At 38.2% G+C, this 144179-nt stretch overlaps 2 protein-coding genes, 2 long non-coding RNA genes, 7 other non-coding genes and 4 pseudogenes across 11 annotated transcripts; 6 read left to right on the plus strand and 9 right to left on the minus strand.

Moving 5' to 3' along the window:
- Positions 1-5065: 5065 nt before the first annotated feature.
- LOC134329376 (uncharacterized) lies at positions 5066-5882 on the plus strand. The gene is made up of 2 exons (XR_010014865.1): positions 5066-5137; positions 5733-5882. It is a non-coding gene; the product is annotated as an uncharacterized LOC134329376 (long non-coding RNA).
- Positions 5883-7836: 1954 nt separating this feature from the next.
- LOC134329595 (uncharacterized) lies at positions 7837-30770 on the minus strand (annotated as a pseudogene).
- On the minus strand, positions 9973-10135 carry LOC134329707 (U1 spliceosomal RNA). Its single transcript, XR_010014931.1, has one exon. It is a non-coding gene; the product is annotated as a U1 spliceosomal RNA (small nuclear RNA).
- Positions 11708-11871, minus strand: LOC134329683 (U1 spliceosomal RNA). Its single transcript, XR_010014907.1, has one exon. It is a non-coding gene; the product is annotated as a U1 spliceosomal RNA (small nuclear RNA).
- Positions 30771-32221: 1451 nt separating the features above from the next.
- On the plus strand, positions 32222-32383 carry LOC134329704 (U1 spliceosomal RNA). Its single transcript, XR_010014928.1, has one exon. It is a non-coding gene; the product is annotated as a U1 spliceosomal RNA (small nuclear RNA).
- LOC134329596 (uncharacterized) lies at positions 32325-36526 on the plus strand. The gene is made up of 7 exons (XM_063010875.1): positions 32325-32352; positions 33698-33853; positions 34399-34546; positions 34639-34732; positions 35281-35452; positions 35534-35652; positions 36203-36526. Exons 1-7 carry the CDS (start codon positions 32325-32327, stop codon positions 36524-36526), a joined length of 1041 nt encoding a protein of 346 aa, XP_062866945.1.
- Positions 36527-42584: 6058 nt separating this feature from the next.
- Positions 42585-57359, plus strand: LOC134329597 (NACHT, LRR and PYD domains-containing protein 9-like). Its single transcript, XM_063010876.1, has 9 exons — positions 42585-42631; positions 44045-44161; positions 44531-44594; positions 48341-48539; positions 48865-50632; positions 53879-54052; positions 55821-55994; positions 56248-56424; positions 56681-57359. Exons 1-9 carry the CDS (start codon positions 42585-42587, stop codon positions 56685-56687), a joined length of 2727 nt encoding a protein of 908 aa, XP_062866946.1. The 3' UTR covers positions 56688-57359.
- Positions 57360-70992: 13633 nt separating this feature from the next.
- LOC134329749 (5S ribosomal RNA) lies at positions 70993-71111 on the minus strand (annotated as a pseudogene).
- An 8049-nt stretch (positions 71112-79160) lies between these two features.
- On the minus strand, positions 79161-79269 carry LOC134329672 (5S ribosomal RNA; annotated as a pseudogene).
- A 1708-nt stretch (positions 79270-80977) lies between these two features.
- Positions 80978-81050, minus strand: trnam-cau (transfer RNA methionine (anticodon CAU)). Its single transcript has one exon. It is a non-coding gene; the product is annotated as a tRNA-Met (tRNA).
- A 1246-nt stretch (positions 81051-82296) lies between these two features.
- Positions 82297-82369, minus strand: trnam-cau (transfer RNA methionine (anticodon CAU)). The gene has a single exon. It is a non-coding gene; the product is annotated as a tRNA-Met (tRNA).
- A 228-nt stretch (positions 82370-82597) lies between these two features.
- Positions 82598-82670, minus strand: trnam-cau (transfer RNA methionine (anticodon CAU)). The gene has a single exon. It is a non-coding gene; the product is annotated as a tRNA-Met (tRNA).
- A 238-nt stretch (positions 82671-82908) lies between these two features.
- Positions 82909-82981, minus strand: trnam-cau (transfer RNA methionine (anticodon CAU)). Its single transcript has one exon. It is a non-coding gene; the product is annotated as a tRNA-Met (tRNA).
- A 32242-nt stretch (positions 82982-115223) lies between these two features.
- Positions 115224-116615, plus strand: LOC134329285 (uncharacterized). Its single transcript, XR_010014854.1, has 2 exons — positions 115224-115486; positions 115788-116615. It is a non-coding gene; the product is annotated as an uncharacterized LOC134329285 (long non-coding RNA).
- Positions 116616-131537: 14922 nt separating this feature from the next.
- On the plus strand, positions 131538-131686 carry LOC134329715 (U1 spliceosomal RNA; annotated as a pseudogene).
- Positions 131687-144179: the final 12493 nt, after the last annotated feature.

A 144179-nucleotide genomic window follows, 5' to 3' on the forward strand; every position in this document is an offset into this window, starting at 1 on the left:
TTTTCGCAGCTTGTTCTGGACGCCTCTTTTCTCCAGGCTCCACGCAGATGGCTCCCGATGCCTCTTCGCCAGGTTTCACGTCTGCACTTCTAGATGGGATTCCAGTCCTCACGTTGGCACTTCCTGACACCGTTTCTGTTTCCTCATTGGCGCTCCCCGACGGTGCTTCTGTTCTCAAGGCGGCGCCCCCAATGGCGCTTCTGTTCTCAAGGCGGCGCCCCCAATGGCGCTTCTGCTCTCAGGCCGGCACCTCCAGAGGGTGCTTCTGAACTCTCGTTGGTGCCCCAGATGGCGCTTCTGCTCTCAAGTCAGCACCCCCAGAGGGTGCTTCTGAACTCACGTTGGTGCCCTCCGACGGCACTTCTGAACTCTTGTCGGCACCCCTAGATGGTGTTCCTGGCTCCTCGTCAGCGCCCCCCGACGGCGTTTATGAACTCTTGTTGCTGCTCTCCGACGGCATTCCTGAACTCTTGTCGGCACCCCTAGATGGTGCTCCTGGCTGCTCGTCAGCTTCCCACGACGGCGCTTCTGGTTTCTCATTGGCATCCCTCGACGGCGCTTCTGGTCTCAAGTCGGCGCCTCCAGGGGGCGCTTCTGCTCTTCCGTCGGTAGCCCAGCATTTTTGTCATGCCTGCCTCAGAACTTCCTTAACTACTTTGAATTTGCCTCTCAGGGATCGGGACCTCCTTTGTTTTTGTTTTTTTTTAGGCACTCCAGGAGGCGTGCCTTTGGGAGGGGGCTACTGTCACACTTTGAGCTTCTGTGTGCTCCAGTGTGCCACAACCGTCTCTCCTATGTCTCCTGCCACACCCCAGCGCATGATTGGTGCTAGTTGAGTGAAACTGTTTTACAGAGAGTTTTAGACTCTGGCAGCCCTAAATATTACAGCATAACTAAAAGGGAGAGCACGCAGGTAACAAAGTCATGAAGGCTTTCACAGGACATCAGCGCCCACCTCTCCTACCCAAACCGGAGTGATCGGACAGGAGAGGCAGAACGACAGCAACCCAACATCCCTGATTACCACAAGTTTCTATGACCAAGAACCCCCAAGCTCTGCACCTTTGTCTATTGTGGAGCTTTGTAAGAAAATGCTCTTCCACCAGCTGTGGTCTTTTTAATTTTAAGAACTATAAGTAACCCTGCATCTTGTGAACGAAGTGGACGCGCTGGGTTGTAGTGATTAATAAGCTCACTCAGATACTGTGGAGCCAGACCATGTAGCGCTTTATAGGTTAGTAAAAGTATTTTGTAATCAATGCGGAATTTAACTGGCAGCCAGTGTAGAGATGATAGAACAGGAGTAATATGATCAAATTTTTTTGTTCTAGTTATCACTCGAGCTGCTGCATTAGACAACTTGTCTCTTGCAGCTTTAGAGCCAACAAGTAAAACCTCAGTTTTATCTGAATTAAGTAAAAGAAAATTACACGACATCCAGTTTTTTATGTCATTTACACAATCTTCTATCTTACTGATTGTGTCAGTATCATTTGGTTTGGCTGATATATACAGCTGTGTGTCATCTGCATAGCAGTGAAATTTTATGCCATGTTTATGAATAATTTCACCTAGTGGAAACATATAGAGTGTAAATAATGGCGGTCCCAGTACCGACCCGTGTGGAACACCACACATTACTTTTGTAGTTTCCGAGCATTTATTATTTACATAAACAAATTGCGAGCGGTCAGTCAGATATGATTGAAACCAAGAGAGTGCGAGTCCTTTAACACCTACTGTATTTTCTAGCCTATCCAGTAAAATGTTATGATCGACCGTATCAAACGCTGCACTAAGATCTAATAGAGCAAGAAAAGAGACACATCCATTATCAGAAGACATTAACAACTCGTTAACTACTATAATTAATGCGGTTTCGGTACTATGGTTGGGTCTAAATCCTGATTGAAATTTTTCATGAATACAATTTTCATTCAAATAAGAACATAATTGTTTGGAAACGACTTTTTCTAATATCTTAGAGACAAAAGGAAGGTTTGAAATTGGCCTATAATTAGATAAAACATGTGGATCAAGATTAGATTTTTTAATCAGGGGTTTAATAACGGCACTTTTAAACAGTTTAGGTACATACCCAAGGCTAAGGGATGCATTGATTAATGTAAGCAGGGGCTCTACAATAGCTGGGAGTAAATCTTTAAGTAAACGAGTTGGAACAGGATCGAGTATACACGATGATGACTTTGATGATTTAATCAACACAGTTAGTTCATTTTGGGAGATTGGATTAAAGGAATTTAGTTGGACTAACTCGTTACTATTATCACCAATGCTGCTCAGAGTGAGTCCATACTTAACATTGGCAAGTGACACACTTTGACTCTGAAGTCGTATTTTTTCTATCTTGTCAAAGAATTTTTAAAAATCATCGCTGGTACAGTCAGGTGGTATATTAGATTCAGTTTCAGTAATGTTTTTAGTTAATTTGGACACTGTCTCGAAAAGGAATCTAGGATTGTTTAAATTTTTCTCTATTAGGGACGAATAAGATTGAGCTTTTATAAGTGCATGTTTATACTCAGTTAGAGCATCTTTCCAAGCAATCTGATACACCTCCAGTGTAGTGTGACGCCACTTGCATTCTAATTTCCGTGCTGCTTGTTTAAGTGCGCATGTGTGGTCATTGTACCAAGGAGCAAGTTTTTTCTCCCTAATCAGTTTAGTTTTGAGTGGGGCTACGTTATCTAAGGTTGTGCACAGTACGGTCTCTAGGTTTTGAGTTGCCTGATCTAGTTCTTTAGGTTCTGATGCTGATATATTTGGTAATTCTGGTAGGCAGCTTATGAATGCTGCAGCAGTTGCAGATGTAATAGTGCACTTACATTTAAAACGATGTGGTTGTTGTATATTATTGGACAGGGACACTTCATAAATTAGTAGGGAGTGATCAGAAATTAAGTCATTCTGTGGTACAATTTCCAGGTTGTCTATGTTTATACCATAAGTAAGTATTAAATCTAAGGTATGTTTACAGCGGTGAGTGGGTCCTGTTACATTTTGGGTGATGCCTAAGGATTCTAAAATAGAATCAAACGCAATTTATCCTTATAATGAATATTAAAATCACCAACAATTAAAGCTTTTTTAGTTGATAAGACTAATTTAGAAAGAAAATCGGCAAATTCGTTAAGAAATTCTGAGTAAGGACCAGGGGGTCGATAAACAGTAACCAGCTTAAACATACTAGTTTTATCAGATGAACATTTATTGGTTATGTCAGAGATAAGAACTTCAAACGAGTTTGTTGTGGGAGATGATTTTACAGTAAGACCTATGTCTTTATCATAAATTGTGGCTATTCCTCCACCATGACTGCTAAGACGTGGCATATGTTCATAACTGTAACCCGGAGGAGATGCTTCATTTAAACCTAGATACTCATCAGGTCTAGCCCAGGTCTGAGTTAAACAAAGTGCACTAAGACAATTATCTGTAATTATTTCATTTACAATTACTGTTTTGCATGCAAGTGACCTGTTGTTTAGAAGTCCTAACTTTAGTTTAGCCCTACTATGGTTTTCATGATGCTCATTTAGATTAATTTTAATTAAAAGTTATTATGACATACTTTTTGATATTGTTTTGGCTTACACCTGCCACGGTAAACAGACACAGTCTCAATGGTTTGTGACCTAAGGATTCCGGGTGACGTCCGATGGCGACTCGCAGACAGTCGGTTAGGTCTCTTTGTCTGCTGCCTGGTCTTGGCTCTTGGTAGTCATTTACCTCTATCTGCCACTACACTAACGCGGTGGTAAAGCCTGTCACCTATGCTGCAAGAAATGCGAGCAGCACGTGGGGTGGACACCATCCCGCTTCAAAAGACCAGGCCTTCCCTCAAAGGTGGACCAGTTATCTACAAAATCAATGCAGTTTTCTGAGCACCATTTAGACATCCAGCGGTTCATTGACAATAACCTGCTGTAGGTTTCGCCACTGGGTCGAATCGGTAAGGGGCCAGAGCACACTACTGCCTCGGACATCGACCTAGCTAACTCACACACCTCTTTAACATTACTCTTAGTAACCTCAGACTGCCATAAACGAACATTATTAGTGCCGACGTGGATAACAATCTTCGAAAATCTACGATTAGCATTAGCCAGCACTTTCAGATTTGCTCTGATGTCAGGCGCCCTGGCCCCCGGAATACAAGTGACTATGGTTGCTGGTGTCTGTATGGGGGTTGTATGGCGTCAGATTAGTGCCAAAACTCGAGAGCACATTTTATTTGTGCGCGAGCAGGATTTTCTCTGCGCTCAAATATTTCTTGCTCGCTCTCATAACTGCACTTGCCCTCGCGCTCGGAGTTTGCACGTTAAAACGGTGCCAAAAGTCGTCAACCAATCAAAATGTGTTTTCGGCTTCGACCAATGAGCTCCAACTTCTTGTTGTAGAGAAAGTAATGGACAATCAACGACCTCAGGTAAGATTATTAATTGTTTTAATTTTAGACTTATTTTATAATTTAAAAAAAAGTGTTAAATAGAATGTAAAGTTAACTTTGTGTCATTATGTGAATATAAACTCGATCAAATTTGACTTTGGAAAGCTAGATAAAGCATTACCCCTATTTTACATGTTAATTAACAAAGTAAAGCCTTTATACAGTAAAGTTAATGTGCTCACGTGTTTAATGCCACAGTACAAAAATGTACTATTTTAGTAAATCAAAGTGGGTAGATCTGGAAGCTATAGCCACCTAAATGACATAATGAACTATATCTCACACGATAGTGAACATTATGTTCACTTTCCCAACCAAGACTAGAATATCAAACATGACACATTAAATAATTAAACCGCAACTCTTTAAAATAAAATGTTTTACAATTGAATGTTTTGCTGTTTTTTATTATTACAGCAATTTTATAGTTTTTGATACCTTACAGTATGTCAGGCTTTTGCTTTATTTACTATTATATAAAGTGTGAACATTGCATATTTACCATGCATAATGAAATCTTTTAAACGTAGGTTTCTGAATCATTTGCAGCGTTCAAGAAAAAGCCACATACAATGAGAGCTTTCCCCTGGTGCATCTATTGTAGCCGAGATTCCCCCACCAGAATCCAGCAAGGAAGCAAGTAGTGTTAGAACACCAAGCAGTAAGGTAAAACATATCTGCAATATCAACAGTATCATAGTACCAACCAGTCTGCATTTAATATGGTGCACTTATTGTGTATTGTTAACACTAATGTTTTTATTTAGGCTTTATGTTCAGTGTGTCAAATATATTTTCGATTGGATTGTATAGAATCATGCCAGCTAGTGTGGAGAAAGATAACAATGTATTTGATATTATCTTAATTTTTATTACTCCTATAATTAAATTATAAGGACAATACTATCATATTAGGACACTGTTATAATTATTGAGTTAATGCATTAAATATGGCCCTTAATTCCAATTCCGCTTTGTTCACCTGCTATAATAACACCAGCTTGTGTGTGTTTAAGGTGTTGTAAAAATATGATTATAAAACGGATAGTTCTGGTCCTAAAATCTGATTGCTTCGCGTCGTGCCAAAACAACCTTCCCCGTGATAAAATCACAGTAACGCACTCTCGTGGCTTATTGCTTTATTGACTACACTTCTGTAAATACATTTGCAGAGTGGTATGTACATGTATATAACAAGAAACATTGTAATCTATACAAAAGTCAATGCTTATTTTGCTTTTTGGTGTTTCTTTCTGAACAGGCTAATGCAGACTTTACCACCTATGGTTAAGACAGCTGGTTCGCCCTCTCTTTGTCCAAGAACATTCTTTCAATGGCTCACAGGACAGGAACACATCAGACCAGTTCGTCTGTGGATATTTGTGCCCATTCAATAAATAAGTAAAACAAACTGTGTACTGTTATTTATTTATATATAATATCTATGAGAATAGAGTCAGTACAAGTCAGAGTCAGTACAAATGTTACATTTGCCACATTTGTTCTGGGGTCATAAAAGGGGATGGTGGTTCCAGCCTTCAACAAAGATCTGAAGGTCGGGGAAGAAACACAAGGTGTACCAGGAAGAGGTGCAGGGTATTTGCAATGTCCAGCATCCCATCTTGTTCAAGATTGTGCAGGATATCATAATATGTGGAGGTCACAGCTGTCCACACATCAACCAACAGCCTTTAAATTCTGTAAGACAAAATAAATGACTTAAAATTTAATACTTTGTTGACTGAATAACATAGCTGTTATAGAATTCAAGGACAACAATAGCCTTAAAATGTAGAAACAATAAATAGTGTAGGGAAATATATGTTGAAGAAATGTATATCTTAGAGGACATTTGTGCCAGTACGCCCAAATTTGGCCAGTGGGAATCCTAGCATGGATTTAAGTTCAGTCACTAATTTAGGGCGTCCAGTCACTTGTGGAACTGTCTGTACCCTGATGGAGGCCATTCTGGTTTCAACTCTTTCTTTACTACCACAGAAATCACGGGAAAGCGAACGCGGTCCCTCATTATCAGAAATGAATCAATTGGCTGCCATGCACAATATGTCAACCTTTGTTCTCACTGTTGACCGCTGGTCGAGTCTCTTAATAACGAGTCTCATGCATAACGCTGATGTGCAAAGTGATTTCCAAAATGGCAATTCTACAGGAAAAGGCAAAAAAAGTCTTCAATTTGAATGGAAATTCATGTAAAAAAGTACTTTTGGTTTGGTTTTTAAATACCTCTCTAGGATGCGCTGGGATTAGGGCTGCACGATATTGGAAAAAACTGACATTGCGATATTTTTTTTTCCTGCGATTATATTGCGATATTAAAAAAATGCAGGAATTTTCACCACATTATTAATAATATTAATAATGCATGTATCTTACTCTAAATAAGGGGCTCATCTCTGAAAAAGGGTGGTGCCGAACAAGGGATACAAAAGATTATGACAAGCTACATCTTTGTACTCGGTTGAAACTGAGCATTAAACTAAGAAAGCTTCAATATCACATGAGGGAATTAACAGGATTGACAAAATTGGTCATTTAAAATTTTATTTCACAATCAAAAACTCTTCAAGTAGTAAACATTATTTAAAAAAAACTATACAAACAAAAGAGCAGCTATACACCTGTTCCAAATCCGAGATTTCTTAGTTACTTAGATGCCTTAGTTACTAAGCACAATGCTGAGGCAGAACGAGTGAGACTCGAAAGCGTCCTTAGTGATGAAGTCAATCCCAGAATACACTGCGGCATCTCTTCTCTCAAACGTAAATAAATAATTATGAATTTTTAACGAGTGTTTTTCTTTGAAAGTTTGGGCTTGTCAGCAAATGTAACAGTTTTCTGTACACGAATCGAGATGTTATGTTGACATGTTAGCGCCGTCCCACCTCATTCCATTGGTTTTAATGGCAAGATGCTAAATGCTAAATGCTAAACACGAAACCCGATGGAATCGGGCACGTTCCAATAACCTGCCTTCTAAGTCATTGACTTATTAGGATCCTCTCTACTGTGGCAGCTGCCTATGTAGGTAGTACAGCAAGGCAGCTCACTAGGTTTTTGAACACACTGGTAGATATGTCATGGAAAATGAGAACGGTGTGAATTTTCGTTTTGTGTCAAGCAGCAAAAAAGTTTTAGCATGACGTATTTGATTTAATTTGCATTAAGTAACATCGCACGTCCTGCGATGTGACTATCGCGCATGCACACATCGCAATGTCGATGCTGAAACGAAATATCGTGCAGCCCTAGCTGGGATGCATCATCAGTGATGTTCCTGGGGTCATCGGGGGTTACGGGTCTTTCAACATTAGACCCCCTCACTCAGGTGACCCATCCAGGGTTGATCAAGACCCGGATTGCATCCCAGCAGCACCAATCCACGGGCTCGCCCTCTTTAGCCAAAGCCATCGTGTGGCTTTCTCTGCGGCTTCCGTTATAGAACGTATGGCTCCCCTCTTAGCAGCTCCAACCACTCCTAGCCCTGCCAGAGCTTTGCAGGTTGAACACCCAGCAAACCCCCGGCAGCCAACCTCAATAGGTTCGCAGTGAGCCCGCCAGCCCCTGCTCCTACACTCCTCCACCAGGTCTTGATATTTCGCTTGCTTCCTCTCGTGTGCCTCCTCCATGTGCTCTTCCCATGGCACAGTCAGCTCCCACATGATCACCTGCTTGGTAGCATCTGAGTAGATGATCAAGTCTGGCCGCCGTCTGGTCTGGGCGATGTGTTCGGGGAACTTTAGTTGTTTTCCCAGATCCACTCTCAGCTGCCAATCTGGGGCTGTGGACAGCAGGCCTGACTCGGTCTGTGTTCGCGAGTGGGGCTTCTCTCCGGCCTTTAGGAAAGGGATATTGTTCTTCCTAGGGCAGTGTCTGCTGGAGTGAATCGCTGTGGTGACTGCTTCCGCAACTGCCTTGAGCACCTGGTCGTGGTGCCACCGATAGCGGCCATCGGCCAAGGCTTTGGGACAGCTGCTGAGGAGGTGTTGAAGCGATCCTCTCCCAGCACACAGGGGGCAGGAAGGTGTCTTAATCTTGCCCCAGATGTATAGGTTTGCTGGGCTCGGCAAGGTGTCATAGACAGCTTGGACCAGGAAACTGATGCGGTAGCTGTCAGCCCGCCAGAGATCTGGCCATGGGATCTTCCGCTGCAGCGTCTTCTCCCACCTTGTCCAGGCTCCCTGCTGACTCAGCCCCACCATCTTGCTGACTCTCACCTCCTCTACACCAGCGTGCACTTCCTCCTGGAGGAGATGTTGTCGCTCCTTCCCTTCAGCTCTATCCACCTGGCTACCTGGAAAGTAGCCCAGGCCTGATCTCCCTCTTGCCACTGTCCCAACAAGGGCCTTCTGCCTGAGCCGCACCTCGGCTGCCTGTAGCTCTCTGGCAGCACTCCACTTCCTGCCTGTGCGGACTTCGATGCCAGCTGTGGCCACCTTGGGGTCCCTGGAGTCCCTGTACTGCATAACCTCTCTTGTCCGTGTTACCACAAACTCTTCTGTGAGGCCGCTGAAGGGGAGCTGTAGGGTGTTGGTGGCCCCGTACAGGGCAGCACTGCTTAGGCTTCTAGGCAAGCCAAGCCACTTTAGCAAGTAACTGCCGATCTTCTTCTCCAGAGCTTCCACAGTTGACATTGGGACATCATACAGTAGCAGCGGCCACAGAACCCTGGGCAGAATGGCATGCTGGTAGATCCAAGCTTAAAAATGACCCGGCAACCCAGATTTGTCAACCTTGGTAAGCCAGGTTCCAAGGTTACCACAGGTCTTGTGAATGGCAGCTCTGTCATTCAAGCTGCAGTCAAAGAGCTTCCCCAAGCTCTTGACCGGCTCTTCTGACAGTGTTGGAATGGTGGACTCTGAGATCTTGAAGCGGAACTTGTCCCGTGACTTTTCCCCTCTTCAAGACCAGTGACCTTGACTTTGATGGCTTAATTAAAGCTCATCCTTGCCCATGAGATGAGCTTCTCAAGCCCTTGTAAGATCCACCTGGTGCCAGGGACCGATGATGTAGTCACAATCAGGTCATCCATGCAAGCTCTGATTGGTGGCTGCCGCACTTCAGACTTGGTCAGTGGCCCGCGACACAACACCTCCGCAGATTTTACTACCATGTTCATGGCAAGGGCGAAAAGGGTTACTGAAATGGTGCAGCCAGTCACAATTCCCTTCTCTAGCCTATGCCACTCAGATGTTATGGACCCAGATGTAACCCTCATCTGGAAATTGTTGTAGTAATCCAATATGAGGTGGTTAATCTTGTTGGGAACATGGTGTCTGCGGAGAGTCTCCTCCTCCTTGGAGCATTTCTAGTAGTCTGTTTATTCTTTTATGCTTTGTTCAAGTTGTGCAAAAAAATAAAAACGTAAATGGAGACTCACGATTTTCTTTGGAAAGTATTTGATGCACTTCACTAAACAATAACAAACCAATAGCAATCATCCATCCTGCAGTCATAAACTCTTTCTTTGCTACCACAGAAATCAGGAGAGAGCGCGAACGCAGTCCCCCACTATCAGAAATTATGCAGTCGAGATTCCCACATTTGAAGAATTCGCAGCGGTCAGCACAACTGGAGTGCAATGGCTGAGCCTCGCCCTGGGTGAACCACCTTCTTGATCATGGTCTCGCTCTGCCAGGTAAGTATGAGATCCAGAGGCACCGCCGAACAGAGACACCGAATCACACACTGTTCAAACTCACGGTGAGCTCCACTCGTCTACTCATCACACCAGCACAAACCTCACCGAACACAAACGCCGCTATTCTGCAACATCAAAACCACCACGCCGACATTTGCCAGAAAAAAAAAAAAAACCTGGTTCAACAAAAACAGAAGAAAAAATTATCATTTCAAATTAATCTACAAAAATAAGTAAAAAAAAAAAAAAAAACACTGTAAAAATCCACCTGACAAGCATGCTTTTTACAGGTTTGGCATAGCTCAATCATGAAACGGTCAAATTAGCCTAAGAAATAGTGCAAACGGCTAATTATGTGCCCAGTGCTGAAGCTGATCTAAAACACCGGTCTCTTTAACGTTTGTATCAACAAGCTTGTTATGTAAACACTGACTATCCAAAAACACTTTGGTTTTAACAGGTTTCAGTAGATTTGTGTTCTTTGACTGTTGTTTACTAAAACTTGAGAAATGAAATGTTTACTATGGAAGCACTTCTGTAAGTCGCTCTGGATAAGAGCGTCTGCTAAATGCAGAAAATGAATGAAAATGAAATAGCTCTGGACAACCACTTTTTTGCCAACGCAATAAAACCACGAATCCGTCCTATCGTTCGGAGCTGCACGCAAAAGAACAACGAATCAGAATGAAAATCATTCAGAACAAGAAACTAAATGAATACGGTCGGCTTAAATCTACAAGCTCTTTCTTTGCTACCACAGAAAACACTGGAAAAAGAACGCGGTCCCTCATTATCAGAAATGAATCAATTGGCTGCCATGCACAATATGTCAACCTTTGTTCTCACTGTTGACCGCTGGTCGAGTCTCTCACCACACCATGCATAACGCTGATGTGCAAAGTGATTTCCAAAATGGCAATTCTACAGGAGAAGGCAAAACAGGTCTTAAATTTGAATGGAAATTCATGTAAAAAATCAGTCCAAGTACTTTTGGAGCATTTCTAGTAGTCTGTTTATTCTTTTATGCTTTGTTCAAATATGTGCAAAAAATATAGAGACACATGATTTTCTTTGGAAAGCATTTGATACACTTCACTAAAAAATAACAAACCAACAGCAAACAATCATCCTGCAGTCATAAACTCTTTCTTTGCTACCACAGAAATCACGGGAAAGCGAACGCGGTCCCTCATTATCAGAAAATAATCAATTGGCTGCCATGCACAATATGTCAACCATTGTTCTCACTGTTGACTGCTGGTCGAGTCTCTCACCACACCATGCATAACGCTGATGTGCAAAGTGATTTCCAAAATTACAATTCTACAGGAAAAGGCAAAAAAAGTCTTACATTTGAATGGAAATTCATGTAAAAAATCAGTCCAAGTACTTTTGGAGCATTTCTAGTAGTCTGTTTATTCTTTTATGCTTTGTTCAAGTTGTGCAAAAAATAAAAACGTAAATGGAGACACACGATTTTCTTTGGAAAGTATTTGATGCACTTCACTAAAAAATAACAAACCAATAGCAAACAATCATCCTGCAGTCATAAACTCTTTCTTTGCTATCACAGAAATCAGGGGAGAGCGCGAACGCAGTCCCCCACTATCAGAAATTATGCAGTCGAGATTCCCACATTTGGGGAATTCGCAGCGGTCAACACAACCGGAGTGCAATGGCTGAGCCTCGCCCTGGGTAAACCACCTTCTTGATCATGGTCTCGCCCCTGCCAGGTAAGTATGAGGTCCAGAGGCACCGCCGAACAGAGACACCGAATCACACACCGTTCAAACTCACGGTGAGCTCCACTCGTAAGAGAGAGAAAGAAAACACAGTGAACGCTGCGGGGGGTCTCAACACAACTGATCCTTCACCCCTCTTACTCCCCGCTTTATAGAACACCTTACTGTGATGTCACAAAGCTGCTGTTTAAATCTGAGCTCCTGAGTTTGAACTGTAATGCAGATCAAATGTTACTAACTTACCACTACTAGAGTTATCTGCTGTCTGCAGTCAACTTCTGCTGATAGGTTTGCTTGATTTGCATTGTTTTTGACCTTTTATATGATTACTACTACTACTACTTACTATTACTATTATTATTATTATTGTGGACATTTTATAATTGTATTATTATGTGTGGACGTTTAATAAAAAAATCAATTATACACTAAAAAAAACAATCTTTTGAATTTACTTGATTTCAATGTGTACATCACTCCCACATGATCAGAATATAGCCAAAATATTTCACAAATTTAAACTATTTAAATTAATCATGAAACTCCATTCAAATAAATCATAGAAATGTTAAGTGTACATCTATTAATACAAATATAATAATAAAATTAATGTAAAAATTCATATTTGCAAAGACAAAAAGGCAGAGTCAGAAATGTTGTACTAAATGGCTTTAGTCAGTTTGCTTTGTAAAACTTGAAGAACTTGCACAAACTTTACCATAAACTTAGTTCCCAAAAACCAGTTTCACATCAAAACAAATACTGAACACTGTAAACCCTGCAGCAGTGTATTCAAACACAAATGCACAACGTAAACCCTCATAGTGGATTCACAATGAAAAAACATTAACATAAGTCAAGTCAAGTCAACTTTATTTATATAGCGCTTTTTACAATATACATTGTCTCAAAGCAACTTTACAAAATCCAGGACCAACAGATACAAAAACCCCTGTTGAGCAAGCCGTGGGCGACTGTGGCAAGGAAAAACTCCCTGAAAATTACAGGAAGAAACCTTGAGAGGAACCAGACTCAACAGGGCCCATCCTTCTTGGGTGGTCTGGAGGATACTTTAAATAAATACACGATTTACACAAATCATACAAACACAGAATTGAATGATCTAAAAATCATACAGTGGTAATAAATAGATAAATAAACAATTAAATAATAATAGAGTTGTTATCCGCTCTAGTCTTCAATAAAGTCTGTAGTGATTTCTTGTCGTTGCAATTACTCCAGACCCGTCACATCTGACAGGAGCAGCATCGTTGTCCCGGCAGTCTCGACTTTAATCCTTAACCTCGGCGGGTAAACAGGTTTCCATCAGAATGCCCTCGGGGTAAAACAACAGAGAATGTAGTTAATAATGTACAATGCTAGTTGACAAACAGTTTTACAGAGAGTTTTAGACTCCGGCAGCCCTAATTATTACAGCATAACTAAAAGGGAGAGCGAGCAGGTAACAAGGTCATGAAGGCTTTCACAGGACATCAGCGCCCACCTCTCCTACCCAAACCAGAGTGATTGGACAAGAGAGGCAGAACGACAGCGACCCAACATCCCTGATCACCACAAGTTTCTATGACCAAGAACCCCCAAGCTCTGCGCCTTTGTCTATACTAATCAAAAGCCTGAGAAAATAAATATGTTTTCAGTTTAGACTTAAACATAAGTGTTACATCCCGTAGTGATCTATGGGTGATAGGGATGTAACATAATACTACTACAATAATGAAATAATAAAGAGGAAACAATCTTTCCAAAGCACACAATTTATTTATAAAATTTCTAAATAACAATGAAAATAACAACAAAGAGAAATCCAGCTCTGAGCAAATCTTTAAAGAAAAGAATGAAATGGACGAGACTATTAACAAAGAAAAATATCAAATAAAGCAACACACTTAACCTAAAGAAAACACACACACACAAACAGAGCTTACAGTCACAACTTTTAATGTAACCTCAAGATCACTTTTAAACACACTAGTAAGCTCGGCCGATGCCAAGCGTGCAGACGACGACGCCCCACGATGCCGTTACAGAAAAAAGTAATGACATTACTGTAATGTGTTACTTTGTACCGCGTTACCCCCAACACTGCAGACTGTAGTTCTCCCCAACACTGCAGACTGTAGTTATACAGGGCTAATGGAGGTGTATTACTTCTAAGCTGCTGTTCAACTCCAGTCCAGTTGGTGGTGCTGGTGCGTCTTAAGTTGTTCTGCCATCCGCCAATAACCGTCATAAGAAGAACAAGAAGCTGCTGTTTTTAGAGCCTCATCAGTAAGTAAAATATGTATTTAATTATAACCCTTATATTTCATTATAACTTCATTCTGTTAGGATTTTTGGAACATAACATCATTATTAAACATAAATTCAATGTGAGAAGTTGTACGGCATTTCCCCACGTGGCTCTTTGTCTGGTAGGTGCACTCAAAATGGCGCCTACCGTGATCCCTTGTTAGGGACCCTCCAGATGTCTGCCGTAGGGGGGAGGGGCGGAGCCCTGGGCTTTTTTTAGCACATTTCATTGGCTCCACCAGCAGTAAAGGAGGAGGAGCCTAGCTTAGTTTAAAAAACCGCACGCTCAGACGCACGGGGCTCTTTTCTTTTTGGCTGGCGATCATCTGGATTGCAGGAGAAAAGGAGCGCCGATCGGCTTAGCTCTGACATATATTCACAGATCATTTCTTACATTTAATAAAGTGTTTTTGAAGAGTACTTTCTGGATTCTCCGACTGCTTCTTCAAGGCCTCTCGACAAAAAGATTCGTCGTAACAGATGGTAGCAGAGGATGGTTCGAAGAGGCCTGAAATAGCATCAAATTGATTCAGCTGACTGAGCTAAGACCTGGATTCTGGGAATCTTTTGTACTCAGTACAAGGCGCGCCTACACAAGATAAACAGACGTTCTCTGTATAGATTAGCTGCACTTATTATTTAGCGTAGTGAGTGTGAAATTGAATCTCAGAATCCGTAAGTGTCTGATTAAATTACTAAAGTATCATTAGATAGTTTAAAACTGGGAATATATGCTGGAGCTAAAATGTATGTTTCCTGATTGCTGAGTTTGAACCAGACCGGTCTAAATAAACTATACAGGGCGCCATTGTGTTCAGCTGGGTCGGAGCTCGCGGACACCATTGGAGCGAAAGGAGAGCCTGTCTGTTTTGGTAGCGGGGCTCGACTAATTTGATTATTCTAAATTTTAACGAGCCTGTCTGTTTTGGTAGCGGGGCTCGATTAATTTGATTGTTCAAAATTTTAACGAGCCTGTCTGTTTTGGTAGCGGGGCTCGATTAATTTGATTGTTCTAAAATTCAACGAGCCTGTCTGTTTTGGTAGCGGGGCTCGATTAATTTGATTGTTCTAAATTTTAACGAGCCTGTCTGTTTTGGTAGCGGGGCTCGATTAATTTGATTGTTCTAAATGTTCACGAGCCTGTCTGTTTTGGTAGCGGGGCCCGATTAATTTGATTATTCTAAATTCTAAATTCGGTTCGAAAAATAGTACATCAGGAGTTTTGTTTGTCAGTAAATTTCTGTGTATATTTGTCTGCGAACCGCGGGTGAAACCGTGTGTGTACAGTTTGCTTTTTCTGTTATCTTTTCTCTGTTGGCCATCTTGTCTTTGTGTGTGCAGTGTGTTTTGTTATCTTTGGTTTGTCGGCCATCTTGTCTTTGTGTGTGCAGTGTGTTTTGTTATCTTTGGTTTGTCGGCCATCTTGTTTTTGTGTGTGCAGTGTGTTTTGTTATCTTTGGTTTGTCGGCCATCTTGTCTTTGTGTGTGCAGTGTGTTTTGGTATTTTTGTCTGTTGGCCATCTTGTCTTTGTCTGTGCAGTGTGCTTTATCTTTGGTTTGTCGGCCATCTTGTCTTTGTGTGTTCTTTGCGTTATTTTTGTCTGTTGGCCATCTTGTCTTTGTGTGTGCAGTGTGCTTTGTTGTCTTTGGTTTGTCGGCCATCTTGTCTTTGTCTGTGCAGTGTGCTTTATCTTTGGTTTGTCGGCCATCTTGTCTTTGTGTGTGCTTTGCGTTATTTTTGTCTGTTGACCATCTTGTCTTTGTCTGTGCAGTGTGCTTTATCTTTGGTTTGTCGGCCATCTTGGCTTTGTGTGTGCTTTGCGTTATTTTTGTCTGTTGGCCATCTTGTCTTTGTCTGTGCAGTGTGCTTTATCTTTGGTTTGTCGGCCATCTTGTCTTTGTGTGTGCTTTGCGTTATTTTTGTCTGTTGGCCATCTTGTCTTTGTGTGTGCAGTGTGCTTTGTTATCTTTGGTTTGTCGGCCATCTTGTCTTTGTGTGTGCCTGGGGTGTGTAAGTTGTTGCAGATAATTTTGCGCAAACTGTGAGTTAAGATGAAGTATTTGTTATGGTACCTTATTAAGTGTGTTTTAATGTGGGTAGAGTCTGAAAGAATCCATTGACTTACAAGCCCTGGTGAATTGTATTTGAACAATAGGTTTTAATTCTTAAACTAGGAAGGGGGGCACTTAGAGTAGAATTCATCCATTTGTGAAAAGTATTATCCCTCACAACTGAAAAGAGTAAAACATTTTCACAAGTAATTAAGGAAAATCTCCTTAATCAGGGTTGTTATAGTGAATAAGATTAAAATTATTTGAGAGTAACACAGTGCTTGTTGATTGTGATAAGAGATTTGCTGGGTGTGTTGGTGCATGTATTGTTGAGAGATTGTTCTATTGTTTCTTTGTTCTAATGTGTGGGGGTTGTGAAGTTAGGAACACATGTCTACGTGATCCAAAAGTTTAAGACCTCCATTGTAGTGTTGATGATAAACTTTAGAAATACTGTATGTGCTCCCCTCTGTAGTTGGTAGTGAATTGGAGGAATCCCACTGGGGGCCCTGGATGACCCTCAAGGGGCGGAGCTAAAGTGACATCACGAGTGACTGACATTATCTGCGACTCCCCATCTCTGTCAAGGAGAAGTTGAGGCGCAGCAGGAGAAATTAGATCGAGAAGGGCGACTGAAGGCATTAGCAAACAGGAGACAGCTGGTAAAGCTGCAGGATCAACTAGTTAGAACTAAGGTGGCTTTGCAACATATGAAAGTTGTAATAAGCAAGGCAGATAAAGAAATGAGCAAAGGACTTGCGACTCTAGACGTTAACACACCACAACCTAAGTTACCAGTCCCTGATCCATCAGTTTTGAATTCCGGTGCAATACCCCTGCCTAGGGCCCCTCCTCCTGAAGTGACCAGATTGGGTCAACATAACCTCACTGCTCTAATTGAGTGGAATACCAACCTGGAAGCCAGTTTTGTAGAAGTAAAACAAGCACTCGCACTTGCAGAGCATTTGCAGTCCCCTGACTACACTAAACCTTTTTATCTGGATGTCTCTGAAAAAGAGGGCATTGTAAATGCTGTTCTTTTTCAGAGAGGGGGGAGGAATGGGGAAAGACAAATTCTCCAATACCATAGCTTAAAGCGCTAAGGGTTAGGGAGGAATTGAGCTGTCTAAGGTGGAACCAGGACAGTGGGTCAGGATCAAGGTACACAAAAGAAAGTGGGATCAGCTGAGGTGGACCGGACCTTGGCAGGTGACTGAAGCCACTTCACATGCAGTCAGAGTAAGAGGAAAGAAAGGTAACAACTGGTATCATCTGAGCCACTGCGTCCGTGCTGAACCTCCGACCAGAACCCTCGCAGGGACTGGACAGGATCTGCAGGCACCCATCCTAGGTGATTAGTTAATTAGTTAATTAACTAATTAATTAGTTAATTAGTTAATCATCCTAATTAGGGTGATTCCTAATTCTGCTTAAGGCGGGTCAGACTAGTAAGAGAAAGGGGAAAAGTGGTAGGCAAACCAAGGTGGTGAGTATAACGCAAATTGAGATTTGGCCTTAGGTACGGGAGTAGCCCAGTAATAACCATGAGGTGTTTAACTTTCAGAGAACTGTGTCACCTGCTGGGACTTTTCGAATTGTGCGACTTTGCGAATATAACTGCTCCGGGGTCGAGATCAAAAAGATCCCTTGAGCAAAACCATAGAATCCCCACCAAGTGCTTCGAGATTGAGATAAATTACAACCGATCCACCAATGTGTTGTTTGATGTGTGCAGAGTAGTGGATTGTGGTGAAGAAAATAGGTGGAGGGGTCATCATATTTATGGCTGCGCCTCCTATCCCTCACCAGAACCCTACTGTCCCACTTGGGGATCAGTGTTCACTCATTCGAACCCAAATTATAAATTTCATTATGACCCGACGGTCCGTTCATCAAGGGGGCATGCATTAGGTTTGGACGACAAGCCCCAAGCCTATCTCGGCACAAAACTTCAGTTGCGAGGAAAGACAGTTCTTCTAACCCTACCCAAGCTGTCTAGCTATGAGTGGGGTCCCCAACTTAATTACTATTTTACCTTAGGAGTAGATGTACAAGGCGAGGACCCATTGGGCATAGTGTGTGTAAAACCAAAGACAACCATAGTTACGAACAACATAACTGGCAAGATAGAGGAATTAGGGGAAAGTAGTCAGAAGTCACAGCCGGTTGCCATAGCGACAACGGAAATAATGGCCTGGCGCGATCAGTTAGCGGTGGAAACTGGGTATGAGGAGCCTAATATGTGGTTAGAATGGGTCAGATTTACAGTAAAGAGCATAGATGTTAAAGATTGTTTTGTATGCGCAGCTGCAAAACCTAATTTGGCCACTCATCCAGTAATTTCAGGAAATTGGACATGCCTACTCTCATTGTTCAATGAGATTGAGCCAGTAGGGTGTGAGAACTTATCCATATCCCACCCATTAACTCAGGAACCAACCCCAACTAACATCAAAGCCTATAAAGGCAATTACACCTGTTTCAGGAGCAACAAACCAGGACCGATAAACAGGGGACATTTTTCAGAAGGATGGTGTAAGGAAACCATTATCCTGGATAGTGATGGGAATTATACAGGCAGCCAGCTGAATGCACAAAAATTCAGTAGGGCGGATTTAGTATGGTTGTGTGGAGATATGAGAATCCGGCGAAGGTTGCATGGGAATTGGTCTGGGGAGTGTGCGTTGGTCTTTTATGCCTTTCAGAATTTACAAGCAGCACGGAGTGGAGGATACCGCGGACGTCCTGACCAATCACCACAGCCATCGAAGAGACACCCGAGAGGTCAAACCTGGCGGATCCTTCGACAAGACCGTGTGGATTGATGGTATAGGGGTCCCAAGGGGGGTCCCAGATGAATTTAAGGCTAGGAACCAGATTGCTGCAGGGTTTGAAAGTGCACTCTTTTGATAAAACCGACCAGACAAGATGAGGAGAGAGGACCAGCACTACTGATCATACACCGTGATGAAGGAAGGAGACTTGGAAGGACTGGCAGAGGCAGACTCCGTGGGGGCTGGGAGACCCATTCCAAGGGACAGAAGTGCCACCAACTGGACCTGCCTACAGGGAACAAACCACAGCAGAAAAGCCCGGCAAAGCCGACTATGTGGAAGAAGAGTCCAGTGGAGCCAACGGAACGAAACAAGAAGATGAGGAAGGATTTAGTCAGACTAGGAGAGAAAAACATAAACATATAGTTCGCAGACACATAGACCATCTTTGAAAACACTAGTTAAGTGCAACACACATAGTTTAGCTACAAAACGCAAGGGGTAGCTCAGGATTGTTTACGATGTATATATGTTTGATATTCTGCTATTTATATGAATGATATTCTCTGTGCTTCATCGTTTAAATGTTTGTGCTGCTGCGGAAACAGGTAAGACCGACAGGGGAGAATCCATGACACAGTAAGAGCCATGCAGAGAAACAGAGGCTATGGGCCCCTTCTGAATATCTGCAGCTCCGTCCTGTGGAGGGCAACCTGAACGGATTTCCTGTAGAAGCTATGCACCCATTGTTTTTATTTTCTTCTCTTCTCTTTTTGATTTCCCATTTTTAAATTCCTTTATTTTGATTTCCTATTCTATTTTTTAGTTATTATTTTTTGTTTGTTTGTTTGTTTGTTTCAGGGTTAGGAGCTGTTGCGAAAGGTACGGTTCCTTTAGTTTAACTGGCAGCCTTTTTATTTTTTAGATACCTTTTATTGTAAAAATTCAGCCCAGTGGCCATGTAGTCAGAAGGGGTTAAATTGGAGGTTGCTGACGGCTATCCTTTTCTCCTGGAATCTAGAAACACCTAACCTAAAGTTAAAAGTTAATGTGAAAGCATTAAGATGCTTTCAAGGGGGGCTGGTTAGGATTTTTGGAACATAACATCATTATTAAACATAAATTCAATGTGAGAAGTTGTATGGCATTTCCCCACGTGGCTCTTTGTCTGGTAGGTGCACTAAAAATGGCGCCTACCGTGATCCCTTGTTAGGGACCCTCCAGATGTCTGCCGTAGGGGGAGGGGCGGAGCCCTGGGCTTTTTTTAGCACATTTCATTGGCTCCACCAGCAGTGAAGGAGGAGGAGCCTAGCTTAGTTTAAAAAACCGCGCGCTCAGACGCACGGGGCTCTTTTCTTTTTGGCTGGCGATCATCTGGATTGCAGGAGAAAAGGAGCGCCAATCGGCTTAGCTCTGACATATATTCACAGATCATTTCTTACATTTAATAAAGTGTTTTTGAAGAGTACTTTCTGGATTCTCCGACTGCTTCTTCAAGGCCTCTCGACAAAAAGATTCGTCGTAACAATTCTAATTCATAATAAAACTAGAGTTCATAATAAAACATCACTGTGAGGATTTGAGGAGCTTTAACTCCACTTTCATTCAAACACACAAACTATTAGCTGCTCCGCTAACTGTTAGCATCACACATGATTCAGTACTGATGAACCGATTCATTTGAACCGACCCAGCAAAATGAAACAATTGAGCGGAACTGATTGAGTTTCTTCATGATTAAATCTCACATTTTTATATAAACACGTGATATTTTTAAACTTTGTTTATAGTGGAACTTTGTTTACAGGTGGTTTGTAGAGTTTTATAGTCACAGTCAGGTGAAAAGTGTAAGCGAGCGTCTTTAATTGTTTACTGCGCGTTTAAACCATATATTACGGTACCCGAAGTGTTAAAGAGGGTAAAACTGCTGTTTACAGTTTAATAAACATTTTTTACCGTGTTCTGATGGACAAAATCCACTTAATTCAAGATTTCTTTTATTAATGAAATACATTTCAGAAATTTTTACTGTAGGAATTTGTTGTGATCGGATCTCAAACTCATGTGAAGTGTCTATTCGGTTGTGTTAATACCACATTTTGAAGAGCAATAAAATAAGCAAATCAAATTGTTATTAAATGTCACCCTTATGATCATGAAGAACACTTACTCTAGTACTAATCTTGTGATTTTGAGATCATTTTACTGTAGGAATTTGAAATAATGTGATGGCAAACTTAAGCAAAGTGTCAATTTGGTTGTGTACAGACCAGCTTCAGTTCATAACAATAACAACAGCCAGTTACAACAGTCTAAAGAATTTCCCTTTAATTATGAATACAGCACATCTATCTGTCTGTCTGTCTATCTATTAGAGCTTTAATAATGCAGTCAGCAGAAGAGGGACACGTCACCCCTGTGGATCTACAAAATGAAGAATTCCATAAGAAAATAATACAAAAGGAGGAGGATGAAGATGAAGATGATTTTTTCTGTAAGTAAATGTGGAGCATGATGCCAGTACAGCGTGGTACAGTACAGTATGGTACAGCACAGTATGGTACAGTACAGTATGGTACAGTACAGTGAGGTACAGCACAGTACAGTACAGTGCAGTATGGTACAGTACAGTATGGTACAGCACAGTGTGGTACTGTACAGTATGGTACAGTGAGGTACAGTACAGTGTGGTACAGTACAGTGTGGTACAGCACAGTATGGTACAGTACAGTATGGTACAGCACAGTATGGTACAGTACAGTGAGGTACAGTACAGTATGGTACAGTACAGTGAGGTACAGTACAGTATGGTACAGTACAGTATGGTATAGTACAATATGGTATGGTATAGTATGGTACAGTACAGTATGATACAGTACAGTGAGGTGAGGTACAGCACAGTATGGATTTGAGCGAGTTTGACAAGGGCCAAATTGTGACCAAGGCACAAGCACGCTGGTACGCACGCTGAGACGCTAGCCTAGTTGTTTGTTTGTAGCCTTTAGCTAAATAACTTTTTATATACGTATGTTTGAAACATATAATTTATACGTTAATCTTCCGTGTGTTGTTGATTTAGTTTTATTTTGTTTATCGTAAAAAAGCGCTTGTGTTTACTAACGTAAATTCGTGCTGTGTTGGAAACTAGGAAACTTCTGCTACCGGCATCCGAACGAAGCCGGTTTTGTTTGTTTTTGTACTTCAGCGCATAAACATCTTAATTATCCAGAATTAAAACCGTTTTCGGTCCGCACGAAGCGCGTTTGTGTTTGGTTGTGTTCTGTATTTCAGCTCTTAAAACACCTTTGTTTTGTGGGGAGTTATAACCGTTTCTGTTCGTAGGAAGACTGCGGTAAAGTTAGTTTTATATTCGACATTCGTTTAACATTCGCCATTCCGATCTATATAAATGGTTCAAAAAACACCTAACACCTATTTATTTTACGAATTCTTGCACAGATTTAAGTATACTACAAAAATTATTTTATAGTAATTTTGAGGTTAAATGTATTTATTTAAAAAAATATTAAAATGAAACCGCTGATTAAGCACCAAGTTCAGCTAAAGCGTTAGGGAGCGTCATAAAATTAACAGAGAAACGTTGGAAACATTTACTCTGCACTTATTACAGAGAAATAAATCCATTAAAGTCTTGTAATGTATTAATGGATTCATGTCAATCTATTTTTTATGAACACAAAATAATGTATCTCACAACCTACAAACCTTGTTTTATAGATGATACCTTTATTTTTATTTTATTTTTATTTATACTTAAGATCAATGAATACGTAATACTTTTATATTGGAACTAAATAAATATATTAAACTCTTACATGATTTAATATACTAAACCCAAACTATTTTTAATATACACATACTAATGTCCCTCACATCCTACAAAAGTTGTTTTTTTAAATAACACTTTTATTTTTATTTTTATTTATAATTAAGATCAATGAATACGTAATGTGTGTATAAGAGATAAATCTATTAAACTCTTACATGATTTCATATACTAAACCCAAACTATTTTTAATATACACATATTAATGTCCCTCACATCCTACAAACCTTCTTTTTTAAATAATAATTTCATTTTTAGTTTATTTTAATTTATACTTAAGATCAATGAATACGTAATACTTTTATATTGGAACTAAATAAATCTCTTAAACTCTTACATGATTTAATATAATAAACCCAAACTATTTTTAATATACACATATTAATGTCCCTCACAACCTACAAAAGTTGTTTTATAGATAATACTTTTATTTTTTTTTATTTTAATTTATACTTTAGATCAATGAATCCATAATACACTTATATTGGAACTAAATAAATCTATTAAACTCTTACATGATTTAATATAAGAAACCCAAACTATTTTTAATATACACATACTAATGTCCCTCACATCCTACAAAAGTTGTTTTTTAAATTATACTTTTTTTTTTTATTATTATTTTTTTTTTATTTATACTTAAGATCAATGAATACGTAATGTGTGTATAAGAGATAAATCTATTAAACTCTTACATGATTTAATATAAGAAACCCAAACTATTTTTAACATACACATATCAATGTCCCTCACATCCTACAAACCTTCTTTTTTAAATAATACTTTTATTTTTAATTTATTTTAATTTACACTTAGGTTCAATGAATCCATAATACTTTTATATTGGAACTAAAGAAATCTATTAAACTCTGAAATCATTTAATATACTAAACCCAAACTATTTTTATTATACACATACTAATGTCCCTCACATCCTACAAAATTTTTTTTTTTTTTAATAATTTTTTCATTTTTAGTTTATTTTAATTAATAGTTAAAATTAATGAATACGTAATACTTTTATATTGTAACTAAATAAATCTATTAAACTCTTACATGATTTAATATACTAAACAAATAACAAATAACACTTTTATTTTCATTTTTATTTATAATTAAGATCAATGAATACGTAATGTGTGTATAAGAGATAAATCTATTAAACTCTTACATGATTTCATATACTAAAACCAAACTATTTTTAATATACACATATTAATGTCCCTCACATCCTACAAACCTTCTTTTTTAAATAATAATTTCATTTTTAGTTTATTTTAATTTATACTTAAGATCAATGAATACGTAATACTGTTATATTGGAACTAAATAAATCTATTAAACTCTTACATGATTTAATATAATAAACCCAAACTATTTTTAATATACACATACTAATGTCCCTCACATCCTACAAACGTTTTTTAATAGATAATACTTTTATTATTTTTTTATTTTAATTTATAATGAAGATCAATAAACCTATAACACTTTTATATTGAAACTAAATAAATCTATTAAACTATGATATGATTTAATATAATAATGTCAAACTATTTTTAGTAAACACATATCAATGTCATTCACATCCTACAAATGTTGTTTTAAAAATACTTCTTTTTTTTTTTCATTTATAGTTACAATTTTTATATACATAATACTTTTATATTGGAATTAAATAAATCTATTAAACTCTGATATAATTTTATATAATAAACCCAAACTATTTTTAATATACACATATTAATGTTCCTCACATCCTACAAACCTTGTTTTGTAGATACTGCTTTTATTTTTATTTTATTTTTATTTATAGTTAAGATCAATGGATCCATAATATGTGTATATCAGAGATAAATCTATTAAACTCTAAAATGATTTAATATAATAAAGTCAAGCTTTTTTTGATAAACACATATTAATGTCCCTCACATTCTAAAAACATTGGTTTATAGATACTGCTTTTATTTTTTTATTATTTTAATTTATACTTTAGACCACTGAATCCTCAACACTTCTACATTGGACACAAATAAATCTATTAAACTCTAATATAATTTAATATAATGAAGTCAAACTATTTTTAATATAAACATATTAATGTTCCTCACAACCTCCAAACCTTGTTTTATAATTACTGCTTTTATTTTAATTTTATTTTAATTTATAGTTAAAATCAGTACATTCATAATACCTTTATATTGGAACTAAATACATTTATTAAACTCTGATAAGATTTAATATAATAAAACCAAACTATTTTTATATACACATATTAGTGTCCCTCACATCCTACAAACATTGTTTTATAGATACTGCTTTAATTTTTTTTATTTTAATTTATAGTTAAGATCATTAAATCCAAAATAAGTGTGTACAAGAGATAAATCTATTAAGTTCTGATATAATTAAATATAATTAACCCACACTATTTTTTATATACACATATTGATGTCCATAACATCCAACAGTTGTTTTGTAGATACTTCTTTTATTTAGATTTTATTTTATTTTATGGTTCAAATCCATAATAAAAAAACCATAATAAGTGTGTATCATAGATAAATCTATTAAACTCAGATTTGATTTAATATAATAAAATAAAACTATTTTTTAAAAACACATATTAATGTCCCTTATATCCTACAAATCTTGTTTTGTAATTACTGCTTTTATTTTTAATTTATTTTAAATTAAAGTTAATATCTGTAAATACATAATAATTGTATATCAGAGATAAATCTATTAAACTCTGAAATAATCTACTATAACAAAGTAAAACTATTTTTTATATACACATATTAATGTCCTTCACATCCTACAAACATTGTTCATAAGATTTATTTATTTCCAGTATAAAAGTATTATGGATATTTTGATCATGATTATAAATTAAAATTAAATAACAATAAAAACAGTATCTATAAAACAAGGTTTGTAGGATGTGAGAGACATTAATATGTAATTAATAAAAATAGTTTGACTTTATTATTTCAAATTATATCAGAGTTTAATAAATTTAACTCTTATACACACTGATTATGGATTTATTATTATGGATTTTAACTATAAATTAAAATAAAATAAAAATATGAGCAGTATCTATAAAACAAGGTTTGTAGGTTGTGAGGGACATTAATATGTGTATTTAAAAAATAGTTTGGGTTTATTATATTACATCATATCAGAGTTTAATAGATTTATTTAGTTCCAGTATAAAAGTATTATGTATATAACAATTTTATCTATAAATAAAAAAAAAATAAAAAAAAGCATTTTCTATAAAACAGGGTTTGTAGGATGTGAGGGACATTAATATGCATATATTAAAAATAGTTTGGGTTTTTTATATTAAATTATATCAGAGTTTAATAGATTTATTTATCTATAGTATAAAAGTATGTATTTTATTGATCTTAACTATAAATTAAAATAAAATACAAAAAAAACAGTTTTTTTAAAACAATGTTTGTAGGATTTGAGGGACATCAATATGTGTATATTAAAATTTTTTTAGGTTTATTATATTAAATCATGTCAAAGTTTATTAGATTAAACTCTGATACACACTTATTATGGATTCATTGATCTTAAGTATAAATAAAAAAAAATACAAATAAAAGCAGAATCTAAAAAACAAGGTTATAGGATGTGGGGAACATTAATATGTGTTCATAAAAAATAGTTTGGGTTAATTATATTAAATCATGTCTGAGTTTAATAGATTTATACACACTTATTATGGATTCATTTATCTTAAAAAAAATAAAAAAACAGTAATAAAAGCAGAATTTAAAAAACAAGGTTTGTAGGTTGTGAGTGTCATTAAAATGTGTATATAAAAAAAATTTGGGTTTATTATATTAAATCATATCACAGTTTAATAGATTTATCTCTGATAACCACTTATTATGGATTTATTGATCTTAAGTATTAATTACAAAAAAACAAAAAAACAGTAATTATAAAACAAGGTTTGTAGGATGTGAAGGACATTAATATGTGTATATTAAAAAAACTTTGGGTTTATTATATTAAATGATTTCAGAGTTTAACAGATTTATTTATCTTCAATATAAAAGTATTATGGACTCATTGATCCTAACTATAAATAAAAATTTAATAAAAATAAAAGCAGTATCTATAAAACAAGGTTTGTAGGTTGTGAGGGACATTAATATGTGTATATTAAAAATAATTTGGGTTTATTATATTAAATCATGTAAGAGTTTAATAGATTTTTTAGTTCCAATATAAAAGTATTATGGGTTTACTGGTTTTAACTATAAATTAAAATAAATTAAAAATAAAAGTATTATTTAAAAAACAACTTTTGTAGGATGTGAGGGAAATTATTATGTGTATATTAAAAATAGTTTGGGTTTATTATATTAAATGTTATCAGAGTTTAATAGATTTCTTTAGTTCCAATATAAAAGTATCATGGGTTTACTGATTTTAACTATAAATTAAAATAAATTAAAAATAAAAGTATTATTTAAAAAACTACTTTTGTAGGTTGTGAGGGACATTAATATGTGTATATTAAAAATATTTTGGGTTCATTATATTAAATCATGTAAGAGTTTAATAGATTTCTTTAGTTTCAATATAAAAGTATTATAGTTTCATTGATTCTAAATATTAATTTAAAAAAAATAAAAAATAAAAATATAATCTAAAAAACAAGGTTTGTAGGTTGTGAGGGACATTAATATGTGTATATTAAAAATAGTTTGGGTTTATTATATTAAATCATGTAAGAGTTTAATAGATTTCTTTAGTTCCAATATAAAACTATTATGGATTCATTGATCCTAAGTATAAATTAAAATAAATTAAAAATAAAAGTAGGATCTACAAAACAACTTTTGTAGGATGTGAGGGACATTAATATGTGTATGTTAAAAATAGTTTGGTTTTATTATATTAAATCATGTAAGAGTTTAATAGATTTCTTTAGTTCCAATATGAAACTATTATGGATTCATTGATCCTAAGTGTAAATTAAAATAAATTAAAAATAAAAGTATAATTTAAAAAACAACTTTTGTAGGATGTGAGGGACATTAATATGTGTATGTTTAAAATAGTTTGGGTTTATTATATTAAATCATGTAAGAGTTTAATAGATTTATCTGTTATACACACTTATTACGTATGCATTGATTTAAACTATAAATTAAAATAAATTAAAAATAAAAGTATTATTTGAAAAAGAAGGTTTGTAGGATGTGAGGGACATTAATATGTGTATATTAAAAATAGTTTGGGTTAATTATATTAAATCATATCATAGTTGAAAAGATTGATTTGTCTCCAATATCAAAATATCATGGATTTATGCATCTTAATTCTAAATTAAAATAAATGACATATAAAAATAGTATCTATAAAACAAGGTTTGTAGGTTGTGAGATACAATAATTTGTGTTTATAAAAAATAGATTGACATGAATCCATTAATACATTACAAGACTTTAATGGATTTTTTTCTCTGTAATAAGTGCAGAGTAAATGTTTCCTACGTTTTTCTTTTAATTTTATGACGCTCCCTAACGCTTTAGCTGAAGTTGACGCTTAATCAGCGGTTTCATTTTAATATTTTTTTAAATAAATACATTTAACCTCAAAATTACTATAAAATAATTTTTGTAGTATACTTAAATCTGTGCAAGAATTCGTAAAATAAATAGGTGTTAGGTGTTTTTTGAACCATTTATATAGATCGGAATGGCGAATGTTAAACGAATGTCGAATATAAAACTAACTTTACCGCAGTGCCAAAACTTAACGTCCTAAATGGAGGCCATCGGACTCAGGCGAATATTCGCAACCCCCTGGTTTAGATACCACCGACACCCCAGCTAACAATTTTTGGTTCCCAGAACGTTCCGGGAACGTTAGTTTTTGGTTCCCAGAACGTTCTGGGAACGGATCATTTTGGTTGCCCTTTGGTTCCCCAGGAAAGTTTTCTTTACGGAAATAGAACGTTCCCGTTTGGTTGTGCATTATAGTTGTGGGAACGTTCCCCTAACGTTCCCGTAACCTTAAAATGATTGAAACCTTAAGGGAACCTTGTACTAACCTTTAAATTATTGAAAACTTTAGACAACCTTGCAATAACACTCCGGTAACACCGGCAGCCCGTGTCGGCTCTGACTCTTTTTGAATGACTGCCCAGAATCGGGCCAAATACACTGGCCCAAATCCGGATGCCAGATCTCCGCTTACTCTCCCATAACTGGGCCGGAATAGCCCCCAAAACACTACGATATCCTTTATTTACCGTTTTCTTCTCCTTTCACATCCTCATAGATGAAATAGTAGATTTATGCTACAGATTAACTACAGATTGTGCAGTAGAAAGTATTTTATTAAGATAATTGCAGCAAGTAGTATAATAATAATAATCAGAATATTATAAATAAGACCAATTACAAAAGTGAACCAAAATGACAGCTATATGAATACTATATATAGAAAACAACATATAATTGCATATAAGAATAATAATTATAAAAGTAAACTATATATATATATACAATATAAAGAAGTACTGTTTGTTAGGATTTATTAGGATTTTAACCTCATGTTTTACACTTTGGTTACATTCATGACAGGAACGGTAGTTACTCATAACACAAGATTCATCAGTTCACAAGATTAATATCAAACACAGTCATGAACAATTTAGTGTCTTCAATTCACCTCACTTGCATGTCTTTGGACTGTGGGAGGAAACCGGAGCACCCGGATGAAACCTACGCGGACATGGGGAGAACATGCAAACAACACAGAAATGACCCAGACCGCCCCACCTGGGGATCGAACCCAGAACCTTCTTGCTGGATCTTGTGACCTTGGCTGATGATCTACACCGGCTGTTAGATGCTGCAGAGTAGTGTTCATAGATTTGACTCATGTATGAGAGGTGAATAAGCAAATGTGGCTCAGTGATGGTAGTGGACACTTGAATATCTACAAAAAATACAAGGGACAATCTTTGGGTTATAAAATTATATACGATCAGCCATAACATTAAAACCACCTCCTTGTATGTATACTCTTTTTTCTATCAGCTCCACTAACCATATAGTTTACTAACCATTTACTGACTTTCTCTATGGGATTAATAAAGTTATCTATCTATAGGTGCACTTTGTAGCTCTACAGTTCCACTGTCGTCCATCAGTTACTCTGCATACTTTGTTAGCCCCCTTTTACCTTATTCTTCAACAGTCAGGACCTCCACATGACCACCACAGAGTAGGTATTATTTAGGTGGTGGATCATTCTCAGCACTGCAGTGACACTGACGTGGTGGTGGTGTGTTACTGTGTGTTGTGCTTATATGACTGGATCAGACACAGCATCGCTGCTGGAGTTTTCAAATACCGTGTCCACTCACTGTCCACTCTTAAATTATACACACCTGCTTTGTTGGTCCACCTTGTGGATGTAGTCAGAGATGGTAGGTCGTCTGTTGCTTATTATTGTATTACTATTATTGTTGTTGTGGTTGTTCTTGTTGCTTATTGTAGCTTTTAAGTTAACGTTATCCACAGTATTCAATGAACTTTAATTATTTAGCAGCTGTTGTCTAATGCTAGAAACTGTTAGCCTTTTAGCTAACGTTACCTGAAGTGTTTCAGTTCAGACTACCAGTTAACCTGAAACTCACTAGATAACATTACCTAACAGTTTCCATTTCCAAATTGCTCTCTATCTTAATCCAAAACTCATTAATAGACTTTCTGCTTACATTTTACTAAGTAAAAAGTTGTTAAGATTAAACGTTTACTTACCTCACACGAACGAACGATTCCTCTTCTTCAACGGCTCGTGTGGCACTGTTGCTATGGTGACGCTCGTTCTGCCGCCGCTGAATCAGAGACTGGACGCTGGGCCACATCCGGACAACCAGCGTCGGCGCGCACGTTTTTCTACGAGCACCAGCCAAACCCAGCTGTGGTAACAACTGGGCCGGATCTGGTTACATTCATTCTGGCCGATTCTGACACTCGGCCGACTGTGCCGATAGAAAAGTGGGAACTGGGCCAGATGATTGTGCTAGCTGGGTTAACTTAGAAACCTTCCGGGAACGTTACTGGAACGATACTTTATACACATAAGAAATAAAACCTTATACAAGCTTTACCTAACGTTCTCTGTTAGTTCTCATAAAACCATAAGAGAACGTTAGGTTTCATAGTTTTATAGTTGGTACTAAGTAAAGGTTGATCTACATGGACCGTCTCAAGCAAAAGGCTGCTTTTTTGGTAAGTTCCTACTAAAAAACTTTAAAGATCATAAGAAAACCTTCCGGGAACGTTACTGGAACGTTACTTTAAACACATAAGAAAGAAAACCTTAAGGCAACTTTTAGATAACGTTCTCTGTTAGTTTTCATAAAACCATGAGAGAACGTTAGGTTTCATAGTTCCCGGAACGTTCCGGGAACAGCGCTTATTTTTTTACGAAAATAGAACGTTCCCATAACGTTATGGGATGGTTCCCTAAAAATAACCATAGGGGAACCAAAATCTAACGTTACGGGAACGTTCTGTGTTAGCTGGGTTGATTCTGCAAGTAAGCAAGGAACAAACAGCAATCAGACAGATGTGAAAATGATCTCGGTAAACTAAGACCAGGGTGCACATGTTGTGTATTTCTGCCGAATACAAGGACCTTCTTACTATAATTAGCCTATTTTATTTTCACATTCTAAATGGCTCACGTTAACTGGAAGGCTTTGCGGTGTTGTGTAAGAAATGTGTTTGTATAGATCTATATAGAGCTAATTTTGGATAGGTAGCGTTTACATAAAATTCTTGTTGATACAAACGTAAAATTTACTTTCCTTCGGGATCAATACAGTATCTGTCTGTCTGTCTGTCTGTCTGTCTGTCTGTCTGTCTGTCTGTCTATCTATCTATCTATCTATCTATCTATCTCTATCTATCTATCTATCTATCTATCTATCTATCTATCTATCTATCTATCTATCTATCTATCTATCTATCTATCTATCTAATCTAATCTAATCTAAAAGAAACCTCTATTTTACCTGTAAAGGGCATACTTGTCAGGTGCATTTTTACAGTATTTTTTTGTTTGTTTGTTTTGTTTTGTAGATCAATATTAGATTATCATTCGTTCTTCTGTTTTGGTTGAACCAACTGTTTGTTTTTTAATGTTTTTAATTTTCAGGCGAATGTCGGCATGGTGGTTTTGATGTTGCAGAATAGCGGCGTTTGTGTTCGGTGAGGTTTGTGCTGGTGTGATGAGTAGACGAGTGGAGCTCACTGTGAGTTTGAACGGTGTGTGATTCGGTGTCTCTGTTCGGCGGTGCCTCTGGACCTCATATTTACCTGGCAGGGGCGAGACCATGATCAAGAAGGTGGTGCACCCAGGGCGAGGCTCAGCCATTGCACTCTGGTTGTGCTGACCGCTGTGAATTCCCCATATGGGGGAATCTCGACTGCATAAGTTCTGTAAGTGGGGGACTGCGTTCGCACTCCCCGCTGATTTCTGTGGTGGTAAAGATAGAGCTTATAGATTTTGGTGTGTGTTAAATGCCACAGCAAAATCAGCAGAGTTAAATATATGGTGTTGATGAAATATTTGAGAGTAGAGAGTCAATCTGACTACTGCCCGAGTTAATCCATCTCTGGATTGAGTCTCATCTGTTTGGTTTCACTTGCATTAAACTACTGCAGTGTCAAAATAGTGTTAAACATGCTCTCCTTCAAATTAACTCTGAGAGTGTTAATACAAATATTATTAAACTCTAGGATTTTGAATTAACTCCCAGAGTGTTAAGTGATTAACCCCACCCACAGCACATCGTTATGTTAGACGACAGGGAGGGTGGAGAACGCCATTTTGCTCTTTTTGACTGGACAGCTAATTAACCATCTAACTAACCAGTTCAGGCTACAAATCTAATAGGTAAGTGCTGCATTCGTTTATATTTCTGTAGAATTGGTTTGCATATGTATTAGTTACAAGTTTTTTAAAATTAATTATTGTTGTGGGGTGGTGGAGTCGGGTAACGGCGAGGCATTGGTGCAAACTTGGTCGAACATTTGTAAGTGAGTTGAAGTTATCGGTTCGGTTTCACAATGTTCTACCATTAGGGCCGAAACATTTTAGAATAGTTCGCCGGAGGGAAAAATATTAAATATGGCATGTCATTTAGGGCCGAAACATTTTTTATAGTTCACAAAGATGGTAAAAAATATTAAATATGGCATAGAATTAAGGCCAAAACCTTTTAGAACAGTTGGCATGGACACACAAATATTACATGTACACACGTAATTTCTTGTGTAGACGGCAAAAATTTACGTGTATTCATGTCTTGGCATGTAAATACACTTACATTTTTGCCATCTACAACACGTAATTTATTTTTACGTGTCCATGTGAACGATTCTAAGACATTTTGAACCCAATTTTATGCCATATCTCACAATGTGTGGTAATGTTTTTGCTGATAAGATGTGATTACTCTTTGGTAAATTATCACAATCTTAACTTTCTTCCCTGTAGGATATGCTAGCTAAAGTTAGATATGCTACGTCAAAGTTCCACAGTCCGATGAAAGCGTGGAATACAACAGATTTCTTCAAGACAGTTAGTATTTTTTTATTTGCGAAAATAAATAAAGGCAAGCAAATCTATAGCCAGCATACTTGTGAAAAATCCTGGTAACCTTAAAGTTTTTTGCAAGAAAAATTGCTAATTACTTGTAATCAAGTGGATGATTTGAATATACGTAATACAATTTATATCACTGTTTCTATGCTTATTAGAAACATATTTTTCTTGTCCTAGTAACCATAAAATTTTGTCTGCAACCTGAATGTCTGAGAGAGGGTCAGCTCATCTTAACTGACGAATCAGAAACAGAAGTGGATGAAGATATTTTCGAGGAGCTTGTGAAATCAGGTGTACTGAACTTCAAGATCTCATTTAGACAACCAGTTACAGGTAAGCCTATTTAGTCATTGGAATGATTTTGCTTATAAAATAGAGAAAACATATTAACACTTTAAACACATTAAAGAATGCTTTTTGTTGGTGTGTTTTATTTATTTCCTTAATTTTACTTGTTTGTTCATTCAATCATTTGTCTGTAATCGCTTATCCAGTTCAGGGTCGTGGTGTGTCTGGGGCCTACCCGGAATCACGGGGTGCAAGGTGGGAAACTTAATTTTAGTACTTTTACTAAATGAATACTTTTTTGTTTCCTAGATCTGAAAGTCCAAATTGTTAGTCATGAATCAGCTTCTTCTGTAGTGTCACACACTCCTCTTTCATCCCCACTGTCATCCAGTTCATCCGACTCCACAGTCATCCTTGAATCAACAAAGAGAAGGAGGGCAACAAAATTTATGGATCGGGATCGAGCAAGACAGGTACAATTTATTAAACATTTTTATTTTAATATTATCTAGTTTTAAGTTTTAGTCAAAATTACATTTTTCTAAGTTTTATGGTAAGACATAATATGGCATTGAATTATGTTTTTGAAGATGGTTGCAGCAGTTCTCAAGGCAGTGCACTTGATGCACCAAAGGGTGAAGAAATCTTCATGGAGTATGACAAGACTAAGACTCTAACAGATGCAAAACGGAAACAAATGGTGAACATCCTGGTTGCTGATATGATCGAAACACATGGGTAAGACATTTAAGTGAATTTGAATAATAAGTCAATTAAATTTAAGGATACACACTAAAAATGTCATTTATTTATTTATTTTCTCTTTGAAGGAGGATTCCACCATCAAGTGCACGGACGAATTATGCACTGGGAATTGTGACCCTGTTTCCATACCTCCAAGATCCATACTCTGATAATGGATATGTAAATTAATGTTATTGCTTAGCTGAAGACCCAAACTGCTGTGTCTCAGTAATTAAAATTTATAAGTTTCTTAATGAAAAAAACAAAAAAAAACAGGAACACTACTACGATCCTGTGGGTAACACTGGCTACCTAGCATGGAGGATTAAGACAGTTCAGCGCAACTCTTCTGTTGGCTCCCAGAGTCATTCAAGGCCTTCTTATCAGGATAGTCCAAAAAGCAAACGAGAAGCTCTGCTAAGTGTTGAACAGCTGTTTGGTGAAGAGTGCAGGGAGGCTTTATCTACAATGAGTCACTCAACAGATGAGTCCTTGGTCAAAGAGAGAATGAGAGCAACTTTCCAGTATAGGCAGAAGCTGGTTCATGATAAGAATGCATCAGTTTCGGTCCTGGATGACTTTCCCCGTTTCCTTGACATTCCTGGATTGGTAAGAAAATTCATCTTAAATATTAGACAGGTCTCCACTTTTTTTTCCTTTCTTTTGGAAACATGTTTAGACAACCTGTATATTTAATCATGTATGGAAATTGTGTGTCTCCTTCAAAGATTGACCAGGACTTCTCCATGATGTTTGGAGATGAGATGTCCAGTAGGTTTCTGGCAAAGTGGCCTACTTTTTTCAAGCCCAGAGTCATCCGTGACTGCAGGACCCTGACCCCGAATCAGTATGTTGAGGAACTGCTGTCAGCAATTGAACCCCAACCTGAGGATATCTATGGTGAGCGGAACTTTTTATTCCCAAAATATTTCTGAACATTTTTAAAAAGCATTTGTCAGTTAAACACTGTTTGTTCTCTAGGATGGGACAGTGATATGTCAGCAATTCTCCTGCTTCTGCATCTACTTCCCCCAACCTCAAGAGGCCAGAAAAAAAACAGCAAAGATCAGTTCAGCCCAGGCAGCCAACCATCTTGTGCGGTACCTTCCGGTATGTAATGTTTGATTTTTGTACATATTCAATGCTGTATTTTGTCTTGTCATTTAGAAACCTTTGATTTGAAGTAAGGGTGGCACAGTGGCGCTACAGATGGTGTCACTGTCACACAGCTCAAGGGTTCTGGTGGAGTGGATTCAAACCCTGCCTCAGGTCACTTTGGAATGTGGTGTGTTCTCCCTGAGTCTGTGTGGGTTTCCTTCAGGTGCTCTGGATTCCTCCACAGTCTAAAAACACATGTTGGTTGGTTGGTGTATTGGCTATTAAAAGGTGTGAGTGTGTGTTGCCCTGTGATGGGCTGGTGCCCTGTCCAGGGTGCGTTCCTGCTTTGTGCCCAGTGATTCCAGTTAGGCTCCAGACCCACCACAACCCTGAACAGGATGAAGCAATTACAGAAAATGATTGAATAAATTAATTAATGAAGGATTGATTCAAAGAACATTTAGAGTAGTGATTATCAATTATTTGTATGTCACTGCATGAAAAGCTCTACTTGCACTGACCTGTAACATGTTCTATATTTCTAACCTATAGGAAGGAGCCAGTCTTACTACATTCCTTGAGAGAGCTGAAACGAAACAGCCCTTCCTCCTCTGCATTGGTGAGCAAAAGAACAAAATCTCAAAGTTCTACATCATCATCGACCAGAAGGCTGTCCCATGCAAGGCTCAGACATCGGTGGCTGCTTTTGATGAGCTATTTAAAGCTCACTACGTCTTCAGTCTTTCCTATGATGAAGCCCTAAGCAATGTTTATACATTTGTGCAGACCACAGTGTATAATATTGATGTTGGAAGTGCCAAGGAGAGCCCCCACGTTAAGGAACTTGGAGCAAGACTGCTGCAGCACAAAATCTGAACTAATAGTTTTTTGAAAAATAATGTTCACGTGTTTTGTCTGTAAAGTGCACCACAATAGTTGTTCGCTCCTTTGTCAGCATTTAAAATTTCACCATGGCTTATATCCTGGCAAAATTTTACGTTTGAAATGTGGAGAGCGAGGATGTTCTTTATTTTTTTGTACTTACAATGGCTTTCAAAAGCACCTCAACAATGTACATAGGCACAGTTCCCCATGTTGATACTAGCGAGGATGTCACTGCACAAAGTGAAGATGAGGTGCAGTTTTCAAGTAATCAACCAAAATGTTCAACTTCTGTTGCCACTTCGGAAGTGTTTCATGTACCTTCACAGAGTTCTGATGATATGTCTCACCTGTCATCTACGTATGTGTGGTTCAATTGTTGCACATTTGCAAGCAGCAGGTCTCTCTGAAAGTACTGTCCAAACAATTGTTAGCTCAATGGAAGAAGTTGTTAATGATGTTCACAACCAAGCACGAGAGGCAGTTCTCAAAACCTTTTCTCCTGAAGAAAAGGATTCAGGTGTTTGTAAAAAAATAGAGCACTGTTTTGATCAACTAGACAATCCTTTTTCAGCATTAAACACAGAGGCAAAACGACAGAAACATTTTGATGAAAGGTGGGAAATAGTTGAACCTGAAGAACATGTCCTTGGGGTGAGAATGGATGTACGAAGAGATAGAACTACAGGTATATACAGCCAGTTCCCTGTAACAGACAAATATATGTATGTGCCCATTCTTGGTACACTCAAATCCATTTTCAAAAACAGGGAAATAAGAGAAAGCTTCTTGCAGGACAAATTGAGTGAAAAGGGCATTTACAAAGACATTAATAATGGTTCATATTTCCAAAATCATTCCCTATTCTCACAAGAGAGACATGCTCTACAGCTTTTGCTCTATTATGATGATTTTGAAACAGCCAACCCTTTAGGTTCCAAGAAGGGGGTTCACAAAATTGGTGGTGTCTATTTTACTTTGAAAAATCTTCCACCTAAATGTAACTCTGTGCTAATGAATATACATCTTGAAACTCTTTTTTACACTAACGTTCTGAAGACATATGGTTTTGATGAAATATTGAAGCCTCTCATTGATGATCTAAAAATTTTGGAAACAAAAGGAATACAACTTTTTTTGAAAAACCATTGTTTGGCTCAGTAATTCAAATTACAGGAGATAACCTTGCTTTAAATGGCTTGTTGGGTTTTGTGGAATCCTTCAGTGGAACACATTTCTGTAGGTTTTGTTTGACTAATAAGAAAGACATACAGTCTGTATTTACTGAGGATCATCCTGGTGTAATTTTCCATTCAAAATAATTTCACACTGAACATTGTAAGGTACTAAATGAAAATCCTGCTCAACTTTCAGTATTTGGTGTTAAAAAGAATTGTGTGTTCAATGCTTTACAGTATTTCCATAGCTCTGACAACTATGCTGTTGACATCATGCATGATTTGTTAGAGGGTGTCGTACAGTATGAACTTAAGCTGCTTTTTCTTTACCTCATTAAACAGGGCTATGTTTCTGTGAACACTTTGTCTGACAGAATACAGAGCTTTAATTATGGTTAAACAGAACGCAAAAACAAACCAAGTGGATTACAATTGGATGACAATAGCAAACACCTGGGGTTGAATGCTGTCCAGTCATGGTGTGTTCTGTGCAACACTCCCCTTATATTTGGTGATGTCATTGAAAGGGGTAACAGTCACTGGAAACTATTTCTCCTTTTGATACAGATAGTCAACATAGTGTTCTCCCCAATTGTAACTGATGGAATGATATGTTACCTGAAACATTTGATTTGTGATCACCATAATATGTTCAAATTACTGTATCCTGATAGGAGTTTGATTCCAAAACACCACCTGATGATACACTATCCACGCTGTATTAAAAAAATTGGCCCTCTTATACATATTTGGTGTATGAGATTTGAGGCTAAACACCGTGTTTTTAAAAGGTCTGTAAAAAATTTCAAAAATCTCATAAAATCTTTAGTAAAGCAGCATCAGCGTCAATTGGCATGTCACTATGAGAACTATTATTTCAAGAGATTTGAGTTTGGTCCTACAAGAACACAAACATTATCTAGCTTGGAGGGTGGAAAAGTACAGTACTTGGACAGACATTACAATTGGAGGCATTTTCTGATGTTTCAACTACTAACTGGGTCAGAAATTACGGTACTGAATATGAGGTTGGTTTGTTTGTTTGCACTGGATCATATGATCTTCCAGAGTTCAAAAAAATCTGTAGTATAATAATACATGAAGAGCATGCTTTCATACTAGCTGGTAGCGTTGGCACACTACTTTGATGAGCACTTTAATTGATACTGTGGAGAGAGGTGATGCATTTTCTGTTATTTGTACAGACCAGCTTACTTATTTCAGACCCTTTGATAAGCAGTACTCCAATGAGAATGGTAACAGAGCTTGCATAGTGCCATATTGTTATATGTTGGAAACATGTCATTGAATATTTAAAATGTTTTATTGAAAGTGGTGCACATGTTCAGAAATAAATGATAAACATGTTAAATCAAACAGTAGTATGTCATTCTCTTTTTCAAGCTAAAGTGAATTAATTGCACACTCTTAAAGCTGCAGTATGCAAATCAATGTCAACATGGAGGTAACTCCTGTAGAGTAAAAATTGACACCATAAAAGAGTAAGTTTTTAACACTGCACTGTGGTGCTGAAAAAATTTAACACTGAGTAGTGTTAAACAGTGTTACATTTTAACTCTCCAGGGAGTCAAAAACTATATCACAGTGTTAAAATTTCAACACTTTGAAAAGTGTTAAAATAACACCCTGGGGAGTGGACCCATATAGACACTTAGTGTTGAAATTAACTCATAGAGTTATTTTGTGTTTGCGGATTTTGCTGTGCATTCAGTGTTAAGTATGAACGCTGCATTTCTCTACAATATTGTTGATTCATCTGATCTTCCAAAACTAGCCAGAGACCCTGAGGCATCACAATAAAAAAGACACAATTTCATACAACAGTAGAAGTAAAAATGACTGGAACATTTTAGTTAAGCTCAGTGTTTCATTATGTTTACCTGAAATACATTCATGGTCTGTTCATCCATCTGAAGTACTGTACATCAGTGTGGAGTTCATCCAGATGTAGTTCATCTGAGTAAGTCTGTACTGAGTCTAATTCAAATAGATCATCTAAAGTTATACTGAGTATTTTCCATCTAAATGTAGTTATACATAAGAAATAAATCATCTGCATTTTGTCCTTAACAATGTCAGGGCTCTGAATTAGTAAGCTTGTCTAATAGGTGTTTTTTATTTAATGACAAAAAAAGCTGTAGCATGTATAAATAAATAAAGCTTTTTGTTTGTGTAGTTAAATACACTTATTATTAGAAAACTGGTTTATTACTTTAACGTTCACTGTAATAAAAGCGTTTTGTATTAAGCTATATAATATGTATTTAGTGAACACACTGTTTATACTTTGGTTACCTTCAGGATGAGTCTGGATCGCTTCATCCTCCATCATTTTCCTCCGCTGCTGATCGGTGAACCTGTTATAGAAATAATAAACTCCTGCGGTGACAGTAGCGGCTCCGGCCACGAACAGTAGGGGCGCAAGTTCACCTCCCTCAGTCCAGCAGAGAGATTCCACATAAACGCCTTCATATTTAATATAATAAATATTGTTTTAAGAGAGAGAAAGAACACAGTGAATGCTGCAGGGGGTCTCAACACAACTGATCCTTCACCCCTCTTACTCCCCGCTTTATAGAACACCTTACTGTGACGTCACAAAGCTGCTGTTTAAATGTGAGCTCCTGAGTTTTAACTGTAATGCAGATCAGATGTTACTAACTTACCACTACTAGAGTTATCTGCTGACTTCACTCAACTTCTGCTGATAGGTTTGTTCGATTTTTATTGTTTAACTTCATTTATAAGACCTTTTAAGGTCTGAAAAATATTATTTAATATGATTATTACTACAGTAACCGAACGTCTTAATTGTTTACTGGCTTGATAAAGAAAGAAAAACGGTTCATCTACAAATCATTGGGAGAATCATACTTTAATGCAGTGCAAGCGCACCAGAGATGATGATCACGTGAGGGGAGAACGCTTTTCCATGGATTGTGGAAACAAAACATACTCAATACGAAACATCCATCAAACGTTATCATAACACTACACCACAGAAAAGTCTGTATAAACAGTAATTGTGCATTAAAATGTGCCGATTTTATTTCATTTAGATCATGTAAAATCTAAAGTTTATGAAATGTAACCTGGGTTGTCCAAACTTGTATATGTTACTGCAGGTCAGAGCTGGACAAACCCAGCCGTGGTGACTACATGTAGAGATAAAGAAACACAGTTTAGTGTGCAAAGTTTTTAGATTAAAATGCAGTGATCATACAAATTTATACGGTTACAGCTGCAAACTGAACAAACGTGTCACAAAGCAGCAACCAGTTTAAAATAACAAGATGCATATGGCTTGCTGCCCATGTGCCGGAGGGATGTTTATCCATGTGTGTTTGTAAAATTCATTTCACAAATACATTTACAGCTTGTAGAAATTTGTACCCACTAGGTCAAAAAAGCATTTGTAAAAAAAAAAAAAAAAAAAGCATTTTGCAGAAGATTTGGAAAAGAATGGACATAAGCAAAACAGTGTTTAAGGTTAGAAGAATCACAGACCATAATATTGGCAACCACTTATTTATTTATGTTTGTAAAAGTTGTGTCACCTGACCTGCTGACATCAGATCTATAATGCCTGTGCAATTACATACTGAACCTTGTCACGTTAAAAAGGAAGAGCCATTAGATTGTGTGCTACACAATGTTGTGACTAAAATAATCTCAGCGGTGCTATTAGCCGGTTAGGTGTCTACACAGACATAACTGACTATGTCGTAAAGGAAGGAATTGGCTGAACAACCTAGCCATTTGGAAGTGCCACTCTCAAGCCCGGATAAAATAGGAAGGGTTGCATCAGGAAGGACATTTGGTGTAAAAAACCTTAATAGGGTTTACTCTGCCAACTAAGTGTTGTCTGCCTGTATTAAATGTGCTTTAACCTCCTTAAAAACAAAATCCTTTGCAATGTGCATGGATTAACTCTGTGTGTCTCTGTGTGTTGTACACACACAGTTGCAGCCCTTTCACCCCTCCTTTGCATGGTAAACTCATTGTGTAAACTCATCTGACATGTGTAAACTCATCTGACTACAGCACAAATATTTATTTATAACATACCTAACATAATATAATTATAACATGCCCAAATACTTTTGGCTGTATAGTGTAATGCAGTCTGAACCATCCTCTCATTAGACTGCAGTCAGAGTAATTACAGATGAAGCCAGATACTGCAACAGGAAAATACTTTCTATATTCGTGTATATTTGTAAGGCAGTGCGGTGGTGCAGTGGGTAAGTCTGTTGTCTCACAGCAAGAAGGACCTGGGTTCGATTTCTCCCTGTGTTCATGTGGGTTTTCTTCATATGCTCTGGTGTCCTCCCACAAGTCCAAAGACATACATTCTGGCTAACTCCTAAGTGTGAGTGTGTGTTTGTGTCTGCCCTGTAATAGCTTGGTGGATTGTTCAGGGTGTTTCCTGGCTTTTTGTTTCTGTGTTGCGCTCAGAGAAGCTGAACCCACTGTGACCATGACCAGGATAAAGTGGTGGCAAAAAAATATGAAAATGAATGAATGTATATTTATGTCTAATAATATTTTATATCTGTCATTTATTCAATCAGTGTTTTTATTAAAAGAAATTAGTGCGTGGGTAGTAGTATAGTGTGTATAGTATCTGTCTGTTAGTGTGTGTGTGACAGAGAGAGTACAGGTGTGTACAGGTGTGTACCTGTACTGTAGCCCCTCCCCTTCTCCTCCTCTGCTGGATAAACCAGTTCAAGGAGAAAAGGAGATGTGTGTGAATCTTATGAATCTACACTTAATAAGGAAGAATTCTGTTGTGCTGCAGTGTTTCTCTACATGTGTGAGCAGCTTCAAAGCTTCAATCTGCAAGAAGAAACATGAGCTCTAAAAGGAATCTTTCTAACAGACTGAGAAAAGTCCGGAGGTGAGTGAATTTATATATTAAAATTCTCACTAAATTCTATTACTGATCTGAACTGAATTTACTGCGAAGCTTTTTCAACAATAATAAAAAAAAATAATACAGTGTTACCTTGGCGTTGAGTTTAAAAGGCATTGGGTTTTAATGGAAAATCTGTTAATGTGTTCCATGGTCCCGTGGAACTGCATATATTTTAGGCAAATGTAAAATAATAGGCAAGGCTGGAAACCACATGGACCCCTAAGACAGTTCTGCATACTTTAATAGATATACTCACATGGGTTTGGGAGTGCTTCATACATCAGTTCTGTGCCAAAATATCTGTGAGTTTTCTTGACCTAAGCTCAACTCAGATAAGCAGAAAGACAGTAAAATGTGCTGTAGTCAGATGAGTTCACATTTAGGCTTGTTTTTTTTTTTTAAATGGACTTGAGTTCTCAGTACCAACAACAAAAAGGACCATCCAGGCTGGTATCAGTGAAAGGTGCAAAAGCCAACGTCTGTCACAATACGGTATACATCAGTGCCCATGGCATGGGTGAATTCATATGTGTAAAGGTAGCACCGACAATGAGGCGTGGAATTTTAGAGAGACACATTATGCCATTAAGGAAACATCTGGTACATCTGGTAAGTCCATGATTATGTCAGCCAAGGTGTATATGCCTGACTGGTCTGTCTGCATTCCAGATCTATTATTGAAAATGATTGGTGCATCGTGAAAAGGAGAATCAGTCAACAGCGCCCTTGTCCCAACTTTAATGCAGGCATTAAACTCAAAATTTTATTTTTGTTTACATTTCTAAAATATAATCAGTGAAAACATTAAGAATTCTAAGAAATGACAGATCATTTTGTCTATGTACAAAGTGAAAGACATGGTTTGGTTTGATGAATTAGGTGTGGAGGAACTCCAGTGATCTACACACAGCTTTGACCCCAAACATTAAACACTTTTGACATTCATATGAAATGAAGATTGACTAACTGGGCACAAATTCTTATAAATATTTTTTGGCTTCATATTAAATACATTTCATATTTATAATATATAATAATAATAATAATAATAATATATATATATATATATATATATATATATATATATATATATATATATATATAGTATATATATATTGCACGTGGCTCTGTCGATTTTAAGAGTTACATAGAACAAAAAGTGCAAGACAATACAATATACACAGTGCAGATAAACAACAGTACAGTAAATACAAAAATGCCTACAATAAATACAAAAGACATTTCAAAGGTTATGTTTGGTTTATTAGACTCACCTTGTACTTTGTATCTAATTTTCACAGTGATGTCATCAGATTATTATTAGAAAGGTGAAAGTAAAATTGTTGTATAACAGAAGACCTGCAGAACAGAAATGTATCTTTTGTTGTATTTCAGTCTGATTCAAGGTGAGGGATCAGACTCACCTGAACCCAGCTGTGTGTCCATGAAGAGTGATCGGTCAATGGAAGAAACACCAAATTTCAGTGACAGAGACCATTCTACTGATCTGAGGTGAGAATTATTTTAGGAAATGTGACTCTAAAAAACTCATATTCCTTATCCCAAATGTAGGGGTTACTTGATCAGGTTTTACTGTTTTAATAAAGCTCTTGCCATTACAATTTCCACATGATTTCAATATTATATGCAATATAAGTTTGATAATCACAACTCCTCTAGGTCAGCATTGTATTTTATACTCTGTTAGGTACTTCGCTCCCAGTCCCACCTGATTAAATTCATTAACTTTAACTTGTTTCTGAAAGCTGACACTTGGACAGCAATATGATGATGTTAAACCGCTGCAGGACATTTATTGCCGTTTACTGTGCAGATGTGAAAATGTTGTATTTACATTAAACTCAATGCTTTGGTTTACAGAAACCAAGAGAAATTAAAGAAATCACAAAGAAGCAGTAGAAACAAGTTGGATTCCATATTTAAGGTGTGTATCGGAGTCTTTGTGTTGAACTGGTGTGTGATAAGGCACATCTACAAAAATGTATTCATCTTGATATTGCAGGAACTTCCACATTCATACTAGCAGCAGTAATGTGATGCTTAATCAACAGTTTATCTATTGTACTCATCAGCCATCTACAGTCTGTGCCAAAATCATTTATCATTTATCATCAAATTTATTTGTGGTTAATCAGCTAGATCTTATGTAAAATGAATGTGAAAGAAATGTATTTGTTATCCTAAAAATGTATTAAAAAAAAAAAAAAAGCTTATTTAAAGTATATATTTCATAATATGGAAAGATGGTACACAGCTTCATTACCATGCCGATTCTATACCCAAGTGTAACGTGGGGCTAGGACGAGACAGACGGGCGGACACACACGCAGAGATGCGAAAACAAAACCAAAATGTATTAAAAACAAGAGACAGGACAAACAGTACAAACAAGGCTAAATCAGACTAAACACAGCTAAACAAGTCTAACAAAGGCAAAACAGGCTAACTAAAGGCAGAACAAGGCTAAGAGGGCTAACTAGGGCTAACTAAGGCTAACATGGCTAAAGGAACAGAATAAACTAAACAGACCAGATGGCATGGAGCATGGAGCATGGAGCATGGAGCATGGAGCATGGAGCATGGAGCATGGAGCATGGAGCACAGCAACCTGCCAAACAACCAGAGTCACACAAAAATAGTTCCCAAAGTCTGTGCTCCAGCTCACCTCTTAAATAGAGGGCAGCTGGAGCTAATTAGTCACAGGGAACCAATCAGGAACGGGGGTGTGGCAAGAGACTGAGGGGAGAGAGGCGTGGCACACAGGAGCACCAGAGCACACAGAGGCTCAAAGTGTGACACCAAGAGCCAAAAATTAGAAAAAAATCAGAGGCAAAAGAAAGCCAAAGGAAACAAATATTAGTTGCACTGAATTAAAACCAATAAACTAAAAAGAAAGAATCTAATGACCCAAGGCGGAATGATTATACAGTAGCTCTACAGTGTGAGTTAGAAAACACCACAAGTTGTTTAAAGTGACAAACGAGATCGGTCTACTAAACATGTACGCAGATGAGAGAGCTTTGTTGGAACTGTGATCTAGTATGATAGATCACAGTTACTTGATCCACCAACACAATCTATCAATGCTTTTCTTTCTAAACCTAACTAGTTAATCGACTCCTAAAATCGATTCACTGTTTAATTTAATGTTTGAATTTGTAATGCAACTGGATATTACTATCGAGCAGAGATATTTTCAGAGATATGTTCACAAGTCACAAGTCTGTATGTTTACATAAAAAACACCAACAGATTAGCAACTGTATTTTGCCATTTTACTTAGTGCCTTTACTTTTTTAGTCATTGTGCAAACGAATGTAATTTCCGTTACAAGAAGGTACCAGTTAAAAGCTTCAACTGATAAGTTTTGTTTTCATTGCAAAACAAAAGCGCACGATAAATCACGGCACAGCGGCCAAAATCCAAAACACAGCAAAAAAACACTGCATACCTTAGCTTAAGTTCTTCCAGATGCTATTAAACTTATAACCGTGTGTCCCATTAGGAATAAAATCCGTTATTTTGTAAATGTGTGCTTATAATTAAAAACCTCCAAACTTTTCCCGGTTGTGAAGTAAAACAGGAACTCGTTAGAAAGCCAATCAAGCGTTTCACTGACACATCATCTGTGTGACGCAAACTGAATAATGCAAATAACAGCATTTTTTTACTAAAAATTAAAATCAGAAGGTCTGATTGGTTCAGAAAGCGCTCTTTCAACCATTAGCCTCAATTCTGTAGGAGCGTTACTTTCACCTCAGTTGTTCCTGTGAGATGCACTATGTAGGGTATTCCACCATTTTAAGTGAGATTTCAATCCAAAGGTAACGAAAATGTTCAAATGAAGTGAACTTCAAACTGTGTAGGGAGACGCTTCATCACTACGCTGAAAGCTGGCTGTAACATTTACCCATTGCGTGCATTGCAGATATATAATATCTTTTCATGGGACAAAACTATAGAAATGCAACTTGGATATAACTTAGAGTAGTCAGTGTACAGCAGTATAGATTTACTGTCTTCTGAAAATAACTCAACACACAGCCATTAATGTCTAAATAGCTGGCAACACAAGTGAGTACACCCCACAGTGAACATGTCCAAATTGTGCCCAAATGTCAATATTTTGTGTGACCACCACTATTATCTATCACTGCCTTAACCCTCTTGGGCATGGAATTCACCAGAGCTGCACAGGTTGCTACTGGAATCCTCTTCCACTCCTCCATGATGACATCACAGAGCTGGTGGATGTTAGACACCTTGTGCTTCTCCACCTTCCACTTGAGGATGCCCCACAGGTGCTCAATTGGGTTTAGTCCATCACCTTTATCTTCAGCTTCCTTCAGCAAGGCAGTTGTCAGCTTGGAGGTTGTGTTTGGGGTCGTTATCGTGTTGGAAAACTGCCATGCGGCCCAGTTTCCGAAGGGAGAGGATCATGCTCTGCTTCAGAATGTCACAGTACATGTTGGAATTCATGTTTCCCCTCAATTAACCGCAGCTCCCCAGTGCCAGCAGCACTCATGCAGCTTTCTTCTGGGATGACGGCCATGCAGACCGAGTTGCTGCAGTGTGCGGCGTATGGTCTGAGCACTGACAGGCTGACCTCCCACTTTGTCAACCTCTGCAGCAATGCTAGCAGCACTCATATGCCTATTTTTTAAGCCAACCTCTGGATATGACGCTGAACACGTGGACTTCTTTGATCGACCCTGGCGAGGCCTGATCCAAGTGGAACCTGTCCTGGAAAACCGTTGTATGACCTTGGCCACTGTGCTGTAGCTTAGTTTCATGGTGTTAGCAATCTTCTTATAGCCTATGCCATCTTTGTGGAGAGCAACAATTCTATTTCTCTTTGCCATGAGGTGCCATGTTGAATATCAAGTGGCCAGTATGAGAGAATTGTACCCAAAACACCAAATTTAACAGCCCTGCTCCCCATTTACACCTGGAACCTTGACACATGACACCAGGGAAGGACAACAACACAATTGGGCACAATTTAGACATGTTGTTTAAATAAAATAAAATTTTTAATCACACGATTTTTATTGGGCTATGTTTGTGCCACTTTAAACATATGTCACTGTTGTAATTTGCGCTGCTTTACCACAACAACATTGTGTTTATAGTGTTTATATCTTTGGAGCACGGATTTGTCTCATCAGGCCTCTGTGTGCACGGATACGCATTACAGGCTAAATGAGCTCAAACTCAGTCTAACTTTATTTCAGATGAAATTGGATAAAAAGCTCATGAACTGTACACGCCGTGGGAACATTAAAACATGTAGTTCTAAAACAACTACTACTAGTTGTCCTGCACACCTCCACACTGGTGAAAGAGAGTGTTGCAGGTCGATTTGTTGAAGTATTTTACTTTAGGTTAGCACTCTTAAAAATCCACAGACATTCTAATTTCAATTTTTTTTTATTTTTTTTTTTTACTTTATGTTAAAATTCTTTTGTTTGACTGTGGTATAAATATACAGTTCTCTGACTTGAAACAAATTAAAAGCTGTAAGGTAAGCAGAAGAAGAGAATCCACAAGAGAGTAACTCACAGCCTGTAGAATCTGGATCTTTTCACCTATTTCTATCCATGGTGCCAATCATTTTGGAGCTGACTGTACCAATATAGGTTTAACATTTTTATATCCAATTTCTGTCAGGAGCTGGAGCAGAAAATCATCACTCTGTTGAAAAATGAGCTGAACAAATATAAGAAGATACTGAGTCCAGATTACCCAGAATGCTCTGCGGTGAAGGATGAGGAGGATCAATGTAGTTTCCTAGAGGAGGCACTGAAGATCACACTACATGTCCTGAAGAAGATGAATCAGACAGATTTAGCCAACACACTGCAGACAAGTAAGAGCTGCTGGTTTTATTCCATCACTTTCATTTGAAAAGAACAACAATATAAAGTTGTTTTAATTAAAAACTACAGCAATTTCTTTAAAAACAGAGAAATTATCATAATTTACAAACCTTTAAACGGTAGTATAAGTGTATAATACTGGAATGTGTCGTACTGCAGGTCCATATTCAGTTCATCTTTCTAATACTAATGAAAACAATATGAGCAGCAAACTAAAAGAGATGATCAGACTTAAGATTCAATTAGTAAAGAATATTTGATTTTATATTGTTTCACATATTTAAATATTTATCTTCATTCACTTCTGCTTATTAGAGCTGGTCTCCGTTTATCAGAAGAACCTCAAAACCAAGATGATAGAGAAATATAAAAGAATTAATGAGGGAATCTCACAGGATGGATCATCAGTTCTCCTGAGTGAGATCTACACAGAGCTCTACATCACAGAGGGTTGGAGTGGAGACGTCAATAATGAACATGAGGTGAGACAGATTGAAGCGGCATCCAGGAGACCAGCAGCACAGGAGATTCCCATCAAATGCAATAACCTCATCAAAGACACGTCCATCAGAACTGTGCTGACTAAAGGAATCGCTGGGATTGGAAAAACAGTCTCAGTGCAGAAGTTCATTATGGACTGGGCTGAAGGAAAAGCAAATCATGACGTCGTCTTCATACTTCCACTTCCTTTTAGAGAGCTGAACTTGATGAAGCAGGAAAATCTCAGTCTGATGGAACTTCTTCAGCAGTTTTTCCCAGAAATCAGAAGTCTTCCATCATTAGACTGTGCTGCTTATAAAGTTTTGTTCATCTTTGATGGTCTGGATGAGTGTCGACTTCCTCTAGATTTTCAGAAGAATAAGATTTTGTGTGATGTAACAGAATCAGCCTCAGTGGATGTGCTGCTGACAAACCTCATCAAGGGAAACCTACTTCCTTCTGCTCACCTCTGGATCACCTCTCGACCAGCTGCAGCCAATCAGATCCCTCCTGAGTGTGTAGACCAGGTAACAGAGGTACGAGGGTTCAGTGACCCTCAGACGGAGGAGTACTTCAGGAAAAGGATCAGTGATGAGAACCTGGCTAGTAAAATCATCACTCACATAAAGTCATCAAGAAGCCTCTACATCATGTGTCACATTCCAGTTTTCTGCTGGATCTCATCCTCTGTTCTAGAGAGAATTCTGGATGGAGCTGAGGGGAAAGAGATCCCCAAAACTCTGACTCAAATGTTCACTTACTTCCTGATCTTTCAGATAAAACACAAGGAACAAAAGTACCATGAGAAATCTGACCCTGATCCACACCAGACCAGAGAGACGATACTGGCACTGGGAAAACTGGCCTTCCAACAGCTGGAGAAAGGAAACCTGATCTTCTATGAGGAAGACCTGACAGAGTGTGGCATTGATGTCAAAAACACATCAGTGTACTCAAAAGTCTGCACCCAGATCTTCAAAAAAGAGGCTGGGCTGCACCTGGGTCAGGTCTTCAGCTTTGTGCACCTGAGTGTTCAGGAGTTTCTGGCTGCTTTATATGTATTTCTTACCTTCATCAACAAAAACAGAAATGTGCTGGTGAAGAAACACACTAGAATTTTTAACATCTGTATAAACTCTATGTCTGACTTTATGAAGAGTGCAGTGGACAAGGCCTTACAAAGTAAGAATGGACACCTGGATCTTTTCCTCCGCTTCCTCCTGGGTCTCTCACTGGAGTCCAATCAGACTCTCTTACGAGGCCTACTGCCACAAACAGGAAGTAGCTCTTACAACAAAGAGGAAACAGTCAGGTACATCAAGGAAAAGATCAGTGAGAACCCCTCTCCAGAGAAATCCATCAATCTGTTCCACTGTCTGAATGAACTGAACAATGATTCTCTAGTGCAGGAAGTACAACAATACCTGAACAGAAGAGGTTTTATTGATCCCGATGAGCTCTCTCCTGCACAGTGGTCGGCTCTGGTATTTGTGTTGCTGAACTCAGATCAGGAGCTGGATGAGTTTGATTTGAGGAAATATTATCCATCACATGAAGGTCTTCTGAAGATGCTGCTAGTGGTGAAAGCTTCTAGAAAAGCTGAGTGAGTCATTTATTATTAAATGTTTGATTTACGGGTTTTTCACTAAAACACTAATGATTAGATTTATGAAGCTGAAAAGGTGAAGAACTAAAGTGTTGCAGTTTGATCTCAAAATGTGTCTGAAACTTACATCTAATTTAATAATATTAAATGTGAAATGGTGGAAAAAATCATCAACCACAGAGCTCCAAAAACATCAGGACTAAATGTAATAGAGACAAATTAATAACAAGTAACAAAGAAAGAAATGCATTAATAATAGACAATCTTTTTAAATAAAGACACTCATGTTAGCATGAAGGAGGCGCTCAGGTGATACTGTGTAATAATCAGATCGTATTGCTGTTCGACAGTATCATCAATGAGACGTGGAGTAAACAGAGCTCAGTTTACATAAACATGACATGTAAATTACGTTTAGACTTGTGCACTAGTTTTATACAGAATGTAGAATTTCACCTGAAAGCAGGAGCAGAAGTACAGTGGTGCTTGAAAGTTTGTGAACCCTTTAGTTTTCTATATTTCTGCATAAATATGACCTAAAACATCATCAGATTTTCACACAAGTCCTAAAAGTAGATAAAGAGAACCCAGTTAAACAAATGAGACAAAAAATATTGTACTTGGTTATTTATTTATTGAGGAAAATGATCCAATATTACATATTTGTGAGTGGCAAAAGTATGTGAACCTTTGCTTTCAGTATCTGGTGTGACCCCCCTTTGCAGCAATAACTGCAACTAAACGTTTCCGGTAACTGTTGATCAGTCCTGCACACCGGCTTGGAGGAATTTTAGCCCATTCCTCCATACAGAACAGCCTTAACTCTGGGATGTTGGTGGGTTTCCTCACATTAACTGCTCGCTTCAGGTCTTTCAACAACATTTTGATTGGATTAAGGTCAGGACTTTGACTTGGCCATTCCAAAACATTAACTTTATTCTTCTTTAACCATTCTTTGTAGAACGACTTGTGTGCTTAGGGTCGTTGTTTTGCTGCATGACCCACCTTCTCTTGAGATTCAGTTCATGGACAGATGTCCTGACATTTTCCTTAAGAATTTTCTGATATAATTCAGAATTCATTGTTCCATCAATGATGGCAAGCCGTCCTGGCCCAGATGCAGCAAAACAGGCCCAAACCATGATACTACCACCACCATGTTTCACAGATGGGATAAGGTTCTTATGCTGGAATGCAGTGTTTTCCTTTCTCCAAACATAACGCTTTTCATTTAAACCAAAAAGTTCTATTTTGCTCTCATCCGTCCACAAAACATTCTTCCAATAGCCTTCTGGCTTGTCCACGTGATCTGTAGCAAACTGCAGACGAGCAGCAATGTGCTTTTTGGAGAGCAGTGGCTTTCTCCTTGCAACCCTGCCATGCACACCATTGTTGTTCAGTGTTCTCCTGATGGTGGACTCATGAACCTTAACATTAGCCAATGTGAGAGAGGCCTTCAGTTGCTTAGAAGTTACCCCGGGGTCCTTTGTGACCTCGCCGACTATTACACGCCTTGCTCTTGGAGTGATCTTTGTTGGTCGACCACTCCTGGGGAGGGTAACAATGGTTTTGAATTTCCTCCATTTGTACACAATCTGTCTGACTGTGGATTGGTGGAGTCCAAACTCTTTAGAGATAGTTTTGTAACCTTTCCAGCCTGATGAGCATCAACAACTCTTTTTCTGAGGTCCTCAGAAATCTCCTTTGTTTGTGCCATGATACACTACCACAAACATGTGTTGTGAGGAGCAGATTTTGCTAGATCCCTGTTCTTTAAATAAAACAGGGTGCCCACTCACACCTGATTGTCATCCCATTGATTGAAAACACCTGACTCTAATTTCACCTTCAAATTAACTGCGAATCCTAGTGGTTCACATACTTTTGCCACTCACAAATATGTAATATTGGATAATTTTCCTCAATAAATAAATGACCAAGTACAATATTTTTGTCTCATTTGTTTAACTGGGTTCTCTTTATCTACTTTTAGGACTTGTGTGAAAATCTGGTGATGTTTTAGGTAAAAATTTTGCAGAAATATAGAAAACTCTAAAGGGTTCACAAACTTTCAAGCACCACTGTATTTGTACCTCTAACCCTGAATGTTAGTGACAGCAGTTTCTACGTAGAGCTTCCTGATAATAATTATTTCCCAGTTGTGCTGTGCAGAAATACAGCAGTGAGAGTGAAACCTTTACAGAGTAAAATAGTGAGTAATTATGGAATGTAAATTTAATTTAGATCAAATGATTGAACCATTTCATACTGGTCAGGACCATGGTGGATCCAGTGCTACTCGAAAACACTTGCAAGGACGTAGGAACACACACACACACACACACACACACACACACAATTAATTTATAATCGGTTTGTAACATTGTATAAATTCTCAGTCACTACACGGCTATAGTTAGCGCTTTCACTATTTTGTAATGTGTAGAAATGTGAAGCTCCGCCCCTTTGTAAATCATATTTCTGTCCAGGCTGGATGATTGTAATCTAACAGAGGAAAGTTGTGAAGTTCTGTCCTCAGTTCTCAGTTTAAACTCCTCCAGTCTAAAACATCTGATCCTGAGTAACAATAACCTGAAGGATTCAGGAGTGAAGCTGCTCTCTGCTGGACTGGAGAATCCACACTGTAAACTGGAGATACTGGAGTAAGATCTTCACTTTCACAAAGTTTTATACACATTTATTCATTTACACTAATCACTTCATCCTGGGAAACAATCAGTGTAAACAAATAAACCATCTCAGGGTGACACACACACACACACTCACACTTTTAGAGAAAAGGTTAAAATGATTACTGATTCAGCATCATTAGTTCAACTGCTTTCACTTTTATCTGCACTGCAGTCTGGGTAATATTGTAGCGACCCGCTGCTGTGGACAAGAAGGGGTCAGAGCTTTACCCAGAAGGACTTGGGGCTGTGGTGTCAAGATCTACCGTGACCGTGTTGTTCAGCGCTGGAAATGGGCTGGCTACGCGAGACATGCATCATCAGCTGTAGGCTGTGCAGCTATGAGCTGTGTGGTTGTGTGAATGTGGTATGAATGTCTATGTGTGTCAATGGGTGTTTGACCACATATTCACAGAAGAAGCACTTCCCATCCCATTTCGTCTTCGACGCCATAGAAACGCTACAATATTATCAGATCTGCTACTTGGATTCCACTTACTGCTGCAGGGTGACGTCTTTCATTTCTCTGATTGATCTGATTATTTCTCTCCAGGTTGTGGAAGTGTAATTTAACAGAGGAAAGTTGTGAAGTTCTGTCCTCAGCTCTCAGTTTAAACTCCTCCAGTCTGAAACATCTGAACCTGAGTAACAATAAACTGAAGGATTCAGGAGTGAAGCTGCTCTCTGCTGGACTGGAGAATCCACACTGTAAACTGGAGATACTGGAGTAAGATCTTTACTTTCACACTGTAGATACAGAAGATCTGTTCTAATTAAAAGCATCATTTAAACCAGAAAATGAATGTCACAGACAATGTTTAGGAGTCGTCATACATCATCACATCCTAGCAAGATTGTTTCTTTTACTTTCGTTTCTAGTCAGGAATAAAACTTTTTTGTTATAATGCATGCACAATCACAGATCCACAGTTAGTGGAAACAGACATTTTAAAAATAATAATTATACATTATTACATAGATTTGTTTGCTTGAAATACAGTGAACAGTAGAACATTTAATTATTATTAATTGAACAAATGTTTGACAAATAAAACAATGTAAAGTGTTTCTCCATATTATACTCTACAGCAGAGGTCACTAACAGGCGGACCGCGGTCCGGACCCAGAAGCTGTCCCATACGGACCCGGACCGTGTGGGTTTACTCTGGGCTCCGGTTTCCTCCCACAGTCCAAAGACATGCAAGTGAGGTGAATTGGAGACACTAAATTGTCCATGATTGTGTTTGATATAACCTTGTGAACTGATGAATCTTGTGTAATGAGTAACTACCGTTCCTGTCATGAATGTAATCAAAGTGTAAAACATGACATTAAAATAGCAATGAACATTTGATTAGACAGTCAGTTATTGATTACATGCAGATGTTGATACAACTACTAGGCTACTTATATACAAGTATAATATATATATATATATATATATATATATATATATATATTTATATATATATATATATATATATATATATATATATATAGTTAAACATTCCGGATTTTTGCTTCAAGAAATTTTCTCTAACTGGACCTCTTTAAATTTTAGTTGAATACCCCTGCTCTACAGTATAGAGTGAGCATTTTAAACATTAAACAGAGCCGAAACTGTTTTGTGTTTGTAATGAATAAAGAGAAAATACTGATCTATTATTTCTCTCCAGGTTGGTGTGGTGTAATCTAACAGAGGAAAGTTGTGAAGTTCTGTCCTCAGTTCTCAGTTTAAACTCCTCCAGTCTGAAACATCTGAACCTGGATTACAATAAACTGAAGGATTCAGGAGTGAAGCTGCTCTCTGCTGGACTGGAGAATCCACACTGTAAACTGGAGATACTGGAGTAAGATCTTCACTTTCACTTTGGAGTAAGATCTGTTTCACTCTGAAGCATCATTTTAATAACAACAACCTTAGCGGTTGTTGTATGTGATTCTTCATACGTCATCACATCCTAGCATGGTTCTTTACTGCAGCTCACTAGCTTACCTGAGATTGGATCCTGAACTAGGATCTAATTGAAGGTGGTGATTAAAGTTGTTTGTTTAGTTCACTGTTAGCAAGCTAAGCTTAGAATGTAAACAATAAATCCATCATTGTAAAACATCTGGTAATCTGATTCCCCCTCTCTGATTATGAAGCACCTTTAATTAAACTAGAACTGAAATCCCAGGTTCCACTGGTTGGTGTTTGAGAGGGTTTTTGGTTTTGAATGTGTAGATGTCGTAGTATGATTGTTTCTAAATGACCAGTTGACCATCTAACAAAGATCTACTGAATATTCCACATGTGAATTTTGAAAACCCACTTTAAGTCTGAAATCACATTTTACACTCATTTTGCTGATTCAGCATCATCAATTCAACTGCTTTCACTTCTTTCTGCAATGCAGTCTGGGTAATATTATCAGATCTGCTAATTGAATTCCACCTACTGCTGCAGGGTGACGTCTTTTATTTCTCTGATTGATCTGATTATTTTTCTCCAGGTTGTGGAATTGTGATCTAACAGAGGAAAGTTGTGAAGTTCTGTCCTCAGTTCTCAGTTTAAACTCCTCCAGTCTGAAACATCTGAACCTGAGTTACAATAAACTGAAGAATTCAGGAGTGAAGCTGCTCTCTGCTGGACTGGAGAATCCACACTGTAAACTGGAAAAACTGGAGTAAGATCTTTACTTTCACACTGTAGATACAGAAGATCATTCATACAGAAGCTGTTATTGATGTGTGTTAGAGTTTGCTGTTTTACTAACTTTGCCCCATACAAGATAAAACACTTTATCATTAATATAATAGAATAGTTTTACATGTTGAAGATTTCTCAGTGTTGGTGTCTGGTTGTGGATCTGAATGGAGATGGAGGAGGAGGTGGGAGAAGATGATGTATGATTTTTATTAAATTATTTTTTTCTGCAGGTTAAATTGCTGCAGTGTTACAGATGAAGGTTTTACTGCTCTGGCTTCAGCTCTGAAATCAAATCCATCATCACATCTGAGAGAGCTGCATCTGACCGAAAATTATTCAGGAGAATCAGGAGTAAAACTACTCAAACATCTACAGGAGGATCCACAATGTAACCTGGAAGAGCTACAGTGAGTTACTGTTGCTTTATACACAGACAAAACTAAACACACACACACACACACACACACACACACACGTTACATACACATGCAAGGGTATGTCTTTCTTATTGTATCTCATCTGTATTAGGGTTTTTTAGTATACAATGAATCAGGTAAAATGTTCTATCATTGTTCCAGCTGGTATCTGTGTGTGCTGATGTTTATACTGGTTCAAGTCTGATAGGTGACAGAAACATCTGATCATGTCTGATCTCTTCTACAGCATCTGATTGTAACACATTGAATTAAGAGAAGAAGAAGATGAAGAGCAGTGGAGATAAACACCATCTACTCTTCACACTGGGATTCTACAAGGTGACGCTTTTTTCAGCTTCTTACTGCTCATAGCGGTAAACAAAAGCTTTCTAAAAAGGAAGTTGTGCTCCTCTCATAACATCACTTCCTGTACAAGATCAACACTCTCAAATCCACTCTGAAGTCCTGATGGACATTCATCTCCCCCTTCTATACATCACTGCTGAAGTAATGGGATTGGAGAGTCCATCAGGTGTCTGGTACCATCTGTATTAATCTGGTACACTGGACAGGGATTAGGGCTGCAAAATGGTTTAAGGGTCCATGAGGACTGCTTTACAAAACCCTGCATTAGCTTGATGCATTAGCATGCTGTTCACTGGCCTGTAATGAAGATGTTTAAAGCCACTGGAGATGTTGAGATTCTGCTTGGAGGAGAACATGAGGAGGATTACTCGAGTGGCCAGAGAATCTCCAAGGATCTTTACTGGGAAATAACAGACGTTAGTGAGGTCTCGCGGTCAGAACGTCTTCCTACATAACCACAAGATATTTACCACATTTTCCAGTTTTCTCTATTTATGCATTGCTGCATATGCACACTTGTACTGTATGTATCAGACAATAAAACAAATTTTTTTTTTAAATGATGTGTGTGGATCTATGAGGAAAAGTAACCGCACCCTTAGCTACTAAATCAACCAGTTAACCCAGTTCTATTAACTATTTGGTTTAAATAAAACCTTTGTGGTAGCAGGCAGCAGAGATTTAAACTCAGATGTGAAACAAAATTATTGAAATCTACCAGTTTGAAATAGAATACAAAGCCATTACTTAAGCTCTGGGACTCCAACAAACCACAGTAAAAGCCATTATCCACAAATGGAAAAAAACCTTAAACATTTGCCATCACTTTAAACTTTACTAACTTAAGGGGCCCTAATTTGTTTGATCAGCAATGCCTTACATCTGATGTGTCATAAAGCATAAACTAAACATTATGTGAATTGGTGGGCTTCTCAATATATACTGTAGGTGCACATTATATGCAGTATGAGAATATAAAAAATATATAAAAATATATTTAAGTGTATTTCAATAACCCCATTAAGGCTTAAGCCGCAAGACCAGCCTTACAAATTAGGGTTCATGGGGAACATTTTTGAAGGAAGGGGGAGGAGAGCCGGCATTCTTATTATTTTTTTTGTTTGTTTTTCTTCTGCCATGGGAGTCTACTGCAGTAAAAGTTGTGACATTTGGCACACAGTCTTTGGGGGCATTCCTCTAAAATTTTTCATCAAGTTTCATGTCAGCACCTTATAACCTCTAGCGCCACCATTGGGTCAAATTTGGAGGTGCATTTACCCATGCTACTCATGAATCAGAAGGTTGATTTTCAAATCTGAGGTACCATTGGCATGAGTAAAAGTGGGGTTGGTAAAGGATATACCCATGGCTGTGATGGCATGCCTCTGGGATTGTGCTTTTACTGGTGCCATATTGCTTAAGCATTCCACTAAACTTACCTGTTATGGATCTGATTGTGAGCCTATCTGCAGCTGGTTTGACTGTTCGGATTAAGTCTTTTACTTGGGAAGAGCGCTTTCCACTCAGGGAGTGGGTACTGCAGTAGTCCCGTCCATGCACTTCCTCAGTTAGGTCACCAACAAATTTTGAGATACTTGAGCATGTTCCAGACATCTCTCCAAATAGTGGGGTCTTTAACTGATGTTTTAAGGGTCTGAAACCAAGCACAGTATTTAGAATGATATGTTCTTATTGCCAATATGTTAAACATAATATGTCTAGTTTATTTTTATTTAACCTAAATGTGTAAAGTAAAAGGACACCAAACTACTAGTGTTACGACCCAGTCTAGGGGAATGGCCGTAACATTAATAAAGATATGTGGAGAGGTGGGAGGAAAACAAAACAGAGCAAAAGATGACAACTGAGTTGCAAAGAAATGTAATCAAAACAACTGATGTGATATTTAGTGCAAAAGCAAAACAAATAAAAGCAGTAAGTGGTTATATGACAACAAACTATTTACAGCGTTATTTACACCGTCACACTATTTACAACAGAAATCACAAAACACAAACATAAACCCAGGTAAGCTAACCACTAAGTTTGTACAAAGCTGCACAACACGCAGAAATCTCCATTCTAACCAGCGTGAGAACACGAGCAGCAGAACATTTCTAACTCCTGCCTCTGCTTCAGGATCCGCCGCGAGGATTGGTTGATGGAACCTGCCACGCTGCAATCGATTCGCTGCTGTTCGCTCAGCATCTGAGCGGATCCTCGATCCATTGGTGGATCCTATTAAAGTGACAGGAACAGCGAAACCAAAATAATAATGATGATGATGATGATGATGATGATGATGATAATAATAATAAAGATAATGATAATAATAATTAATGACAATAATGCTAATGATAATAATAATAATAATAATGATAATAATAATAATAATTATTAATAATAATAATAATAATAATGAAAGTGATGATAATAATAATAATAATGATAATAATGATAATAATGATAAAGATAATAATGATAATAATGACAATAATAATAATAATATGATAATAATGATAAAGATAACAATGATGATAATAATAATAATAATAATAATAATAATAATAATAAAAGCTGCCCTGTGTTTCCTCTAATTGCATTTATTATAAGCTAAACTGAAAAACCAAATTAAAATATTCAACATTTAACTGACTTTTAAAGGGGAGTTTAAAATTATGTACAAACATCATCCCCTAGTGGTATTAGAAAGAAGTTACATCTTGTAGATTGGGTCAGGATTTGTGACTTGAATTGTTAATATTGTTGTTGTTATTCTAATCTTTTTTTATTATTTTGTTGTTGTTGATATCAATATTAGTTATTCACTTTTCATTATTATTAATTGTTGCTGTTGTGTTTGTTGTTTTTTAAAACAATTACTTTGGTCTTTTACTTGAGATTTTTGCTTACGTAAACAATGTCTGAAAAATGACAAACTTGATTAGTTTGTAATATGTGTTAAGATGATAAATGAACATAAACACTTCATTTTTAAGTTTTTGTTAATTGATTCATTTATTTATTTTTGGTTTCAAAACAACTTCGCAAGAAAAAAATAAAAATAAAAGGAAGAGAGAGTTAAATGCTCTTCTGTCTCAAGTGTTTTTGTTAGGTGTAGCAGGCAGGCACGTGCACAGATAGAACCCTAGTGGTGCTCAAGCACCTGCCCTTTTGCCCTGGATGAGAAAAGTGGCCTTTCTGCTGGAGCCCAATTTTTTTTTTCTACATTCATCATTATTTAAAAATAAAAATTACCCTCTCTGTCATCAATTCCCCTCAAAAGTGTTTTGATATCTGACGGGCATTTATTTGAGTTCTTGTGAGAATTCTGCCCCAATCTGATCCGCAGCGCGCACAAGCTCCCGCCTTGCCCCTCCCTCCTCCTCCTCTGGTTAGCACTCATGCAGTGCTGAGCGCCAGGCCAAACCACTGCTACACACTTCTCCTTTGACCCGCAGCATCAGACAGACAGGTAATGACAGTGTTTCATACAAAGAGCATCCATGCATAACGCATAGCCTACATGTTTTTTACTCATGAGTCATGAAATACGTGATTTTAAAGCCTTGTCCAGCTGTTTACTGACGTTTGTCATGTTTAATGAAGGGGGAGGGGGACAAACTGCAGCAGACAAACAGAGAATTTAAACACTGTTTTACAAATTAGACAAGTTCACTAGTTTTGTTTCATTTAAAATCTTACTTATATTGATGTGAAAGCCTGAAGAAAAATATTTTATAATTACAGCATCCTGGCCAAAACGCTGTGTAAGAAAAGTCACCTTTAGTCAAGGAGTTATTTTCATGCAAGCATTTATACTTCAACAGTTGAGGTTTACAGACAGGTACGTGCACAGATAGACCCCTAGTGGTGCTCAAGCACCTGCCCTTTTGCCCTGGGTGAGAAAAGTGCCCTTTCTGCTGGAGCCCAATTTTTTTCTACATTCATCAATATTTAAAAATAAAAATTACCCTCTCTGTCATCAATTCCCCCCAAAAGTTCTTGTGAGAATTCTGCCCCAATCAGATCCCCTCCCTGCCCCTACCTCTACCTCCTCCTCCTCCTCCTCCGGTTAGCACTCATGCAGTGCTGAGCGCCAGGCCAAACCGCTGCTACACACTTACTACAGACAGGTAATGACAGTGTTTCATACAAAGAGCATCCATGCATAACACATAGCCAACATGTTCTGTACTCATGAGTCATGAAAAACAAAGCCTTGTCCTGCTGTTTACTGACGTTTGTCATGTTTAATGAAGGTGGAGGGGGATAAACTGCAGCAGACAGACAGACAGAGAATTTAAAGACAGTTTTACTGTTTTACAAATTAGATAAGTTCACTAGTTTTGTTTCATTTAAAATCTTACTTATTTTGATGTGAAAGCCTGAAGAAAAAAAAGCATGAGCACAAACATTTTGCAGGAGAATGTCAAGTTTAATATTCAACATTCGTTTAACATTCGCTTTTCCGATCTATATAAATGGTTGAAAAAACACCTAACATCTACTTATTTTACAAATTCTTAAACAGATTAAAGTAGGCTACATACTACAAAAACTATTTTATAATAATTTTAAGGTTAAATGTATTTATTTAAAGAAAAAATAAAATGAAACCGCTGATCAAGCGCCAACTTCAGCTAAAGCGTTAGGGAGCGTCATAAAACTAACAGAAAAACGTAGGAAACATTTACTCTGCACTTATTACAGAGAAATAAATCCATTCAAATCTTTTAATATATTGATGGAATCATGTCAAACTATTTTTTATAAACACATATTAATGTTCCTCACAACCTACAAACCTTGTTTTGTGATTACTGCTTTTATTTTTAATTTATTTTAATCCATAACAAGTGTATATCAGGGATAAATCAATTAAACGCTGATGTAATTTAATATAATAAAGTCAAACTAATTGACTTATACACATTAATATTCCTCACAACCTACAAACCTTGTTTTATAGATAATGCTTTTATTTAAATTTTATTTTAATTTATAGTTAAAATCAGTAAATCCATAGTACTTGTATATTGTAACTAAAATAATCTATTAAACTCTGATATGATTTAATATAATAAACCCAAACTATTTTGTATATACACATATTAATGTTCCACACAACCTACAAACCTTGTTTTATAGATAATACCTTTATTTTTATTTAGAGTTAAGATCAATAAATCCATAATATTTTTATATTGGAGACAAATAAATCTATTAAACTCTAATATAATTTATTATAATAATGTCAAACTATTTTTAATATACACTTATTAATGTCCCTCACACCCTACAAACTTTGTTTTATGAATACTGCTTTTATTTCAAGTCAAGTAGCTCTCACAGTAAAGTGTTGAAAATAGATACAAACATACAATATTTTATAATTACAGCATCCTGGCCAAAACACCTTGTGTAGGAAAAGTCACCTTTAGTCAAGGAGTTATTTTCATGCAAGCATTTATTCTTCAACAGTTGAGGTTTACAAATGAGGAATAATTAACATTACAAACTAATATATGTAGAACGCTAAATATAATGCTCTATGATATAGAACAGCATATAAAAAATAATGAATAAATAGGAAAATGTTATTTAGCTGTTTATTTGATTTTATTGGCATAATAAAAGGCCCATTGTTAACATTAACTACCCAAAGTGGGTTTCTGATTTGAAATCAAAGGTAGGTCTTAAGTTGAGCTACATGACAGTCTGGTGAGGTAAATTGATACTAGTAATGGTATATTATTAGTGTAATGCTTCAACTCTATCAGAAAACAGTAAAATGATGTATACTGTGTTCTCCCCTTTATGGAGATTCAGTAAGTCACTCTTGATTATTATGCACAACATTGATTTATCTCATTTACAAATTTTGCAGCATAATGCCAAGAAAAGAAAGGTTACAAAAGCAGAAAGAAAAGGAACTACAGCAAGCAGCTCAGGGTAGCAGCTCTCTTTTATCCTGGATTAGGCCATCTTCCAGTAAAGCATTTGAGGGAGATGTATCAGTATCAGTTGTTTGGTTATTAAAAAGCGTGCACAATATGGCCTTGTTTTTGCCTGTTTTTCATTCATTTATGCAATTTGATAATTTGAGTTATTTGATTAGATGTGTATTGATTGTGTTAACAAAATAAATATATAAGTTAAATATTCTACTGTTTTTTTTTTTTATTAATAATTTTGGCGAAGGGTGCCCCTTTTTTTTTGGCTTGAGCACCTGCCCCCAAAAATGTCTGTGCACGTGCCTGCCTAACAGACTGCAACTGCTCTCATCAATTCAAAACCGCATTATTTCTGTTTATCCTCAATAAAAGTGTTAGGCGGTTAGGGTTGCACCTATAAAAAATATAACAGGTCTTACACCGTCATAGGAACATGATCAAAATCAAAAACAAACCAGCAGAATCTCACAATCAAATTTATGCTGTCCGTTTTACTTAAATAAATACTCAAAAATAATGAACATAAAAAAATCACAATATTTCATATTGCTTTGCTATCGTTGCAAAATGAAAGCCAACCATAAACAGCAAAACCGCGACCCAGATCAGTCACACAGCAACAGAAAATCATAACCACTTATCTGCTTACCTGATCTATATCCATGTGTTGTTCCATTTGGGATATAATCCACTTTATATAAGACCATCTTGTATGTTTCCAGAATATATAAATCCATACCCAACTGTTTTATACACCTAACTAATGAAAACTAGATTTCTTATCTCGGATTTCCCGGTAAAAAGCTTAAATTGGTGATTCGTTCACTAAACTGTCATTTATAGAACAATTAATGAAGAAAGAGATTGAAATTCCACCCAGAATGTGAAGCTCTGATTGCTTTATACATCTGAATCTCTTCACCAAATGAACCGATTCATGGAGTTGTTTATGCACAACATCATAATGAAACGAAGTGAGTCGTTTCTGACTCGTTAACACAGTGATTCAGTTCGCAGCCCGACTCTAAAGAACACAAATGTGTAAATGCTCAGCGGGCCGGATCAAACAGTTTAATGTCGAGTTTTTAATTGATGTTATTTAAAATGAAGCGAATTACAATTCTTAATACAAAACATACTTAAGTAAAAGTAAAATTACAGGCTGTAAAATCTACTTTAAAAAGTACAAGTACACAACAAAACTACTCAATTACAGTAACGCGAGTAAATGTAATTTGTTACTTTCCACCTCTGGAAATAAACTATGAATTTGTTTAATGATGTTAAATCTGATTGGTTCATGGCACGTATGTTTTAACGCAGAAACAAACTACACAAGAGGCACATCTACACAAGAGAGGATTTTTCTGACACTTAATGCAATGCAACCACAGTCATGGCTGGATTACTGACCGGGCCAGCGCCCAGGGGCCCTTGAGGTCAGGGGGCCCCGGGGGGGGCCCTGGCCCAAAACATTTTGCGATGCCTATCAACATTTATGATACAATATATTTTTATTTCCGAGGGCCCTCCATTTTAAGGATCCTCTGACTATTAGGGACTTTGACCCCAGGGCCTCTTGGGGGCCCTAGCCATGCTTTTGGGGCCCCTAGCCATGCTTTTGGGCCCTAGCCATGCTTTTGGGGGCCCTAGCCATGCTTTTGGGCCCTAGCCATGCTTTTGGGCCCTTTATGAAAATGGATGAGGCGTTGTGGCACTGCTCTGACTTCGACTTCTGGCTATTAGGGGTCCTAGGAAAGAGGGGGACATATTTTTAGAGGGCCCTGGTTATGAGAGCCCCTACCAGGGGGCCCTAGAGAAGAGCAGGGCATACCATTAGAGGGCCCTTGATCACGAGGGCCCCTGCTATGGGGCCCTTACCTTCCATAGAAGTCGTTTACCATGGCTCCTTGACTTTCTAGGGACCTACAAATTGCCAGGCAAGCTACCATATTTCATAACAGACGTTTTGTTGCAAATATGCGATTCAGGCCCTTACTTAATGTTTCTGAATTTGTATTGTTTTTAAATTATTATGTTCAATTTCTCTTAAGTGCAGAGACACAAATTAATTTAGCAATTTTGCAATTATTTAAATTTAAGACAAGCAATTTGTCTGATGAATGCTATCTTTGACACCGATTAAATTGAGTGAATTTGGCCAAGGGTGTGATTTCACTTATGTGAAAACAACAAGCCATTTGACTAGTTTCATGTTTCCCCTTTAATAAACAACAGTAAAGAGGGGAGTGTGGAGCATAGGGCTTGCATGCTAGCATTATATAATCGCTCCAGAGGCACAGCAACAATTGATTCTGATATTGTCAAACAAATTGATGCAGAAAGACAATACTGGCGGGAAGTTTTGAAAAGAGTTGTTGCAGTCATCCAGTTTTTGGGGGAGAGGGGACTTGCTTTCAGGGGAGATGATGAGCTATTAGGATCAGCCCACAATGGTAATTTTTTGGGCATCACAGAACTCTTAGCCAAATTTGACCCATTCCTAGCTGAGCACTTCCAAAGGTTTGGAGGTAGGGGAAAAGGTTCTGTGTCCTACTTATCATCGACAGTGTGTGAAGAATTTATCCATTTGATGGGACAGAGAACAAAGCAGGCAATTGTTAATGAGATCAAAGAATCAAAATACTTCTCTGTTATAGTTGACTCCACTCCAGACCTTGCTCATGTGGACCAACTTACTTTTATTTTCAGGTTTGTTAATAATGACGGACATGTAGTTGAGCGTTTTCTAGCTTTTGAGCCTATTGAAAACCATAGTGGGGACAGTTTGGCAGAGTGTGTCGTTGCTATGGTGGAGAATCTGGGCCTAGACTTATCCAACTGTATAGGCCAGTCATATGATAATGCAAGTAACATGTCGGGAAAGTACAATGGAGTCCAAGCTCATCTTAAACAAAGAAACCCTTTGATTTGTTATGTCCCCTGTGCAGCACATTCACTGAATTTAGTTGGTGTCAATGCTGTTGACAGTAGCCCAGAAGCTGGACGTTTTTTTGACTTTGTACAGGCAATGTACACATTTTGTGCATCATCTACACACAGGTGGGGAAAGGTTTTCCGTGATACTGATATCAAACTCACACTGAAATCACTGTCAGGTACTCGATAAAGCGCACGAGCTGAGTCAACTAAGGCTCTTTGGAAATATTATGCACAACTGAGAGAGGCATTGAATGATATGTCTAAAGATATGGAGGAGAAATGTGTAACTCGAAGTGAAGCCTCTGCACTCTGTGACAAATTGGACACATTGGATAGGGCCTTCTCTTCTCACTCTTTGCCCAGGGGCCCAGACTATCCTTAATCCGTCCTTGACCACAGTACGTCTCTTCCCTGTAGTGTTTTTGTGTGTTAGCAGTCCGAGGGATGCAAAGTGTAAGTTTTTTAATACATTTTAGACTGGGGTGACTCGAGATTTTGAATACCTTTAAAGGGTGCCGTGACTGAAAAAAGGTTGAGAAACACTGCTTTAACATGCTGATGACTTTGAGCTCAATTTCCTGTTGAGGAATTTAGAGGAACAGAACATCACAAGAAGGTAATAAAAAGGTAATAAAGAAAGAAATTTAGATAGACAGATATATCTATATATATATATATATATATATATATATATACAGTATATATATATATATATATATATATATATATATATATATACAGGGGTTGGACAAAATAACTGAAACACCTGGTTTTAGACCACAATAATTTATAAGTATGTTTAGGGCCTCCTTTTGCGGCCAATACAGCATCAATTCGTCTTGGAAATGACATATACAAGTCCTGCACAGTGGTCAGAGGGATTTTAAGCCATTCTTCTTGCAGGATAGTGGCCAGGTCACTACGTGATGCTGGTGGAGGAAAACGTTTCCTGACTCGCTTCTCCAAAACACCCCAAAGTGGCTCAATAATATTTAGATCTGGTGACTGTGCAGGCCATGGGAGATGTTCAACTTCACTTTTATGTTCATCAAACCAATCTTTCACCAGTCTTGCTGTGTGTATTGGTGCATTGTCATCCTGATACACGGCACCGCCATTGGATGCACATGGTCCTCCAGAATGGTTCGGTAGTCCTTGGCAGTGACGCGCCCATCTAGCACAAGTATTGGGCCAAGGGAATGCCATGATATGGCAGCCCAAACCATCACTGATCCACCCCCATGCTTTACTCTGGGCATGCAACAGTCTGGGTGGTACGCTTCTTTGGGGCTTCTCCACACCGTAACTCTCCCGGATGTGGGGAAAACAGTAAAGGTGGACTCATCAGAGAACAATACATGTTTCACATTGTCCACAGCCCAAGATTTGCGCTCCTTGCACCATTGAAACCGACGTTTGGCATTGGCACGAATGACCAAAGGTTTGGCTATAGCAGCCCGGCCGTGTATATTGACCCTGTGGAGCTCCCGACGGACAGTTCTGGTGGAAACAGGAGAGTTGAGGTGCACATTTAATTCTGCCGTGATTTGGGCAGCCGTGGTTTTATGTTTTTTGGATACAATCCGGGTTAGCACCCGAACATCCCTTTCAGACAGCTTCCTCTTGCGTCCACAGTTAATCCTGTTGGATGTGGTTTGTCCTTCTTGGTGGTATGCTGACATTACCCTGGATACCGTGGCTCTTGATACATCACAAAGACTTGCTGTCTTGGTCACAGATGCGCCAGCAAGACGTGCACCAACAATTTGTCCTCTTTTGAACTCTGGTATGTCACCCATAATGTTGTGTGCATTGCAATATTTTGAGCAAAACTGTGCTCTTACCCTGCTAATTGAACCTTCACACTCTGCTCTTACTGGTGCAATGTGCAATTAATGAAGATTGGCCACCAGACTGGTCCAATTTAGCCATGAAACCTCCCACACTAAAATGACAGGTGTTTCAGTTATTTTGTCCAACCCCTGTATATATACAGTGCCTTGCAAAAGTATTCAGCCCCCTTGAACTTTTCAACCTTTTGCCACATTTCAGGCAGGCCCAAACCATGATGCTGCCACCACCATGTTTGACAGTGGGGATGGTGTGTTCAGGGTGATGAGCTGTGTTGCTTTTACGCCAAACATAACGTTTTGCATTGTGGCCAAAAAGTTCGATTTTGGTTTCATCTGACCAGAGCACCTTCTTCCACATGTTTGGTGTGTCTCCCAGGTGACTTATTTATAGATATCTTTGAGAAATTGCTTTCTTCTTGCCACTCTTCCATAAAGGCCAGATTTGTGCAGTGTACGACTGATTGTGTCCTATGGACAGAGTCTCCCACCTCAGCTGTAGATCTCTGCAGTTCATTCAGAGTGATCATGGGCCTCTTGGCTGCATCCCTGATCAGTCTTCTCCTTGTTTGAGCTGAAAGTTTAGAGGGACGGCCGGGTCTTGGTAGATTTGCAGTGGTCTGATACTCCTTCCATTTCAATATGATCGCTTGCACAGTGCTCCTTGAGATGTTTAAAGCTTGGGAAATCTTTTTGTATCCAAATCCGGCTTTAAACTTCTCCACAACAGTATCTCGGACCTGCCTGGTGTGTTCCTTGGTCTTCATGATGCTCTCTGCGCTTTAAACAGAACTCTGAGACTGTCACAGAGCAGGTGCATTTATACGGAGACTTGATTACACACAGGTGGATTCTATTTATCACCATCAGTCATTTAGGTCAACATTGGATCATTCAGAGATCCTCACTGAACTTCTGGAGTGAGTTTGCTGCACTGAAAGTAAAGGGGCTGAATAATATTGCACGCCCCACTTTTTAGTTTTTTATTTCTAAAAAAAGTTTAAAATATCCAATAAATTTCGTTCCACTTCACGATTGTGTCCCACTTGTTGTTGATTCTTCACAAAAAATTACAATTTCATATCGTTATGTTTGAAGCCTGAAATGTGGCAAAAGGTTGAAAAGTTCAAGGGGGCTGAATACTTTTGCAAGGCACTGTATATATATATTTACGTATATATATACAGTATATAGATAGATAGATAGATAGATAGATAGATAGATAGATAGATAGATAGATAGATAGATAGATATACGTAGATATACACTGCTCACAAAAATTAGGGGAAATTTCAAAATGAATATGAAGCAATAAAAAAAGAAGCATTTGATTTTTTTTTATTAAACAAGAACATCAGAAAAGCAAACGACAAGTCAAAGAAAGTTGTTCGATCATGCAAACCAACTTTTATTTAATTGGTGAAAATGCACTATAAAAAAGGCTGGAAGTACTGGAGTATCTGCACATTCCCTGATCTTAAAAGTGCACATCCTGCAATTTCCCAGCCCTTGCAATGCCCCTGCAACACGATTTGCCCAACTGCGAAGCCTGGAGAGCCATAGGACGTCTTGAAGATGGTCAAACACAGGCGACAGACACACACAACAGCAAGAGATGACCACTACTTGACGTTATTGGCAAGAAGGAACAGGCGCAGCAATGAAACGGAGCTGCGGTGACAGTTTCTTGCTGCCACTAGACGACGGATATGCACCCAGACCATACAAAAGCTCCATCGTGTTGGACTGCATGTCCGGTGACCAATGGTATGCATTCAGTTATCTGCTGAATGAACACCGTAGAACCCGTAGAAGGTGGGCTGATGAGCATCATCATTGGACCTGTGATGAGTGGTCAACTGTCCTCTTCTCTGATGAGTCCCGGTTCAGTCTGCAGCCTGACAATCATCGTGTCCTGATCTGGCATGAACGAGGAACATGGCAGAATCCACGTTTCATGCGAGAAAGAGACTCCTTCGGTGGTGGTGGAATCATGGTGTGGGCTGGCATCAGCATTGGTGGTCGTACCGACCTCCACATCATCAGAAACGAATCGCTGACTGCTGTCCGATATCGAGATGAGGTCCTGCACCCTATAGTGGTACCCTATGCTGGAGCAGTTGGAAACAACTTTCTTTTCATGGACGATAATGCAAAGCCCAACCGTGCGCATCTCGTCAACAACATGCTTCAGGAGGCAGGAATCGAACGCATGGACTGGCCTTAACGTTCTCGAGACCTGAATCCCATTGAACATGCTTGGGATGCACTGGGAAGACGTCTGGCAAACCGTCCAATGCCTCCCACAACACTTCTTGAGCTGGAAGTTGCCCTGAAACGAGAGTGGCAGAGGATCCCACAAGAACTGCTGGACAATCTGGTCCTGTCCATGCCCCATCTTTGTCAGCGTGTTTTGGCAGTCTTGGGTGACCATACACCCTACTGAACAGTCAAAGTGTGGCACTCTTGTTCAGCTTGACATGCTTCTGTTCACCCCCACCAATATGTCACTTGCTACTCAATCACGATAATTGAGTTTGCATCTCAATTGCATAATCAAACAACTTTCTTTGACTTGTCGTTTGCTTTTTTGATGTTCTTGTTTAATAAAAAAAAATCGAATGATTTTTTTTTTTATTGCTTCATATTCATTTTGAAATATCCCCCAATTTTTGTGAGCAGTGTATTATTCACTTATTTGTTATTATTGTTGTTATATTTTTGATTATTTGTTGTTGTGTTTGTTGATATTTAAATCATTTATTTTTTTGAAAACTGTTATAGGTTAAAGCGTAACAGTCAAGTCAAGTCAAGTCAACTTTATTTATATAGCGCTTTTTACAATTGACATTGTCTCAAAGCAACTTTACAAAATCCAGGACCAACAGATACAAAAACCCCTGTTGAGCAAGCCGAGGGCGACTCAACAGCATAAACACCACCGTCTATAAATGAATGAATTGCTTTGGTCCTCCACTTGAGACTTTTATGTAAACAGACACAACAACAAATAATTAAAAAGACAGTAATAATAAATAAATAAATAATAACAATAATGTCACAAATCTATACCACATCTACAAGATGTAACTTAATTCTAGCACCACTAGATGGGGATGATGTCTGGACATAATTTTGAACTTCATTTTTAAAGTCACTAAAATGCTAAAGATCCTAATTTGTTTTTTTCAGTATAGTTATTAATAAATGCAATTCAGGGAAACGTTTAAATTTTTAAAGCAGGAAAACAAAGTTATTCGTTAATTTTTTTAAAGTTATATTTACAAAATAATTTCCTTTCATACAGCCAGGATGGATAAGTGTTTTACTCAGAATGAAAGTGTCAGCTGGCCTTTTTCTTCACGTATTGCTTTGATAATGAAGAAAAAAAGAAAATTTTGGGCTCCTTTGGCAGGAGGTTGAAGTAAAGATGTGTGAGGAAAAGCTTCCAGCACCTGGTATTCCCAGGCTGTCTCCCATCCAAGTACTAACCAGGCCCGACCCTACTCAGCTTCCGAGATCGGACGAGATCGGGTGTTCTCAGGGTGGTGTGGCCGTAAGCAAGAGATGCTGCAAATAGTTTCCGTTTTAAAGACGCCCATCATTCATATCAGCATTCAACAGACCAGTTGTCTTAACTTAGAATAGAAAAAAGTTTTTTTTGTTTAAACTGAACTTATAACATAGGGGTTTATATTACTGCACTCAGATAGCCACACTGTTTTCAATGTAATCTGGGCAGAGGTAGGGGTATGGAAGCTTCAGTTTTCTGTTTCCAGGTATGTACAGTGTATCACAAAAGTGAGTACACCCCTCACATTTCTGCAAATATTTCATTATATCTTTTCATGGGACAACACTATAGACATGAAACTTGGATATAACTTAGAGTAGTCAGTGTACAGCTTGTATAGCAGTGTAGATTTACTGTCTTCTGAAAATAACTCAACACACAGCCATTAATGTCTAAATGGCTGGCAACATAAGTGAGTACACCCCACAGTGAACATGTCTAAATTGTGCCCAAATGTGTCGTTGTCCCTCCCTGGTGTCATGTGTCAAGGTCCCAGGTGTAAATGGGGAGCAGGGCTGTTAAATTTGGTGTTTTGGGTACAATTCTCTCATACTGGCCACTGGATATTCAACATGGCACCTCATGGCAAAGAACTCTCTGAGGATGTGAGAAATAGAATTGTTGCTCTCCACAAAGATGGCCTGGGCTATAAGAAGATTGCTAACACCCTTAAACTGAGCTACAGCATGGAGGCCAAGGTCATACAGCGGTTTTCCAGGACAGGTACCACTCGGAACAGGCTTCGCCAGGGTCGACCAAAGAAGTTGAGTCCACGTGTTCCGCGTCATATCCAGAGGTTGGCTTTAAAAAATAGACACATGAGTGCTGCCAGCATTGCTGCAGAGGTTGAAGATGTGGGAGGTCAGCCTGTCAGTGCTCAGACCATACATCGCACACTGCATCAACTCAGTCTGCATGGTCGTCATCCCAGAAGGAAGCTGACGCACAAGAAAGCCCGCAAACAGTTTGCTGAAGACAAGCAGTCCAAGAACATGGATTACTGGAATGCCCTGTGGTCTGACGAGACCAAGATAAACTTGTTTGGCTCAGATGGTGTCCAGCATGTGTGGCGGCGCCATGGTGAGAAGTACCAAGACAACTGTATCTTGCCTACAGTCAAGCATGGTGGTGGTAGCATCATGGTCTTGGGCTGCATGAGTGTTGCTGGCACTGGGGAGCTGCATTTCATTGAGGGAAACATGAATTCCAACATGTACTGTGACATTCTGAAACAGAGCATGATCCGCTCCCTTCGAAAACTGGGCCTCATGGCAGTTTTCCAACAGGATAACGACCCCAAACACAACCTCCAAGATGACAACTGCCTTGCTGAGGAAGCTGAAGGTAAAGGTGATGGACTAAACCCAATTGAGCACCTGTGGCGCATCCTCAAGTGGAAGGTGGAGGAGTTCAAGGTGTCTAACATCCACCAGCTCCGTGATATCATCATGGAGGAGTGGAAGAGGATTCCAGTAGCAACCTGTGCAGCTCTGGTGAATTCCATGCCCAGGAGGGTTAAGGCAGTGCTGGATAATAATGGTGGTCACACAAAATATTGACACTTTGGGCACAATTTGGACATGTTCACTGTGGGGTGTACTCACTTATGTTGCCAGCTATTTAGACATTAATGGCTGTGTGTTGAGTTATTTTCAGAAGACAGTAAATCTACACTGCTATACAAGTTGTACACTGACTACTCTAAGTTATATCCAAGTTTCATTTCTATAGTGTTGTCCCATGAAAAGATATAATAAAATATTTGCAGAAATGTGAGGGGTGTACTCACTTTTGTGATACACTGTATCTCTGCAGACCGGAGAACCGTAAGTAGGAGGGGCTTATACCGCAAGTGGGCGGGTACCCGCAAGTGGGAGGGGCTTATACAAAAAGTGGGTGGATATCAGCGAAAGAACGTCTTTGCAAGTTAGGGTCCTAAAGGAGCAGTATTAAATGATTTTCCCATCTTAACTCACTATTTAATATGCAACTTTGACATCAGAAACATAATTAAAATAGTATGTGTTACCTGTTATTGTTCAAATATCATTGTCAGGTACAAGTTACAGGTACAAGTTAAATAAAATGCATTTAAATTCTGATTTTGGATAAGAGGTATTATTAAACAATACTAATAATAGCATACACCAATCAGGCATAACATTATAACCCCCTCCTTGTAAATCTAAAACCCAAATAATTAAGTTGGACTAGGGTTTTGATGATTATGCTTACATATAGTTTATTTCAGATATAAGTTAATTGCAGTGTGTTAAATTATTATATAACTTTTGTATAAATAATAGATTATTATATCTCTACTTGATATTAAATAGTGAGTCCAGTGTGCTTTCATTAGAGAAAACAAGTGTTCACTGTTACACTTCCACATACAGGTGCATCTCAGTAAATTAGAATATCATCGAAAAGTTTATTTATTTTAGTAATTTAATTCAAAAAGTGAAACTCATATATTATATAGATTCATTACACATATATATATTTCAAGCATTGATTTCTTTTAATTTTTATGATCATGGCTTACAGCTAATGAAAACCCAAAAATCAGTATCTCAAAAATTTTTAATATTACATAAAAAACTGAGTGCATATTATGAAAAGTATGTACAGTATATGCACTCAGTACTTGGTCATGGCTCCTTTTGCATGAATTACTGCATCGATGCAGCGTGGCATGGAGGCGATCAGTCTGTGGCACTGCTGAGGTGTTATGGAAGCCCAGGTTGCTTTGATAGCAGCCTTCAGCTTGTCTGCATTGTTGGGTCTGGTGTCTCTCATCTTCCTCTTGACAATACGCCATAGATTCTCTATGGGGTTTAGGTCAGGGGAGTCTGCTGGCCAATCAAGCACAGTGATATTGTGGTTATTAAACCAGGTATTGGTACTTTTGGCAGTGTGGGCAGGTGCCAAGTCCTGCTGGAAAATTAAATCAGCATCTCCATAAAGCTTGTCAGCAGAGGGAAGCACGAAGTGCTCTAAAATGTCCTGGTAGACGGCTGCTCTGACTTTCAACTTGATATAACACAGTGGACCAACATCAGCAAATGACATGGCTCCCCAAACCATCACTGACTGTGTAAATTTCACACTGGACCTCAAGCAACCTGGATTATGTGCCTCTCGACACTTCCTCCAGACTCTGGGACCATGATTTCCAAATAAAATACAAAATTAATTTTCATCTGAAAACAGGACTTTGGACCACTGAGAAACAGTCCGGTCCTTTTTCTCCTAAGCCAGGTGAGACGCTTCTGACCTTGTCTCTGGGTCATGAGTGGCTTGACACAAGGAATGCAACAATTGCTTCAGATTTGTCTGTGTGTGGTGGCTCTTGAAGCACTGACTCCAGCCACAGTCCACTCCTTGTGAACCCCACCCTGTTGCTTGTGCATTTTTTTCTACCTCACTTTTTCCTTCCACTCAACTGTCCATTGGATACAGCACTCTGTGAACAGCCAGCTTTTTTAGCAATAACCTTTTGTGGCTTACCCTCCTTGTGGAGCGTGTCAATGATTGTGTAGCCTACTAAACCAGACTGAGAGACCATTTAAAGGCTTAGGAAACCTTTAAAGGTGTTTTGTGTTGTTTAGTTGATTAGAGCGTGACACCATGAGTCTACAATATTTAACTTTTTCACAATATTAAAATTTTCTGAGATACTGATTTTTTGGTTTTTAATTAGCTGTAAGCCATAGTCATCAAAATTGAAAGAAATTAACGCTTGAAATATATTACTATGTGTGTAATGAATCTATATAATATATGAGTTTCACTTTTTGAAACGAATTACTGAAATAAATGAACTTTCGATGATATTCTAATTTATTGAGATGCACCTGTATTTGCAGGCACTTCCCTTCACACACAGACAGTTTTGAATCATACTGTATAACATAACATTGAAATATTTTGAAACAAAATATCATAATTTAACAATAGACTTACTGGTAAAACTATGTAAATTCAAAGCTGAAAGAATGATTGACGAGGGATTAATTTTTTTTTGGGTGAGGGGCACTGCGTGAGGGGCAATGTGTAAACATTGTATTGTCCTGGAGTCCCTGCTCATCCTGACAGGCTTGCAAAAACAGCTCCATATCCTCCCTGTGCTCCAAAACAAACAAAAAAGGTTCTTTAGCCTCTGGGTCATCACTGTGCAGGACCTCACAGATAGCCTTCATGCGGTCCTCTTCAGTCATTGACAAAAATCTTGGCCCAGTAACATGGTGAAATTTTGACCTATACATTGCATAGCAATAGGTAGATCCCTCACGAATGCTGGTTCCTGCATCAGGAACAAATGAAAAAATAAACATTAAAATTTAAATAAAAGTTATAATTTTTCAGCATCACAATTACTTGTGTAATTTGTTTTCCTATGAGCATCATCAGAGTGAAACTGGCATGCATACCATAGCAGATGTTGGAGGCATGATGACAGGTGCTGCCAGAGATGCAGTCCTAGGACTTGTGGGAGGGGTAGCTATTAGAGAGCAAGTTATAAAACAGACATGCACAAATACACTTAAAATTAGTTTTTTTTTTTTTTTTTTAACTTATGGTATACACACTTCTCAAACGCTGTGAAGGGTAAACACTCCCTGTACGCCACTTGAGGAACGGTTTTGTAACGGCCGTTATAAGCCCCTCCCACTTGCGGGTATCCTCCCACTTGCTGTATAAGCCCCTCCTACTTACGGCTGGCTCCGGTCTGCAGAGATACCCTTCTCGCTGTTTCGCTTGATAATGTCATAAGCAATGGCTCCTAGCTCTTTTAGTACCAGCACCACGAGCTTGTGATGGTCACTACTTCTGAAGTACCACTCACGGTACTGGCACAAGGGCACCTACAGTACAATAAATCAAAAATAAAAAACATTACTAAATTACTAAATTAAAAAAAACATACTTTTGTAGTGTTGGAATTTACTGCCACATAAACATAGATTTGTGGTTTTTATGAACTTGCTATTCATGGCAGCAGGTCTCAAAATAGTTAAAACTTGATGTAAATAATATGATAACATTGGGTCTTTTTGTCTTTAGATAATCTTCTTTAGTAAAGGCTAAATCTGCCCAATAACTACCAGACTTAAATTTATAAAAACAATCACTGCTCTAGGTTTTATAACAGTTTAAAAAATAAGATATCAGTATAGTTAAAAAATACAGCAGTTAAAATGCAAATAAAAACAAAAACACAGGTTTAAAACAGTGGGTTCAATATAACGTATATTTTAATTTACTTATGTTTCAATCACTTTTGTACACATTTCTGTCTGATGAAATCTGATTCGTGATAATCTACCCAACTTTGCTATTAATTTACACCCATGTCATTGTTAAATATTTACACCCATGTCAGTGAGAGCTACAGGACACAAAAGGTGTTGATTATACTCACAAAGTTAGCTGCTGGCTGTGATAGCATGGACAGTACGAGGAGCACATTGCAAGTACTGTTCACATCCGGAAGAAAAGACAAAATCTCTTCTTCTCAGTCGCCCTCGGCTTGCTCAACAGGGGTTTTTGTATCTGTTGGTCCTGGATTTTGTAAAGTTGCTTTGAGACAATGTATATTGTAAAAAGCGCTATATAAATAAAGTTGACTTGACTTGACTTGACTTCTTCTGTCAATAACCCTTTTGCATTAGGAGGGGGCCGGCACATTGCGGCTGGGCAGTTGGGCATCCATAAGTTAAAATCCACCTAATTAAGTCAAAAAGCAGTAGGAAATACAATTACAATAGAAAGTTAAAACCAGTTTTAATAGTGAACAGCACTATAAACTAGCCATGTTGTAATAAATATGTATGCCACTTTAAGGCACACTACAGTCCTATCTGTATTTGCTTGGTTTAATAGAAGTTAATAATGTAAACACAAATAAGTGAGTTTTACAAATGACTAAAAAAGAATGAACCCACCTAAGAAAAGTTGACAGCTGCATGTAGGGCTGAACAGGTGAACATCATCATGGTGATGAACTTGCTTAATTCCAATTTTGTCTTAAATGACTGTGGAAAACCTGAATAAAAATCAATCAAATTTAAAGTATTTCAAACATTAGAACAAAAGCCCAACCTCCACATTGTTCTATCCTCTTGCAGTCATGAAGCATGGGAGGGTGAAAGCTAATGCTGTTTTTACAAAGACAAATTCAGCATCTGTACAAAATTCAGGGCTCTGTGCAGGACACTGGAGTTCCTTCACACCAGACTTGTCTAACCAAAAAGACAATATGTTTCTTCAAAAAAAACATGTGTAGATGCTTAGGTCAGGGGAGTAGATGCTTTTTACACAGCATCTACACATGCATCTCTTTTCTACATTGTGAATAGTTTGCTCAGTTTTCCATTCTTACATGCATATATAAGTGGCTTGTCTAACTATGCACTAAATAAATGACAAATTAATATGCTTCTGTGCAAAACATTGACCAAAGCCAAAGTTACTTTTAATAGTCTTAACAGCAAACCACCTCTCAGAAAATGAGCAAAAACTCTTCAGAAGCACTTCTGCATCTTTTACACCACCATTTGCTTCTCACTCCTCCTTGCTGCAGTGAACTGTTTGGGGAATGGGGGCTGGAGACAGGAAAATTAACTTAAAACGTTTTCCTGTGCAGAAAGGTAAATTCATAAAAAGATTTTAATGTTTGATGTAGAACTCAGATTAACACGTCTGGGTGTTCAGACCATCATTCCATATTAATGCCTGGCTTGTTTTTCTTTCTAAATATCAGTGCAGTTTTAGGTTTGGCCCATATTTTGTCCAGGAGTGTGGACCAATCAAATTACACCCCAATCCAGTCGTAGCCAATTGGAATTTATCTCTCTGTAGATGCGGCCGTTTTTTCAGCCCTTGTCCCGCCCCTCTACAAACCCACAGCCAATCGTGAGTCTGCGTGAAGGTGCACGTCTGCACGACCAGGTGATAGCAGAGCAGATAATTGAAATGAAGAGCTGAAGATGTCAGTGTGTTAGGATGTGTAAGTACCAATTTAAACACGTTTATAAATGTACTTGGTTTTAGACTTTTAACAAACACACCTACAAAAACATTAATGCCGTTTCTGATGAATGCAATGCTTTGCCACTTCTGCGTATTTACTGTAATAGGTCTGTAAATGCTTGGTGTAGAGGACTACAGGTAGTCCATTTACAGCATTTACAGACCTATCAGGATCTATTTAGTATTATTCAGCAAATCAATGGCCACTGTATTTTTACTAGGAATGCAGACGTTGGTGTGGTGTGGTTGGATTGGTAGCTAAACTGAAAATCTTCAAGGTTTAAGTGACTTGGAGTTCAAAATTATGTACAGACATCATCCCCATCTAGTGGTGCTAGAAATAAGTTACATCTGGTTGATAACATTGTAATATTATTTTACAATTACATTTGTTTTTGTATTATTTGTTATTTTAAACTTGTTATTTGTTATTGAAAACTGTTGGTTGAAAGTAAACAAAAAGTCTCAAGTGGAGGACCAAAGCAATTAATTTATTTATTGATGGTGGTGTTTATGCTTTTGCACTTTAACCTGTGGAGTTTTCAGAAATTCTGTTTAAAATAACAACAAGCACAACAACAAATAATCAAAAATACAACAACAACGAAAAATAAATCATAATAAAAATGAATAATGTCACAAATCTTTACCCCATCAACCAGATGTAATTTATTTCTAGCACCACTAGATGGGGATGATGTCTGTACATAATTTTGAACTCCACTTTAAAAGTCACTTTAATGTTGAATATTTTAATTCGGCTTTTCAGTACAGTTAATAATAAATGCAATAATAATAATAATAATAATAATAAAAAAACAACAATGATAAAAGTTATATTGACAAAATAATTTCCCTTCGTACAGCCAGGATGGATAAGTGTTTTACTCAGAATGAAAGTATCAGCTGGCCTTTTTCTTCACGTATTGCTTTGATGATGAAGAAAAAAAGAAAATTTTGGGCTCCTTTGGCAGGAGGTTGAAGTAAAGATGTGTGAGGAAAAGCTTCAAGCACCTGGTATTCCCAGGCGGTCTCCCTTCCAAGTACTAACCAGACCCGACCCTGCTTAGCTTACGAGATCGGGTGTTCTCAGGGTGGTGTGGCCGTAAGCGAGAGATGCTGCAAATAGTTTCCCTTTTAAAGACACGAGTACTAGAGTAATTGTTCTTCATGACAATATGGGTGGCACTTGATAACAATTTGATTTGTTAATTTCATTGTATTGATCTTAAAATATCGGTCTGTACACAAACAAATACACACTTTTTTCATAAAAGAGGTCTGAATTTCTAACTTTTTAGATTGCTCTATACATAGATTGTAACACACTTTTGTTTCTGCTACACTTTATGTGCATCAGAACTCGGTAGTCATGTATATTAAGCTGTAAAGAGATGATTTCATCTTCGCAGCTGTATTACCGTATAATACGGTTTACACGCGCAGTAAACAATGAAGTGTAGGTAGCGTGAGCGAGCTTGTTTAAAGTGCAGATGGCGTGACCGCGGTGATTGTATGCGGAGGTAAAATGTAGGATGGACGTCCAACGTTCGCTTCCTCTGTCTCTGAGAGAATGTGAAGTCGGCGGGCGACTTCTTGAAGACTGTCTAACACAGTTAGGTCAATGTCCACATCCATATCAGCACTGAGCTGAACTAAACCCTCAGTTACTCTTTCCAGACCAAACAGAAAGTAGTCATTTGGCATGTGGCTTTCAAAATCATTCGCTAATGATCTTAAATCATTTGCAATGACTCATAAAAAAATCGCCATCAGTTACACAGGACTGCTTAAAATGAATGAACATCGACAACTTGTTGCTTGTTGCTAGTCAAGCGCAACGCTAGCAATGCGCCAGCCTGGAACACAGCCGCTGTTGGGCCAAGGCATTAGTAATAGAGTCGAAACGATTGCAACTCGCTAACCAATCCTGCTGTAGAGTGAGGATAGGACCGCCTACCTTATTAACATACAGACACAGAAATAAATAAATGCAGAAATGTGGAAATACAGAAATAAATAAATAAATGTCGAAATGTATAAATACAGAAATAAATAAATGTAGAAATAAATAAATAAATGTAGAAATAAATAAATAAATGTAGAATTACAGAAACAGCCCAAATAAAATCTGATGTATGGAAATATAGAAATAGATTCAAGCCATTTATTTAAATATGTCCTTTTTCATGACGAAAATGTATTTATTAGTTTATTTATTTATTTATTGCATTATTTATTTGTGCATTTATTTATTTATACTTATGTCATTTTTCGTCCTCCATAGATAGATAGATACTTTATTGATCCAGAAAGAAATAAAAACGCTGTGCTGCACGCTTTCTATCGTGCATGAGCGAATCAAAACAAGGCAAAAAACTGACTCTTTGAATCTCACATCTTTCTGAACGTAAGAATGTTCACTCCCTTTTCTATTTACAGTGCTGATGAAAGTCTGCTAAATGGGCTTGGATTAGGCACACTAACTAAACTGGTCCCTCAAAGGTCTTGCCCCATGTGAGGATCGAACTCACAACCTTCAGGTTATGAGACTGATGCACTACCTACTGTGCTAAGGAGGCTGACAAAGACATGTGGAGACATCCGAATCCGACAGTTTCATTGGCTGAAGTTTAGGCACAATATTGAAAAGCAGAATCTAAATGTAAGCATCAAGAACAAGATGAGAATAAAACTCAAACCCTTCTGACTGTAAGTTCACTACCTGTTCTATTTACAGTGCTGATGAAAGTCACTGAATGACATGAAACCAGTCTGCTAACTGGGCTTAGATTAGGCACAGTAACTAAACGAGGCCTTGCCCCATGTGAGGATTGAACTCACGACCTTCAGATTATGAGACTGACACGCTACCTACTGCACTAACGAGCCTGACAGCGACATGAGTAGACAAAAACATGTGAAGACGTTGGAATCCAACCGTTTCATTGGCTGAAGTTTAGGCACAATACTGAAATGCAGAATCTAAATGTAGGTCTAGCACCATGTGAGGATCGAACTCACGAGACTGACGTGCTACCTACTGCACTAACGAGGCTGACAGCAACATGTCTAGACTGAATCTGGCAGTTTTTGTAGTTGTAGTTAAGGCACAACTAAACTCGTAAACTTTTTCCGTCACGCCCCCCTTTGGAAGATGAAAAATTGTCAGCTCCCCTACCAAAATGCTGAAAAAAATAGGCCAAGTTTAACTTTGTTGAAATAACTTAAAAAATCCTGAATGTTGCTTTCATCTTTATTTCAGTAATTTCTGTTGTACTTGACTTTATCAAGCCACTTTTTGACATCACTGGACTGCTCCATCAATCAGTCTGCTATTAAAAAAAAAAAAAAATTAAAATAAATTTGCAAACACTGAACAAAAAGTACACTGTATTTTATGTTGACCGCCGTTTTATAAAAGCAATAAGCCACTCGAGACCGTGCATTACTGAGATTTTATTATAGGGAAGGTTGCTAAAACGTCTTTCCCCGTGATAAAATCTTAGCAGTAACGCACGGTCTCTCGTGGCTTATTGCTTAACTATCTAATTCATTTATGGTTACAGCACCTTTTCATGTAGAGTTGTAGAAATTTAGTTTTTACAGGATCCAGTGAAATTTTCTATATTAGTAATTTAAGTGGCTTGTCTTACCTAAGTGCAGCGTTTCATATGAATGTCAGATTGTGGGGTTAAAATGTCTCCGTCAGCAAACTGGCTAAATGAAAACTTTCTAGATTAGCGGTGATTAGACGTGCTGAGACGTAGTTATGGTAACAAACCGCAAATTAAAGAAACAGTGGGCTTCGCGGAATATAAGTGGGCACATTTCATGTCAGTCACGCTGACCTATTTGAACGAGGAATGATGTACCAGTGTGTACTGTGCGATCGACGTATTGTGCACCCCTGATCTAGACTCTCTATCAGAATGAATACTGCTAACCTGAAAGCAGTTTGTTTATTATACACTTTAAAAAAAGATTCCGACGTTAAAACATTGGTTACGCGCTTCATTTCTCCGCCCGTCAGACTTGGCTCCCCTGTCATGCCTCTGCACCCCCCAGGGCGGGCATGCCACTCACTTTGAGAAACACTGGAATAGGCACAGTAACTAAACTGAGCCCTCAACTGCCTTGCCCCGTGTGAGGATCTAACTCACGACCTTCAGGTTATGAGACTGACGCACTACCTACTGCGCTAACGAGGCTGACAAAGACATGTGGAGACATCTGAATCCGACCGTTTCATTGGCTGAAGTTTAGGCACAATATTGAAAAGCAGAATCTAAATCTTAGCATCAAGAACTGGATGAGAATCAAACTCACACCCTTCTGTCTGTAGATGTATGTTCACTACCTGTTCTATTTACAGTGCTGATGAAAGTCACTAAATGACATGAAACCAGTCTGCAACTAAACTGGTCCCTCAAAGGCCTTGTCCCGTGTGAGGATCAAACTCACGACCTTCAGATTATGAGACTGATGCGCTACCTATTGCGCTAACGAGGCTGACAAAGGCACGCGGAGACATCTGAATCGTTTCTTTGGCTGAAATTTAGGCACAATACTGAAAAGCAGAATCTAAATGTAAGCATCAAGAACTGGATGAGAATCAAACTCACACCCTTCTGTCTGTAAGTGTATGTTCACTACCTGTTCTATTTACAAAGCTGATAAAAGTCACAAAATGACATAAAACCAGTCTGCTAACTGGGCTTAGATTAGGCTCAGTAACTAAACAAGAACTTGCCCTGTGTGAGGATCTAACTCACGACCTTCAGATTATGAGACTGACGCACTACCTACTGCGCTAACGAGGCTGACAGCAACATGTCTAGACTGAATCTGGCAGTTTTTGTAGTTGTAGTTTAGGCACAACATTGAAAAGCAGAATCTAAATGTTAGCATCAAAAACTGGATGAGAATCAAACTAGTGCTGGGCGATTTTCACGATTAATTCGGTTAATTTGCATGAACGTTTTCACACGATGTTAGAAATGTGACAATCGCGATTGTTTACATACTTTATATTTTAATTAAAATACCAACATGTCACGAGGCAGAAAATGACCAGACGCTCGCGGAATATAAATCAGGGAAAGTTTAATATCAAAAGGGCAAAACAGTGTACAAAATCAGGTAGAGTCTAAAACCAGAGAGGATAGACTAAAACAGTAAACGGAAGACAACAAGTGTCATACACGGTAACGGTTAGATTAAGAAATAAGGAGCACAAACACGATCGGCAAAACGAGACACAAACAGAAGAGTTTAATTAAGAGTGAATCAAACACAGCCAAACTGAATCAAAACTCCAGAGCCGATGAGCGCGATCAGGATTGGCTGACCGGGACATGTGATAGTCACGTGACAGTCCGTGGGAGCATGGGAATTGTGGTCCATATTGTTAGAAGCAGAACTTGCAAACCTCCATCCACCCCCCAATCACAAGAGGACAAAATCAAAGCTGAGCTGAGTGATTACTTGATGCCCCCCAGTGTAGATACTGATACAGACTCACTCAGTGGTGGAAACAGTAAACAGGCTCGTGTTCCTTTTAAGAAACCTGTAAAGAACTTTTTGTAGTTCTTTTTCTAATGTAAGGAGGTTCTGCTGCACATTATTTAAAATAAGAGTTTGTTTGTGAGCTATTCTTATGAAGGATATAGATAATTCAGATTTCTATTTTGTTTTAATTATTGTTAATTATTGTGATATCGTTATTGTTATAAAGTTTGAGTCCCTTAAAAGGATAATTATAGGTGTTGTTACTATTTTTGCACTTCTGCAGTCTTTTAAATTACGATGCAAAAAAATAAATTTGAGTCTTATTTCAATTGCATTATACAAGAACAAAAAAATCTAAATCGAAAATCGGTTATAATTTTAAAATAATCAAGATTTTTTTTTTGGCAAAATCACCCAGCCCTACTTCAAGCTTCTACACTGTAAAAAATCGGAGGCAACTTCAACAAAAAAAAAAAATGTCAACATTCTGCAATCATTTTTTTAAGTAAGCAGACCCTGTTTGTGCAAAGTTGAATTAACTCAAAAAATCAAGTACAACTCAAGTGCACCCGACTTATTTAATTGTGTTACAGCAAATAACATTTAATGTCCTTAGTACTTGTTAATTTAAGTAGACATTACATATTGTTGTAGGTAATATAAACTTAAACCAATTTAGAATTAAAGTGTACCAAACTTATTTATTTTGCATCAAATAATATTAAAAAGTAATCTGCATTTTTAAATGTCAATTTAAATTGGCGTGACTTACTATTTCAAGTAATAAAGTTGTGTGTACATATAAAATGAATTTAAATTAGCCCTTTTTATAGTTACTGACGTATACAAAATGGTCAACAGTAAGATTAACATTGTGGTTTTTAATTTTTTTTAAATAAATATTTTAAGTAAATGATGAGGTAGAACAATGCTTCATCCACATGAATCAAAAAGCAATCCACAGGTGGCAACATACACCGATCAGTCATAACATTAAAACCACCTCTTTGTTTCTACACTCACTGTCCATTTTATCAGCTCCACTTACCATATAGAAGCACTTTGTAGTTCTACAATTACTGACTGTAGTCCATCTGTTTCTCTGCATGCTTTGTTAGCCCCTTTTATGCTGTTCTTCAATACTCAGGACCTCCACAGGACCCCCACAGAGCAGGTATTATTTAGGTGGTGGATCATTCTCAGCACTGCAGTGACACTGACATGGTGGTGGTGTGGTAGTGTGTGTTGTGCTAGTATGAGTGGATCAGACACAGCAGCGCTGCTGGAGTTTTTAAACACCTCACTGTACCGGCTGGACTGAGAATAGTCCACCAATTAAAAATATATCCAGTCAACAGCGCCCCGTGGGCAGCGTCCTGTGACCACTGATGAAGGTCTAGAAGATGACCAACTCAAACAGCAGCAATAGATGAGCGATCGTCTCTGACTTTACATCTACAAGGTGGACACTAGGTAGGAGTGTCTAATAGAGTGGACAATGAGTGGACACGGTATTTAAAAACTCCATCAGCGCTGCTGTGTCTGATCCACTCATACCAGCACAACACACACTAACACACCACCACCATGTCAGTGTCACTGCAGTGCTGAGAATCATCCACCACCTAAAAAAAAAATTCCTACTCTGTGGGGGTCCTGACCATTGAAGAACAGCATGAAAGGGGATAACAAAGCATGTAGAGAAACAGATGGACTACAGTCAGTAATTGGAGAACTACAAAGTGCTTCTACATGGTAAGTGGAGCTGATAAAATGGACAGTGAGTGTAGAAACAAGGAGGTGGTTTTAATGTTATGGCTGATCGGTGTATCTGTGCAATAAATGCAACACTGCAATAAATGCAAACAAGAATCAAGCAGTGCAATACATTTAGCATTGGATTCACACAGCTAGCAACAAAGTGCTTCACACAATAGACAACAGCACACTAAAAGTGCAATAAAAGTAACTCTGCTTCCACACATTTTCAAAACTGCATTTACAACCCCAAATCAGAAAAAGTTGGGACAGTATGGAAAATGCAAAAAAAATAAAATGCAGTGACTTTTATTTAATTGCAGACAGTTTGAACCCAAGATATTTCATGTTTTGTATGCTCAACTTCTTTTTCATTTGTTAATATACCTTCATTCCTGCATTTCAGGAGTAGTTAGTTTTGTGAACTCAACATACCTCTGTGAGGTGAAGTAACAGCAGAACATAGCTTGGAAGTCTTGGCTCAGCACATGTTAAGAGGTTAAAAGTTTGTTTTTAAAAGACCCTGCTGTACCCTTGCTGAAAAATTGGTTCCAAGCCCAAAAAAAAACTTTCTGAATGACCTCAAATGTGTATTTTAGCTCTTTGGGTTACTCAATATTTAAAGCATAAAAAAGGCCGAACAGTAGAAGAAAAGCACTCGGCAGATCACTGATGCCTTCCACAACCACATTCTCCTCAAGGACGATAGCAAAGCAAACCACATCTGGCGGAGAACACTGAGCACCTCCATAATCATCAAGGACAGTCAAGATCGCCACTTTCACATCTTTTGTGAACTTTTCTTCAGGATCAGTGGTCTGTTGGACACATTAAAAGAAAAAAAAGAAAGAAAATGAACAATACTTTAAATCACAAATCACATGCATGGTTGTATGCCAAAAATAAATAAACAAAACATTTGTGTTTACCAAGCAGGTCTTTAAAACAGCATCTGCATGCACCTCCCTCATCACGATGTCCGAGGTTTGTAAAAAAGTGTGTTCTAATATTTTAAATATTCTGAAATTCAAAACAAAAACATCACAGTTAATATATAAAAGTACAATGAACTATTTGGTTACATTAAATAGGTAGTTGGGCATCACACCTGTTCATCAAGCTCATCAAGAAGAGCCTGCATATTTTCTCCAAAGGCTCCCCTTCGAACCCTGTACAGTTTAAGGAGTTTTGGTGCATATTTGTCCAATGCACCAAGAAACTGTTGCTTTAGACTGACCGTGGTTATTCTTTGAAACTCACTGCATATCTACAAAGAGAGAACAAGAACAAAGAACTAAATGTATAACCAGTCATGATAGTAAGTTTGTTTGTTTATTAGGATTTTAATGTCATGTTTACACTTTGGTTACATTCATGACAGGAACGGTAGTTACTCATTACACAAGATTCATCAGTTCACAAGTTTATATTGAACACAATCTTGGACAATTTAGTTTCTTCAATTCACCTCACTTGCACGTCTTTGGACTGTGGGAGGAAACCGGAGCAACTGTAGGAAACCCACGCGGACATGGGGAGAACATGCAAACTCCACACAGAAAGGATTTGGACAAAACTAAAATTACATTAGTTGAGAGGCCACACATCATATTTTTTTTCTGGTCTTCCAACACCAGCCAATCACTTTCGCTTACTACCAAGCTACTAGTAACTACTGACAGAATTGTAATACTAACTAGCTACTTCTGGTTAGCAGCATTGCTAAGTCTACGCTTTGACAAATACTAAATTGTAGAGTTAAATAAATAAACATAATAAAAACATACTAACCTGATGCTCCAGGAACAATGCTGGCCATCGTTCTCCGACAAGACCAACTGGAGGTTCCTGCTCAACTACCTCCTTACGCCGCAATGAAAATGTTCGTTCCATACTTGAACTCACAAAGTTCATGTTTGGACTCTTCTTTGCCATCTCTGTCCGCATTGCTTCTCTTTCTTGATCCAGGGAATCGTCACTCACTCCAACTGGGTGGTCCGGCAAGTAATTCACCTCAGCTCTTCGTGGTTTTTAAAAAAAATTCCTTCCATCCTCTGTGCTTTTCTTCCTTGCATTGACAGTGACTTCTTTGCAGCCTGCATTGCGAAGTTTAGTTCTGTAATGTCCTATTTTAAAACTAATACTCTGCCTCCATCCATGCCAACCATCTCCTTCACCTGGCTCACATAGGCAGGGATGTTTGTGGATCAGTGCCATTGCTACAGAATCTACCTCATGTTTGGCTGGATACGCTGTTACACTGAACACAGCCTGTGCAATCTTGTCCAGAATATAATTTTTCATGTCCCTTGTAACATCCAGAGATATCTTCTTTGCGTTGTACTCTTCATTGCCCCTTTTCAGTCTAAGTTCCACATCATAAGAGAAAACAGGGATGATGAAGGGGGATGGCCACTGACAACTCCGGCTCTTTCTGTCTTTCTGCTTTTTTGCAGTACAAGTGGCTGCTGATTGGTTGCAGCTTTTTCTTCACTGCATCCAATGAGAGATATGATGGAGTGACTAGGGGCGGGACTTTCAGTACAAAAGCAGCAGACGACCGCCACAAATAACAAAAAAGAAAGAAAAGAATGTCAAGACAAAGATAGAGTGTATACTTCTAAAGCACTGGTTAACTGTGGTTACACAGTACATGGTTGTACTGTGTATAACCATGTATGTGACAAATAAACCTTGATTTTGATTTAAGTAAATACAGCTACACGGCTGTGTTATGAGCACATGCAGGTAGACAGACCACTGCAATTTTAGCCTTGTGATTATTTGTCGTCAGTCAAAAAAAAATGGAAATGTCGCCCTCTTGTATCACTTTTGGAGATTTGTTATAAAAACTAATATTATTTATTATTATATAATATTATGACAAAATGAGATCATGTGACCATGCAGGTAAAAAAATCTTGTAATGTCGCCCTCTTGTGGCACTTTTGGAGAATTGTAAAATAAAAAAATACTGATATGATATTGTTATGTGCCTGAGGGACACGTTTTTTTTTCTGTTTTCATGTAATTGTGTTTGGTTGTTCTCTTTTTCTGTCTTTTTGCAGTACAAGTGGCTGCTGATTGGTTGCAGCGTTTTCTCCACTGCATCCAATGAGAGGCATGGTGGAATGACTAAGCATCAGCAGTACAAGTGGCTTCTGATTGGTTGCAGCCTGTTCTCCACTACAACCAATGAGCAATAGAGTGGAGTGACTGAGGGCGGGGCTTCTAGTTAAAAAAACAGCAGGAGACCGCCAGAAAAAGAATGTCAGGATAAAGATAAGAGTGTATACTTATATCGTATATATATAAGAAAGCTCTGGTTAAGTAAATACAGCTACACAGCTATGTTATGAGCATATGCAGGTAGACAGACCACTGTAATTTTGGCCTTGTGTTTATTTGTGGCCACCAGATTTCTTGTGAGCATGGTAAAAAAAAAATTTGAGATGTCGCTTTCTTGTGGCAGTTTCTGAGAATTGTTGTAAAAACTAATATGATATGGTAAAATGAGATCTTGTGACCGTTTTAAAAAAAAACTTTTAATGTCGCCCCCTTGTGGCACTTTTGGAGAACTGTAAAAAAAATAACATATGGTAAAATGAAAAAAAATAAAATAAAAAAACCCCACTGTGATACCAATAATAATCAATAATAATTTGTGATCAGCCTCTTTGGTTGTCCCTCAGATTGTGACAAGCTGCTACAAATTGTGCAGCGTGTGTGATCAGTCCGCTCTTCTCTCCCAGTATAAAGGGCAGTTTGTGTGTGTTACTGCAGTGTAGGAACTCAGGGGCGATGCTGCTGATCTTCCTATAGTATAGACTCCTGATAGAGCTGTACTTCAGGTACTCTGTTAGGAAGTGCAGCTCTGTCTCCACCACTGCCAGCTCACAGTGAGAGCACAGCCTGGCCTCTCTGGGTGTCCAGCTCTGTCTGTGCTGCCAGGTTTCGATGGCCAGGCTGTGCTCACTGAGTCTGTACATCGTCAACACCTTCCTCAGTTTTTTCTCTTTAATTTCTGTCAGGTAAGCAGCCAGAGAGTAATCTCGATTCAGGACTGAAGAGCACTGGAGTCTGTGTTGTTGTTGTATTGTCTCAGTCCAGTATTTTATGTAATTTTGTTTTTGGTTGGTCATAATTTGGTTGGGTCTAATGTTTTGGGTGAGTGCGTGGTGAGGCTGATTGGTGTGTGTGATGTTAGTGTGTTTTAGGTCACTGAGACCAGCTGGGTAAGGGGACTCCTTTCGATGTTCAGCTCTTGGCATGTCAGTGCTTTATAATGGAGTGAGTGGGGGACACTGGATTTGATATGTTTCCAGAAGTTTAGAGCTATTTTCTGAATGCAGAATATTAGTGGGTATTGTCCACTAATATTCTGCCCTGCAGGCCATGTTGGGGGTCTTCCTCTGCACACTGAGAAGATTTCTGCAGAACTCTGTGTGCAGAGTTTTAATTGCGTGCTTGTCCCAGTTAGAAAAATCATTTTGAGTTAGGGGCCCCCCACACCTCACTACCATACAGTGCGGTGTATGTGTACTCTCTCTCTCTCTCTCTCTCTCTCTGCATGCTGGGAATGGGCGGGGAGAGTGTGTGTGTGCGAGAGCGGTGGTGTGTGTGAAAGTGAGTGAGTACTCTATACTACCTTTCTTTTTTTCTTTAAACTCTCACAGTCTTATTCGGGAGATTATATTATATTTTTCTAAATATTCGTTTTATTGTGCACTGTAATCGGTAACTAGCTGAACTTAGTCGGGGGGGGAGTTATGGCGTCTCGGAGGCGCATTGTGGAGTTGAGGTAAGTGAGCGTTTAAAAACTAGTGTTTCAGACAGTGAGGCTGGTCAGCAGCAAGCTAGCCAGGGTGAAAGCGTGGTGGGTGCCAAGGTGAGTGGTGAGGAGGGTACTCAGGTGAGCAGTGAAGAGGGTGCACGGGGAGGTGCTCAGGTGAGAGGTGAGGTGGGTGTGCAGGGGGGTGCCAAGGTGAGTGATGAAGAGGGTGCTCAGGTGAGTGGTGAGGGGGGTGCTCATATGAGTGGTGAGGGCGGTGATCAGGTGAATGGTGAGGAGGGTGCTTATATAAGTGGTGAGGGGGGTACCCAGGTGAGTGGTGAGGGAGGTAATCAGGTGAGCAGTGAAGAGGGTGCATGGGGAGGTGCTCAGGTGAGAGGTGAGGTGGGTGTGCAGGGGGGTGATGAAGAGGGTGCTCAGGTGAGTGGTGAAGGGGGTGCTCAGGCGAGTGGTGAGGAGGGTGCTCATATGAGTGGTGAGGGGGGTGATCAGGTGAATGGTGAGGAGGGTGCTTATATAAGTGGTGAGGGGGGTGCTCAGGTGGGCCTGAGCAATGTTGGTTTCAGTGCAGATGTCTGAGGATATATGTGACGCTCAGTCAGGTCCAGTTGTGTCCCAAGAAGAGGACATGGAGGAGGACAGAATGTCTGTGGTGTCTGATTTTGGAGGTAGTCAACTTGGAAGTGAGATGCTGTACTCTGTAGATCAGATCAACTCTTTTTTGGAAAAGACGAAGGGAAAAACTGTGGATGTGACTGATTTTTTTTTCGGATTTAGATTAGTTTGTGGCTTCAATGTTGAAGGCGCAAAGAGATGTTGGGTATGACATTTTTTCCAAACAGAAACGGTTCCGTTTGAAATAACACATCACTGCCATTCGAAAAGCTAAAAATGTGAGGAGTGGTTTACGGTTCATCTCTGATCGTGAGGCTGTATAAGCACAGAGCACATGGGGAGAAGTTTTCTCCTGTCCTCTTTACCTGTCTCCTGCTTTATTGTTTCCTCTCTCTCTCTTTTATTTTAATGGGGGTTTTGAGGGTGGGTACTTTAAATGTAAATGGTTTTAGAGATAGGAGTAAACAGGCCCTTTTTTCTGAACTTTTCAATTTTAAGAAATTAAATGTTTGTTTTTTACAAGAGACACACAGTGATGATAATTCAGTCTCTGAATGGGGTTTATGGTGGAAGGGGCAGGCTTATCTTAGTCATGGGACTAATGTTAGTGCAGGGGTTGCCATTCTTTTCTCTCAATCCTCTTTAGTAACTGTTTTATCTGTAAATGAAGTTGTAGCAGGGCGTTTACTTGTGATTAGAGCCAAGGTTGATGATCATGTTTTTATTTTTATTAATGTGTATGCTCCTAATAGAGGATCAGAGAGAAGTGAGCTGTTTACTAAGCTAAGGCAGTTTTTACAATCTTTCTCGTCTGAAGATGTTGTTGTCTTAGGAGGTGATTGGAATTGTACCCTTGATTTTGTTAAAGACAGAAATGGAGAGGAGCCACACCCCCAGTCTGCTCGTGTTCTTACTAATATTGTTTCTGATTTTGAACTGATAGATGTGTGGCGAGAGAAACATCCCTCTGTTAGCAGTATTCATGGGTAAAAGTGGAGGCTAGGGGAGTGTTTGCAGCACGTCTGGACAGGTTTTATGTTTCAGACTGTGCACGTGATACAATTTCTCGATCTAGTATACAGCCCACTTCTTTTTCTGATCACCACTTATGTACTGTGGATTTTTCTTTAAATTTTCATACACCTAGACCCTGTCTGTGGTATTTTAATAAGTCACTTTTATAAGACAGAAGGTTCTATGAAGATTTTAAGCTGTTTTGGGCTGAGTGGGTAGGAAAAAAAGGAGATTTTGATAATCTAATGCAGTGGTGGGACGTGGGGAAAGCTCAAATATGAGTTTTCTGCCAGGATTTTACTTCCTACTCTACATCCCGACTGAGAACCACTATGACTGCTTTAGAAAAGGACATTACAAGGATACATAATTCATTGATAAATCAGAATGTTCCTGATTTGCGGTCAGAGCTCACCACAAAGTTGCAGGAGCTGAGTGACATTCTGCATGAAAAGGCAAAGGGAGCACTGGTGAGGTCAAGTTTCCTTTCTGTGCAAGACATGGACGCTCCCACTGCTTTCTTTTTCAATCTGGAAAAGTCCTCCTTTGTACATAAGACTTTGATCTCAGTGCATAAAGAGGATGGTATGATTACCACAGACCCAGTTGAGGTTCGGAAGCTGGCTGTAGAGTTTTATTCAGACCTGTACACTGCAGATGTTCCAGATCTGCAAAGTGCAGATGTCCTGCTTGAGGGCTTACCTCAACTGGATGAACAGTATCAACTGGAAATGGACAATGAATTGACTTTTGAGGAGGTCACTGAGGCCGTATATCAACTCACTCCTGGGAGAGCACCTGGGATAGACGGCTTACCAGTGGACTTCTACAGATGTTTTTGGGGAGTTATAGGGAGGGACTTTTATGAGGTGTTACTGGAAAGTTCCAGTGCTGGTGTTCTTCCAATAAGCTGTCAGCGTGCTGTTTTGTCACTCATTGCAAAAAAGGGGGATCTTCGCCGACTGACGAACTGGAGACCTGTGTCTTTATTGTGTTCTGATTATAAAATGTTATCTCGCTCAATCGCAAATAGATTGAAAACTGTTTTAGACATGGTTATTAACGAAGATCAGTCCTACTGCATACCAAAAAGATCCATTTATGATAATCTGTTTTTAATTAGAGATTTATTTGATTATGCTAAACTGTCTGGATCAGATTTTGGTTTTTTATTGCTTGATCAAGAAAAAGCTTTTGATCGAGTAGATCATGCTTATCTTTTTTCAACCTTGAAGGCTTTTGGATTTGGAAATGGTTTTATCTCTTGGATCAAGCTGTTATATGCTGGGGCATCTTGTATAATAAAGGCGGGTGGGGGTCTGAGTACTCCTGTATTGGTAGGAAGGGGAATACGTCAAGGCTGCCCTTTGTCTGGACAGTTGTACTCGCTCGCTGTAGAACCTTTTCTGTGTTCACTTATGTTGTGGGAATTCAAAATAACCCTTAAAGATTGACACAGACAACCGGGATAATGATAAAAGCAAATAATCAATTTATTACTCAGCTGAGGGCCAACCTCAATGCAAACCGCTCACACAGCTTTACAGAGAGAGAGGGCCCCTCCTGTCTGCCCTATCACAGTATTTATACCCCACTTTACTGCCCCTTCAGGCTAACTCTTCTCAGCGACCAAACTCAAGGTCAACTTTCCACATCAAACTTGCTTATCATCCTACAAGAATAGTTAGTTTGTTAGAAACATGGCGTACCTCCACAAGAATGCACCTGTATCAAAACTGCGCATGCACCCCCGCACACACCATCCCGACACCCATGCATTCCCACGGAAGCAAGAAGCCCATGCCAAGGTCAACATATCTCTGCCCCTAAGTAACCTTCCAAAAGTCTCTTCTACCTCTGCTAATTGAACTAAGAAAGCAGAAACGTATAAGTTTGATGCAAATAACTAATAAAATATAAAATTTCCATTCACAATCCTTCCTCTTGTCCTTCCTGGACAACACTAACAACATTTTATATACTAAATATACCCTTGTCAGAGGTTTAAGGTATTGTTATCATAGAGTAATCACACCTAAAAAAAAAAATAGTATGAAATGAATATACTGTTTTTGCTAGGAATATTTCTGAGAATATCACTAAGAATAGATTCCCCTCTTTTGTGACTTTATGTCACAAACCCATAAGTGATTAATAAAGTCTTAATATAAATGTTCCATGCTATCTACTTGTTTATCCTGTCATCCCCCATGGGTGGACGAAAAAACCCTCAGGCTCATTAGAGAATCCTCACGAGCTAATTATCAACCAATTTCCAATTTAGGGAAAATTCCACACCCTACCCATCTTACCAACCAACCTACCTGATGCGATAGTGTACTCAACACCACAGGTTCAGCACAGGATGACTTACATAATAAATAATTACATATAAAATGAATTATATGATTAAGCCTATCAGACAACCATTCTACCTTGATTAAATGCTTCAAAATTTTTCATAAAGGAAAGAAAAAAAAGAATAGAAAACATTTAAATATGATTATACGAATATTAAATATAAAAATAAGTAAATATAAAAAGTATAAAAAATATATATATATATATAAAAAAAAAACTACTCAAACAACATTAAATCATCAACAACTTCTATCAACTTGATTGATAAGATGATCAAAACAAAAACTCTCAGTCAAAAGAAACTCAATAGGTAAATAAAAACTATTTACATTAATTATTTAACACTTTAGTTCTTTTCATAAACAGTAATACTGATACCTAATTCTCGAACACCTGTCTAAGAATTTAGCTATCTTTTCCCCAATTCAACCTATCTAAGCCACATCCAATCTTAGACATGCTAACATACAATACACCATGTGTCAATAATAGGCTTTCATTTTCATCAGACTTTGAAATTTCTAGGTTAGGTGAGTCTTTGCCATTTTTGACGTATGTTGGTGCTCGGAGTGCGGGCACGCCCAATCAGCACTCGTCCCACCTCACCAAGGCTTAGAAACACCCTTCCTCTATAGATTATCTAGTCTACAACAATTTTCTGCAACACAGGTGTTATCCCCAGGTTTCACTCTCAGTCTCTGGATCTTCCATATGTTCCAAATGTCACTTCAGTGATCCTGTTTAATCAAATAAAAATCACACACAAGCTCACAGTTGACTTTCACTAGTTACTGAGGTGAAAATCTGTCTTATTAAATGTTCTGGATTTTGGTTCAAGATGTACTTTATTACACAGTGTTCAAGGTTTTTTTTCTTCAGTTTGATCAATCAGCTATTTCACACCGTCCAATGTCAGTCGGCTCAATGACGTCCTCTTCTTTTATCAGGTACCCCTCTCCTGGGTCAACACGTTTAGGTGACTTTTATGCAAAAACTCTGTTGTTTTTGTGTGATTATCAGCAAAAGGTCAAGCTGACATTGCCCCTTTAATCTTGCTCTGTGTGTGTCAGGGCTGGTTTCAGTTGGTTCTGGCACTCTTCTGCCATGGCTAGCGTGGATCCACGTGGCTCTTTCAGCAACCTTGACGACGGTTTGTGCCGTTAGGAGCACTTGGAACGGATCTAGCCACCTCTTGGCTTTCCACCTTTTTCTCCTGAAGTCTTTCACCATCACTCAGTAACCTGGATTTCAGATCATGTAGATAGGTACTCGTTGGTCCTGGAAGGAAGTCTTTCACCTGCTTGTGAACTTCACACAAAACACAGGACAGGTTTCGCAATAACTTAACATTTCACTCTCACTCATCCGTGAGTGGCCTTGGAGTTTCTCTGGACCCACTTCCTGTATTTGGAGGCCTGCCAAATAGGATCTCGAAAGGGCTTAGGTTTGTTTTTCCCTTATTCTGGTTCTCATATACATTAATATCACTGGCTGGGCCTTAACCCATGTCAGACCAGTATCTACATGGCATTTGGCCAATTTGTTTTTGAGTGTGCCATTTTCTTGCTCCACAGCCCCACAGGCTGGGTGATGGGCACACTGTTGTTTTAAATCAATAGATCACATACTCACGACCTGCTGTAATGCTTTGTTGACAAATGGAGTACCATTGTCAATTCTTTCACAGATCCCCCACTTTTGGATTATGTCAGTGCTTTTGCTACCGCACTTGCATCCTGTTTTTAATGTCCCACCCTCAGTTGGGAATGCTTCAATCAATTTGGAGAACATATCAATGAAATCAATCTGGAGTTGCTGAAATGGTCAATCAGCCGATGGTTTGGCACTTTAAGGAGTTTTAATTCCCCTACTAACTTTATTTATGCAGCGTTCACAAAATTTTTGGGAGTAAATAGTTAAGCTAGTTAAGCCCTTAGTGTACCAATGTCTTGAGATACTACCATGCATCCCTCCTTTTTGGCACATGGTCTCGACCATGTGTCAAATTATCATAATCTAGAAACAATTTTTTTTTTGGGAAGACACGGCTTACCAGTTGGACCATACCAAACCTCGTCCTTTTTGTTACACCCAGCTCGCTTCCACTCGGCCTTTCCTTTTGGCTTGGCGAAGGACTGGATGGCTGTCAGGTCAGCTGAAACAGAAATCATTTTTCCCCAACAAAAAATATTTATCTACTGTACATTTCACTGCTGCCTTTTCTTTCTCGGCCATGTCTGCTCTGTTGTTGCCCTGTGAAATGGGATCAGAACGTGAGGTGTGAGCTTCACATTTACATACATCAATAGCTTTTGGAAATAGGATTCCATTCAGAAGTGCAGAAAACAGGTTGTGATGTGTGATAGGTTTACCTAAATAGGTCAAAAGGCCACATATACTTCTTCAAATTCATATCTACTGACAGTAAAAATGTAAACAGTTTTTCCCTTTAGCCAATTTACAATGCTACTAATTCATCAGCTTGAGCTGATAGATGAGATGTTAGTGATTGTGCTTTAATGGTTTCATTTTTTGTCATTACATCATACCCCACACAGCTTCTTCCTGTTTCTGTGCTTCTGTATGAAGATTCATCAACAAACAGCTCCATATCTGGATTTTGGAGTTTCCTGTAATCTGGTCTAGGAAAGCAAACTTCATTAACAACATTAAAACAATCTGTTGGTTCACCTTCATTTCCTGTAGGAAGAAAAGTATCAGGATTAAATACATTACATATTTTCATTGTGATATTAGTAGTGGTGTGCGATACTGCAAAATTTGGTATCGATCCGCCCACCACTAGATGTTAGTCATTTCAATTAATACACTGTTATACCTCAGCCATCTAGCTGTCATCTTATCATATCATATACTCTTCAGTTGAGAAACAACATTTATAACCAACAAGGTCAAATTTCAGTAACTTACTAAGTTTATTAAATCATTGACTTCATCAGTGACTTCATTCATCATAATTTATTTATTTATCTAAAATCCATACTTCAAATTGTACTGGTTATCCTGTGTAAATATCCATATGTTTCTGTAAATACTTTATCTTCTTCTTCCTTTTATATTTTGGAGAGTATCAAACAAAATTTTGTTCTACACTAGTATAATGACAATAAAGGTTCTTCTTCATTTACCACTTTTTATTCAGCTGGCACAGCTCTCAAACACATTGGAGACCTGCTACTATAAGGTCTAATTTAGCTTTAAAAAAAAATTATTTATTGGTCTTAGTTTACCTCCATGACCCTGGAGTAATACTGACGTCATACACCCTCCTTTTTCATTCACTGTATGAGTGAATGGTCTGTTTTGGATCCGGGATTCGTAGTGTTGGTGTTATCTGCAGAGCTCTTTTCAATGTTTCAAAGGCCTTGTCCGCTTCGATGTTCCAACTAAGTGCACTGTGGGCCTGTAGGCCCTTCCCATCAGCAATTTCACTTAAGGGAGCCTCGAGGACTTCATACTTAGAGATGATAGTTCTGCAATAAAATCACATACCTAAGAAAAACATTAGTTGCTTTTTTGTGATTGACATGGGATTTTTCTGAATGGCTTCTATTCTGCCATTTTCTAATCTTTTACCTTCGACAGGAATCAGTTAACCTAGGAATTTAACTTCATGTTTTACTAATTGTAATTTTGAAAGGCTGTCTTTATCTTTGCTAGGTGACATAATAGTTTCACAGTGTCATTTTCACATTTCTCCTTCGTTGGAACATTCAACAAACAATCATTCACTGTTGACCTTTTGGACACAACCAATCATGTCCTTTGTACACATTTGTACACAACTCAACTGTCCTCTCCTCATGAGAGACATAGATCAACATAATACAGAAATCAGACATTTCGCCTATTCTCCATCACCAAAATATCCACAATGTCTGTTCAACCATCACATGACAACAGTTCCAACCCTCAAGAACCCAAATCACTCCAGTGATCATTACAACCTTTATACAGTGACACGTTTGGGACGCAGCCTTTTATGTCAATCAGGTGTGGTTAGCCTTCCCTTTCATCAATTCTAAACAAGTCAACTTCAACTTCGCTCCTACTTCCACTCCAAAACAACCTCAGTCTTATCTAAGTTTCTAAAACACTCCTTTTCATTCCGGTCATCTGACTCCCCCTATTGGATCTGTGCAGTGCAATGCAAATCTTCATTTTTCACTTGGTTAGTAAGCAAGTAAGCGTGTTCTTTGAGCTTCAGATTCACTCCATTCATGCTGTGGTTGCAGAGTTGCCACGAATAAACATAAAGTAAGGGTTTAATGTTCATCATTACACCCTGAAAGGAGTTATGTTGGGTAATTTGGATTTTTAGCCTGTCAGTTTCACTGATCAGGGTAATACCTAATTGTTCACATCAGATCTCACCCCAGTAAATTTACTGGACAATGATCTGACAGTAGAAAGGAAAATTTGAAAGGCTCAAGGCCTTGCAAATGGCATTTTGACAGCACTGAATACTATTCAGTAACCGTGACTCCTGTTGCCCCAACTGAATGCATGAATCTTCCACTTTTCTTTGGAATTACCTCAAACTCATCAGTTCTAATGGCTGAACTCCCTTCTCCTGAGTCTACCAAAAACTCTATCTCAGTTCCATTCACAAACATTAAATTATCATAGACATTTTAAGGTTCAGAATACTTAACATATGTTCCTTCAGGAAAATACTTTTGTTCTATATGATTTATAGCTACTTGGATCTTATCATTTATATTTAACAGGTAAAGGGTGTTAGCTTTTAAGCAATTCTTCTTTGCAAAGCATAGAAAGTTCTGACTCACCAGACCCTTTTGGTTTGTCCTCAGTCCGGTCCTCCTCCACCATTCAGTCTTCTCCATAGTTCTCAACTCTTTTAGTCATTTGTTGGCCCAGTGTCCTTCTTTTTGCAAATGAAGCATTTGTTGTTGTCCTTATGACTCCAGGTCACATTTCACTGTGTGACATTGTCTGTTATCCAGTCCATTCTGACATGTGAAATGTCCACGCCCAGCTTCCGACCCATTAGACGTTTTAGTTCATTTGTGGTAGGTCTCAGTTCCACTAAGAACTTTTCTCCTCCAACTTCACGAGGATGTGTCAGTTGTTGGGACACCTCAGGGATGTCATTCTCCGTCCACGGACAATGAACCACCATTGCATGTCCATCAGGTCCTGCTACTTCAATCATGGGAAATGTAGCATGTCTTTATTGTCCATCTTTATTCTTCTTAAAACGATATTCACCAGTCGAGCGAGTGTGAAGGGAGGAAAACATGTTGGATTAGAACAGGTCCTCTCTGTCTTCACTAGGCGGGTCATAGGTTGTACTTAGCACAGCTGAGCTTCCTGCTTCAGGTTTGGAAGGCAGGTCTAGTAGATTATTACGTGGAGTTCTTGGGCGGTGCTGTTCAGGAGGTGGAATGGCACCCTCATGGCTTCTTGCCTCAGCTTTCTGTTGAACTTGCGCTTGTTTCTGTGCTGGAGGACACGGACCGGGACACCCGTCTAGGTCTGGGTCTGAAACAGATTTAACACACTAGACGTCTGCTTTGTTAGTTTTACATACTGCTTGTAATATATGTGCATGTTTCTTAGACTCAATAACCCATACTGTATACCAAAACCATCACATTAATACATCTCTTTTTCCTCTATTTTTTTTCCTAACAACTTTTCAACATTTTTAATTGTCTTTCACTAAAACTACCTTTGGAAGAAAAACCACACTCTTTTATCCAAAATGCAAATTTAGCCACTGCTGTTTCACCATAATTAACATACATAAACCACACATTTGGTTCATCATACACATCTAACAAAAATTTATGTTTGCTTTTGCCACTCCCCATTATGCCTTGTTGTGTCAATCCACCCAATTTAAATTGTCCGTTGTGAATCACCCGAACACATAAATACATCCCGTATTTCGTTAAATATATCCCATATTTAACTTCTATGTTCGTTCTACACCACCTAAACACATAAATACACCCCATATTTCGTTAAATATATCCCATATTTAACTTCTATGTTTAGGATTGACTTGTTTTTTCTCCCGGGAGACATATTGCACTAGGTTCGTCAACCTGTGGCAGATTTTCTATCCAAGAAATACTGCTAAACCGAGCCGATATCCCATCGACCCTTGCTGGCCATCCCGACCATCAACAAAATCCAAGTCTAAATTTTGTTACTTTTGTGATTCACCACGTACAATTATATTTCATATTTAATTTACTTACTGTCTATAAAATGATAGTAACCCCAGAACCAAGATGAAGTCTGGTCCTGCAACGCAGAATGCCAATTGGGCGTTTCAGAGGAAGTAAAGTCCTTCAGGATACTGACGTCTGTATCCCCCAGAACTTCTCAGCCGTCCAAGGAACGGGGTCCCATCTGGTTGGTGCCATGTTGTTGTGGGAATTCAAAATAACCCTTAAAGATTGACACAGACAACCGGGATAATGATAAAAGCAAATAATCAATTTATTACTCAGCTGAGGGCCAACCTCAATGCAAACCGCTCACACAGCTTTACAGAGAGAGAGGGCCCCTCCTGTCTGCCCTATCACAGTATTTATACCCCACTTTACTGCCCCTTCAGGCTAACTCTTCTCAGCGACCAAACTCAAGGTCAACTTTCCACATCAAACTTGCTTATCATCCTACAAGAATAGTTAGTTTGTTAGAAACATGGCGTACCTCCACAAGAATGCACCCGTATCAAAACTGCGCATGCACCCCCGCACACACCATCCCGACACCCATGCATTCCCACGGAAGCAAGAAGCCCATGCCAAGGTCAACATATCTCTGCCCCTAAGTAACCTTCCAAAAGTCTCTTCTACCTCTGCTAATTGAACTAAGAAAGCAGAAACGTATAAGTTTGATGCAAATAACTAATAAAATATAAAATTTCCATTCACACTTATGAAAAGGTTGTCTGGTTTGCAGATTGGGAACAGCATGGTTAAGATTTCAGCATATGCTGATGACATCACAGTAGTGGTACGTCATAAACAAGACATTTTGGCATTGAAAAATGCATTACAGGTTTATGAACAGGCCACCTCTGCAAAACTAAATTGGGGTAAGACGGAGGCTCTTTGGTGTGGTTCAGAAATAAGGGGTGACTCTTTGCCACAACTTCCAGGTAGCATACAGTGGAGCAGAACTGGTCTGAAGTTTTTAGGAGTATGGTTGGGCACTGATGAAGCAAAAACAAAAAATTGGGAAAGTGTAGTGGAGAAAGTCCGTGCCAGGTTGTCCAAATGGTCTTGGTTGCTACCCCAGTTATCATATAGGGGTAGAGTTCTAGTCGCCAACAACCTTGTTGCGTCTGCTTTATGGCATAAGTTCACTGTCTTGAATCCACCAAGGGGACTTATTGATGATATTCAGAGAGAGCTGGTGAATTTTTTCTGGGATGGACAACATTGGTTGAGAGCTGCAGTTTTGTACCTTCCTGTGCAAGAGGGGGGACAAGGGCTCATGGACATTCGTTCCAGAGTGGCTGCCTTGCGTTTGCAGGCTATACAACGCCTGCTGTACCATGAGCATCACAGTTGGACGGAGGTAGCCTGCGCTCTTTTGAGAACTGCTGGGCGTTTGGGCTTGGATAATAATAAGTTCAACTTATATAGCGCCTTTCACCAAGCTCAAGGTCGCTGTACAGTATAAAAAGTGAAAACAAACGACAACACGCAAAACAAGACAAAACAAAAACAAAACAAAAACAATTCAACAGTGTGTAAGGATAGGTTAGAGATATAAGTTCAAGAAGTAGAATGAAAATGTTGTGAGAAGAGATGAGTTTTTAGAGACACCTTGAAAGCAGCAAAAAAACTGAGAAATATCCGAAAAAGAGTGAAAAAAGAAAAAAAGAAAAGAAAATCCAGCTATGAGAAACCGAAAATGGAGCGGCAGCAACACAAGCGCACAGCGTACCCAAAGAACGTGTGGGGGGTTGGGGGCATTTTGTGTGAACCTGGTGATTTTGGTGAGTTGGTGATGAATATCTAAATTACTGTCACTGTAATATGACTGCTTCAATTGTTGTTGTATAATTTATTTATTTTTTTATTTTATTTTTTTTTCTCTCCGTTGTCTCATTGGATTTTCCTTGAGCTGGTTTTAACTGCTGGTGTAATGTGAAAATGTTGATTAAAGGTGTCTTAAAAGTAAAAAACAGTCTCTCTCTCTCTCTCTCTCTCCCTCCATCCCTCCATCCATCATCCATCCATCCAGTGTTAGCTAGCTTGGTTAGCTAGCTAGTTTCACAAACAAATTTGATGATAGATGATAAGAAACACATACTCCTTTACACAATATACATAAATGACACCTACACACATGCACACAGTACATACAGTAATGTTAGCTAGCTTAATTAGCTAGCTAGTGTTAATTTGTTGATACATGATAATTAGATATCATCTTTCACACAGTAGTCATGAATGACACGCACTCACACATTTCTAAGGTAAAAAAAAATTAAGATAATATTTACATGTATCTTGCTGTGTCTCCATAATCTTCTTAAGGAGAGACACTTATGATATAGTCTGTGTGGTCTACAAAATATATATTCCTGACAGTCACAGTTGATAAGAATCAAAGGTTCCCATGAAATTCTATAGGAAATGAATGCGGGTCATTTTTGACCCACTTATGGAAGCTTGGGGTAGTAATACAAAAACTAGAATTATGTAAAATGTGTAAAAGGTAAGTTAAACATGTAGGTAGCGTGATATCAAAAACATGTTTTTTGAAGAATAGCTAAAATATGAAATGATAACAACTTTTTCATTAAAACAACCTCACCGGGTTTTTTTGACCCACTTATGCATCTGAGGGTTAAACTATTCCTCCAAGTGGCGTTCAGAGAAGCGGAGATAGCGTGTGGCAGGATCAGGCCGTCCCACCAAACCGTATGAGCAGGCCACGAGGACGTCAATCAGCTGAAGGTGTCCAGATGTTACAGCCGACTTTGAAAGCCGCACACACACGTCTGTATGGCTGAGAAACGTATCATTACCCAACAACACTGAGACGTATCAGACAAGTAGTGCCGGCTGAAGTGGAATAAAGCTTCAAAAATAAAATAGATAAATAAAACAATATTTAAAATAAAACACAAAGATCAATGCAGATTTTTGTCTAGAATCAAAAGCCTTAGTACGGTGGCCCGCTGAGTCAAAACACGATAACATTTACAAAACAAACAAAAGCTGACAACACAACAACATTAAGGAAAAACGCAAATACAAAAAGCACAACACAACAACATTAAGGAAAAACACGAATACAAAAAGGACAACACAACGAAATTAAAGAAACACGAATACAAAAAGGACAACACAACGAAATTAAGGAAACACGAATACAAAAGGACAACACAACGAAATTAAGGAAACACGAATACAAAAGGACAACACAACGAAATTAAGGAAACACGAATACAAAAGGACAACACAACGAAATTAAGGAAACACGAATACAAAATGACAACACAACGAAATTAAGGAAACACGAATACAAAAGGACAACACAACGAAATTAAGGAAACACGAATACAAAAGGACAACACAACGAAATTAAGGAAACACGAGTACAAAAGGACAACACAACGAAATTAAGGAAACACGAATACAAAATGACAACACAACGAAATTAAGGAAACACAAATACAAAAGGACAACACAACGAAATTAAGAAAACACGAATACAAAAGGACAACACAACGAAATTAAGGAAACACGAATACAAAATGACAACACAACGAAATTAAGGAAACACGAATACAAAAGGACAACACAACGAAATTAAGGAAACACGAATACAAAAGGACAACACAACGAAATTAAGGAAACACAAATACAAAAGGACAACACAACGAAATTAAGAAAACACGAATACAAAAGGACAACACAACGAAATTAAGGAAACACGAATACAAAATGACAACACAACGAAATTAAGGAAACACGAATACAAAAGGACAACACAACGAAATTAAGGAAACACGAATACAAAATGACAACACAACGAAATTAAGGAAACACAAATTCAAATCCTACAACGGAAATGCTCCCGGTCACTAGAGGGCACCTCTATCATTTTTTATCTGTATGAACATTGCAGCAAAGAAAGCAAGAAGCAGAGCAGCGTAGTGCAGAGAATCTGGATTCGGAACTTTAATGTTCAGTGATATAATTCTTAATAAAATTGAGCTTTTGATAAATTTATTTCAAACCATTTTCATACAAACACATTAATGTTTCTCACCTACTACAAACTATTTTATATTAATTTTAAATAAAGATCAATAAATCTGATCATTTTATTTTGGAGATGAATTAATCTATGCAGGTCTCGTAATTTTATTTATTAGTATAAACCTCAATGTTTCCCATTTACTACAAACTTTTTTAAGTTACATTTTTAGTTATATTTTCTTTTAAATTTATAGTTAAGATAAAAAAATGTATGCTCATTGTACTGTACATCTGTATATGTATACATGACAAATAACGGATATATTACCTTATTTCATATAGGATAATTGTAAATTATAGAATTATTTGACATGATTACATTTATTAATGTAAACTATTTTATATATACACATACAGTGCATACCCCTCACCTACACACTTCTTTACATTATTAAATCATTTATTTTAATTTCTAGTTAAGATCAATAATTGTATGATAATTATATTTTACAGGTGTGTCCATTTGTGTCTAAAAATGGTTTGACATTAATCTAATTAAATAATACAAGATTTAGATGTATTTATTTATTTTTTTTATAAAAGAAATACATTTTTGTAATGCTTTGTACAAGGTTTGTAATAGGTGAAAGAAACCGATGTGTATATAAAAATTTGTTTGACCTTAATACATCAAATTATATGACACTTTAATGGATTCCTTTTTCTGAAAAAAATGCACAAAATGTTATGAACACGACTCAGTTTTTCCATTAGTTTTTTTTTAAGTAAATAGACGTAATCTTAAAATTAAAATGAAATAGCTTTTTAAGTATGTTACCTATTTTCATGTGTAAGAATTCATAAAATAAGTCTTAAGTGTTTTTTCAAGCACTTATTTAAACCAGAATGCCGAATGTCAAAAGAATGTTAAATATTAAACTAATGGGCATGAATACATACGCTTAAAATGCTTAATGATAACTAACTAATACATTGTAAATATACTGTTAAAAGGTTTATGACATTAAACTGTAAAAGCGTGGCACAGTCTGGTTAAAGCTCAAGTTAGTTGATTTTGCAATTATATTAAAACATTTGGCAAGCTAATTGCTGCCTGATGTTTAAAAAACAAAAAGGTGCTATACAATCAAACCACCGACACTAAAAAGCTCAATTTTATTAAGAATTATATCACTGAACATTAAAGTTAAACCGAATCCAGATTCTCTGCACTACGCTGCTCTGCTTCTTACTTTCTTTGCTGCAATGTTCATACAGATAAAAAATGATAGAGGTGCCCTCTAGTGACCGGGAGCATTTCCGTTGTAGGATTTGAATTTGTGTTTCCTTAATTTCGTTGTGTTGTCATTTTGTATTTGTGTTTCCTTAATTTCGTTGTGTTGTCATTTTGTACTCGTGTTTCCTTAATTTCGTTGTGTTGTCATTTTGTACTCGTGTTTCCTTAATTTCGTTGTGTTGTCCTTTTGTATTTGTGTTTCCTTAATTTCGTTGTGTTGTCCTTTTGTATTTGTGTTTCCTTAATTTCGTTGTGTTGTCCTTTAGTATTCGTGTTTCCTTAATTTCGTTGTGTTGTCATTTTGTATTTGTGTTTCCTTAATTTCGTTGTGTTGTCCTTTTGTATTCGTGTTTCCTTAATTTCGTTGTGTTGTCCTTTTGTATTCGTGTTTCCTTAATTTCATTGTGTTGTCCTTTTTGTATTCGTGTTTTTCCTTAATGTTGTTGTGTTGTCAGCTCTTGTTTGTTTTGTAAATGTTATCGTGTTTTGACTCAGCGGGCCACCGTACCTTAGTGATTTTTTGTCTCGGAATGGACACTGGAAATGACTCTTTGGCTCCCCCTCCATGCTGGCAGGTCAAAGGAGTCAGTTGGCTTGAGTGAACAGTTTGGCTCTGAATCGACACTGGCCACTTAAGTGCCTGGATGCAGCAGCATGAACGAATCATTGATTCTTTTCCAGAGAAAACAACAGAGAGAGAGAGAGAGAGAGAGACTTTTGACTTTTAAGATAATTTATTATTCCATTGAAATAATACAATTATAAAAGCATTATCTTATTAGAGATACCAAGAATAAAGTAAATAATTACACAGAATTATATTATATAACCACTTTTCTGTGCATCACCATGATTTAAAAAAATGGGTTCTTGAAAATATAAAAGCATCATGTATATCATATATTAATTCAAAAAAACCACACATCTCATAATTCCGACAGAATTCTATTAAAAACACCAAATTAAACCATCATCATCAAAGGAGCATAAAACTTCGTCCTGAGCCCAAATTGAGCAGAAGTCCTGAAGTTTGTTTATTAATTTAAAATAAGAAAACTCAATTTTTAGTCTGATTTTGATCAGAGTTTTTAGTATTGTGTCAGCGTTCACAGTTCCTGTTCCTTTCAGTTTATTTTTTCTTGTTAGCCAAATGGCTAGCTTTGCTTGACCCAGTATAAAATTGATCAGACAAATTTTCTCTTTTTTACTTTTATGATATATTGGTCCAAAAATATAAAGATTGTCCGTCAGCAGGACCTCGAGGCCTGATAACCAGGATGTGATTGTCCGGAGCATGGTTTTAAGTCTAGGGCATCTTAGAAATAGATGGTCAATGGTTTCCTCCTTTCCACAGAAAAGACATGACGTTGATATAGCAGGGTTGAGGTGAGCGACATGTCGATTGGTAGCTATTGCATTATGTACAATGTAGATCAGCAGTACGCTTCTCTATTGGAGGTTTATACAGTGTCCTCCAGCATCTTTTTGGGGAAGATCCTGGTGGCAACAAACTTGCCCAGCCAGATTCTTTTACCCCTGTAAGAGAATTCTGGTGCAGTACTTTTACACTCACCATATATAATGCTTTTTTGGAGGCACTTTCCAAGTCTATAAGTTCCGGAGTGTTTGATGACAGTAATGACCCTTCCTCAGGTTGGTTTTCTATTGCTGCTGAGATAAGGAGAGAGGGGAATGGTTCACAATGTTCTTCCTCCTCTTCCTCCAGAGCTGAAGGTTGGTGGTAAAGATGTAATCACCTCTCTCATCATTCTTTGTAGCAGACGGCTGGACCTGATCTTTGTTTCGGTGCTCAGCATGCTTATGGGCTTCCAAGTTCCAACGGCCCTTAGGCTACAGAGCTTGTTAAGTCCAGCTTTGAGAAAACTGTGGCGTATACTGTAGGATCGCAACATCTCTGTCTGTAGCATCGGGTTAAAAAACAGCGGTTCTTCATTAATACAAAAGAGTGGATGTATTACAGCTCTACTGCTCTTGAGCACGGATGACCATGCTTTTAAAACGGACTGATAAAAGCTGGAGGTTTGGGTCAGTTTCATAACTTTCAGTTCTTGTACGAATAGATGTTTATCATATCCGGCATTTTCCACGCGCTGTAACAGTTGGCATGCTGTTACATTCCATGCAAGTCCCTCAGTATATAAGAATCTTTGGGCTGTTTGTAATCTGAAGGCCTTTATGTGGCTAGGAAGGTCGATTAGACCCTGCCCTCCTTCCTGTCGAGACAGATATAATACAGGAGCCCGGGTCCAGTGCTGTCCACTCCAAAAAAACTTGACAAGTTTCTTCTGTATTTCTCTTATAAGGCAATCTGGCGGTTCCAGGGCTACAAGTTTGTGCCACAACATTGATGCCACCAGGTTGTTTGTGATGAGCACTTTTCCCCTATAAGATAGCTGGGGAAGGATCCAGGTCCATCGAGAGAGTTTTTCCTCCACCTTTTCGACCACTCCTTCCCAGTTTTTGTCCTGGTATTCTTCTGTTCCTAAGAATACTCCCAAATATATAATTCCTCTTCAACCCCACTGTAGGTTTTCAGGTAAGACCGGTGGCTCTTGATTTTGCCACGGCCCTACAAGAGCAGATTCCGATTTATTCCAATTTACTTTTGCCGATGATGCTGCTGTATATTTATTAAGACAGTTAGTCAGAGCTTGGACGTCATCTTGTCTTGTTATGAATACTGTGACATCATCAGCATAAGCTGACAAAACAAGCTTTTTTTGTGAACCACACATACTGAGACCTTGCATTTCAACTCTTAATCTTTGTAATAAGGGTTCAATAGCCAGGCTGTAGAGCTGGCCTGATAGTGGACATCCTTGCCTTATACCACGCTGCAGCTCAACAGGACGACTAAGTCCTCCCCCTATTTTCAGTAACGCTACAGCACCGGAATATAAAAGTTTTATCCATGCTAAAAACTGCTTATTAAAACCAAAAGCTTCAAGAGTTTTAAAAAGATATGTATGATCAACTCTGTCAAACGCTTTTTCTTGATCAATAGATAATAATCCAAGACTTTTAGGTTTCATTCGACACAGATCAAAAATATCCCGAACAAGGAAGATATTGTCCATTATGCATCGTCCTGGTACACAGTATGTCTGATCTGTATGAATTAAAACCTCAATGTATGTTTTAAGTCTGTTAGATAAAACTTTTGATAAAATTTTATAATCTGTGCATAAAAGTGCTACAGGTCTCCAATTTTTTAAAAGACTCAAATCCCCTTTTTTTGGTAAAAGAGATAAAACTGCTCTTGTACAGCTGACCGGAAGCCGTCCATTATTAAAAGACCAGATAAAAGCATCATGTAAATCTTTTCCTATTATACCCCAGAAAGCTTTATAAAATTCAGCATTAAGACCATCGATTCCAGCAGCACGTCCTGAAGATAGCTGTTGTACAGCCTCGGAAAGTTCATTAAAATCCATGTTTTCCTCCAGTTCTTCAGCTTGTGATGGGCTCAGTCTTGGTAAGTCCTGTAGCAGTTCATCTCTACAGATTGGATCTGTAATGTCCGCCGAGTAGAGTTCAGAATAAAAATTCAGTGCAATGCTTCTCATTTCATTCATGTTTGTGGTTAATAGTCAATTTGGATGTTTTAGGAGCAGCATTTGGTTCTGTGACCTTCCTCCTCGGTTTAGATTAAAAAAGTAAGATGTTGGAGCATCCATGTCTTTAATACTGGAGTATCTGACCCGAGTTAGAGCTCGCTTTGCTTGTTCATGAAGATAAAAACCAAGTGCTTTCTTTTTCTCCTTCCAGCTCCTTTTTTTTCCTGTGTCATCACTTTAAATTATTTCATTTTCTAGTGCTTTAATTTATTTAATGTATTTTTTTCTATTGTTTTTTTCTGATCCACATATTGTTGACAGAAAATTCTAATGTTGGTTTTTCCTAACTCCCACCACGTAACTAGACTCTCATAATTGCTTTGGTCTAATTTCCATTTTTCCCAAAAGATCTTAAAATTATTATAGAAATGTTCATCCTGTAATAGTTTTGTGTCAAAGCGCCAAAGTGGTGTTGGTTTCACCTTCTCCGACATATTAATATCTATTGTAACTAACTGATGGTCAGAAAATCCACTCGGGTAAAAATAATTGTTAAAAAACTTGTTCCTATCTTCTTTACAAATATAAAAGCGATCCAGTCTTGCAGCGCTTACTCTATTTTCTGTTATTTTCATCCATGTGTATTGTTTGACATCGGGGTTCTGCTCCCTCCAAGGGTCTATGAGTCCCTGAGCTTTGATTAATGTATTTAAAAACTTTAATAAATTGAAATGAGGTTCTTCTCCAATACGATCTTTTGTAAAATCACAAGTGCAATTCCAATCCCCTCCCATCACAACTATAGCATTATTTTTTTCCTGTTTCAATTTTTCTTTAAGTTTATCCAGACTTTTTATTCTATCTGCTCCCAGATTAGGCATATAAACGTTTATTAAAAGGAAAGCTGTATCTCTAATTTTTGTTTTTATCATTAAAATGCGGCCTCGCTCAATTTCTAAAACTTCAGTCTTAGTTAAACTTTGTTTCTTAGATATTAAAATGGCAACGCCAGCAGTAAAATTTGATCCATGACTTAAAAAAGAAAATTTATCCTCCCAGAACAATTTTAATTCTGCTTCATTTTCCTTATCACTATGTGTTACCTGTAGGAAAACTATATCTAGATTTTTTTGTTTTATAATTTCTGATATTATAGCCTGTTTACTTCTGTCCCTACCTCCATTAATGTTTATAGTTCCTAGGGCTGGGCGATATGAATCAAAAATAATATCTCGATATTTTTTGCTGAACGGCGATATACGATATATATCTCGATATTTTTTTATCCCATAAGGTAATAACAAAAAGAAACTTCTGAGACAAAGCTACATGTTCCAATTTTTTTACAGGCACTTTTATTCATATTCATGCTGGGGAAGCTATACACAATAACTATTTTTCCTTAAAAAAAAAAAGAAAAAAAAAAAAGAGCTATTCTAAGAAAAAAAAAAGATGTTTTCTAAGGCATCTCCTGTTGTGTAATGTGAATTACAAATATATTGTCTGGCCCTTTAAGAATGTTAAGTGTACTATAGGGCGCAGGGAGCGAGTGTGTAGGGAAGATGTCGGAATGACACGGTTTCCGGCTGAGCTTGTGTGACATTAAAAGTAAAACCCCGTTAAAGTAAACCCCTCGTTAACCCCCCACCCCACCCCCACATGTTTGGACTTTATTTTATGTATATGTCGCCATAACATTTACATTAATTTTTTTTTTACGTATAGAACTCAGTTCTGTAATACAGGCAGAACTAATCGTTCATGTTACTGTGTAACTATTACAACATTTAATGCATTTTAATCAGCGTTCTGCTTCATGCACTTTATTATTATTTAACAGCTTTATTTGTTGTTTAATTGCTGTTTGCTCCTTGTTTACTGCAGAGTTAGTTCATGCAATTTAATAATGTTTGGTTGTTTATTGGCCGACAACAAGAAATACTATAATAGAAGATAAATAAATAAATGACGTGTCGGACGTCGGGCGATCGTCCAGTATAAACTAACACAACCACGTACAACATCCAGTACAGAAATCCCCATAATGTTTGTATTTACAGATAGAGCAAGTATATGCACATCACATATACAAACACAAGAGTCAAAACAACAGGAGACGCACCGCTACGTTATTATTACTTTCTCAACACTTAATGTGAAGTAAATACGTGCATGTCAGCACGTGCATGCCCTTGTATTGGTTTTTGAAACGAATAACGACTCGTTTTCTTGTTTTTTAACTTTGGGATTTGAAGTGAAAACGAATGACCAAAGGTACACGGAGCTGGAACCTTTTGTCTGGACTTGTTTTTGGCATTCTCTACAGAATACATTATTCTGCTGCTCATCTGACACTTTGAATTCGAACCATCTCCAAATAATTCCAAAAAAAGTCCTTATTTTTCTTTTTACTAAGCAGCTCCTCTTCGATAGCTCCTGTCATGTCTTTATCCGTCTCCATGCAATCGCTGCCTGCAGGAATTACTGGTGAAGCGGTGGGGAGGGGCGAGTTGTGTTCAGTGAGGGAGAGGGGCGGGGCAGGTGAACATGTGCAGACAAACTGGGAGAAGAGAAAGACGACCTGTCTGATCTAACTGGAACGCAACATCTATATCGATATATGCGATATTGTCTTATCTTATATCGCGTATGAAAATATATCGATATTTTATAAAATCTCGATATATCGCCCAGCCCTAATAGTTCCTACACGCAACTTATCCATGGAGATAAGATAGAGATAAAAAAGAGAACAGAAAAAGGCAGTAAAAGGGAAGATAAAAGCCATATTGTGTGATTTAAAACCCATAATTTTAGCAAGATTCCTTTGTTTCTTTCATTTCTTTCCGCAGCTTTGTCATGAACTTTCTTAGTCTATATCTTTTCTGCTGACTCAGTTCAGCCATTGTTGCACTCTGTCTTGCTTTTTCAACAGATTTTATGAATTTTTTGACATCTGGAAAAAATTCCATAACTTCTACTGTTTTCCCAAAAGTGTCATCCAAAAACTCGTTTAACTCATTTACTGAATAAAGCTTTTGGTCCGTCCCAGGGAGTGATACAGCCTCTGAGATATCTGAAGCGGCGTCATCCTCCATTATCTCAGATTGAGTATCGGTTTGGTCAGGTTTTATGAAATATTCTAAACCTTGAAAGTCATACTGAGAGGGGGGTCCACTCGTGACTTCCCTGACCACCACCTCACTTTCCAGAGTCATTTCCACAGTTAACATTAGTATTCACAATTCCAGAGTCATTATTACCAGTTTTAAAACTATTTGTCACATTTTCTATTTCATTGTTATTTTCAACCTGTCTATGCATAACATTTCTATTGTCATCAGCATTATTTGCAACCTCTGCCGCATTTTCAACATTGCTAATATCTTGAGTACTTCCAGACATAGAGGTCTTCACTGAAGAACTCTGGAACTCAGATGAATTGCTCTGAGTTTCGGACCCAGTAGAACCCACTGTCTGCTTATTCAGAACTTTAGCTCCAAATAGAGGGGGAAGGAGATATTTCAGCTCCTATCCCTGTGTGATTTACACTTTGAGCAGTGTTCTGCTCTGTAGTGCAATTCACACCCTGCCAGGCATTCTGCTTGCTTTGTTTGGGCTTTGACCCATCTTCCGCCTGTGCAGTGCTAGGCCCTGCCTCTGTGGCCCTTGTTTCAACTCTGTGTGGGCATCTGGTTTTTAAATGCCCTAGATCTCCACACTCAAAACATTTCATGTTTCCAGTACTGGCATACAGCATCTACCTTCATGCTTTACTCTGAATGAAATGTCTAAAATGGGTTCTTTTTCCAGAACCATGAGCACAGTTCTCCCAGGCCAGGCTGTGCTCTCACTGTGAGCTGGCAAAGCTGCACTTCCTAAAAGAGTACCTGAAGTACAGCTCTATCAGGAGTCTATACTATAGGAAGATCAGCAGCATCTCCCCTGAGTTCCTACACTGCGATAACACACACAAACTGCCCTATATACTGGGAGAGAAGAGTGGACTGATCACACATGCTGCACAATTTGTAGCAGCTTGTCACAATCTGAGGAACAACCAGTGAGGCTGATCACAAAGTATTATTGATTATTATTGATATTACATTGGGTTTTATTTTTATTTTTATTTTTTTTTATTTTACCATATCATGTTATTTTTTTACAGTTCTCCAAAAGTGCCACAAGGGGGCGACATTCAAAGTATTTTTTTAAACGGTCATAAGATCTCATATTAGTTTTTACAACAATTCTCAGAAACTGCCACAAAAAAACGACATCTAAATTTTTTTTACCATGGTCACAAATAAACACAAGGCCAAAATTACAGTGCTCTGTTTTCCTGCATATGCTCATAACATAGCTGTGTAGCTGTATTTACTTAACCAGAGCTTTCATATACATATACAATATTAGTTTACACTCTATCTTTATCCTGACTTTCTTTTCTTTGTTTCTTATTTCTGGCGGTCTCCTGCTTTAACTGGAAGCCCCGCCCTCAGTCACTCCACCCTATCTCTCATTGGTTGCAGTGGAGAACAGGCTGCAACCAATCAAAAGCCACTTGTACTGCAAAAAGACAGAAAGAGCAAACAACCAAACACGAATACATGAAAACAGAAAAAAAACGTGTCCCTCAGGCACGTAACAATATCATATCAGTATTTTTTTATTTTACAATTCTCCAAAAGTGCCACAAAAGGGCGACATTACAAGATTTTTTTATCAGCATGGTCACATGATCTCATTTTACCATAATATTATATAATAATAAATAATATTAGTTTTTATAACAAATCTCCAAAAGTGATACAAGAGGGCGACATTTCCATTTTTTTTTTTTTGACTGACCACAAATAATCACAAGGCTAAAATTACAGTGGTCTGTCTACCTGCATGTGCTCATAACACAGCCGTGTAGCTGTATTTACTTAACCAGTGCTTTAGAAGTATACACTCTATCTTTGTCTTGACATTCTTTTCTTTCTTTTTTTTTATTTGTGGCGGTCGTCTGCTGCTTTTGTACTGAAAGTCCCGACCCTAGTCACTCCATCATATCTCTCATTGGATGCAGTGGAGAAAACGCTGCAACCAATCAGCAGCCGCTTGTACTGCAAAAAGGCAGAAAGATAGAAAAAGAGAACAACCTAACACAAATACATGAAAACAGAAAAAAACACGTGTCCCTCAGGCACGTAACAATATTATATCACTATTATTTTTAATACTCCAAAATTGCCACAACAGGGCGACATTACAAATATTTTTTTACCATGGTCACAAGATCTCATATTACCACATCATATTACTTTTTTTGCAATTCTTTAAAAGTGCCACAAGATGGCGACATTAAAAGATTTTTTTTTACCCATTTGGTAAACTCATTTTACCATATCATGTTAAATTTTTTTTACAGTTTTCCAAAACAGACAGCGACATTAAAAGGATTTTCTTTTTACCATGGTCAAAAGACCTCATATTACCACATCATATTTCTTTTTTTGCAATTCTCCAAAAGTGCCAGAAAAGGGCGACATTACATTTTTTTTTTTATTATGGTCACAAGAAAACTGGCCACAAATAATCAATTAATCAAATAATAAAAGTACATTGTCTTTACATTTTTATTTTCAGTATTTAGCAGACGCTTTTATTTAAAGCGATTTACATTTTGCAGTCTAAGCAATTGAGGGTTAAGGGCCTTGCTCAAGAGCCCAAAGGTGGCAGCCTGGCAGTGATGCAACTTTCTGCTTACTAGTCCAGTATCTTAACTGTTAGGCTACAATTGCCCTTGACATTCTTTTCTTTTCTTTTCTTTTCTTATACTGAAAGTCCCGCCCCCAGTCACTCCACCATGTCTCTAATTGGTTGCAGTAGTGAACAGACTCGTAACAATATCATATCACGATGTAACCCCCGTTAAGAACATACCCTATACTTGAGTCACCCCTACAGAGCATGCGCATTCTTTTCCCTCCTTTATTCTCTCTCTGAGTGAGTGTGTGTCAGTGTGCAGAGGAGCTTGTGTTTAGTCACAGCCTCTATACAGAATATTAGGTTTATTAGAACACTGTAGTTGTGTTAAAAGTTCCCTGCTGCAGTATTTTTCTGAGTTTTGCCCTGAGCTGAACAAACTGACATTAGATGCTGTTATACTGTGAAGGAAAAAAACTCCGGTGAGTTCAGTTAAAGTGAATTCAGAAGGATTTATGTGTAAATATTAATATATTAAGGTGTTGGAAGTGCTTATAAGTGAGTGAAAGATTGATACTAATAAAACAACCGGAGTATAATGGGCTATATGTTATGTTATGTTTACGATAGCGGGTCTTTGAGCAGCCTAGTGTTAGCTCGGATTAGCGTTTGGCTAATATATACATTTGAGCCTTAAATGTTGTAATATTTTGGTTCAGTGTTATGTTGAGCTTTATATGTTTGAGAGTACATCATTATTAAGTGAAGTGCTGCACTATGCAGGTTGTTTTTTAAGGACAGAAAAGTTATCAGATTCCCGAGATCCAAGATGGCGAGCCAGACTGAAACTACGATTCCCAGCAGGCTGTGCTAGTGACGTCAGCAGCACCTGAGCACCGAGCAGCGCAGCAGAGAGAAGGAGAGAAAGAGAGACGCGCAGATAAGGGAGCGAAACACACACACACACACACACACACACTTTAAGTCTACCCGGGTAGTGAAGCATAAACACACTTTCTTTGAAACACACACCGAAAAAAGGGGTACAGAGAGACGTGATACACGGAAAGAAACCAGATCTTTGTTACTGAAATTTTACATTTTCTCCTTTTGGACTAAAAGGGGGTTATAAAAAAAACTGAACGTTATTGGTTAATGGTTGTGGATTGTGTTAAGTTTAAGCCGAGACTGTATGTAAATATTTGCTATTGTGATCCTGAAAGACAATTATTTCAGGAAATTGGGTTAATTTGAACTGGGTTATATCGCAGTGACTGGAAATATTTGTTTCTTTTTGTTTTTTTTGTATACACATATCAACATACACCCTATTATATCTTAGTATTTTAGATACACATTCCCTACACTACACTTTATTTAACTATTTCTTTTAAGTTCCTGGGTTAAGTGTATTACTGTAGTGGGAAATTCCTTTAAATTGCTACTGAAATTGAGCTCTATGTGAATTTTGTTTTATTGTACTTTATTATAAGAGTCACTTTATTGTTTTGATACTGTTGTGAAGAGCTAAAACCCAGAGTGTGGAAAAATTATTTTCTATTTAGTATTTTCTGTAAATAAATGAAAGAATTTCATTTATAAAACTATCAACTTTCTGTCTGTTGTAATTCTGTCCAAGCCCTCCTCCTAGAACCTAGTGAAGTACTGATATTGGTCCATAGGAACTATATAAAGTATTCACAAATCTCAAGGTTTATTTGTGATCTGTGTACATGTAGAGCTGGTGGTAATAATTACGATCAGAGTGAAATTATTCCACTACGGTTCAAGCCGTGCGTTACATCTTTTTGTGGCGAGCCAGCCAGGAGGGCTTCTGACAATTTGCAACCAGACTGTTTTTCACAAGTTAACGTTTTCCCCCAATTTTAGTACTTTTCTCTGTTCTTTAAATCTTGTGGTTTTGCACTTTCCATAATGGATATTGGGGAGGTATATGCTGTGAATGTGAGCAGATCACTTTATGTGTCTGGCATTTCGGGTAGTGAAACTCATGATGAAATGGTAATTGCCTTAGAACAATTTGGTACTGTGACAAAAGTTGTCAAGCTCCAGACAAAGCAGACAGGTGATACTATAGCCATTATCGAGTTTGATTCTGAAGCTCCCATTCTGAGACTTGAACCTGATTTTCCCTATGACCTTCCGAGAGCAGCAGACGCACAATGGGTTCTTGATGGCATAAAAAATTTGCCAGAGCTCCAGTCTGTGGTTCGAGGTAGGCAAAAGATACTGGAACATGAGTGTAAGAGTGTTGATTCTGACAATTCTGACAGTTCTTCTGATTCCTCCACTACAAGTGAAATCTCACCACGCCATGAGACACTTGGCAGTACCGTTTCTACTCCCCGAAAGTCCTCCCAAAGTGCAAGAGGGCCATGCCCCATGAACCCTGAGACCTTGAATGATATGATAAATTCTCCAGAGGTACAAAGGGTAGTGGTAGAACACATTATTAAAAATGAATCTGGGCCAGCACCGAACTATGGATCTAAATGGTTACGAGCTTTCTCAGGGAAAACACCAAAACCACCTGGGGAAGTAGACTTTGAAACATGGTGCCTTCATGTAGAGCTTATGTTTCAGGACCGCCTTCCTATTGATGTTCAGAGGAGAAAGATATTAGAGAGTCTTCTCCCACCAGCAGCAACAGTTGTAAAGCAACTTGGTCCATCTGCTCATCCTGAAGAGTATGTCACTCTACTTGAATCTGCTTATGGATTTGTTGAGGATGGAGAAGAAATTTTCGCAAAGTTTTTGAACACTCACCAGAACTCTGGAGAAAAAGCCTCTGATTATCTCCATAGACTACATGTTCTTATTGGTTCTGCAGTTAAACGAGGGGGTGTAAAACAATCTGATGCAAATCGCCACTTGCTAAAGCAATTTACCCGTGGTTGTTGGGATCACACCCTGATACTGAGTTTACAGTTGGAGGCAAGAATAAGTAATCCCCCAGATTTTTCAGAGTTCCTTCTTCTGCTTCGAACTGAAGAGGACAGAAGAGCTTCAAAACTAGAAAGAATGCAGAGACATTTCAGCAGTTCCAAGCAAAAACCATCTTTGAACGTTCACTCTGTATTTCACATGCCCTCACCACTGGATCCATATACTGAAACAATGCAAAAGTACATGAGTGAAACAGAACAGCTAAGGAAAGAGCTTGCTGAAGTAAAGTTACAACTTAGCGTACAAAAGTCCAACAAAGAGAAGAAACAAGATTCTTCGGAATACATAGACCAAGAGCATTTATCTGGGGTTCAGGCTAACTTTTCCCCCCACCAGGAATCTACCACCCTCAGGGCTGCTGTACAGGCCCATCAGGCTATGCCTAAGCCCCAGCCAAAGGCTTGGTTTTGTTTTAGATGTGGGCAAGATGGCCACCTTGCACGACAATGTGTTGAAACTATAAACAAATCGCTTGTTGACCAAAAGTATAAAGAGTTAAAAGTCAAGCAGGATGAGTGGAAAATCAGACACGGCCAGCCGTTAAACAGGTCAGGGCCACAGTAGAGGGACAAACTGGGGCCCACAATTTTGATCTTAGTCCCAACCAAACCAGGTGTGAGAGCTTACTTGAAACCCAACCACGTAACGATCTGATGTATGGACTAGTAGGCCCTAGGTGTATGGCCACTGTTGTTATTGAAGGTAGACAATGGCAGTCTATTTTGGATTCTGGTTCCCAAGTAACCACCCTGTCAAAGTCCTTTCATGAACAGTACTTACCTTCACATCCTATATTTCCTTTAAATGATCTCCTTGAAGTAGAAGGTGCTGGAGGTCATGTTGTTCCTTATCTTGGCTATGTTGCCATTAACGTCTCTTTCGATAGTAGTATTACTGGGCAACCAGCTGAAGTAAACACGCTGGCTTTGGTTGTTCCAGATTGTAGGTCTAACATCAGTGTTCCTGTGCTAATAGGCACTAACACCCTGGATATGTTATACAGTACATCTCTCCATTATGGTGACACTATGTCAAATGATTGTCAAGGGACACATTCCTATTCTGCTCTTTTAAGGGACTTGTGTCGCCGCCACAAAACAGATCAAGAAGATGGTAGGGTAGGCAAAGTAAGGTTGCAGAGCAAAAGCAATGTCGTCATCCCCGCAGGCCAAAAGGTCGCTTTGTCAGGCTATGCAAGAGATGTCTTGCACACACCTGGAGCCCCGCTCCTTGTTGAGCCACCAGTTCTACCATGTTTGCCCAGTGGTCTTGTTTTTTGTGGCTACATTATGACGAGTCCCTCTACGAACTCCTTCAAAGTTCCTGTTCTTATTAAAAATGAAACTGACCATACCATCACCATCCCTTCAAAACGTCTTGTGGCTGAACTATTTGTGCCAAAAGCGTACATTTCTTTTCCCCAGTCCCCAAGAGTTTCAGAGTCCAAGTTATGTGAGCATTCCAGATTTTCAGCTTCTTGTAGTATGTTAGCTCCTGTGAATGATCAAAACATGATTTCATTTAATTTGGATGAGTCTCCACTAAGTGCTGAATGGAAAGACAGAATAACCACCAAACTCAACTCTATTCTTGACGTGTTTGCCTGTAGTGACCTAGATTATGGCCACACAACAGCAGTCAAACATCATATCCGGTTGTCTGACCCCACACCATTTAAGCAGAGAGCTAGGCCCATCCACCCATCAGACTATGAAGCTGTTCGACTCCACTTAAAAGAGCTACAAGACGCAAGTGTAATCAGAGAATCAGAAAGCCCTTTCGCATCACCTGTGGTTGTAGTCAAAAAGAAAAGTGGCGCTATTCGACTTTGCATTGATTACAGGAAGTTAAACAGCCAAACTATTAAAGATGCCTACGCTTTACCAAATATCGAAGAAACTTTCTCAGTATTACATGGTTCCAAATGGTTTTCAGTTATGGACTTAAAGTCAGGGTATTATCAAGTGGAGATGGATGAGGAAGACAAGCATAAGACGGCTTTTGTTACTCCAATGGGATTCTGGGAATTTAATCGGATGCCCCAAGGTGTCACGAATGCACCAAGCACCTTCCAACGTGTCATGGAAAAGTGCATGGGAAGTATGAACCTGAAAGAGGTCTTGGTTTTTCTTGATGACCTCATCGTTTTCTCTGATACTCTGGAAGAACACGAGAGCCGCCTAATGCGTGTTTTAATGAAATTGAAGGATTTTGGGCTAAAACTTTCTCCGGAAAAATGCCATTTTTTCAGAAAGTCTGTTCGTTACCTTGGTCACATTGTCTCAGAGAATGGGGTTGAGACAGACCCTGAAAAGATATCCGCCTTGACGACCTGGCCTAAACCAAGAAACATCCGTGAGCTCAAATCTTTTCTTGGATTTACAGGATATTACAGACGCTTTGTTAAAGATTATTCAAAGATTGCAAGGCCACTAAATGATTTGACCGTTGGCTATGTTCCACCAAAGCGAGGAAAAAGAAGCAAGCCCCACATAAATGTTGCCCAAAATTTGGGGGATACATTCGGTGAAAAGTGGACTGTAAAATGCGATGAAGCTTTTAACACTCTAATTGAGAAATTGACAACTGCTCCTATTTTGGGTTTTGCCAATCCATACCTACATTATGTTTTACATACAGATGCTAGTGTACAAGGGTTAGGTGCAGCGCTTTATCAGCAGCAAGATGGTCAGCTTAGAGTTATTGCCTATGCTAGCAGAGGCCTCTCCCATTCTGAGAAAAGGTATCCCACTCACAAATTGGAATTTCTAGCTGTAAAATGGGCAGTCACTGACAAATTTTTTGATTATCTTTATGGAGCAGAGTTCACCATTATGACTGACAATAATCCTTTGACGTATGTCCTGACATCCGCTAAACTGGACGCTGCGGGACATAGATGGTTAGCTGCGTTGTCGACTTTTAATTTCAGTATACGGTACCGAGCTGGGAAAAGAAATCAGGATGCTGATGGACTTTCTCGTCGCCCTCATGATCAGCTGGAGTCTGACTCCAGTTTGCAAGCTGAAGATGACAGAGTTAAGCAGTTCCTCTCTCGGATCATGGAGAGGGAGGGTGACACCCATTTTCCACCAGAAGCTATCCAAGCTGTCTGCCAGAGACATCTATGCACCCCTGCCGATCATGGTGATGACTCCCCAACCATCATTGAGTGTCTTGCCATTAGTGTAGATGCTATTCCTACTGAGTATACATGTGTAGAGCAAATACCTGGGTCCAGCACTTTGCCATCAATGTCATTGCAAGATTGGGTTTCAGAACAGAGGAATGATGCAGCCATCAATCGTGTTCTTTCCTTTGTAACTTCTGGAAAAAGGGTGTCTTATAGGGCAAAACAGCGTGAAGACAGAGAAGTGCAGTTATTGCTGAGGGTTCGAGACCAGCTTGTTCTAGACAACAATGTGCTTTACAGACGTCGAATGGTAAGGGGGGAGCCATCTTTCCAGCTGGTCCTGCCAAAAACATATCGCGAGACGGCTCTTGATAACCTTCATAATTCAATGGGACACATGGGAGTAGAAAGGACGCTTGATCTCGTCCGTACTAGGTTTTACTGGCCACACATGCAAGCAGATGTGGAGAAGAAAGTTAGGACATGTGAGCGGTGCCTTAGGCGGAAAACTAATGCAGAAAAAAGCGCTCCATTGGTTAGCATCAGAACTAGTAGGCCTATGGAGTTAGTTTGTATTGACTACCTCTCATTGGAGCCAGACCGTAGAGGGACAAAAGACATCCTCGTCATTTCTGATCATTTTACAAAGTACGCAGTTGCTGTTCCCACTGCAGACCAGAAAGCGAAAACTGTGGCAAAGACCTTATGGAACAGTTTCTTTGTTCACTATGGACTTCCTGAACGATTACATAGTGATCAGGGTCGTGATTTCGAGTCTGCCTTGATTAAGGAGCTGTGTCAGCTCCTTGGGGTTAAGAAGACCCGAACCACACCTTATCACCCTAGAGGTAATCCTGTAGAGCGGATGAATCGAACTCTTCTTAGCATGCTGGGAACGCTCCAGGAAGAGGAAAAAGGAAGATGGCGAGATTTTGTGCAACCACTAGTTCATGCTTATAATTGCACAAAGAACGATACAACTGGCTTTTCACCATACCAACTTATGTTTGGTAGGCAGCCTAATCTACCAATAGATTTGGCTTTTGGACTTCCCAGAAAACAGAACGCTCAAACTCATTCAGAGTATGTCAAGAGGCTGAGGGAAAGCCTGAAGGAAAGCTACAAGCTTGCAGTTGAGCACAGTGAAGTGAATGCTTCCAGGAATCAAGTCCGCTATAACAAAAGGGTTCGGGAGTCTGTCCTTGAGCCTGGAGATAAAGTCCTTGTCCGAAACGTAGGACTACGAGGGAAGCATAAATTAAGTGACAGATGGAGTCAGGAGATTTATGAGGTTGAGAAACAGATAGGTGATTCTCCTGTATATGTTGTCACCCCAAAAACCTCTGGGGGACCAGAGAGAACACTACACAGGGATTTGCTGTTGCCTTGTGGGTTCTTGACAGCACCCTCTGAGGTCAGTGAGAACACTGGTGTAGCTGGGGTTGAAATACCAAATGCTCATGAAAGTTTGGCCGAAGCCGAAATGCCTGAGTGTCCAGATGATGATGATACAGATGGAGAAGACTTTTCTGGTCCAGGAATTGTTTACAAAGACAGTGATCTGGAAATTCTAACAAAAACATATCCAATCAGAGCAGATGAAAGAGCCCAGAGGAACCCCGTGAGGGACACAGGTCTTAACCCAGATGCAGAAGCGTTCTTTCCAAGAAATTTAGAAACCGGTGATGTGTCAGATGAAGTTTCACACACAGGTGAGGTCCCTGGGCTAACTCTTCCTGATACAGAGTCCCATGTAGATCCAATTCAAGAAAACAACCTAGATAATGTGTGTGAAGAGCATGCCTCATCCGAGTTTGTACAACCTGTACTTTCATTGTCTGATGATACTTCAAAAGTGATTCAGCCTGATTCTTTGGCAGCTACAAATGATATCGAGGAGAATCTTCTACCGACACTTGAATGTTCGGCAGTTCAACTTGATGAAGTTGAAACTGTTAAGGATCATTCGAACCCTGTTGAAGAGACAGAGTTGAGGAGATCAATAAGACAGAGATCAGCTCCAGAAAGGTTCACCTACCAATCAATGGGGAATCCTCTAATTCTAGTGATGCAGTCCTTGTTTAGTGGACTTGATAGGGCTTTTACTGAAGCGTTGAACTCAACCAACCTTAACTTAAGCCAGTTCATACCTGGTAGTGAAAATGAAAGAAACATGCAGGGACGCATGTGAGTTCAAGGCGGGGAGGATGTAACCCCCGTTAAGAACATACCCTATACTTGAGTCACCCCTACAGAGCATGCGCATTCTTTTCCCTCCTTTATTCTCTCTCTGAGTGAGTGTGTGTCAGTGTGCAGAGGAGCTTGTGTTTAGTCACAGCCTCTATACAGAATATTAGGTTTATTAGAACACTGTAGTTGTGTTAAAAGTTCCCTGCTGCAGTATTTTTCTGAGTTTTGCCCTGAGCTGAACAAACTGACATTAGATGCTGTTATACTGTGAAGGAAAAAAACTCCGGTGAGTTCAGTTAAAGTGAATTCAGAAGGATTTATGTGTAAATATTAATATATTAAGGTGTTGGAAGTGCTTATAAGTGAGTGAAAGATTGATACTAATAAAACAACCGGAGTATAATGGGCTATATGTTATGTTATGTTTACGATAGCGGGTCTTTGAGCAGCCTAGTGTTAGCTCGGATTAGCGTTTGGCTAATATATACATTTGAGCCTTAAATGTTGTAATATTTTGGTTCAGTGTTATGTTGAGCTTTATATGTTTGAGAGTACATCATTATTAAGTGAAGTGCTGCACTATGCAGGTTGTTTTTTAAGGACAGAAAAGTTATCAGATTCCCGAGATCCAAGATGGCGAGCCAGACTGAAACTACGATTCCCAGCAGGCTGTGCTAGTGACGTCAGCAGCACCTGAGCACCGAGCAGCGCAGCAGAGAGAAGGAGAGAAAGAGAGACGCGCAGATAAGGGAGCGAAACACACACACACACACACACACACACTTTAAGTCTACCCGGGTAGTGAAGCATAAACACACTTTCTTTGAAACACACACCGAAAAAAGGGGTACAGAGAGACGTGATACACGGAAAGAAACCAGATCTTTGTTACTGAAATTTTACATTTTCTCCTTTTGGACTAAAAGGGGGTTATAAAAAAAACTGAACGTTATTGGTTAATGGTTGTGGATTGTGTTAAGTTTAAGCCGAGACTGTATGTAAATATTTGCTATTGTGATCCTGAAAGACAATTATTTCAGGAAATTGGGTTAATTTGAACTGGGTTATATCGCAGTGACTGGAAATATTTGTTTCTTTTTGTTTTTTTTGTATACACATATCAACATACACCCTATTATATCTTAGTATTTTAGATACACATTCCCTACACTACACTTTATTTAACTATTTCTTTTAAGTTCCTGGGTTAAGTGTATTACTGTAGTGGGAAATTCCTTTAAATTGCTACTGAAATTGAGCTCTATGTGAATTTTGTTTTATTGTACTTTATTATAAGAGTCACTTTATTGTTTTGATACTGTTGTGAAGAGCTAAAACCCAGAGTGTGGAAAAATTATTTTCTATTTAGTATTTTCTGTAAATAAATGAAAGAATTTCATTTATAAAACTATCAACTTTCTGTCTGTTGTAATTCTGTCCAAGCCCTCCTCCTAGAACCTAGTGAAGTACTGATATTGGTCCATAGGAACTATATAAAGTATTCACAAATCTCAAGGTTTATTTGTGATCTGTGTACATGTAGAGCTGGTGGTAATAATTACGATCAGAGTGAAATTATTCCACTACGGTTCAAGCCGTGCGTTACAACTATTTTTTACAATTCTTCCAAATTGCCACAACAGGGCGACATTACAAAGATTTTTGTGTACCAACAAGACCTCATATTACAACATCCAATTACTTTTTAAAACAATTCTCCAAAAAGTGCCACAAGAGGGCGACATTACAATTTTTTTTAATATGGTCTTAAGAAAACTGGCCACAAATAATCAATTAATCAAATAATAAAAGTATACACTCTTGCTTTGTCTTTAAATTTTCATTTTCAGCATTTAGCAGACGCTTTTATTTAAAGCAACTAACATTTTGCAGTCTAAGCAATTGAGGGTTAAGGGCCTTGCTCAGGAGCCCAACGGTGGCAGCCTGGCAGTGATTAGGTTTCAACCAGCAACCTTCTGCTTACTAGTCCAATATTTTAACTACTAGGCTACAACTGTTCTTGACATTCTTGTCTTTTTTTTTTATACTGAAAGTCCCACCCCTAGTCACTCCACCATGTCTCTAATTGGTTGCAGTAGTGAACAGGCTCGTTTCAATATCATACCTTATCATATTAGTTTTTATAACAATTCTCCAAAAGTGCCACAAGAGGGCGACATTAGAATTTTTTTTTTATTTTTTTTTTATTTTTTATTTTTTTACGATTGTCACAAGAATACTGGTGGCCACAAATAAACACAAGGCTAAAATTACAGTGGTCTGTCTACCTGCATGTGCGCTTAACATGTCCTTGTAACTGTATTTACTTAACCAAAGCTTTCAAAGTATACACTCTAGCTTTGTCTTGACATTCTTTTCTTTTTATTTGTGGCGGTCGCCTGCTGCTTTTATACTGAAAGTCCCGCCCCCAGTCACTCCACCATGTCTCTAATTGGTTGCAGTAGTGAACAGGCTCGTAACAACATCATATCACTATTTTTTTTTAATTCTTTAAAAGATCCACAACAAGTCGACATTATAAAGATTTTTGTTTATTATGATCACAAGATCTCATATTACCACAACATATTACTTTTTACTATTGCAATTCTCCAAAACTGCCACAAGAGGGCGACATTACAAGATTTTTTTTACCATGGTCAACAAACCTCATATTAACACATCATAATAGTTTTTATAACAATTCTCCAACAGTGCCACAAGAGGGCGATATTTCAAGTTTTTTTTTTTTACCAGGGTCACAAGACTAAAATTACTGTGTTCTGTCTTCCTGCATGTGCTCTTAACATAGCCTGTAGCTGTATTTACTCAACCAGTGCTTTAAAAGTATACACTCTATCTTTAACTTTTCTTTCCTTTATTTATTTGTGGCGGTCTCTTGCTGTTTTTTTTACTGGAAGCCCCGCCCCCAGTTACTCCACCATATCTCTCATTGGCTGCAGTGGAGAACAGGCTGCAACCAATCAGCAGCCACTTGTACTGCTTATCCCCAGTCAGTCCACCATATCTCTCATTGGATGCAGTGGAGAACACGCTGCAACCAATCAGCAGCCACTTGTACGGCAAAAATACAGAAAGACAGAAAGAGAGAACAACCAAACACAAAGACATGAAAACAGAAAAAAACATGTGTCCCTCAGGCATGTAACAATATTAAATCACTATTTTTTTTTTACAAATCTCCAAAAGTTCCACAACACAGCAACATTACAAAGATTTGTTTTACCATGGTCACAAGATCTCTTATTACCACATCATATTACTTTTTTGCAAATCTCCAATAGTGCCACAAGAGGGCGACATTACAAGATTTTGTTTTACCAAATTGGTTATATGAACTCATTTTACCATATCATGTCAATTTTTTCCAAAACTGCCAAAAGAGGGCGACATTACAAGGATCTTTTTTTACCATGTTCACAAAACCTCATATTACCACGTTATATTAGTTTTTTTAACAATTCTCCAAAAATTCCACAAGAGGGCATTATTACAATTTCAGTAATAAAAAAACTGGTGGCCACAAATAATCACAAGGTCAAAATTACAGTGGTCTGTCTACCTGCATGTGCTCATAACATAACCTTGTAGCTGTATTTACTTAACCAGAGCTTTCAAAGTATTCACTCTATCTTTATCCTGACATTCTTTTTTTTTATTTATTTTTTTTTTATTTGTGGCGGTTGCTTGCTGCTTTTATATTGAAAGTCCCGCCCCCAGTCACTCCACCATGTCTCTAATTGGTTGCAGTGGAGAACAGGCTCATAACAATATCATATCACTATTTTTTTTTTGCAATTCTTCAAAAATGTCACAACAGGAAGACATTACAAAGATTTTTGTTTACCATGGTTACAAGATCTCATATTAACACAACATATTACTTTATTGCAATTCTCCAAAAGTGCCACATGAGGGCGACATTACAAGATTTTTTTTACCAACATGGTCACATGATCTTATTTTACCATATCATATTACTTTTTGAAACAATTCTCCAAAAGTGCCACAAGAGGGCGACATTACAATTTCCTTTTACCATTGTCACAAAAAAACTGGCTACAAATAATCAATTAATAAAAGTTTACACTCTTGCTTTGTCTTTACATTTTCATCTTCAGCACTTAGCAGACGCTTTTATTTAAAGCGACTTACATTTTGCAGTCTAAGCAATTGAGGGTTAAGGACCTTGCTCAAGGGCCCAACGGTGGCAGCCTGGCAGTGATGAGGTTTGAACCATCAAACCTCTGCTTACTAGTCCAGTATCTTAACCATTAGGCTACAATTGCCCTTGACATTCTTTTCCTTTTTTTTTATACCAAAAGTCCCGCCCCCAGTCACTCTACAATGTCTCTAATTGGTTGCAGTAGTGAACAAGCTCATAACAATATCATATCACTATTTTTTTTTTTTTTTTACAATTCTTCAAAAGTTCCACAACAGGGCGACATTACAAAGATTTTTGTTTACCATGGTCACAAGATCTCATATAATTACAACATATTACTTTATTGCATTTCTCCAAAACTGCCACAAGAGGGCGACATTACAAGGATTTTTTTTACCATGGTCAACAGACCTCATATTACCATATCATATTATTTTTCATAACAATTCTCCAAAAGTGCAACAAAAGAGCGACATCTTTTTTTTTTTTACCATAGTCACAAGAAAACTGGCCACAAATAATCACAAGGCTAAAATTACAGTGGTCTGTCTAACTGCATGTGCTCATAACATAACCTTGTAGCCGTATTTACTTAACCAGTGTCTTAGAAGTATACACTCTATCTTTGTTTTGACATTCTTTTCTTTGTTTTTTATTGGAGAACAGGCTGCAACCAATCAGCAGCCAGTTGTTTTGAAAAAGGGCAAAAAGGCAGAAAGAGAGAACAACTAAACACAAAGACATGAACACAAAATTTTTTTTTTTTTTACAATTCTCCTAAAGTGGTCACATTAACTCCTTTTACCATAAATTTTTTTTTTACAGTTTTCCAAAAGTGCCACAACAGGGCGACATTACAAAAAAATTTTTTTACCATGGTCAAAAGACCTCATATTACCACATCATATTGCTTTTTTTGCAATTCTCCAAAAGTGCCACAAGAGGGCGACATTACAAAGATTTTTTTTTACCATGATCACAAGATCTTATATTACCATATCATATTACTTTTTTGCAAATCTCCAAAAGTGCCACAAGAGGGCGACATTACAAGGATTTTTTTTACCAATATGGTCACATGATCTCATTTTACCACATCATGTTAGTTTTATAACAGTTGTCCAAAAGTGCCACAAGAGAGCGACATTATGTCTACATAACTATGTCGATATAAACGCAGTGAACAACACTGATCATTTGTAACAACATTTACCCTTCTTGGCCACTGTACTAATTTCCTTCGGAATCAATAAAGTATCTATCTATCTATCTATCTATCTATCTATCTATCTATCTATCTATCTATCTATCTATCTATCTATCTATCTATCTATCTATCTATCTATCTATCTATCTTTTTAGCAATTCTCCAAAAGTTCCACAAGAGGGCGACATTACAAGATTTATTTTTTACCAACATGGTCACATGATCTCATTTTACCATATCATGTTAATTTGTTTTACAGTTCTCCAAAACTGCCACAAGAGGGCGACATTACAAGATTTTTTTTGTACCACGCTCACAAGAAAACTGGTGGCCACAAATAAGCACAAGGCTAAAATTACAGTGGTATGTCTACCTGCATGTGCTCTTAACATAGCCTGTAGCTGTATTTACTTAACCAGTGTTTTAAAAGTATACATTGTAATTGGTTGCAGTAGAAAACAGGCTGCAACCAATCAGCAGCCACTTGTACTGCTTATGTTTAGTCACTTCACTATCGGCTTTTCCCAAACCATTCCCTCCTCACTAAAACTCCCCTACAGAGTCACACTCCATATGAAGTCACACTCTGTGCTGTGAAGGGTGCTTCCAATTAAGAGGAGGGTCTAAATTCAGGAGTCAACTCTGGGACGCCCTCTTTGCTTTCAAGTGGAAGAAGGAAGCTGCCGTCACCATGGCTACAGATGGTAGAGCTTTGCTCACCTTGCTGTCATGTCTTGCGCTCCGTTATCATTTCAGCATCTCCAAGTGGCAATACGAGCTCAGGAGACGCAAGCACCTGCTACTTTATAACTAGTATAAATGTATAGTTATGTTTTAATTCTCAAAAAATGGTGTTAAATATGATAATAATGTTAGTGATAGTATTGTTGGGGTAAAATAATTTGCCATTTATGAAGTTTAAGTTCAACGATCACAGATTTCATTACTTTCTTTAAAAAGACTGAAGAAGACTGTGCCTAAATAACTATAGCTATAACAGCTTCAACTCTTCTAGGAAGGCTTTCCACAAGAAATGTGTTTATGGGAATTTTGACCATTCTTTCAGAAGCACATTTGTGAGGTCAGATACTGATGTTGGATGAGAAGGCCTGGCTCGCAGTCTCAGCTCTAATTCATCCCAAAGGTGTTCTATCGGGTTGAGGTCAGCACTCTGTGAAGGCCAGTCGAGTTCTTCCACACCAAACTCGCTTGTCTAAGTCTTTATGCATTATCTCTGGTGCACAGTCATGTTGGAACAGGAAGGGACCATCCCCAAACTGGGAACACAAAGTTGGGAGCATGAAATTGTCCACAATCTCTTGGTATGCTGAAGCATTAAGATTTCCTTTCACTGGAACTAAGGGGCCGAGACCAACTCCTGAAAAACACCCCCACACCATAATCCCCCCTCCACCACACTTTACACTCAGCACAATGCGGTCAGACAAGTACCGTTCTCCTGGCAACCACCAAACCCAGACTCGTGGATCGGGTTGCCAGATAGAGAAGCGTGATTCGTCACTCTAGAGAACATGTCTCCGCTGCTCTAGAGTGGCGGTGTGCTCTACACCACTGCATCCGACGCGTTGCATTATGCTTGGTGATGTAAGACTTGGATGCAGCTGCTCGACTGCATTCTATGAAGCTCTGCACACTGTTCTTGAGCTAATCTGAAGGCCACATGAAGTTTGGAGGTCTGTAGCAATTGACTCTGCAGAAAATTGGCGACCTCTGTGCACTATGAGCCTCAGCTCTGTTATTTTACATGGCACTAACACTTCATGGCTGTTGTTCCCAATCGCTTCCACTTTGTTATAATAGCACTGACAGTCGATTGTGGAATATTTAGTAGCGAGGAAATTTCACGACTGGACTTGTTGCACAGGTGGCATCTTATTACAGTACCATGCTGGAATTCACTGAGCTCCTGAGACGCTCACTAAAGTTTGTAGAAGCAGTCTGCATGCCTAGGTGCTTGATTTTATACACCTGTGGCCATGGAAGTGATTGGAACACCTGAATTCAATTATTTGGATGGGTGAGTGAAAACTTTTGGCAATATAGTGTATTAACATTTCAAATGACTTTTTTACAATTCTCCAAAATTGCCAAAAGAGGTCAACATCACAAGATTTTTTTTTTACCAAGATCTCATATTGCCATATCATAACTAATTTTTAACAGTTCTTTAAAAGTGCCACAAGAAGGCAACATCACAATTTTTTCAACATGGTCACAAGATCTTGTATTATCATATCATATAACTTTTTTTTTTTTTTTTTTTTTTTTTTTTACAATTCTCCAAAAGTTCCGCAGGAGGAGTTTGCATGTTCTCCCTTTGTCTGCATGGTTTTCCTCCAGGTGCTACGTTTTTTTTCGAAATCCACCTGACAAGCATGCCCTTTGACATAGCTCAATCATGAAACGGTCAAATTAGCCTAAGAAATAGTGCAAACGGCTAATTATGTGCCCAGTGCTAAAGCTGATTTAAAACACCGGTCTCTTTAACGTTTGTATCAACAAGCTTTTTATGTAAACGCTGCCTATCCAAAAATAGCTCTGGACAACCACTTTTTGTTCCAATGCAAAAACACCACAAATCCGTCCTATCGTTCGGAGCTGCACGCAAAAAAACAACGAATCAGAATGAAAATCATTCAGAACAAGAAACTAAATGAATACGGTCGGCTTAAATCTACAAGCTCTTTCTTTGCTACCACAGAAATCAGGGAAAAGCGAACGCGGTCCTTCATTATCAGAAATTAATCAATTGGCTACCATGGAGCTCACCGTGAGTTTGAACGGTGTGTGATTCGGTGTCTCTGTTCGGCGGTGCCACTGGACCTCATACTTACCTGGCAGGGGCGAGACCATGATCAAGAAGGTGGTTCACCCAGGGCGAGGCTCAGCCATTGCACTCCGGTTGTGCTGACCGCTGCGAATTCCCCAAATGTGTAATTTCTGAAAGTGGGGGACTGCGTTCGCGCTCTCTCCTGATTTCTGTGTGTTTGCTATTGGTTTGTTGTTTTTTAGTGAAGTGCATCAAATGCTCTCCAAAGAAAATCATGTGTCTCCATTTACATTTTTCTTTTTTGCACAATTTGAACAAAGCATAAAAGAATAAACACATTACAAGAAATGCTCCAAAAGTACTTGGAATGATTTTTTACATTAATTTCCCTTCAAATTTAAGACCTTTTTTGCCTTCTCCTGTAGAATTGTCATTTTGGAAATCACTTTGCACATCAGCGTTATGCATGGTGTGTTAAGAGACTCGACCAGCGGTCAACAGTGAGAACAAAGGTTGACATATTGTGCATGACAGCCAATTGATTAATATCGCGTTCGCGGTCCCTCATTATTACTTTACTCATACTCATAATTACTCTACTAATACACACTCACTCATTATTACTTTACTAATAATTACTCACAGTCATTATTACTCTACTAATACTCACTCACTCATTATTACTCCACTACTACTCACTCACTCATTATTACTCCACTAATACTCACGCACTCATTATTACTCTACTAATACTCACTCACTCATTATTACTCCACTAATACTCACTCACTCATTATTACTCCAAGAATACTCACTCACTCATTATTATTCTACTAAAACTCACGCACTCATTATTACTCTACTAATACTCACTCAGACTCATTATTACTCCACTAATACTAACTCACTCATTATAACTCTACTAATACTCACTCACTCATTATTACTCCACTACTACTCACTCACTCATTATTACTCCAATACTCACTCACTCATTATTACTCCACTAATACTCACGCACTCATTATTACTCTACTAATACTCACTCACTCATTGTTACTCCACTAATACTCACTCACTCATTATTACTCCACTAATACTCACTCACTCATTATTATTCTACTAAAACTCACGCACTCATTATTACTCTACTAATACTCACTCATACTCATTATTACTCCACTAATACTCACTCACTCATTATAACTCCACTAATACTCACTCACTCATTATTATTCTACTACTCACGCACTCATTATTACTCTACTAATACTAACTCATACTCATAATTACTCTACTAATACTCACTCACTCATTATTACTCTACTAATACTCACTCACTCATTATTACTCCACTAATACTCACGCACTCATTATTACTCTACTAATACTCACTCATACTCATTATTACTCTACTAATACTCACTCACTCATTATTACTCCACTAATACTCACGCACTCATTATTACTCTACTAATACACACTCACTCATTATTACTCCACTAATACTCACGCAATCATTATTACTCTTCTAATACTCACTCGTACTCATTATGACTCTACTAATACTCTCACTCATTATTACTCCACTAATACTCACTCACTCATTATTAATCCACTAATACTCACTCATACTCATTATTACTCCACTAATACTTACTCACTCATTATTACTCTACTAATACTCACTCACTCATTATTACTCCACTAATACTCAACCCCTCATTATTACGCCACTATACTCACTCACTCATTATTGCTCTACTAATACTCACTCACTCATTATTACTCCAATAATACTCACCCATACTCATTATTACTCCACTAATACTCACTCACTCATTATTACTCCAATAATACTCACTCATGCTCATTATTACTCGACTAATACTCAATCATACTCATTATTACTCCACTAATACTCAATCACTCATTATTACTCAACTATACTCATTCATACTCATAATTACTCTACTGACACTCACTCGCTCATTATTACTCCAGTAATACTCACTCACTCATTATTACTCTACTAATACTCAATCATACTCATTATTACTTCACTAATACTCACACACTCATTATTACTCTATTAATACTCAAACATACTCATTATTACTCTACTAATACTCACTCATTCATTATTACTCCAATAATACTCACTCATACTCATAATTACTCCACTAATACTCACTCATTATTACTTCAGTAATACTCACTCACTTATTAGTGAGTATTAGTAGAGTAATAATGAGTATGAGTGAGTATTATTGGAGTAATAATGAGTGAGTGAGTATTAGTAGAGTTATAATGAGTATGAGTGAGTATTACTGGAGTAATAATAAGTGAATGAGAATTAGCGGAGTAATAATAAGTGAGTGAGTGTTAGTGGGGTAATAATGAGTGAGTGAGTATTAGTGGAGTATTAATGAGTATGAGTGAGTATTAGTAGAGTAATAATGAGTATGAGTGAGTATTAGTAGAGTAATAATGAGTATGAGTGAGTATTAGTGGAGTAATATTGAGTATGAGTGAGTATTAGTGGAGTAATAATGAGTGAGTGAGTATTAGTGGAGTAATAATGAGCATGAGTGAGTATTAGTAGAGTAATAATGAGTATGAGTGAGTATTAGTAGAGTAATAATGAGTATAAGTGAGTATTAGTAGAGTAATAATGAGTTCGTGAGTATTAGTAGAGTAATATTGAGTATGAGTGAGTATTAGTAGAGTAATAATGAGTTCGTGAGTATTAGTAGAGTAATATTGAGTATGAGTGAGTATTAGTAGAGTAATAATGAGTTCGTGAGTATTAGTGGAGTAATAATGAGTATGAGTGAGTATTAGTGGAGTAATACTGAGTGAGTGAGTATTAGTAGAGTTATAATGAGTATGAGTGAGTATTACTGGAGTAATAGTAAGTGAATGAGTATTACTGGAGTAATAATAAGTGAATGAGTATTAGTGGAGTAATAATGAGTGAGTGAGTGAATATTAGTAGAGTTATAATGAGTATGAGCGAGTATTACTGGAGTAATAATAAGTGAATGAGTATTAGTGGAGTAATAATGAGTGAGTGAGTATTACTGGAGTAATAATGAGTGAGTGAGTATTAGTAGAGTAATAATGAGCATGAGTGAGTATTAGTGGAGTAATAATGAGTGAGTGAGTATTACTGGAGTAATAATAAGTGAGTGAGTATTAGTAGAGTAATAATGAGTATGAGTGAGTATTACTGGAGTAATAATGAGTGAGTGAGTATTAGTAGAGTAATAATGAGCATGAGTGAGTATTAGTGGAGTAATAATGAGTGAGTGAGTATTACTGGAGTAATAATAAGTGAGTGAGTATTAGTAGAGTAATAATGAGTTAGTGAGTATTAGTAGAGTATTAATGAGTATGAGTGAGTATTAGTAGAGTAATAATGAGTGAGTGAGTATTAGTGGAGTAATAATGAGTGAGTGAGTATTAGTGGAGTAATAATGAGTGAGTGAGTATTAGTAGAGTCATAATGAGCGAGTGAGTATTAGTAGAGTAATTATGAGTATGAGTGAGTATTAGTAGAGTAATAATGAGTGAGTGAGTATTAGTGGAGTAATAATGAGTGAGTGAGTATTAGTGGAGTAGTAATGAGTGAGTGAGTGAGAGTATTAGTAGAGTAATAATGAGTATGAGTGAGTATTACTGGAGTAATAATGAGTGAGTGAGTATTAGTAGAGTAATAATGAGTGAGTAAGTATTAGTAGAGTAATAATGAGTGAGTGAGTATTAGTAGAGTAATAATGAGCATGAGTGAGTATTTTTGGAGTAATAATGAGTGAGTGAGTATTAGTGGAGTAATAATGAGTATTAGTGAGTATTACTGGAGTAATAATGAGTGAGTAAGTATTAGTAGAGTAATAATGAGTATGAGTGAGTATTAGTAGAGTAATAATGAGCATGAGTGAGTATTAGTGGAGTAATAATGAGTGAGTGAGTATTACTGGAGTAATAATGAGTGAGTATTAGTGGAGTAATAATGAGCATGAGTGAGTATTAGTGGAGTAATAATGAGTGAGTGAGTAATACTGGAGTAATAATGAGTGAGTGAGTATTAGTAGAGTAATAATGAATTATTAGTAGACAAGCATAAAAGACTACTATAAATGGCCAGAAAGCTTGTAAGAGACTTCACTGATCACTGGTAGATGTGAAATAGCAACAGAGGAGGAGGATCGTCCAGCATCACACAGGTCGTATCCAGAAGGACGTTTTTTTGTTATCTAAATCTGAAGGACTTTCAAGAGCAGCTTATTTGTCTCAGGCATTATTTGTACCAAAGAATGTTGCCAAAAACATGGACACATTAATGATTAATTTTGTTTGGAAAAACAAGCCCCATTATTTAAAGAAGGATATTATATCCAATCTTTATGAACAAGGTGGTTTAAATGTATTAGATTATTCCACTTCAAACAACACTTTTAAGATTAACTGGGTAAAAAACTTTATTAAAACTAGCTCTTCACTGTGGAATATATTCCCCCAATACTTATTTGAACAATTTGGAGGGATAACTTTCCTTTTGAAATGTAACTTTGATATTAATAAATGACCTATTATGCTATCTAGATTCCACAAACAAGTGCTACAAACATGGTGCTTGGTCTATAAACACAACTTCTCTCCACACAACTTTTTCATTTGGAATAACAAGTACATCACTCATCAGAATAAATCTTTCTTTTTTAAGAACTGGTTTCAAGCTAATATTCTACTACTTTGTCAGCTGTTGAACACAGATAATAACTTTTTAAGTATTAATGAGCTTTGTCTCAAGTTTAACTGCCAAATTTCAGATAAAGAATACTTAATGGTTTTAGGATCAATATCTGACAAGAGTTTGTCTTTATTTAAAAACTACAGCACAAATCATTATATAGACATAAACACAATAAACAAACACTTGTTTCTGGGTGACATTGATATTATTAATGATAAATGTAGCAATAAAATGGTCCGATCCTTATTTAATTATTATTATTATACTCCTCCTTCAAAATCTTTATGGATCTCAATGTTTCTTGACTTACAGTGTATCACAAAAGTGAGTACACCCCTCACATTTCTGCAAATATTTCATTATATCTTTTCATGGGACAACACTATAGACATGAAACTTGGATATAATTTAGAGTAGTCAGTGTACAACTTGTATAGCAGTGTAGATTTACTGTCTTCTGAAAATAACTCAACACACAGCCATTAATGTCTAAATGGCTGGCAACATAAGTGAGTACACCCCACAGTGAACATGTCCAAATTGTGCCCAAAGTGTCAATATTTTGTGTGACCACCATTATTATCCAGCACTGCCTTAACCCTCCTGGGCATGAAATTCACCAGAGCTGCACAGGTTGCTACTGGAATCCTCTTCCACTCCTCCATGATGACATCACGGAGCTGGTGGATGTTAGACACCTTGAACTCCTCCACCTTCCACTTGAGGATGCGCCACAGGTGCTCAATTGGGTTTAGTCCATCACCTTTACCTTCAGCTTCCTCAGCAAGGCAGTTGTCATCTTGGAGGTTGTGTTTGGGGTCGTTATCGTGTTGGAAAACTGCCATGAGGCCCAGTTTTCGAAGGGAGGGGATCATGCTCTGTTTCAGAATGTCACAGTACATGTTGAAATTCATGTTTCCCTCAATGAACTGCAGCTCCCCAGTGCCAGCAACACTCATGCAGCCCAAGACCATGATGCTACCACCACCATGCTTGACTGTAGGCAAGATACAGTTGTCTTGGTACTTCTCACCAGGGCGCCGCCACACATGCTGGACACCATCTGAGCCAAACAAGTTTATCTTGGTCTCGTCAGACCACAGGGCATTCCAGTAATCCATGTTCTTGGACTGCTTGTCTTCAGCAAACTGTTTGCGGGCTTTCTTGTGCGTCAGCTTCCTTCTGGGATGACGACCATGCAGACCGAGTTGATGCAGTGTGCGGCGTATGGTCTGAGCACTGACAGGCTGACCTCCCACGTCTTCAACCTCTGCAGCAATGCTGGCAGCACTCATGTGTCTATTATTTAAAGCCAACCTCTGGATATGACGCCGAACACGTGGACTCAACTTCTTTGGTCGACCCTGGCGAAGCCTGTTCCGAGTGGAACCTGTCCTGGAAAACCGCTGTATGACCTTGGCCACCATGCTGTAGCTCAGTTTCAGGGTGTTAGCAATCTTCTTATAGCCCAGGCCATCTTTGTGGAGAGCAACAATTCTATTTCTCACATCCTCAGAGAGTTCTTTGCCATGAGGTGCCATGTTGAATATCCAGTGGCCAGTATGAGAGAATTGTACCCAAAACACCAAATTTAACAGCCCTGCTCCCCATTTACACCTGGGACCTTGACACATGACACCAGGGAGGGACAACGACACATTTGGGCACAATTTGGACATGTTCACTGTGGGGTGTACTCACTTATGTTGCCAGCTATTTAGACATTAATGGCTGTGTGTTGAGTTATTTTCAGAAGACAGTAAATCTACACTGCTATACAAGCTGTACACTGACTACTCCAAGTTATATCCAAGTTTCATGTCTATAGTGTTGTCCCATGAAAAGATATAATGAAATATTTGCAGAAATGTGAGGGGTGTACTCACTTTTGTGATACACTGTTTATATATATATATATATATATATATATATATATATATATATAACCTACACATCTATACATGTTTGAAATGTCATGTGGAGTTTATAAGAACTAGAAGCATGTATATAATGTCAGGTGTGCACGTTAACAACACCTGTACAACATTACACATATGAAATGAGGTGGACAATGTCTTTTAGGAAAACCAAAGACTTTGTCTGGAACAAATCAGGCGCACAACTATAAACTCGTACTTACCTGCACCGCAGGTCCAGCATCTGCATGTACAGAGAGACGCACAGCTGCAGGCTCCTGGATGCGGTGTGTGCTGCCATTTCAGCCCGAAGAAGATTTCCTTTGTCATGCCGCCAAGTTTTCCACTGGATGTTCGCCTGATGTCCGAGCTAATTTCGTCTCGTTTTCAGCCAATAAACATCCAACAATCGTTCAAACTGCACGAATTGATTTTGCAAGTAAGCCAGGAACAAACAGCAATCAGACAGATGTGAAAATGATCTCGGTTCATTGTTGGTTGATGCGGTTTCTTAACTGCGACGTTCATCTGCGGGGACAAACCAAGGGAGCGTCTAAAAAGAGCAGGAGGGAGAAAAGCTTTATAAGCGCTACAGGTTGTGGTAGTGACACACAGTGACATGTACGATTCACCACATTACAGAATATGTCCACTTACTGATGATGTCTGATGTCTGAGGAGTGGCATGCTCGAAAACTTGCCAATGACCCACTCATTCACTTAGGCCGAGGTGGTGACCATATGGTGTCGATCCCAGCTTAAGAGAGAGAGAGCCCGTCATCGCCTGGCAGTATGGAGGGCAAACACTGAACAACACCAGATTAATAACTACTACAGAGCAATGTATAGATAGTCTTCATTGTTTGGGGGTACACTGTTGGACATTTCTGTAATTTCTACAGTTATTAACCACATACCACGCAGTAAAATACTGTGTGGTGTCTTTTGTCGTGGTGAAGTACTAATGAGGAATGACAACTCCGTTGACACTTACTCATGTTTAATTAAGAGCTTTATTCAAAGAAATGAGTAGTGTCAGTACAGACATTTCGCGATTATGCCCGGAGGAAGGCAGCCGATTCCTTCTCTGCCTTCCTTACGCCAACCTCAGGTTTAAATACCCCAGCGATTTACATACAGCACATCTGTTTTCAATAGCATTCAAACACAAAGAAAAAGACCCAGGCCTCATAGAAGGCATTGGCTCCCAGAACCCAATAGAAATCTGATCTCACCCGGGACCACAGGCTATACATTCAAGGGGCCCGCTTCCTGTTGTTACTTAGCAACGAACTCCTATCCAGGGGCCAAGATAACAACTTCCAGATGTAAAATGTTGGGGCCTCCCTGTGGAATGTTTCCTACAAAATCCCGCTCTTTAAAAGGTACAGAAACCATTCACATGAATTAATATGTTAAAAAGAGGTTTCTGAATAAAATATTTCATATAAAACTTCCAGATACATCATATTCCCCCCTTTGAGACTAATTAGTCTCAATAATCCAAAGAATAACATAGGAAATAATGGTTATAAACATAACATGATACCTGTTCCACTTATATATATATAAATCTCCAACCTAAATTTAGCATTTAGCGACTTTTATGGAATGCAGGAGCGAAAAACCTGTCAGGCAGTGTCATCCTTCTGAAATGTCCATCAATCAATCAATCAATCAATCAAGACAGGAAAAAACTCACTCGCGACCCCTCTGCCCCAGGCGGCTACATATTGTATTCCAGTCCAATTTTCCCCAGAATCTAAAGGAGGAACCATTATATTTGAAAGGATCACATCCAACTTTACCCCAAATTACAAACGAAACTATTATATTTGATAGGATTATGATTTTAGCAAATACATTTGAAAACCTCAGAAAAGAAAATCAATAAAATGTCCAAAGGTCAACGGGTCGACCCCTCGAATCGACCTATTGGACCTTGTTCCTACCTATCAATCAATCTGTCCCTAACCATCGAGAAAAGAACAAAAAACTCTGAGGTCCCCAATGTACTTACCTCATAACTGAACATTCTTCATTAAAGACTAATACCCCCAAAAACAACATAATATCACAGTAAGTATTCATATAGTAAAGATATCTATCATATCTTAACAAAAATATCACTCATAATACCAGACTACAATTACAACAGCACACATCTATTAGCATAGAATAACATAAGAAAGACATAAGAATGTATCACACTGCAGCTCCTCAGCAGCGCTGACTCTCCATGTGACTCCATGTAGTCTTGATGTTGTATTGAATCTTGACATTCATCACAGAGTCCTTGTTCAGAGTCTTTCAGTCCATTCTTATTGTCCTCATGTGAGCTGTATGAACCCCTTCAGCACATCAGGGTCCTCGACTAATCAATCACCCAAAAAGTGGTCTCCCCCCTTTCATACTAAAAGGAAAGAAACAAAAAAAAAAACCAGTATCTTTTGCACATCAGATGCCAAATTAAAACATCATAAATAAATGTAAAACTTATACTATCATACTATCATATTCCCCCTAATCTCATCACTCAAATAGCAAAACTAGTAAACAAAATAACTAAAACAAATGCTGGGACCACATCCACATAATGAGACTACAATGAAATTACATATTCAAAATGGATACGTCTCCATCAGTTCACCTTCTACCATCAGTTCCTCGACATCGTCCATGTCAGTCCCTCGTAATAAAGGCAACTGTATCCTATCACCAGGCATCACAACACCTACCCATCTCATTATCATAGCCTTTGCAAAGGTCAATAACAGCGTACAAAAACAAAACATCACACACAATGATAGAAGAACCGCTACCAAAATCTGAACTAACACTGCTCCCAACGGTCCTAATTTCTCTTGCAACCAAGCATTCGCAGACCATCCAGCTCCTGCTGACGCTCCAAACGCATCCCTTATATGCTTCAATGCATCTATAACACTAGTCATATTATCAGAACTATCAGGAATCAAAGTATAACAAGCATCTCCAGTTAAATTCAAAGCTACACATAGGCCACCCTGTTTGGCCAAAATGTAATCAAGAGCCATGTCATGTTTCAGTAACGTCAATCTGTGACTTTTCTGAGTATTTGATAAGTATTCAAACCCTCTCACAGTCTCATTCGCAAAACCCTGTAGGGTGTAGGTAATATTATCAATGTGATCTGCTAAAAATGTCACACCATACCATGGAAATAAGCCTATACCCCACTTTTCTCCTATACTTATTCTCCAATGATAGGCCTCTAGATTATGAAATTGTGCCATGTCCCTTTTCTTTCTACTTCCAGAAACAGCCTCAGATTGGCTCTCATCCGGTCTTTCACCTCTCTGAACAGTAAAAACCTCATATGGCAGCTTCAACGTTGCCATGTAACAACATCCTATCCATCCATATGGCAGAAATATATAAGCTTTATCACCACAAACCCACCAAATATCTTTAAAATTTCCTATAGTCACATTTCCAGGCAAAATCTGATTCCGCACCATCAAAGTTCTGCTCTGTTTACGGTGTGGCATATAAAAAGTCACCTTAAATAAATCACTCTTAGCCTTCTGCTTACGCTCACCCAAATCCATTATATAATTGTCACAATCTGATATTCCCATAAACATTCTAGTTCCTTTACTAGTTTCATTTGAACAAAAACAATCTTTAGCTCCAACAGATCTTACCTCTATTGCATCAGGAACTGCTGTCAATACATTTTCATGCTGATCAGGTAAATTCACATATGGTAAATCTCTCAACCAAGAACAATTATTCTTAGGTCTAAACAAATGCACCGACAAAGCCATCAATCTATCTCCTCCTGATTGCTGCTGGAACAATAACCATGATAGCACATAGTATTGACATATAGACAGCAACGGCTCTGGTTCCGTTTCCAAAATTGAAGGCCATGTCCCTGGTGTTGGAACTTTCACTATACATGGACCATTCAGTCTTCTAACTGATCTTACCGAATGAGTTAACTGCTGAAACCACAAATTCCTACTTGCCCATGGGTCTGAGATTTGTAACACTGAAGAATCGAATCCAAATGCCTTCCACTTAGTTTCTCTCTTCTGTAATGAACGGTACTGGTCAGTCGTTTCTTCTGATGTCCAGTCAAAATCTAAGAACTGATCTTTAACATCCAAAACAGTCCTCTGAGTTGTCACAGATGAATCTACACCCTTCTCTTCTTCCATCTGCTTCCCAGATTTAGATATCTTACTACTACTATTTACACTAAGCTCTAGCTTCAACATAGGCTTCTGAGTTATATTTACCACTTCATTAAAGTTCAAAGTCGTCATGTCAGGTGTTTGAGTCACCTTTACAAAATTCCTAGGCAACATCGTTGTCACCGTATTATTAACAAAGGTTGCCCTTGTATCAACCTTACTTGTAGTATTTCCAGAAGTGATAAAAGTAGACGCTTTCACCATCACTGTAGTAGCTTCTATTCTCTTCAAAGTCATAGCTACAGTAGCAATCTCCACTGATGTTTTAACACTCTTAGTTGTTTCCGGAACTAAAGTAATACTCCTCATCTGTGTTCTATTTACCCCTAGAGTAGTCGCTGTAGTAGCTTGCTCCTCAATTCTCTTAGTAACCGTAAATATCTCCACAGGACTCAAATCTACTATCATAACCACCACTTTACGAGTTATATAACCTCCTCTCCAACTATTTACCAAGGGAATGAATTTAAACTCCGGCTCATAATAAGTACATGTATATTCCCCTAGGTCTCGTCTAGTAATATTTCTCACAAAAAGTGTACAATCATCACTGACTGTCAACCACCTTACGTCATTCAGCAAAATATATTTCCTCTGATCAAGAGGCACAGTATCAACCTCAGGTCCTGTTAGCAACACTTCTTCACCACGACTATCGCTCCACACAGGAGAATTATTACCACCAACATTAAACCTCGAGCATTTACAGGGAAGATAAACTGCTCCTCCTAACTTGGCTCTAACTACCTTCTTCTTAAGAGTTGACACCATTGTCACCATCTGAGGCGCTACCGTAGTTAAACATAACACACTCATACTTTCAGAATCATTCAGTGCTGAAAGATTACACTTCTCTGAAGTTCCTACCACTCTAGTCATCATAACGCTTTGGTCTAACCCTTTTCCTAGCTGGTCTTGGACTCCTTTGTTTACCTGTGTCTCTGCATTCTCCTGCATCAGAATCACTTCCCTTTGTAACCTCTGGCGCTTCACACTCCTCAGGAACAGGCTCTGCTGTTCCTGGGACATGTTGAAAATCAACGTCTCCAAATCTCCTTTCCTGCTCACTAACTGCAGAGTCATTTCTGACATTATCAGACACATGCACACTCCCATCAACATCTTCCACATTATCTTCCACAACATTCCCTTCTAACTTTCTTGAACCTTCAACTTCCTGACTCTGTGAATCTAGTACCTCTTCACTTGGCGCTTTAACACAATGCGACAAATGGTACCATGTTGGAGACCCCTTAACCTGAACCGCAGTTCCCGTACTGCGAACAACTTCAAACGGTCCTTCACGGCGTTCGTTATACCACTTTCTTCTAAATACCTTCACAAACACCTTGTCTCCAGGTTGCACTGAACACTTCCTTTGTTCGTCCAGTCTCTCCTGCACCTCCTCTTTCTTTTGCCTGTCAGAAACGTACGCGATATTCTTTTATGCAGATTAGCCATATACGCAACATATGCTCTCATTTCATCCTCTAAAAGGGCTAAGCTTGGACCCTTTCCACTTGTACGCAAACAAGGCATCGGCATCAATCTACCTGTAACCAATTCATGAGGTGTCATATGTAACTCACACAGCTCACTCGAGCGACACACCATTAACGCCAATGGAAGTGCTGCTATCCAATTCAACCCCGTATGCTGACAGATTTTAACAATGCGATTTTTCAAAACACCATTCATCTTTTCACAAATCCCTTGACTTTGCGGATGATAAACTGCACCAAGACGCTGTTTAATTCCCAGTTTTTGCAAAATCAATTTCAC

The sequence above is a fragment of the Trichomycterus rosablanca genome, chromosome 15, assembly GCF_030014385.1.
Source record: "Trichomycterus rosablanca isolate fTriRos1 chromosome 15, fTriRos1.hap1, whole genome shotgun sequence".
NCBI lineage: Eukaryota > Metazoa > Chordata > Actinopteri > Siluriformes > Trichomycteridae > Trichomycterus > Trichomycterus rosablanca.

Bases quoted from the DNA above. Each gene is read 5' to 3' on its own strand.
- LOC134329597 (XM_063010876.1), top strand. From the start codon at position 42,585: ATGAGCTCTAAAAGGAATCTTTCTAACAGACTGAGAAAAGTCCGGAG. The intron at 44,595-48,340 runs GTGTGTATCGGA...AATTTCTGTCAG, and splicing joins AGTTGGATTCCATATTTAAG to GAGCTGGAGCAGAAAATCAT. The intron at 50,633-53,878 runs GTGAGTCATTTA...ATTTCTCTCCAG, and splicing joins AAAGCTTCTAGAAAAGCTGA to GTTGTGGAAGTGTAATTTAA.
- LOC134329596 (XM_063010875.1), top strand. From the start codon at position 32,325: ATGGGGGAATCTCGACTGCATAAGTTCT. The intron at 32,353-33,697 runs GTAAGTGGGGGA...TTCTTGTCCTAG, and splicing joins ATCTCGACTGCATAAGTTCT to TAACCATAAAATTTTGTCTG. The intron at 35,653-36,202 runs GTACCTTCCGGT...TCTAACCTATAG, and splicing joins GCAGCCAACCATCTTGTGCG to GAAGGAGCCAGTCTTACTAC.